The sequence below is a fragment of the Brachyistius frenatus genome, unplaced genomic scaffold, assembly GCF_029030835.1.
Source record: "Brachyistius frenatus isolate BFR_SWC_R1_liver_20210118 unplaced genomic scaffold, ASM2903083v1 Contig_60, whole genome shotgun sequence".
In the NCBI taxonomy this organism is placed as follows: Eukaryota; Metazoa; Chordata; class Actinopteri; family Embiotocidae; genus Brachyistius; species Brachyistius frenatus.
The window spans coordinates 2,125,640-2,269,818 of NW_027210659.1; the positions used below are offsets into that span (position 1 = coordinate 2,125,640).

The following is a 144,179-nucleotide window of genomic DNA, read 5'->3' on the forward strand; positions in this document are numbered from 1 at the left end:
GAGACGTTTGATTGTGCTGGAAAGGACAGGTCCTTCTCCCTGTTTCAGGTTGTAAATCAGCATGTGAAAATACACATTTTTGGACTGAAAGCCCATAAAAGGAGGAAATGTTGACTTTGCAAACAACAGTCCCTATTTTCTCAGATCTCCTGGTTGTGACCAGGTCAGCCAAAGAGTTTTGAAAAAACTTTCAAATCACTAAAAATGATCTCCCGTCACAACCTTTGGATCCTTAAAAAGATCCAGCTGTATGTCTTGAATTACACGAGACAATGATATTAAGTAAAGAATTTATTATAAAATGTATTCCACTATAAAGTGTCAGAAGTACTAAGAACATGGCATTCCAAGACATGCTAAAAGACTGTAACATAAATAGCAACAAAAAGACTTGTGCAATGCGGCGATCAGACCGAAGTCTCCGAGGGCGAAATTCATTCAAAAGTCAAATTGAGTTTGTCTCTCCTCATCCAACAGAAACATCTTCACCTCTCCTTTAAATCCATTTGTGTCGCTCGGACTCGCAGTCTGAACCGTCCGGGAGAAATGGAGACAAACTTGATATCATAGTGATTCTCAGCTTTCACAAAATAATGAGAAACGGACATAATATTCACTTCCCTTTCCGACATATTGTTTCTCAGCTTGTATACTGTACAAGGCAATAATAGAGGAATGAACGAGTGTGTTTCAGGCACACAACATTGGCAATGATGCAACCCAGTATCACGGCAAAGCGTGAAATAGACACACCGATCCGCTACGGCAAAACGTGAGATAACCACGCTTTGGCCTCTGCAGGTGTGACAGTTTCACGTTTTCTACGGGAGGCGGAGGTTCGGATCCAGGAGGCGACAACGCTGTTCTTGTGTTGTTGTTGTTTTTTTTCCTGTCCCCAACCATGTTGGTTTTGTTGTAACCCCAAACATGTTGTTTTTCCGAACTCTAACCATGTTTTTTGTCACCAACCACAACCATGTGGTGATTTGTTTCCTAAAAGTTTCATTTTCCTGTAAATCACATTGGTTGTGTGCGTGCAGTAGGTTTCATTTTCCTCTAACACAGGAAAATGTGAAACTGTCACTCCTGGATGGGCCAAAGCGAGGCTACTTCACATTTTGCTGAAGTGGACCGGCGTGTCTATTTCACGTTTTGATGTGATACCGGGCTGCAAGGATGATACACAACTTCAACAAAAGCTTCAACAAAACATGTTTCTGAACAGTTTGGGACGTTTCATTTCATTATGTTTTTGTACACACGTTAGACTCTTTGATTTTTTTGTTTGTTTTTTGTACTTGTCACCATATTCTTAGGAAAGATGTAGAGTACATTCATTTTGCCTCAACACGTTTGGGCAAAAAAAGAAAAGAAAAAAAAGCTTAAAGTGAGCAGAAAAGTAACCGAACAGTGAGGATGAAGTGGTTGAAACGGGCCTCGATTATTTACAGCACAGCTACAAGTCGGCTGTGTTGATTGGCAAGTTCAGGCTGAGACAAAAACAGTGCGAGAAGTACAGTAGTCGAAAAAGTCTTTAACTTTGAACAGATGGTAACACTGGAGGAAGTGAAGCAGACAGGAAATACTGCACAGAGCTCATCTGAAAAAGGCCCTTCACATCCAAAACATTTGTCATTTTTTGAAGAATGAAAAAGACTCTTCCCGACGTCAACGTTTTCTGTTTCCAAGTGAGGTCTCAAACGTGATCGAATACTAGATTACACAAAACCCTTTTCTAGGACATTTCTGTCATCAGCAGCCTTTGGCCTTTTCTTCAGCTAACAATACTAACTTGATGCCGTCTCTTCCCTGCTGTTGCTGACTGGGCCGGCAGCGGCCTCGTGTTCTAAAAAGATAAACTGAAAGAGGATGTGAAGCCGCGCGTGGCCGGCCAACACCGACAGCGATACCGAGAGGAGCTCAAATTTAGCTTGACGGGGTGGTGGGGGTGGGGGGGTCGGGTGGGGGGAGGGGGCGGCGTCGATGCCACTGTGCAAAGAAAATCTGACACTGCGGACGGTAACTGGACTGTTGACGTCCCTGCACGTCTCTGATGCAGACAGCCTGTTGAGGAGGCGTTAAAGAGGCGCAGCGTCAGGCGGGTTTACTGTAAGCGGCTGTTCCATTTCAGCCGAGTAGAAAAGGTTAGAAAGATCAAACCCAATTACAAAACATCAACCGTCTTTTCAAATGTTCGATTTGGCGGCACTTTCATTTTAAAGTAATTATCCTGTTTGGGTTCTCCGCTCCGCCCCGTCTCTGTTCTACCATCAGCTCTGCAGTAATGACCCACGACGGTGAGCACGTTTTGGTGCTGCAGCGGTCAACAGCATTCGATAAGACACGGTTCTTTAGAAAAAAAAAACAACCTCTTCTACTGTAAAAATGGCTACAGTTCCTTTCGTGCGAGTGGAAAATTATGAGAGTATTTTAAGAAACGTTTTAGTTTACAGGTCCCCCAGTTTCCTCGTAATATTTATGTAGAAACATTTGGACAGTTTTCAACCGCAACATTTGTAATTATTTGATTTGAATGAGCTCCTAGAAAAAGCCAGAGAGATTTAGAGTCAGCGTGCAGCAGATCAGCTGACCACGCAAATATGTAACGTGTCCGAGGCAGATAAAGACAGCTGGAGAACAGCTGAGCTCAGCAAACGCAACTCAAACACCACGAATGTAATACATGTAAATAAATGCGAACGTCGAAGTCTGAGCAGCTTTAAGATCGAAGTCAAAACAAGTGGCCAGTCAATATTCATCAAACTCTTCCAGCTGTTTATAGCGACACAATCACAAAGACACCAAAAATATATTTCCAATGAAATGTTCTTGCACAATATTGTAAGCATGAAGGTTCCACTGACGTCTTTCCAGACATTTGCGCTTTGCTGTGCCCGTCCACATGATGGTGCTGACGTGTTCCACTGCGCAGTGATTCCACTGTTACCTGCACTTGTGAATTACAATTTAGCATCTGCGACTGCAGGAACGATGCCAGACTGTAACGAGTCGAAAAACCAGCAAGACCGAGAAGAGTCTGATTTAATCCTAAAACGTTACGACTCCACTCGAGACTGAAGCTGGACTGGATTAGTTACAAAGTTTGTTCGCGGTCAACTTCAAAGGAAAATCTGGGACCTGTGAAATAATTATAAAAAAAAAAAAATGATTTACGGAAAATGAACTAAGAAAATATGTCCGTTGCTCTGGTGATGGACGGATGAATGAAGGAATCCTACTTGATGACCGGCTGTAAAAACCCACGAACACACCAATGAAACGTGGATGGAAGTGTTTCCCTTCGACCTGCAGCTCCTGCAGAGCGCCGCGTCGACTCCACACTCTAATGTGCTTTTTTCTTTTTTTTTTTTTTTTTTTTTCGAGCAGAGCGTTGTTCTTTCTGCCTTCTGCTGTGTAAACTTTAAAATGGCCTTTTTTCCCGGCTGCCTCAATAGACTTGTTTGAAATCCATTTTAGTTTTTGTGTCAACAAGGCGCAGTTCTTCAGATGTTTGGAAAGAACTACCGTTTTCTTTTTAGAATTACAAGACTATTTGTGCTCTTTAGGGAGGTAGAAGGCCACAAAGGCACTCTGAAAATATGTCGTTAATTTATCAAACACTAAGCTGAGCGGCCAAATGTCACGTCGGTGAACCAGAAGCGAGGGGGAAGGAGATATTAAATAGACCTGATGGATGGATGGAGGGAGGAACGGTGGCAGCCTCCTACCTCACGTTTCTACTTGAGGACGGATCTGAAAGAGGTCCAAAGCCGAGGCCGCCATCTTTTTAACCACGACCGTTCCTCGTAGCGGGGACGATAAAGTCGAGCTGGTTCTAACTTTCAGAGCCGTGAGAGGAGTGAAACCGCAGAAGAGTCGGAGGGATATTTAGAAGCAGCGCGACGAGGTTAAGAACACAATAAAAGCACAGGATTCCTCTTTGGAGCTCAGGACGTTTCAGTTCTCTCACAACATTCAGGGTGGAAGGAAAGGTGGGCTGTACAGGTGTGGAGAGCACGAACACAACTTCTGCTTCGCACGGCAACATAAAGGAGTGATTAAAGAGCGAGCAGCTGGGCTCTGGTAACGATTGTACTTCATGTTGATTCGCACTCCAGTCCGTCGGTCCAGTTTTGGGGGAAAACGTCCCCTCGGACGCAGACAAAGCCTCAGCGGGAGACGACGGAGCTGATGGAGTTGTACGATGTGCCTCCGTTGCAGGTGGGGGGGTAGCCGTTGGCGGCCCCCACCACCGCCTCCATGTTGACCCTGAATACAGGAGAAGCTTTGAGCAGGAAGTCTGCTGCGTCTCTGCGGCCGAGCTCCCTCAACTTGGCCATCAGCACGCCGACGGTGCTGTCCGCTCGCCCGCTCCACTCCTGCAGCAGTGCCGCTGTCGGGCTGGGCTGCAGCACCGCCTGCCGGGAGTCCAGGTCCGAGTCCAGCTCAGGCGTGCCATTTGGAGTCCCGTTGCTGTGTTTGGCCACCAATTCTGTGAGGCCCAGGTTCATGGCCAGCAGGCACCAGTCCTTCCCCAGAGCGTCCGGAGGGTCCAGCATGCGGCAGAGCTTCCTGCGGGCCAGAAGGGGGACGTCTGATATGTGGATGTCTTTTCCCAGAATCCCCTGCTGGTAAACTTCAGCGCAGCCGAAGGACAGGATGCTGCTGAAGCTCTCCCGGTAGCCGCCCATCGTGTTAGTGAGCGAGTTTTCCCGCTGGACTTGAGCCCGGAAAAAGTCTTTGGGTTGGTAGACCATGATGGGGGCGTGGTGTTCCCGCAGCTGCTGAGGACTCAGGTAGTATTTGGCTGTGAGCTGCCCGGGGAGGGTGGAGGCCAGCAGGTTCTCTGTTATACTGCAGATGGTGTCCAACAGGGTGTAGCACTTGGCCCGCTCTGGGTCGTGTCCGCGCACCTGGATCTCCACGCCCTGGCCGTGGTTGACCAGCAGGATCATGGCCTCCACGCCCACCTGGCTCACTTTGACTCCGTTGGTCCACAGGTGGATGTCTCCACCGATATCCTCTCCGCCCTCCTCCTCAGGCTTCTGCTGGTGGCTCCAGCGACACAGGTTGACCTGCAGCTTGTGAAACAGACCACAGGGGAAGGGAGTGAGGTGCTCTGCAGGGACGATGCGGACCCCTCCGTAGATCAGCAACTCTTCCTCCTCCTCTTCGGTCCAGGAGCGGTGGAGGCCGTTCGTCTTGATGAGGGCAGGAACATCCACCATGGACGGGTTGGTGGCGTCACGGGCGCAGACGTCCATGGCGTCCAGGATCTGCAGCAGCTCGTCCACGTCACTTTCAGGAGCCAGAGCCTGCACCTCCTCCAGCCTGTAGCGCCCCCTGTAGTGGTGGATGGCCTTGGGCGTCTCCACAGAAAGCAGCTTGCCGAGGACGTTGCTGCAGAGCCAGCGAGGCTCCAGCAGAACAACATCCTGCACCGTCTCACTCTGCATGATGTTGATCTGTGGAAGGAGGCAGGAAAGAGGAAAGGTGGTGTGAGAGGGGAAAGAAACATGGAGGGAAAAATGTATGCAAAAAGAACAAATGTGAACAGATTTTTAAATGCAAATATGAAATAAATAGTAAATAAATAAGATCAGCAGCAATAAATGTAAGAACAGAGAAGGCAGGATGCCTCATTTGAGACAAAACTGCAAATACATAAAGAAACATTTGGTTCCTTATTGGGCTTCCTGAGCTGACTCATTCTAGCAAACAAGCAGATAATTACAAGATGTTCCTGCTGAGTAATTGTTTACAGACGAAAACAAAGTTTTGCTTTTGTATTTTCCTGAATCAACAGTGATCTCTGGTGGTCGTCTGCAGCGCTGACGGTCCGGCTGCTCCCACTCACCTCCCCCATGCTGTGCAGCTGCAGGGCCAGAGTGCGCAGGTGATCCTGGCTGACCAGCGGGTTGATGTGCTCCTGGACGTCGCTGACGAACTGCTGCCACGATGTGAGCTGGTTGGGTCCGCTCAGCTTCCTCCAGGCCGGCAGAGTGGCCAACAAACGCTCCGACAGCAGCGTCATGGGACTACACCTCTGCAACGATGGACAGGAAGGAGGCGAATAATGAATGAGTCACAGTATGACTGTATGAACCTAACAGACAAAGGAAGAATGGTAAATGGTCTGCACTTATATGGCGCTTTATCAATTCGGCAGTCTAAACCGTTTCACCCATCCACACACACATTCACACACTATCGGCAAGCCATCGAGAGCAACTCCGGGTACACCGTCTTGCCCAAGGACACTTCGGCATGTGGGCAGGAGGAGCCGGGGATCGAACCGCCAACCTTTCGATTAGTGGGCAATCTGCCTACCACAGCCGCCCGAAACAAAACTAAATTACAGAGACAGGTTTTATCCTATTTGTTCAAAAATATTGTAAAGGTAATGGGCCACTGCAAATTTAATTAGACTCTAAATGCTGTGATCACGAATATTAAAGAAATTGTGTTACTTTGAACCGAGCAAACAGAATTAGTATTACGTGTGCACATGCTCCTTCAGGAAGATGAAGTGAAAGCCAGTGGTTTAATACAGAAATAAAACAGGATGTGAAAGAGTGAGGTAGACAAACAGCAGCTCACAGAGATGATGCTGGTGCGAAGCTCCTGCAGGTGAATCCTCAGCAGCTTCATGTCTTTGGAGTTTGACGCTCCAGCGTCCATCACAAACAGTTTGTCACTGATCTGCAGGTCGTTCCCAAACCTGAAAAAAAAGAAACAAAACCAATACACCACCAGGTTAAAATGTCTTTAAAGGAGCGTTGAGATATGTGTTTACATGTTCACTGAAAGGTAAACGGTTACCCAGGAGCAGGTACAGAATAATAAGGTGATACACCTGACCAGTCTTATGCAGACATTTCAACTGTCGAGCTGATGTAACGACCAATAACAACATTAAAGGATATTTGGGGTTAATTTCAACCGGGTGTATTTTCCATTTTCTGTGTATATTTTGCATTCTCCGCCTCTGTTGCAGAAATCCAGGGAACTTTACCTGATATATTACACGATTAACTCTGACAGGTTCAAGCTGGTAAATGAAATGATCCAAAAAAACAACAACACAATAATCTCCATTCGAGCCGGGGTTTGATAGTACTTTATGGAAACAGAATCCAGAGTCAGATCCACTCATCAAATCAAAATTCTTGCAAATGGATTTTAGCATGTGCAACATTTACCTAAAGCTATAAATACTAACAAGTCAGAGATCCTGTGTGATTCTGCAATCAGCAGCTGTTTGGCAAGAAGCTAGAAACACATCAGTTGTTATTGGTACCTAACATTAATTCAACTCATTCATCATGCGAGATGAGCAGCAGAAGATATCAAATGTTGATTACTGACTGATGTTGGTTGTTGTGACCCACTGAAATGATGGTTCGATCAAAGTAGTGATTTGACACATGAAACGTTGAACCGGGACTGACCGCAGTCAGCTGGAATAACAGTGAACTGCTGGTTGTACAGTGATGCTGCAGAGGGATGTGTCTTTTCACTCGAGCAACCTTTGGCAGAGTTCAGTCAGAGTGAGTGAGAGCTCATTAACCAACAGAATAAAGTCTCAGTGGAGCCGTCACATAATTAACACTAATTCCATAAAGCTGACCTCATCTACACCAAATAAAGAAAGCTGCAAGTTTTCAACACTCCTCTTTGACAATAAAAAAAAATAACAAGAAAATAAAAGAGGAACTGGTTTGAATCTTAATAAATCTGGTCGACTGGGAACTGGATTCAAAGTGGAAAGTAGTCATACAAGAACCAAAATCTAATCTTCATATCCACCTCGTACACTGCGGTTCGAGTTCCCACCTGTTCCTGACTTCTTTGAGCAGCGACATCTCCTTGTCGTAGCAGAACTCTCCAGAGAAAGCTCTGGGGACGTCAGCGAGGTCGCCGTGCGTCGCCACCAGGACGACCATGAGAGGCTGCTGGATCCGTCCTCCGAAAGCTGGACGAGGACGAGAAAACGCACATCTTTTACGCGAAACTGCAAACATTCACGGACTGGATTTAAAACACACGGCAATGTGACGACTGGCAGATTCAGCGGACGTCAAAACTAAACGGTGTTGCTCCAGGGGAGAAAACAAGTTCAATAACTTTTGAATGACTTTCTAGATGTTTGGTAAAACTCATGGGTTTCTGACTAGATGTTATAAAAATGAGGCATCACAAAGGACATGATCTGTACAGACTTGTTAAGTCTGAAGCGTCAACGTCAGTGAAAACCTCCAAACTATTCAAACGTCAGTTTCTCACAAAACAAAAAACACAAACTTTGTTAAGCTTAATGACGTACAGTTTACATTTGAACTGCTCTCTGTCAATGAGATCTCTTTTTTTCGTGTGTATGTATATCTACAAATAACCTCAAACATCTTGTGTGTATTTTAGGATAATCGTTCATTAGATAAGCAGCTTTTATAAAAGGTCTTGTAGATGCAGGTACGTGCTGTGGTGTCACACTTCTTTCTTTTTTTTGCCTTATGTGATGAATATAATGTGGCAGATTGTACAAACGTTAATTATTGAGACACAGAAGAATAATTGTCCCATGTTTATGCACACAGAAAGGGGCGGAGCATAATCTACTTAAGATCATAAGTGTAAAGATACAAATAATTTTGATGAAAGTGATGAATAGAGAGCAGTGTGCAGGATCTCAGGAATGAAGTGATACTTTCCAATGTACCTGCTTTGGAAGCAGTTGGATATGCCGGTATCTCCTTGGAAATAATTCTATTTTAGGATAAAAAAAAAATTATAATTTAATTTAGATATTGATTGATTCATGCTGTCGCAGTAAAAGTATGTCTGAGGCTGGTCTCTTCCAAGCGGCAACCAGCAGTGATGTCACCCGTTGGTTTTTGAACTGCCGTTATGAAGCCTCAGTTCTGAATTTGTCCGGTTCCATCTTGCCGGTTCGGAGCGGTTTGGAGCAGGAAGTGACCATATTTGACGGTCTGGGGAGGAATGAGCGGTCGATCTGACTGGAGACCAGATGATATCACGTCCCGCCCACCGATAGCCAGAATCTGACTGAACCACAGGCCTGTCAATCAAACAGACACGCCCCCAAAAACACAGCTTTTTGATGCTTTTTTTGACGGGATCATTTTCAGATGGAAAACCAAAAAAATAGTAAGGAGTGACTTTAGCTAACAACACCGAGATAACTCGTGGAGATATCTTATTGACTGAGAATTTTATGAGACGAGTTGAATGGGAGTCTATGGAGCTGGAGGCTTTTTGGAGCCGACCTCTAGTGGCACTCGGTGGTATTACAGTTTAAGGCTCTTCCCCATCGGCACTCATTATTCAGACTCAGACGCTACGTCCACTTTTATATACAGTCCGTGGTCTCTCCTCACCGATGTTGTCCTGTGGCAGAGTGAGGGCTTTCAGCAGATTCAGCCAGTAGGTGATGTGGCTCAGCTGGGTCTCGTACGGCTCCTCCAGGCTGAACAGGACCAGGTGGATCGCCGTGACGTCATTGGCCGCAAAGTAGTCGTAGGAGCAGTGGTAGACGGGGTTCCCTGAAAACTCCCACACGCTGAAATCCCCCACGCCTACAGAGAGGGGAAAAATGTCACGTTGTGGGCAGGTTCATCTGAGCACACCTCGCTATTTATCTCACAGGCTATTTGTGTTTTCTTGCATCTAGAGGCCTTCGTCTCTCACCGTGGATGTTGGCGTGCTGGAGGTCGATGGCCTTCGTGGCCTGTTCGTCAGCCGTGGACAGAGCGCTGTGGACGGGGGAGAAGACCTCCAGGACGCCTTTGGTCAGGCTGGGCTCAAACATCATGCTGCGGCTGCGCACACTCACGTTCTCACAGCCCGGGTACAGGTTGGAGATGCTCACTGACACTTCAGACGGACGGGAGGAGGGAAAGGAAACTGTTAATTCAATCAACACCAGGTTTAGATTGAGGTCACCTGACTTTATATCATGACGATATTGGCCTGTTGTTAAAGAAGACAGCCGGCATCAGAGGCCGGGAGTCTGATACATCACACACCTCAAACTAGATTCAATCAATGTTTTCTGATTTTGAATGAAAATCTAGAGTATGCATAAATGTTCAAAGTTATAATTATTATTGGGTTGTTACATCTGATGTTTCAGGGACCAGATATTGTGTTTTATTACCTCGATACTCTTGTTTGGTGTTTCGACTTATTACAAACGGAACGCAAATGTTTATGATAACTCGTCCAGTTCGGCCGTTTCTGAGAAAAACTATCTGCATCCACAGAGTAAATTTTCACCAAATAACTGCACACTACTAACACTTGGGGGAGCCGTTTAACTGTCAATACGTCCACATACCATTTGGATTAGTCTGATACTCTGCAGGACCACACCTACAGTTTGTTTTGGTGGTTTTGAATCACAGTCATAAATGTCTTTCTGGCTGCAGTTTGTTTTCTTATTGTGGTCCATATTGCTTCATTTTGACACAATCAGGGCTGTAAAGAATTAAATGAGACCACATGCTGCAGTCGAGTTGTATCAAAAATGTTTAGTGTGAGTGCAAAGCAACAACAAAGGTACGTCACTGTTTACTTTAGGGGTGCGACACAAGATATTCAACCGTTATTGTAATAGTGATAACCAGCAACAAAACCAGACTGCAGAACTGAGCACCCAAAAATGTTTGGCCCAGATGAATCTAGCAACATTAACTGTACAATTTCTGTTTAAGGAGCCGTCTTGTGATGTATGTAAAATAAATCAGAAATCATTGAAGACCACGCAGCAGGCCTTTCGCTTGTCATTTCGAGACTTCTTTGGAAAAAGTGAGAAAAGCGTTACAGTGCAGACTTATTGGTCATGTGGGTTTTCTGGTTTCAGGTCAGGCAGCTTTTTTAATAATAACAGCTGCTGTGCAGGACGGTCGGACTTCAGGGATGCAAAGCTGCTCATATGTCTGTGTCAACATTTTTTCCCTTCATGACAGGCTTAAGGAAGGTTCATTTATATAGCAAGAGTCGAAAAATAGAAACTAAGGAACGCAACATTCAATGTCACTCTGTGACATTTTAATAAAATACAAATGAATAAAAGAAATAAATGAAGCATGAACAAGCTGCTGACATCCCAGAAGTCAACGTACAGAACAAATACTATTGGGTGTTAATTTGAGTTACCAACGGTACTTTATAGTCATGATTATCGACACCAGATGAAGGTCACTATGCATTTAATGTGTCACACGTTACTCTTCAACAGGTGTCACCGCTGCATCTAGTCAGTTTGCCTGGGTGCAGACAGATGGATATGGTGACGGCACTTTGTCCTCATCAGCCCCGTTTATTTGTGTTTCGCTGTGGACTCATGTCACGTTTCATTGCAGACATAACACACAGTCAATAAAGACCATTTCTGACTTCAGCTGGATTTGAAAGAACAAGAAAAGGCTCTTTCAAGCCTCCTTCAGCTCTGACAGAGGCTACAGATTTCCAGATAGTATAGTGGATGGGATCAGTAACTCTATACAGCTCACGTAACTGACCATTATCTGAGCGAGCATCACGCCTGTCTGGGAGGTAATGGCTCTGAGCGCCGTGAAATAGGGCGGTTAAAGGAGACACGGCAGTATGTGTGTATGAGGGAGGGTAGATGAGGTGTGCACATACAGAGAAAGACTGAATGCAAAGAGGGAGAGTGTGTGCTGGTTTGTCTTGTTTACAGCACAGCGACCACATCAGGGAGTCTCACCACCGCAGACCTGTCGCTGTGTGCAGGACTGACCTCCAACCAAAGGCTGTTCTGAAACAAGAAAGACTCTTTCTACTTTGAGGTTGTAGTCAGGGTCGCTGGAGTAATGCGGTCAATACCGGTACCACAATGAATAGCAGAGCTATGTTTGTGTTAGAGATTTTCATCGCGCGGAGTCTTTTTAGTATGAATGAGTTAAAGGATTTTTAAAATGTATCTAAGAACTAGTCCAGTACAAAGTGAAAATAGCCTGTTGTGGTGTTGCTGTGGAGCTTTCCTGCGGTTTTAGATGAATACACGCTTCACTACGTCACCACACATTTTCATTTGATGTTATTTTATAAATCTAATAGAGGAGATGGAGCGGCTTCACCACCAACGCAATGCCAATGCATCTGAGGCCAGCAGAGGACCCTGGGCAGCTAGAATATAATTGGGTGAACCTGTGCACTTTTAGCCAACAATAATGCTAACATTAGCTTCTTAACTACAGGTCCTGTAAGTTATATGTTACTGAATGGGAAAATATCATTTTACATTTAACATATCCAAAGGACGTATCAAATTACATTTACTCATGTACATGGTTCTCACAGACAGCACTGATATAAATATTTGATGATCTTATGTACTTTTGCTGTAGATTAAACTACCCGAGCATGTCTGTATTAAATTAGCACAACCTTTAACATCTACAGCAGTAAAATATAACATGCACAATAAAGCAGCTCTTCGCTTGACCTCATCATGACAGTAGTTTTTTTTTCATTCGGCCCATCAAAGCGGGCTATCAGGTTTGCTTTTTTCATGGGTTTTGCTGTCACCTTTTTATGAAAATATATTAATAATGAATGTGTCCTAATCGCGAAAAAGGCACAACCTCGGTTCCCCAGCAACACGCCTACCGAGTTTGAAGCAGGTGGGAGGAACGGTGGTGGAGATATGCCGAGGGCAAACACATAGAGATTACTGAAATTATATTAAGAGTTATGTTTTTGTTTGTAGAACAATTGTAGTTAAGGTGGGTACAGTCAATGTTTTGCTTTCAGCCCATTCACAGGAGCTTCTCCCTGTTGAGTCTATGAAAAGGGTGGAGGTGTGTCACTATCATGTCTGCCACCTTTTTCTAATTGTAATGAATAAGAGAATAAATTATGGAGGTTCTTGGCCGTCTGGTCACCTACCAGCAGGTTTGGAGTTGATGGGGGAGTTGGGGTGGCGGGTGGTGTTGGTCAAGCGTGTCCTCCTCCTCCTGAAGAAGCTGCGCAGGATGCCACATTTCAGAGACTCCAGCAGGGAGCTCTTCCCGGCTCCCGAGTGTCCGAACAGCTTTAGTTTGATCCTGGGCTGGACGATCTGAGTGGGCCGCAGCTGCTGGATGTAGCTCAGTTTGTGATTGTCCTGACCCAAAAAAACAAAACAAGAAACCACAGAGGAAGAAGAGGATTTATTAAAAAAATCACTGACAGTTCAGGTCACAATCCTCTAAAGGACGCTTCAAGGGGACACAAAAATCAAATGACAGTCTTCAATTCATCACATTTTCTTCCACATAGTGTATCGGTTTTTTGGGGAGAAACTTCAAACCCAGAACTAACTGTGACACTTCAAACGACACATTAGGGGAACATTTGGGTCTGGATGGTGTTTGTTATAGTTGTCACGAGGCTGAAAAGGGCAACCGCAATGTATGCTGCGTGTAAACTGTCATCACTTCATCTTGGTACAATGAATTATAATTATCACTTTTGAAAACTACTATCTGTTTGAGGTCCATCCTCTTGATGTTATTTTAATGGATCCACCCATCAAGCTAACAAATTTCATCTGAGTAAAGATAAACACGGCACGCGCGCCAGAATTATAAACAAAAAACATTTCCATCGACAGCTGCCTCCTCTGTAACTCTGCCAGTTCAACAGATAACATTTGTAAGACATTTTCTTTAAATATTCAATACATGAGTCATAGATTAGAAATGGCCTCAAAGACCGTGAGTGGATGTGTGGGACGTGAAAGCACTCCATACTCCCACTTGGGTTATGCTAACACATTCAATAAATAAAGTTTTTAATTTCAATAAGTGTGATTCACAAAATACAACTCATTTTGTAATAAAATACATGGAAGTAGACGTCTTCACGTTTAAAGTTAGATGAACAGCTCTGTGTCTTTTTCCCCCCTCCTGGTTCTTGAGAAGTTTCTTTAAAATGTGCCAAAGTGTCTTAAATTAGCCCAGCACATGCAGAGGATGACTGACTTTTGTGGAGAAATGGATTAGAAGAGAAGTTGGCAACATTTAGCTTTAGATATGATGTCTGTTCTGGAGGATGTGACTCGAGTCAGACTGGAAACACTGGAAACACTCGACAGTCACCTCTGGAGGGAAAAGCTGAATGTCATGGAACTGGAGGGTTTAAAGCTTTGACCACAGCGGCATGTGTCCCGTCATGATAAAGTGTCTTAGAGCTCCACACTCAACACAGTCAGTATCAGTCATTCTGGATAAAAAGGATAATTTTGCATTCATATTTCCAGAAAGAAATGTCAGGCTCTGAAACATACTTCAACACAGTAGTCGGGTCTTTTACAAGAGTAAATGAACTAACCTCAAAAACCTTCCTTAAGTAAAAGTCTGTAAGTATTATTGGCAAAATGTACTTAAAGTATCACGAATAAAAGTACACATGTTGCAGTAAATGATCCCTGTCAGTGTTGTATTATATATAGTGTTTTGGATTAATATTACTGTTACATTAATGTGCATTTGCCTGCTGTAGTTATCCGAGTTTGTGCTTTTTTAATTACTTTGTGCACTGCTGGTTAGTTTATTTGACAGTAATGCATCATATTCCATAAAATCATTATGTTTGTATAATTTCTGTTCTGTAGGAACCATGTATACCTGCAGAGTCAACAAACACAGAAAAACACGTCATTTCCCAGCAAATCCACGTGGCATTGAAATTGTTTATAAGTTGGAAGTGCGTATGTAGGAAGTAACTATTTTCTCAGCTCCTAAAGAAACATCTAATACTTTAGGTCATCAGAGTCACCAGATTCAGAGAAACATGGAGTTCACTGGGCAGAAGGGGTATGAAAACTGGACCCTTAAAAGAAACTTCTAACTTAAGCTGTCAGACAAATGTAGTGGACGGAAAAGTCCAGTATTTACCGCTGAGATTTAGTAGAGTAGAAGCATAAAGTTACATAAAATGGAAATACAATTAAAGTACACCTCAAATTTGCATTTGACGGTAGTTTCTGAGGGACTTATATAAACCCTGTTAAATAAAGGAGCTCCGTGTGTTCATACAGTTCTGTACAGCACTGTATTATAATTCATTACACCTGTACGTGTTTTGCAAAGTGCTGCCACAAAGTCTAAATTTGCTCAAATGTAACACCTTCCTGTCTCCCTGAAACGTCTGTCTCCACACCTCGGCTCTGAAATAGATCAAGTGTTGTGACTGTGAAACCTCAGACTCGTGCACTTTATTCTTACACTGCACATACATACATACATACATACACTGCACATACACTTTCTGATACTAATGATACTTTATTTTGTATCATTTGATTCTGTATTGTTAATCATCTTATTCTATTTATACACTGTATGTAAAATCAGACTGAGCTGATGTAACCTTTTAATTTCCCCCACAGGGATCAATAAAGAATTATCTTATCTCTTTATGCAGACATGTATTTTCTCTTTATTGCATTTGAATAGTAATGTGATATCTAAATGAATTTAACACATGTGCAGCGTGCATTGCGTCTCCCTTGTTTACCTTTTTAAGCTTGCCCAACAGTGTTATTATTTGTTCATGTTGATCAGTCGAAGCCAAATCCTCTGCTGTCTTTCCATCCTGAAAGAGAAAAAGAACAAAGAAAGACAAACCTTTAGCGAACACATAATCCTTTACACATTTCCTCTGGCTGCTTAAATGTGTGCTCCAGTATTTATAAAACACCTTTTTGCTGACATTTCGATACGGAAATTGCTTTTTAGTTAGTCCTTAATAAAATGACATCGCACCCTCATATGGTGAGCTTCATACTCCCATCTGATCGTATATTATTTCATCCTCATTGATCTGACATGCAGACCATTTGTTCTTTATTTCATTTATAATGAATTAATTTACGCCATGATTTTGACCATCATCTCTGGTCATTACCCATTTAAGCTCTGCAGTAGTTCCAGTAGAGCTCCAGCTGCAGAGACTGAACGGCACACAAACACTCACTGACAGTATCTCTGTCCGTCCAGCTGCTCTGGAACTGCTCTCTCGTTTCTAACTCTCCGTTTTCCCGTCAACACACTGACACAGAAACACCACATTCGCGACAAATTTCACGTCTCTTTCACTAACTGAGCCATCTGTCACTGCCCGAGTCTGGCTGCCGCTCCGCAGCGGTAAACGGCATCGACAGCCTTAAACACCCACAGAGCGCCTCCGCCCTCTACATTATGGTGAAGAATGTTCAACTGGGTTTGTCATGAAAATGTGCTGATTACTGACGGTTTTATCGAGAAAAATCAATAAAGAATTCAGAGGCTTTGTGAACACATTTTCGAGCTTTATTCTCCGCTTAATTTTCCAGTTTCTTTCTCTTTGTGCTTTTCTGATAAGGTCGCATAATATTACCAGGTTATGAGCGCTCCGACCTTTACGCTGTTTGGATTAGTGAAATGTCAAGAACGGGAATGTAAATGAAGTGCAGCTTTAAACCACAAATTGACCACTGTCATATGTGAGCAAAGACACGTGACTGAGCTCGTGCAGATGGCAAGGTGTCACGATTATCACTACTGATGCTTGGCAACGACAGATCACCGGCTGGTGTTGTGTTTGCCACAAAACTGGAGAGGAATGTTAGATCAGCCGTGCTATTTACATTCCAGATTAAATATCTGCTGAAACAGATGTTTCAAAAGGCTTTGAATACCTTGTAAAGTCTCTGAAACTACAAAGTCAAAAATGTATTCTTTCACAATCCAATTAGAAAATAGAAGAAATCACAGAAATAAAGCATCATGTGGACTCCTCCTGAACTGGTTTCTCCCTCAGCTGCTTCACAACAAACCTCTGACACAGGCCACTGGACGATGAATTATACATCTCAATATGTGCTTTCTATATTAAACATGCATAGCACATCAGCTGTCATACAATATTAACAGCAGGAGAATTCAGAGAGAGAAAAAGCTCAACCTGGAACATCTGGCGGTGGAGTCTCTTAAGAAAAGGTTTCATATTTTACGTGTTGGTTACATCCTTTCTGTCTGAATTCATTGAAAACCATTACTGAAAGGATGAGAACAGGAAGTAAAGTGCTCAAAATTTTGCATGTTAATTCACAAAGGATCGAATTCAGTGTTTGGGTTTTGAGGCTTAACTCTTTTTAAAAGAAACATTTAAGTTCCACATGGGTTGAAGTGAAGCAGAACTGGTTCACTATCGCATACAAGATCCCCAAAAAAGGAAATATTTTTGTATGTACAGTGTACAGCGTGACATCAAAGGAAGCCTCGGGAAAGCCCAGGGCGGGTTTTCGCAACAATGCAATATCTGGAGGTCCTATTAATGCCGCCTACAACAGAAGTGTCTGTACACCAGCAACGTGACGGCTTTCCAGTTGTGAATGCTGGTCGGAAAAGGATTGAGGCCTTCAACAGTGGAGAGGCTGATGTGACGAGACAGCGACCCTGGTACTGTAGAAGAAACTAAACCAGGCTTCAACTCTTCAACTGGATGTACACTGCACCTTAAAGGCAAATGAAGACCTGAGGGTACGACAGGAATTAAGAGACACGGGTTCATTTTTTACTGTTTGCCAAGTCCCTCAAATCTATTAAGAACTTCTATTAATTAAATGTCATTAGAAGCCACAGACGACAAATCATTTTAAAGATGAAAAGTTACCCTTTGAAGTCCATTAGGATTTCATACAAGACTTTATGTGGCTGATGGGTTCAAACTTAATACATACAACTTTTTAATCAAGCACTCCTTTTGTCAAGAAAGTGCATAAAATCCAGGCATGACACTTGCTTAAAGATAAAATTCCTCTCTCTGGAGAGAAAATAAAATCATTATTTGCAGCCGGCAGCTGTAGAAACAGAGACGGTGAAATGTCCGCTGCCAGAGCAGAAGCTTTGAGCACCCTTCGATTCTCCACCGCAGCAGGCGGAGAGCACAATGCGATGACAAATGTATCCTTGGACATGAACTCTGAGGTCAAACATACTCGCACCCAGAAAAGGGACTGAATCAGCTCTCTGACTCCTCGTAGTGAGCCTGCTGTTTATTTGATCCTGTCGGAGTCCTCCACACTTTTACTGTCTGTAAACACTGCGCAGAAATATCTCTATGAAGTCGTGAAATCGAAGTGTTTACTGGGGAATGTCGGGCCAGAAGTGTTGATGTAGATGCTGCTTCTGGTTTTTAGCAGCAGAAAATGAAATTGTTACCGGTCAGCGGCACGGTTAAAAAAAACAACAACGAGGATTCATTCACTGTGAGAAGGAAACCAGCAACTTTTTGCCACCATTTAATCAAAATAACAGCTCTCTGATTCATTTTGTTCATACACCTACAGTACCAGGCTCACCAGCGAGCTCCTGGGATAACTGTTAGCTGCTAGCTTTTATTACGCCACTTCAGTGTGAAAAATACAATAGGTATTGAATCAGGAATCAGTGTATCAATTTGAAAATCACAATTAAATTAGATAGCTCGATGATGAGCTAATTGAGCTAGGCATATATATCATACACACCAAACAGCTAACTAAACAAAAATAACACTGTCAGTCATGTTATACAGAGGTGTACCAGGACCAGCTGGGCACAAGCATGCTAACCATTAGTAGACGTTTTATTTTTTTTATATAACGTCAACACTGCTATTTAATTTGAATTAAAAAATAAAAATCGTACATATTGAACCTTTAATGTGAGTGTTGGGGTTAAGAGGTTAAATGAATTTCAATAACATAAAGAAGGAAACATATTAAAGATTTTAAGCTTTAAACTGGCAGGAGGTGCAGCTCAGTGACAGGAGGGCAGTGAAAATAATGCATTTCTACAGATTAAATCCTGTTTGAGTTTAAAAGCAGTCACCAGCTTCTCTGCTCTGCAGCTCAAGCAGAAAATTAACAACTCACCATGCAAATAATATTTGAAAAAAACTGACAGAGATGTTTTCAATTTGTATCCTATACGAGCTATGCAGACGTTGACTACATCCTTTTTTAATACGTATACATACTTTACAATCTGTCATGGAGGCACTGTTCATATACAAACCAGACTAGACAGTATAATTAATCAAAATGCCAAGAGGCTGTGCTGTATTTTACTGAAAGGGTAAAAAAGAAATGCCGAAGTGCAATTTTCTGCAGCGCCGGAGATAAATTCTTGTCACAAAGCATTACATAATGGGTTAAGCTACTCTACATTGAAGGGCGAAACCGTGAGGACTTACATTGGTGATGACGTCGATATTTGCTCCGGCCAGGCAGAGATGACGGACAACCTCAAGGCTCCCGTTGTTAGCAGCCAGGTGGAGGGGCGTTCTGCCATACTGGGTACAGAGACAAAGATAAAAAGAGTTTTGCAGTCAACACCAGGGGACTAAAAAGTGTGGAAATGGCGAGAAGACTACTCTGTAAAATATCTTATCATTTTTTATATCAAGTGGAACATCACAGAACAAGAATCCCACATGATGACGTGTGTCTGGGAGAAGAGGGTCTAATCTACCTTAAGAGCAGCATATCATCAAAAATCAACACAACGGCCTCAGTTACACCGTGAAATTTTAACATCTGCCGGTGTCCATGGATACGAGCACAAACTCACCCAAGAAATGGACCGTGGATACACACACAGTTGTGTTTCTTTACAATGGCTGTCTGCATACAAATGCGTCCACATGTTTGTCAGCTTGGATTGATACAGATCTTCACGGACATGATGACATTTAAGTCACGCAAACTCTTCCAGCTGTACACATCCACAAAGCAGTATAACTTGTACTTAAGGGTACAGACATGTTTCATTTTTGTTCAACAACACGGTCCAGAAACAGGATGTGATGTTAAGGCTCTGATGCAGGCAGTAAATACATATTGAGAGCAAACACAAACTCAAAAGATTTTACAAGAGCGACGGCGATAGACTTTATTCTGACAGCGTGATAATGGTGCTAAAGCAAGCTGGAAAAGTTTCAAGTGGCTGAGTGTGCACATCTACTCAGTCAAAGTTGAACAAAAGTCTGAATGTCTGGAGATTGCAGGGAGACAGGAAATGCTGAGATGAAGAAAAATAAAACAAGTGTTTAGAAAACAAATTAAATGCCGTCTGAAAAGGATTGTTACCACAATAACTGAATAAATAATTTTTTCCCACTATTAATTGCAAATCCAACTTACAAACACAATCCTATAACACAGTTTTGGTCCTCTTTTTAAACACACAAAAATTACTTTTTTGCCACAGAATTAAATAAAAGCTTTGGAAAATATCAATACTCACAACTAAATAAACCTTCTTGAAAGCAGCATTTCAATCAATTCCTCTTTTCACAGCTTGAAAAAACTAATCCTATTCTATTATGTTGTAAACAGAGCAGCAGACATTTTCAATTCCACCCCTCTTATGTGTCTCCCTTGTGTCTACAGCTTGACAGTGAAGACAAACCCAGGCGCAGAGTCAGCAGTGTGTGATATGCTGCTTTCGATAAGCTTAGAGGAAACAAGCACAAACAGAAAATAATGCATAAATCACAACATCTACGGTGGTGCTGTCTGCTCCTGATGCACATCACTTCCCTGAACTATGCTGGAAAAAAGTGTTTTTGAGTGCAAGAATGCTGAGAGAGTGAGCAGGTCTGTCTCAGTATATATTAAAAATGGATGGTTTCAGAATAGAAAGTGAAATCAGCAAAGGCAGAAATGTGTGTGGGAAGACGAGCCTGGCCAAAGAGGCAAAGAACAATGGGATCTTCAGTCAAATATAACCCAGGTATGTGAGAGTTCCCTTAAAGGACCAGTTCAGCTTTTACAAACAATATGCTGAATGCCAGATTTCTGAGCCGAGTCTCAATAATAATGGATCACATTGCTAAAACCTTCAAACAGCATCAATTTACACTTGCTGTAAATCCCCCTTTAATCCCTGTAATACATCGGCTTTCTGTGTTGATTTATCCCTGTGTTCGGCCGGTGATTAGGCCTCATTTAACTGGAATGGCTGCCTGACATAATCAAAAGTATGTGGACACAACAGGGTCCTGAAGTCATGAGAGGCCGGGCCTTAATCTGCCTCCTCTCTTTAAGGAAGCCTTTTCACAAGACTTTGGAACCTGGCTGCAGATATCTGCTCTCGTTCAGAGCGTCGGTGAGGTCCAACACTGAAGGTCGGGCTTACAGTTAGTATTCCAGTTCATCCCAAAGGCCGTGCATGTTTGTGCTCTGTGCAGGCCGCTAAAGTTGTTTCACACCAAACTGGAAAAAACACAATTTTCATGAATTTTGTTTTGTTCAAAAGGTCAAGTTGAAACATAAAGATGGCAAATGAGCCGAACCCAAATACTGTGAGCGTGTGGCGTAGTTTGATCTGGCTGCTCTTAGAAAATACAAACATGTTTGAGTTGACTCATCGAGGTGGTGTAACAGATCACATAATGCTATCAGTGCTGAGCTGGCAGCAGCAAACATTAGCTGTGTTTGGAGATTGAGTAAGATGAATGTCAAAACTGGTCTCAACTATGTGCAGCAACATTGTATTTCAAGGATAAAGCAATGTGCCAATATTCTCCAAAATTAGCATCTGGTTATTAGTAATGACACATAATCATAGCGGGTAGTTTTATCTTCGAGGTTTAACGTTCTCTTTAGATGCCTATGAATATGAAGTGTCATAAAAACGAAATATTTTGCTTTTGTTTTTTTGACCTACATGAAGATTTTGGTGCTGGATTGGCCAGTTTACTCAACAGTAAAATTAAAGATCCAATTTTTTACACTCATCATCTGCTTTAGCTTCTCAGGCGTTCTACCAAGAAAAGGCTGTTTTGTGTCTGTGTCTTTAAGGTGCATTAATATCAATCCTCTCTTCTGATTGGCCGAGTGTGTGACATTGCAGTTCAAATACAATACGATACGATACAATATACTTTATTGCCCCCATGGGGACATTTTTCTCGGGCAAGTGTAAATAGCTTGTCCAAATGGCACAGTTTCTGAATGTGGGCCGTGTGCATTAGTTCTTGTTCACCCCCACCTCTTCGGATTGGAGACAGAAATCTTAGAAGAAGAGAGCGGTATCTAAAAAAACTACTGAATGAGCCTACCAGAGCTTCTGTATGGAGTAACTTAATATTTCTAGTTGGAAAGTCAAAGAGTTAATTTGCAAGACATAAAAAAACAACAACTACAAAGTGATTCCAAACAAAAGAGACGGAGAGACACAAAACACAACACACATCTCTCCCGGTCTCAGAGTATTGCTCCTGGAAAGACAGGTGTTTTTTCTTTTTTCAGATTTTGGCGAGTTGCCCTTTCAACCAACTCAAATTGTTATCAGTCCAGTGTTTTGGAAGTATATTTTTCTGCAGTTTTAAAAGAGCAGAGGAGTGGTTGTACTCACCTTGTTGGGCAGGTCCAGGCTGGCCTTGGCACCGCAGATCGCCATGACGATGGGCAGATTACCATCCTTGCAGGCGATGTGGAGCGGCGTGTTGCCATGGCGATCCTGCTGGTCTAAGTGGCAGTGGTGTCTGAGGAGGCAGCGGACAACTTCAACCTGACACCTCCGTACGGCCAGGTGCAGAGCTGTGTGTCCGTCCTGGAGACACACAAACACCGAGCGGGGTTATGTCCTCCGTCTCTTAACGGGCAGCGTGCATCTCTGACAGCAGATTCAACACTTCAGTGAGCAGGGGCTGCAGAGATGCAGGTGTTCTATCAGACTGTGACCTACAGAGGCGCACGCTGCCCTTAGCTGTCTTTTTTCGACATATTTACTTATGCCTTTTGTCAGAGCATCAGCTTTGCTTCTTTTTTCTTTTAACCTTCAGCTAAGTGGGTCGCCGAGGGCGTAATGTCAGTTTATCAACATTGTTCTACAGGAAACCTGCGGGAAACCTGCCAGACGAGTTTGTTCTCCTTTGTTGTTTTTCCTGTGCATTGTTTACTCAACCAGTGTCCCATTTCGAAATGTATCAAGCCATACATATATTTACTAATTTTAGAGGTGCATTTGGAACAAACAACTGTCAGGCGACCTGACGGCAGTAAGATCTGGAAAACGCAGCTCTTTCTTTTTAACGAAAAAAAAAAAAAAAAAAATTGAAATCAACAACATAATATGAATCATTATATCAAAACATGTAGAACTGAAATGTTCGGATCCGACGACAGTTCTGTCAAAATAAATAAATAATAATAAAAAAGTGATCACCTTGTCAGTAGCTTCTACATCGGCGCTGTGCGCCACCAGGCACTCCACGATGTCCACGAAGCCCCGAGCGGAGGCCGTCAGCACAGGACTCTCCCCGTCACGGTTCTTTGCGTCCACGTGGCAGCCTGCCTGACAGAGTGCTCGGGCGACTGCAGAGTAGCCGTGCCAGGCGGCGCAGTGCAGCGGGGTCTCCTGCTCCTGGAGATGGAAACGTGGAGTGCATGAGATTAAAACCTGCGTCGTTCTAATGACCACGGCGTCACTGCGGTTCCGCTGCAGGAGCACGACCTCACCCTGTCTGCCAGGTCCGGGTTGGCCTGGATGCTGCACAGGTAGCTCACCACATCCACGTTGCCGTAGCGAGCCGCCACATGAAGAGCTGTCTCCCCAGACTAGAGGACGCAAAGAGTTAAAACAACATGAATAAATCAGCAGTTCAAATTTACAGAAGAATGTGTTTATGTATACTGCAACTTTAAATAAAAATAATAGCATCAACAAACAATTTGTTTTTCTTGTGAAAAAATATTTCAAAGCAAAGACACCCCTAAGATATAATGTTCCTTAACACTGCAGTACTTTGAGGTACGGCAACTGAAATGGCTTTTAAAGGCCTGTTAGTCATGCCATTTACTCTGAGTCTCAAACAAGATATTTAGATTTTACTCTTCTGATTTGGGACTCGTTAGAAATCGATCTTTCAACTTTATGTCAGAGAAGCAGCTCGTTAGCAGAAAGGCTGCCGCTGTGAAACAATACCGAAGACTATATTTAAAAAAATATCTTAAGAGGACCATTTAAAAATGATATAAAATGGATTTATGGTGGAAAAAAGCTTTAAAATAAATGCAGTTACGGGGTTTATAAAGAAACAGCAGATTCACCTTATTGAACGGGTTTGAAAGGCCGTCCTGTTTTCCCTTTCTCATAAGACAATTATCTGGTTACACACCGACACCTCAGGTCGTGATTTGAGGGTTAAAGTGTAATGAAGCAAGATTAAATTTTAATGATCCTTGGACTGCAACGAGATAATAATTAGGAAAGTGCCAGGAGTGCAGATGAGCTGCGGTCTGGTGGTGAAGGACTCTGCTCTGTTCAAAGACGGAGACACCACCAGCAGATAAAATGATTGAAGAGATCGGAAAAGGCTTTCAGTGTGCCCAAGCGGGCTCTATGATCGAGGCCACACCAGCATCAAAAGCAAACAATCACACACACACACACACGCACACACACACACACACACACACACCTCTCTCTCTCTGCAAGACCTGTTTCTATAGCAACAGCAAATAAGATGATAAAATGCCAGAGTAACTGGTTTCCTCCCAGGTGTGTAAAATCTAGAGTGTGAATGTGTAATCCGTGTGTGTGTGTGTGTGTGTGTGTGTGTGTGTGTGTGTGTGTGTGTGTGTGTGTGTGTGTGTGTGTGTGTGTGCGTGTGTGTGTTTTGGGGCATTTCAAAGTAATGCTTCTCAGGGGCTTTGGTGGGTAGGAGGTAGTGAGTAATTGCCGATAGATAACTGGTGTAGTAGTAGTGAGAATGTGTTTGAGCAGCAGACGTGTCAAGCTGGGAAAAGACGTGATTCACCTTATCTTGGACATCCAGAGGACACTTCTTTTCATGGAGGAATTTCAGGGTCTCGACATGGCCATGTCTCGCTGCATAGTAGATAGCGTTGGCTCCACTCTGAGGGTTCCAAAAAGAAAAACATTCCAGGATTCATCCCTGACCTTTACGAGAAGATTTAGCTCTCAGACATTGTCTGCAGATGGTATACGAACATCCTTTTAAATCACTGCACAGCACATTTCTGACAGGGAAGCTGGGACTATTTTGAGATGTGCTAGCATCCTGCATTTAGAGCCACACTAGTCAAGGTGCAGCCTTGGTAACTGGTTATAATTAAACTTGCTAAACATGTGGCACTGTGTCTGTAACTTGGACATCTGTTGGGAGACAATACTTTTCATATTGTTACCTTTTGTACATAGATTACTGATCTTAAACTCAAGAAATTGTCTGTTATCAATCACTGATCCTGTACCAATGTTCTCTTGGGATGGTTTGGGACTAAAAACCTGTGTTGGCGTCCCCCAATGACCAAATTAATTAACTGTGATTAATCTGCCATGTAATTGGTGCTAATATCCCCATAGTATATCAGATCTATGCATCCAGTTATGTATGTTGAGATGAACTGGTTCAGTGTCTATTTGAAAATTATGTTCTCACGCCAATACCTCCCACACAAAATCTCTAAAGACGATGTGTATCTTCTTTAAGGCTGGGTGGCCATGTTGCAATTAATATGACATTATCATAAAGAAAAGCCACAAAACTTTCAGTGGAAATTTCTAGTTCAAATGTGAATATTTTCTTTCTTCTGTTTTCCATAATTGTAAACTGAAATCTTGGGATTTGTATTGTTGGTTGGACAAACATGACAACAAGACATTTAAAGACGTCACCTTGGGCTTTAGGAACTTTAATTATTATAAGAACTTTAATCCTAATCCTCTCAGCCCTCCTACCAATGTGCATAAAACAATGAAATAACTTATTATGCTTTTTAAAAAAAAATTAGAAATATATAGTTTAGAATCAGAATTTTGTCAAATAATAAACTACAGGCGGATTTAATTCCATTTTTACTAAAGGCATAAAACAATGTGTATTTTTGCCCACAAACAATTTTAAGACTTGTGCTCATAAAATGAAACAAAAAAGGGACAGTAATCACATTAAAGTAAGCACATCTAATTCATGGAATAGTCCGTTTTTTGTAAATATTTACAAAAACGTTCGCAGTTTATGTCTCAGTCCAATGACTTACTGATGGATTTAAATATCCTTTTAAGACTATTTAAAACATCGATCAATATATGCTATTCATATGATATTTTCTACAGTGAGTTGTGCAGCACAGCTGAGTGTAATGAGTTCATGGGTGCATTTATTTATAGTATAGATAGCCCCCATAATAATCCAAATGACAGTGTGTCACTGTTTTCAGTCATCATTACTGCAGCTGCGACGCCTTTAATGCCCGTCTATTAAACCCCACAGCTGGATGTCAGAAGCACAATGATGACACCAAAGAGACGAGTCTTTACCTTGTCATGGGCCTGGATGTCGGCACCTTTTCTCATCAGCACCTCGATGATTTGAATGTTGCCACAGCCGGCCGCTATCAGCAGGGGAGGAGTCCCGTGCTGCAACATACACACATATCATACGTTCAGTTTCAGCAATGATGGTGTTTAATGTGTGCAAGAGCTGCAGCTGTGAACCTCAATCTGACGAGGTGTAATAACATAACAAGACTACGTCAAAAAACTAGCAGATGGCTGGACTGTGTATGAAACACTGGAGGGCTTTTATTTTCAAACAAGGGCTTTTAATTTGAGATGGATAAAGAAAGTCGCAGCATTCGGCCGACCAATAATGTAATTTTATGAGTCAGTGACATTTAGGTTTACGTGGCCGTTGTGGTCCAGACAAAGAAAAAAGGAAGAAGGCAGCTGTTTTTCTCCTTTAAAATGTGTTCAGGAAATGACTTCTCACATTTTAGAGCCTTTCTTCTTGTTATTTTTCTTTGAGGGTCTGAATGGAGAGAGAAATAGTGATTGAGGTAAAAGAAAATGGCAAGATAACCTTTTCTGAAACAGGTCCTGAGCTTAAAAATAGGCCAAACATAGAAATCTGACAGTTACCAGCAGTAACTCAAACATTTTCTTTTGCCTCTTTACAGTGTTTTAGTCTCTCTCAAGAGTTGTGTCACTAGTCGTAACGTTATTCTCCTCCTCCTCTCCGTACTGATGTATTCTCGTTCCTTCTTTCCTCTTGTTTTCCTCCATCAGCGAACAGCGTCTCCTTCCCCATCGAACCAGAGTGACGTTGAGTGAGTTGTTGAGTCTTAACACGTACCTGACCATCAGGCTGTTTGGTGTGGAAGCAAGTTAGGAGTTTGGCTCCTTTCTACACTAAAATGTCTGTGATGATTTTTTCTTTAGGTTTCAATTGTATGGTCATCTTGGGGGCTGCAGTTTGAGGTGCTGTTGAAGTGTTTCGAGAGGTGTCTCTTTCAGCCAAGACGTTCACAAACACCATTAACACGATGACAAACCTCGGCTCATGTAAACAATATTTCTCATTTACATAAATTGAAGCACACTCGTAAAATCTCAAGCTACACAAAATCAAATTTTAGACCTGATCAGAAAGATCCATTCAGCTCCTGAAGGAGACAGCTCTGCTTTCTGCTGGACATGTGAACACCCTCATAAATAGTTTGACGTGACAGTGTGGTATCAATCCTTCAGATTGCACGTGGAGCTTTGGATTTATTAAAGAATGCAACACGAAACATTTCTTACTTTTACATTAATACAACCTGGTTAAAAACAGAACAGTTATAAGAAAGAAGAAGAAATGATGGCTTGTTATGTGCACTTCATACATGTAAATATGTCAGTCACCTTGTTGGGCTGGTTTACGTCGTAACTGTTCAACGAGCCAAGAAGATGCTGCAGACCGGGCACGTTATCATCGTTTATGGCGTGGATGATGGCCTTCATCACAAAAGAGTCTTCCTCATCCTCGGTGGGTGGGAAAGAAAGATAAAGACAGTTACTCTTCCACTAATCTCAGGAAAATCGAATCCTGTTACCATTAATCCGGTTAATTATTTCCATCACACGCTCTCCTTAGACTCTCTTTCATTTCTTTCTCAGGCGTGAATACCCAGAGAAACCAACAGAAAAACAACAGTTCTTTTTGCATCTGCAGCTCAGACGAAACTCCATATCAAGACTCTTTCCGTCAGTGACATGTGACCCAATAACGTTCAGCCTCAGCTAGCTGTATGGCGCAGAAATTGGAGAGACGGGAGGATAGAAGAGTAGAGGGGATGGAGGCAGGCGAGCCTGATATGGAGTCTGTTCAATCAAGCCTGACACTCCAGCTACATTCCTCAACATAACCTCCCTGCTGGGCGAGCCGCGACTGAAGCACCTCAGACAAGCGGCAAAGCGCCTGCTGGGAATTCACTGTCAACACAGTTGTTGTCTATCTTATTTTCCCTTTGATGTGCAATATTTCAAGACTTTCCTCTGGTAACAGCCTGCTGGTAAATATCCACTTCAAAACCTCTTCAGCACAACAAGAAAACATCGAGAAGAAAAATAAATGTTGATGACCTTCATTCCCTTGATTTGATCGCTCTGCTTCTCACTAACAAATTTCCCCAAAACACAGAGAAAGAATGGAATAACTGGAAAGTATAGACGTGGTCTATGCTTGCAACCCGAACCCACCCTCCCCCCCAAAAAAAATGCTTGATTATGAAAATGATGTCTGCTTATTATCACTGTGAATTGTGGAGCTGCTCTTAAACCCCACCTCTCCATATGGTCTTTAAATAAGGCACTTAACCCTGAAACTGCTGAGCCCACATAGACGATGATCTTTAAGAGAGCTGGTGCAGGCGTTATCCCCTCCTGCTGCAGTTCGGCTTGTAAACTACAGGAGGCGCTGCATCCTCAACATGCCTGGTTCTACCTGCCATCTCACCTGGGACATGGGGAAGTTGCTGTGTAACCCTATGATGAGGAAACAGGCCTGGCCCTGGCCTGCTGGCAGTGCTTTGTAAATGATTTAGTTGCTCACAGACGCAGCAGCGTTGACATCACTCAGGCTTGTCAGTATTAACTTATAGACTGAAGCTTCACACACTAATAACACAAAAGCCTTCGTGTGCTCCTGTCTGCGAGCAGACCGATTCATTTATTGACAAGACATAATGAGAGTCTCCTTCTGTGGAGGCGCATTCCTTCGAGCTGAATCTGGCTTTAAAGTGGCACACACTGAAATTCCAACAGTTCTACAAACACACGACCTGTGGCACTTTGGGAAAATGAGAAACAGATCAATTACATGTAGAGGCTCGAGATTATAAGAGAGATTAGCAAGGTAAGAAATACCAGAGCTGTGACTGAGAGCCCGGGGCTCTAATAAGCAAATGCGCTTCAATAAAAGCAAACTGAAACTCATTAAACTGCCCGTCTCCCATCAATTATTTAAATTCTTTCTATATTACAGAAAAGAGAGGACTCTGGATTTATCAGAAATGGCACTCTTGTTGTAGTGTAGATGTTTCACTCAGGAGCAATTCAAAGCCTCGATGGCGTTACGAGCCGCAAACCCAATCCACTTAATGAATTTGGATCAAGATCTCGGCTGTAATGTTATTATACTTTTTTGAATGTTCGCTGTTATTTTAGGGAAATAAAAAAAAAAAAAAACAGATCTCCAGGTCTTACCAGCGTGTCATCACTGCGCGCCACACTTATGTTGCTTCTGGACAGGAAGGAGCGGGACAGACGGTTGCATAAGGAGATGAGCCGGACGGATTGCTGGAAAGGAGAAGAATGGCGGTTGGTGAATGAGTAGAAGTGAAAACAAGTTCATGTCAAGTCCCGTTAAGGAGGCCGTCAACAGGCAGGCGAGCGGAGATGCAAAGCAATTTTCTGCTCTATTTAGAGTCAGTTACTTTTCATTCTTGGTAACCCGCTGACCGTCATACTGGTGGGTGACTTTTCCCTGCAGTGCGTCAGTACACTGGATGTTAAGGTGAACAGGACAGAGGAAAGTAGAACTATCTACAATGTCTAGAAACCGCTTTAAAATGTTTATCAAATTTAAACACAAAACATTATTGGAAGCTTGGAAGTACAAATACACCCAAACCATTCATTTACACACACATGTAGTACAAAAGCACACAGTATGATAATATAAGTAACTTTTGGTCTCAATGGCAATCGCAAATTTGTAGCGCAACACAAAAGCGTGTCACCTCAAGAAGTTTCTCAAGAAGGGTAACTCTTGCTCGCATCTTGCTGTGATGGATGACCGTCACGGGTCATCAATCACCCCTGAAGCTTGTTTTTATGGAGTTAGTTGAGGATTTATTCAGTATGAAGATGTGATAATTTGAATATCACTTATGTTTGTTATGTTTTGGGGCATTTTTATTATAAGAAAATAAATCAACTTAAAGTCAGATCAAGGTTTGCTGCAAAGCCACCAGCTGTCAGTGTGCCAGAATGCCCGAGCAGATAACAGACACATGGCCAGACAGCGCCGCCAAAACCAGCTGATAAACAATCCCTGCTCTTCTTTCAGGCTGGTAGCGTCGCTGGCTCAGCTGTGACGAACCAAAGCGGACACGTAGACGAGCACCGAAGCAGCGCCGCAGCAAAGCTGATGGTTCCGGTGACCCAGCGGTGGTGGTGACATTGAAGTATGTCAGAGGAGACCTTTTGGCAAGAAGCTTTCAAAGGGTAGCGTTGTGGTGGATGTGATGAGTAAACTGGGAACATCATGGGCAGTGTTTTTTTATTTGTTCCAGTAATTGGTCTTTCTTGAGGCTCCAGTGTGAACACGTGTTACCAAGTAGAGACGATACGACAGAAAAGCACTTACCTTCCACTTCCTTCGAGCTGCAAACTTTTTGAACTTTTCCATGTTGACAGCCGACTCCTTCCTGCTCAGCGCTTGCTGAGTGTCTTTTGGCTAATTTCACAAACAAGAAGACACATTTAGTAAAGAGTCGGTAAGTTCAGCCTGAGCAACCTGCAGCTTATAAACTCAAGCTGTTTCAAATGTGAACTACTGGAATAAAATAAAAAGGAAACGGTTTAAATTTGACAGGATAAAACAGAGATGAAATCAGACATGTATTTAAAAAGCAGAGTCCGACCTTGATCCAGGGGTGCTGGAGGCTGTCCTGAATCGTCATTCTCTTTCTGTGGAGAGAAAAATGAAGAGATAGAACAAATATTTACCATTAGACATGTAGCAGTTGCAGAGTTCATAGTTAACAGTCTCCTGTAGTTCTTTCTGGAGTGGTGAAGTGTTGATGGTCATGTAAATGTCTGCAGTATGACCAGCTAATGTGGATTATCTCTTATTTTGAAGGGGAATATACACTCATGGGTGGTGGATGGCATAAAGAAATCTGAGGAGCTTGAGCGGGAGGTTAAAAATAAATGCAGGCGTTAATAGACAGGAGTGTGTGCATCTGAAGGATCTATTGGATTTTTAGATCCTTTTTTATATATATTTTACAATAAAGGTGATTTTTAATAAATGAATAAAACCATCCTCCTGTTCATAATCACAATGATTGTGGCCAACAATCCATAAAAGCTCTGGACAAGTTTAATGAGGGATTACTGAACCCAGACAGCAAACACAGCTGTGTGCACATGGATGAAGGAAACTGTCAGCGCATTTAGCTGTCAAGACATGATCATGATAAAGCTGCGAGATACTAACACACATTCTTACGATGAAACAATTAGAATCTTTTCTGAATCTTATTAACCGTTTAGAAGCTTTTCATTTCTGGTACTGAGACTCAAACACATCTGTAACAGACTATGATGAATATCTGCAAATTTCCCCACTGCGGGACTAATAAAGGATTATCTTATCTTACATCAAGCCATCGTTAGCTCCGTTTTAAACGATGCAGTCTTTCACTGAGTGGACTCAACCGACAAAAACAAACAAATAAACAAACAGAAGCATCGGCACCTAGTTGTGTAATAAGGCAATGCAACTTTCAGTCTCATGAATCTGTTTCTCAAGTTGGACGTCTTGGTTTGTATTAACTGTCCCCTGTTGCACTCGAAACAACAATCCATCCATTGAATTTGAATTAAATGTGAGTTATTGCTGCTTTCTTTCTTCTTTTTTTTTTTTTTTTTTTTTTTAAATCATCCTTAATTTAATATCTTTGGGTTTTAAATTGTTGTTTGTAAAAAATATTAAAAATCTGAATGAGTCAACAGAGATTTTCTAACCCAAAAAATACACTAATGAAAAAAACTGAATAATGACAATATTATTGCAGCTCTGCTGAATTGTTCTGCATTGACCTTTGATCATCTCAACATATTAGTTCCTTTTAGAAACTCCAAACAAATGTACGTGATCAACTTGTGTACTGTTGATCCCACAGTAATGATTTGGACATCTCAGTTAACATGTTAACATGTCAAAAAAGCTGAGCCAGTCCCGAGAGAAACTGGTGTGGTTGAAAACGCAGATGCGACTTCCCTCTCTGACACACCCTGTATTACAGCTGCTGTAAATTAATAACCGAAACAACAGGCATTGTCTGGTCAAAGTTTCATTAGGTCCAACATAACAATGAGAGAAACTGGTGTGGGTCAGTACACACACCACTTCCTCCTGTCTCCATCTGTTTACGCCCACATCCCTGTTTTTAGCAGAAGTTATTCTGACTGTACACGGACCCCCCACCCCACCCCCCCCCCCCTCCCCACACACACACACACACACACACACACACACACACACACACACACACACACACACACAGAGGGTTTCCAGTGTTTCCACGTCTCATGCGGGGAGATGTACCGTATTGTTGGTTTATCACAGTGAACATTGACTGCACTGGTGCAGGTTTGGTCTGAGAACATTATCCAACAGCAACATGCGTCTCTCTTCTTTGAGCTAATCTTCATTAATCTTCCTGGCAGCTGAGCAGATTCATGTCTGCTCATGATGGAGATCAATTAAAAGCCGTTCCATTTTGATGCACTCGGTTGGGGATTTTTAAAAGCCCAATTAGGTGAAGTTTGTAAAGTCGGTTTCGTCTTTCGCCTACTGTCTGTTTAAAGAAACCCCGTTACTGCCTCTTTTCTTACTTTACCCTACCTAAATGTAATTATCTCCACACTGACAATTATTCACCTCTGATAGTGCCCTTGTTCTCGCTCCATTGTTCTGAAGAAACAGAAGTAATTACGAGCGAGATACAGTTTTAATGACAGTTACTGCTGGGAAACTCTGTAATGAAGGAGACAGCAGCTAAACACTTCTAGGAACCACAGCCAATAGATATATTTCCTCGTGACAAGCCAGATGTTGATGGAACATATGCAGAAATTACATTTTCTTGTCAGCTTTTTTGGATTGATGAACTCAGACCACACAAAGATCAAATATTTCAAAAGTTAAAGTTACATTAAACAGAAATAAGGATGGCATAGAGCATTACATTTATTAAGCTGTGGGATTTTTTTAATTATAGCTGCTGTCATTTTAATTTGAAGTCCCTGACCTAATTTATTGATTGTTCTACTCTGGTACCAAAAAGATGACTTTATTAATATTATTAAACTGAATGAAAATAAGTTTCCAACAATTTTGAGTCATCACAGAAGACATCTGTATCAATTATAACTTTTCAGATCTTCCACACATTATCACGAAACAAGAAAAACAACGAGAGGACCAAAAGCTTTCTGCATGCAGCGTTTCATAACAATGGAAATTTTACATTTTTAATACTGACTTCATAAAATCAACAGTTTAAAAACCAGCTCATGCTGGCTTTTACTGTATTTAAAAAAAAAAAAAGAATAGCAACGATTAACTTTAATATCTCCAACTGTTCAGGACTTTTATCTCGAATATCGTCTGATGGAAACAATCTCAAAGACAGACTGCACATACTTTGGATCTTTGACAAGGAGCCTCGCTATGAAGTCTTTGGCCAGGACGCTGGTGCTGCTGAAGAACTCGTCATCGAACGTGTAGTCCACAGCCGACACGTTCGCCAGCGTCTCCTGCTTGTTGTCTCCGAGGAAAGGAGACGCACCACTCAGGCTGTGGGATGGGAAAGAGGTTTACAAGGTCACAGATATGCACGCTGCTAGTTGTTGAGTTTAATAAAGACGTTGCAGTCTGGATGGTTTGAGATTTAAAAATATAACTAAACAAAGTGTGGGGGGGATTATTTTAGATTACACCATCAGCTCTGCAATCTAATGGAGTCTGACAACAGCAAAGCTTTCTCATCATCCAAACAAGTCTCGTCGGGTTTTGTGATGAAAGGGAAAAGGAATTCATTAGATTTTAGTCCAAACACTAATTCACTCGCTGCTGATTAGCTTCGGCCCTTAAAAATCGAAACTAAGACCTTACGACTCTTTGACGAGGGAATGTGATTACGGAGCTGCACGGTAATTAACGGAGACTCATTAGTTAAAGCTGAAGTATTTGGTGCATGTTAGCTGAACGCTATCGCAGCAGAGCCAGCTGGACCGCTCTCAGTTTGAGTGCAGCGCAGGAGTTTCAATGCACTTCCATGCTTCTCCACTGAATGCGCACATAAACAATGAGCATCAGCGAGAGGATAATGTGCACACCAAGCACAAGACAAAAGCACGTTTTAATGGACAAACCAACACACTGTACAGCACACACGGGGCTGTGCGGTCATGCATGTTGATGAGGTCTCAGTCTCCTGGAGCTCTGGCAGTTAAACCAGAAAGGAGTCCGTCACAAACGCTGGCGCTTTCTCCACTGAAGCTTCTCCAGCTCAGCACCAGCGGCTAATTAACACGCCAGCTGGGAGAGACATGGAGGTGGTGCAGGTCAAGCTCAGGTTCAGTGGAAATGTGTGAATTTATCGACGGTATAAGGCGCAGCTGCTCACAACAAACAAGTAATTAAGGGCATTTTTCACAAGACCATGCAGGAAAATCAGCAGGAAAGTGCGAAGTCAGGATTCTTTGGAAGCCTTTTATCCAGCGTTTTCCCAAAGTGCCTCACAAATGAGACTTTAAGATGCACTATGCATAATTTGATGCTGGAATAAACCCACCTAAACAGCCTCAAACCCAAATCAGGGCTCCAGCAGAGCAGAGTCACCGCTCCCTGACTCATCACATTTACACCAATGATTTCAGGTTAAGTTATCTAAAGCAAAGCAAGTCTTTGGACTATTAAAGAGGGGGGATAGTAGGGTTTCACTGTTACAGGAGTTGGCAACTGGGTCATTACTCATGCTCAATAGAACACATGCTCCAAAAACTCATCCTAAAGTGTTTATTGAATTATTCTCAGCCATTGTTCCCCTCACGTTGCTTTTAACACCGAGAGATGAACAGTCAGTGCTGCTCTGCTGTGATAATAGGCAGAGAACAATCTATTTTCTACCTTGCCAGGCAGAGAGCTGTGACAGCTGTGTGGGTGGACAGCATGAACAGAGATGGTGTGTACTGCACGCATGTGAGCATGGATGCATGTGCGCATGTTTAAGATTGTGTAGCTAAGACAACATGAGGCCCCATTTAGATAACAGCTACATCTTGTTTGTCTAAAATGAAGCATGTAATGTTTGCAGCTCCTTCTAATGCAATGAGAACACTTGTAGGTTAATGTATCTTTAAGTTTCCCTTTAGTTACTTTGCGGTATTTTGGTGAAAGCCCTCAACATGTCTGTGTGGGCACATGTGCAGTTTTGCGTACACATTTTGCAAGGATCGGGGTGTGTGGGTGCTCAGAGAAGCTTGTTACTCCGTATAGAGAGAAGAAGACAACACCATCAAGAGTCAACAGCAGTTGATCTGTGAGTCGTTGGGAGCATGAACTTTTCTATTGCTGCCGAATTAAACTGTGTTGACACGTCTGCTGCCGGCAGCTTCAGAAACACTCACTGGTTGAAGAAAGCCCTCGGCTGTACAAGACAATGTTCGGTTCCTTCAAAGATCAACTGCTTGACTAAATTAGATGTAAATCAGCCAAACAGGGGAAAACAAAATCACATAATTTATGAAGTTTGAGAATTCAGCACAACTGCCTCTAATGAAGACTTGCTAAAATAGTGAGCTGTATCCACAAAGGGGGGTTTCTAATCAGGACTCCTTTTGAGATCTGAGGGCCCCTCATTAACTGCATAACACACCACCAGGATCAAAGAAAACGAACCAGAGCACGGACAAAGTCCAGAGTCGGTGAGCAGCAGCAGACTCGTCTCTGCAGCCCAGACACCGCGCTTCTGGAGCTCGTTGTTTTACATTCTATTTTTTTTTTAATTTTAAATCAAAGAATGTCTTTCTTTCATTTAAAATATTTAAATGCAGGTTAAAATTAGACTTTTTTTTAAATCCAGGCATGATCAGGATTTAAAAAATCCCATTTATAGCTCAAATGCTTTATGATTTCATCTTTATTTTTAAATTGGTGTGATGGGCGGCAGTTCTTTTACATTTCATAATCCCCATTTTTTTATCTTCTTTTTCAATTATAGGACACATTTTCTGAGCTGTAAACACAGCAAGACGCCCTTAAATACCATCAACTGTTGTAAACTGCCTTTATGGAGCAGTAAATAAAAAAAACATTTTGATTTGTAGAGGTAAAAAAAATCCCTCAAAAACTTTTTTTTTTTTTTTTCATTGTGAATCAGAAAAATAAGGAATGAAATGAAATAGTAAGCCTTTACTGTTGCTTTTGGATGAGAATATACTTTAATTAATCACATTAAACATTATGACATCCAAACTTTTCAGACGCTGGATAATGGAAGCATCAGGTGAAAGCAGGTGGCATTACTGTGATCATCGGTCTGTACTCAAAGGGGCTTAACAGCATCGCTTTCTGAGTGTGATCACGGGAGCAACTCTTCCTGCCGAGAAGTAGTGGACAACAGTTTTATGTCTTAATAAGAGACATTTAACCCCTAAATTCCTTGTGGGAAGGAGCCTCTGGAATATGCTGAACAATGACTCACTGATGTTTAATAAATTAAAAAAAAACAATCAAGACAAAATCTTGCGGAATGAAATGAAATGCTCGATGTTCAGTTTATCACACCGGGATGCAAAAGGCAGTTTTAATATGCTGCATGGCTCTTGCTGCGGGCTGTTACATTATTCATGACAAACAGCCTGCTGCTCGGCCCGGTGAGTTCAGCGACGGAGAGGTCAAAGAGCAGCCATTAACCTCTTCACGTCTGGACAAGCATCCTGACTGACTGTCTGTTTCAGTGAGTGACGACGCCTCGGGGTGCGGAGCACAATGGAAACACAAAGGTGAAGGTGGTGGTTGCAAAAACCCTGCGCTGACATGCGCTGCTGATTTATACATGTTTCACACCATCATCCATCGTCACCGGTGGGATTTCAGATACTTACAGAATGTAGGTTATCACACCAACACTCCTGGAAAGAAGGCAGAGAGACACCGAAAGATGAGAGATTTTTAACACCCAAATAATCTCATCTCAAAACAGTCGTGCATTTCGACAGCAGTACATCGTGCAAAACCTAAATTTAGTTCCTAGCATGTGTTTCTCCGTAAATAAGAACGATTCCAAACAGCATATTGCAGCAGAATACTTGTTGTGGAGCAGATAGTTCATTTACTCACCACATGTCGGCCTCCAGGCCCAGAGGTTCATAGTTGACTACTTCTGGAGCTGAAAGGCAAACGGAAGATTATTACTATTCAGGTCAACACGCAAATGACACACACACACACACACACACACACACACACACACACACACACACACACACACACACACACACACACACACACACACACACACACACACACACACACACACACACACACACACACACACACACACACACACACACACACAACCTTTCACTTTGATTGAATTTTTACAGATTAGATCTTTTTTCATTCAAATTCATTCCTGTATTTTCCCGTTTCAGAGCCTTCAGAGTGTGTTGTGGGTTTTATTTGAGCGTCTTATCACTTTCAGCCGGTTTCGCTGCTTTTTTGTTTCCTCGAGGTGTTATTTCATAAGCCTCTGTTCTTTTTAATCACACCTGCTGGAGCTGTGATTATTTCTCTTATTCCTTCCTCTTGTCACATCCTCAGATGTGTGAAAGATTAAAGATGAATCACTCAATTCATTTCTAATAATTTTTAAACAAGACAAGCTTCATTTGCTACGGGCATTCTGTAAAAAAACTGGATTCAGACTGTAAAATGACAACGCAAGTACCGAGTCAACATGATATCTTAAAATCCTGCTGCTCAAACTTTGATCCATGCCTTCCAGTCCAGACATGACTACTGCAACAACATTTTTTATGGTACATCATCTGAAGTCCTGAACAAACTCCAGTATATCCAGAACTCTGATGCTCGCCTGCTCACGCTCCGCTCCAGTGAGCACATCCACCCGTCGTCCAGAACCTCCACTGGCTTCCAGTCCCACAGCGAATCCAATTTAAGTCCTTCTCCTCACTTGCAAAGCCCTCCACAACCCGACAACCTCCCGACCTCGACAACATGCTCCACCACCACACTCCTTCCCTCAGCCTCCGCTCCTAGGACCGCGCACCAGAGCTGCACTTTCCCTCTGGAACTTTCACCTCAAACACAAACAAGACTGCACCGATCTGTCCATGTTTAAAACTCTACTGAAAACCTGCTTTTAATGTGAGTCATGATGTGTGATTTATACTTTTATTGTTAGCTGTTAGCTCTCCCAAAAGCACCTGAAGAGGTGCACCGCACACCTGAACCTGATGTAAACAAGCTGCAAGGGGCAAATGTAAAAGCAGGCATTTATAATGCATTTTCCTACTAAGCTTGTGCATCTGCCTTCTATCCTGGTCATAATTTGATCTTTTTGCCACTTGATATTTATTTACACCACTTGACCACTGACATCGTGCTGACGTGGGATCTGGCTTTGGCCCGGTCTGATGCTGGTAACTGGCACTGGCATCAGGTGGGGGGAGACCGGGAGTGTTGGCGGCCGCCCCAGGCGGAGGGGTAGATGAGGACTGATGGCACTAATGTGTCTACGAGTGAGTGAGTGAGTGTGTGTGTGTGTGTGTGTGTGTGTGTGTGTGTGTGTGTGTGTGTGTGTGTGTGTGTGTGTGTGTGTGTGTGTGTGTGTGTGTGTGTGTGTGTGTTGGCAAGAAGGGGCAGTTCTGATCATCTCCAGTCTATTATCAGGTCTCACTCAGTCCCTACGGCACATTTGGCACACGTTCTCACAATATGCAACCCCTGGGATGAGGCCAGGAAAACAGGGCGGCGCAGTGATGGTGGTGTTTGTGCGCGACTAGTAGACAATTATAGAAGGTACATTTGTGCAGACTCGTCAAACCGGTATCACGACAACGAGAGAGGATCGAGAATATGAATGGAAGAGCACAAAACCCACATGCGCACAAGTGTGAGATACTGACCTACAAACTCTGGAGTTCCAAAAATGTTCTTAAAATCGTTGCCAAAATCCATCTTGTGGGCCAGTCCAAAGTCAATGAGCTTGATGCGCGGGTGAGGCATGGAGCGGTGCAGCAGCATGATGTTCTCCGGCTGGAGAGACGGAGAGAAAAGACATATTCAAGGATGAGGAGGGGAAAAAAACGGGACACTGAGAGGACAGAGTAAACGTTAGGACATTTTTACAAAGGCAAATTCTTTGCTGATCATTTCTTTTCTGTTTCTGGCATGTAGTTAGCTGTGCATCACGATTTTAATGAGGAACAGTTAAAGTGCTCGCAGAGAAATTAAAGGAGAACTGTTGAGTAATATCCATAAATATTCAGTAGAGGACACGCATAAGTGTAAACAAGGGAGCAGGCGGCAGGGACACCAAACCAGGAACAGTCTGGCAGGAAGGAACATATCAGGCATGGAAATCCTATGCAAAACACGGGTGAAATCCTCTCGAGGAAGTGGGAAAGCGGAAAGATGTGCTTTACACAAAGCCAACCAACAGAAGCCGGACGTTCCCATGGTCACAAAGTCTCTTTTAGACACGTCCATCTTCTCATAAAACCCTATCGGTTCAGTTTGATTCTGAGCCCAGCGTGAGGATTTAGTCTGGGGAGGAAGGATAGCAGATTGGCTGTGGGCAGCAGCGGCAACAGGAGGAGAGAGAAAACACAACCAAAGTCCAGCTCAGTCTGTTTTCTGCTCTACGAACACGGACAGGCTTATGTTTCTTATGTATTGAGGGAAAAATGGTGTTAAATGAGGGTTAGCTGTTCTAGTTCTCATACGTACATAAATTCAACGATCGGGCCTGAAATCCACCACAGAACCCTGCAGATCTCCTGGAGAATCAGCTCCCTGCTTCGTTAGGGAGGCAGACACCCTCTCTACTTTTAAGATTAGGATAATAACTTTCCTTTTCGACAAAGCTTATAGTTAAAGCTGGCTCAGGTGACCAGGGTCATCCCTTAGTTCTGCTGCCATCAGCCTCGGCTGCTGGTGGACTTTTAATGATGTTCTGAGCTCCTCTCCTGTCTCTCTTTTACCCTCCACCCATTTATATGCCACCATCACATCTCCATATTAACTTCATGCCTTTTCTCTCCCATAGTTTTGTTTATTGTTTGCTATCTCTTGATGCCGTCCTCCTTCCTCATGTAGTTTTGTGCTTGACCCTGAAGCTGCATGTTCCTGTTCCCACCGACAGCTTAGTGTGTCTTGTATTTCTATGCTGCTCTTCTCTCTTCCTCTCCCCTCACCTCAAGCGGTCGAGGCAGATGGCCGCCCACCTCTCTGTTCTGTCAGAGGCTTTTCTTCCCGTTAAAAGAGAGTTATTTTCCTCCCAGCTGTCGCTCATGAGGGGATTGTTGAATCCTGTCTGTAATGTTGTACGGTTCTGCTGTCAGGACTTTACAATGTTAAGTGCCTTGAAATAACTCTGGCTGTGATTTGGCGCTACACAAATAAAATGGAATCGAATTAAAGCGACGCCATTTCTATGAGTCTTTTTGAGCTCGTCCTTTTGAAAGATCAGAAAATGAAAAAAAGATTGGAACTAAAATATTTTCAGCTAATGTACTGTATGCTTATTTATCATGGAGGTGATTACGTATGAATTTTTCTTTATAAGTAGAATTTCTTAAATGTTTTAATCTTTTCCTCAACTCTCAAGTATTGTCAACGTTCAATTTTACCACGAAAAAGAGATTACAAAAAAAACTATTGCTGTTTGCATCACAATTTTTGATATAAAGATGTGACAAAATCAAGCAATTTCATTAAAAAACTAAAATAGACAAAAAACAAAAATATTTTTATATTAATATCTAACTTCCAATTATTGTTGACTTGACTCATAAAAAAAAATATATATATTTGTTTTAAACTGCTTTATTTCAAAACCTGAATGTTTATGACTGCTCAGTTTCAAAGGTCTGGTCAGTATATATGTATTATATTAATATTGCAATTAGAGGCGATATATCATCTAAAATTTTGGATATTATAATATTGTTGTTCTGATTTTAAAGGCTGTTCTAATATTCTCAGTATATCCCCATTACGAAGGATTATTTATCCAAAATCTCATTGTATAAACATGTTGTCAAAGCACCAAAAGTCATCCTCACAATATTGTTGAAATATGGATATCAAGGTCAAAAATATTGTGATATTTGATTTTGTCCATATTGTCCAGCCCTTAATCTATATAACACTGTAAATAGCAATATAAAAACCTTGAGATAAAATTGACAAAAAATAAAGACACTATACTTGCAGCCATCTAAGAGGAATGCTGCCCGATTAAAGGAAGTCACTTAACTAAACAAATTAAGCCTCAGTTGGAGCCACTGCTCGACAGTAAATAACAGTAGCTACAATCCACAGCAGAGGCAGCAGTGGTCAGTAAAAGCTCATACATTGATCAGAAGTGTCTAGCTGGGCACAGAGATCATTATTTCCTGCAGGCCTGGAGGCCAAATGTCCAGAACTGTCATGTTTGATTTGTGAGGATTGTTCTGTAGGTGTAAGTGGAGGAGTCCGTCTGGACTGTTTTTTCAGAAGGCCCCTTATGCTGCATAAGTGGACGACTGATCAATGGTATTGATTGAGACTCAAAGAACAATCTCAACATCCATCCATTATGTATACCCTCATTATCCTGTATGAGGGGGCAGGAGCCTGTTCCAGCTGACTGGGCACAGGCAGGGTAAGCCATCACTGAGCCAGGACAACCATTCACACCAGTCAATCTTAAAACCGTTCAACCTATGTAACATGCATGTTCTTGTGGGAGGAAGCCTGAGCCACCTGCTAAAACCTACACAAGTACAGAAAGAACATGCGAGCACACACAGAAAGGCCCCAGACAACCAGCAGGTTTGAGCCCGGAGACTCCCTGCTGTGAGGCGACCACAGGGGTTGAAAATACACCAAACATAGAGGTAGTGCACAGGGCAGGAGCCTCATGTGCTCCATGGTGTTTATGTGCTGTTCTGCTGTGAGGACACGGCGACCTTTACAGTTTCTCCCTCGGGAGTTTGAACTACCCACCGTCCATCGTAAACGGGACAGACAGATTTAATCATGGTAATTAGTCTAGCATGAATTAGCTAAACAGAAAAAAAGAGAGACATAAAGCGAAAGTGATGAAAAAGGAGAACGAGGTATATTCACATATTTGTATGAAATCAGCGAACCCTAAACTACTACACGGGTGCCAACCTTTTACTATGATGTCTGATGAGAATGATACTTGTTAGGGTTTGTTTACTTTGTATGTAAAGGAGGAATCTTTGCGCTGTCAACTTAACTTCTTCTGTGTCTAGAGTGTTTTTATAGGTCTCTCGCAGTCATTACAAAGACTAAACACTTGAAAGCTGCACATGTTTAATGACTACTGTTGTCCTAATTCAATAATAAGTTTTTAGTACACATAACATACTACAGTACAGTTTGCTAATACGGTCTTTCTGTAGTTAGTACACAAAAAACTGATGTGATTCTCCAGGCAAATGTCCAGAGTCCTTATTATGCGTCCGAAACCAAAATATATTCATTTTTCGATCATATTTACACAATCAAAAGACAAAGAAATCTTACTAAATGGTAAATGGTCTGTACTTGTATAGCGCTTTATCACCTTTCGGTCTCCAAGTACTTTAACATGGTTTTTCCATTCACACACTAATGAGACAGATCACCATGCAAGGTGCTGCCATCAGGAGCACATTCACACACTCCATCAGGAGCAACTTAGGGTTCAGTGTCTTGCTCAAGGACACTTGGGCATGTGGACAGGAGGAGCTGGGGATTGAGCCACCAACCTTATGATTGGTGTGCAACCCACTCTACCGTCTGAGCCACAGCCTCCCATCTGATGTAATCTAATCATCCTAAATACTAAACAACAACATACTAAAACCTGCTTAGTATTAGTACGGAACAAGAATACAGCTTTTGATTATGTATTTTGTGTTATCAGTCTGTACAATGAAAGCCCACGAAATGGACAACAGCTCAAAAAACTTGGATTGGATCAAACGACTGACAGAAGCAACCGGACTGTGACTGTTAGTCTTTTGTTGCGGCCGTACCTTGAGGTCGAAGTGAGCGATTTGTTTGCAGTGCAGGTAGAAGACTCCATCCAGGATCTGCTTGAGGAACTGAGTGGCCTCCTCCTCGCTCAGCGACTCCTTCTCCGCCAGGAAGTCAAAGAGCTCGCCGCCGGCCACACTGGACGAGGAGAGAGGACGAGGGAGGGAGAGTTAAAAAGTCAGATCTCTCAGATCAGAGGCTGCTACAAATCCCTGATTAACAGAGTTTATCTGATGTAATCTAATCATCCTGATGCGTTGAACAATTTACGCGTGCAGGGTGAATTCTAACCAGCGCTGTTCACAATACACTGCTTCTGAATGAAAATCCTTCATTAACGGCAGCACGTTGAGTTATTCAACCGTCAGGTCATCTTCAAATGAAAAAAAAAGAGACTTCACGTGAATAATAAGTAAATAAAATAAGTAAACCACTTGAAGAAGTAAGTTATAATTTGATTATTTCACATGCATTAAGAACATTTACAATAATCTTTACATGAAATTCAACACTGTTAGTCACTATCAACATTATTATAGCATATAAGAAGTGAAATAATGGAACTAAATACCATCTGAATACAGAACGCTTTGGGGTCAGACATTAATATTGCACATTAAAAAGAAGGCTAAAAATCCAACTCGGTGATGTCAGAGGTGTCTTGTGATATGCAAATTGAATTATACAGTTTTTATAACGTCCCACTATTTAAGGCTGTTCATATCAGCATCAATGCTTGCTAATCACTATCAAGACATGACCCTCCACTTTATCTATCCAAACTTATAAAGGTCTGATTGGGAGCATTTCACATCAGAACTGATGTCATGTGATTCAGAACGTCCCAGTGATGGGGAGGAGCAATGGGAGATGTGAGGATAAGAAGGAGAAAAGTAAAGAAGAGGGTCATGGGGCAATGGAGAGAGCAGAGGAGTCATCATGGTCACAGCAGGATAATGGGACTAAAAGGCTGCAGCGTGACAGAGGAAGCAGGAGGCCAAGGGAGAGTGCAAATAACGGTAATTACAGCCACGTGTTTGAGCATTCACTCGGCTTTCTACACCTGCAAGCACGTGTTTGACCAACAGTATATGTGACGTATTAAACGGTCGCTTTAAATACAACCGTTGCTACCATTTTATTGTTTTGTGTCACTGTGTCTCAAATGGAAATTTCCATTCTAATGTTTATGTTGCTGCTCACCAGTTAATGCTTTCTCATATTATTTTGCAGTAATAGAAACACACACACACACACACACACACACACACACACACACACACACACACACACACACACACACACACACACACACACACACACACACACACACACACACACACACACACACACACACACACACACACACAGCTCCACCCCTTCCAGGAGGAAACACCAGACCAGCTGCAGAGCTGGTAACCCCTCCCTCCTCCCCTTCCCCCCTTCTCCCCCCATCCTTATCTTCCTCCCTCCCACAGGCAGGACACCCGTGCTTGAGTTCATCATCTGCTTCAGTGGTTGACAGGGTGTAAACACATATTCACAGACAGGAAAGGAGGCTTCTGCCTGAACACGTGACCTGCGTCTCTTTTTGTACAAGTTGGTGTTTAAGGTCAAAGTACAGTCGCTGTCATGGTTGTATTTACCCAGAGTGCAGCAGGAAGAGGAGAGGATGGGGAGGACAAAAGAGAACAACATGAAGCCAAATATTTTTAGCATACAAATGTAATTTGATGTTTTTCCAGCCCCGGGCAGAAAAAAACAGCAAAAAACAAGAGCATTATGTTGCCTGAACAACTCTCACTGCTAACTATTGTTATTATTATTATTATTATTATTATTATGCATGTAGGAACTAACTGGAACAGTTCATCTTAGTTCCAGTGACATTTCACTTTATTCACTTTTCTAATGCTGTATATAATCCAGGTATTTAACTGTTAACATCTCAGAATTTTACATTTCTTCTTGAAGATGACTTTTATTGAATAACAACTAGAGTCAGTAGAGTCAGAGCCTGTCACAGCTCTCTATCAATTCCATTACATCAGCGCGCCAGGCAGAAAAAACAAGTAACTGAATGTCTCAACATGATCTTCTTTTGTGTCAAGTGTCAGCAGCCATACAGATTTAATGGTACCAAGCTTGGCATTAACACCGAGTCATCGGCTGCCTGCTTAATTTAAGTGAAACAGAATCACTCCCTACACCTTGATTTTAAAGTCATGAAATCACACTTAAAGTAATGATTACTGGATGTGTGAAAATGAGCAGCTCCATTACATGTCAGCAGAGGAACATTGTACGATCGCTTCATTAAAACACTTCAGTGCTGACTGAGGGCAAAGATGGCAGGTCTGTCAAGGACAGAACAATGGTGCCGGCTCGATGTTAATAGAAATCACACAGTACCAGTACCAGAACCCATACGGTAGCATGTACCCTGAACCATTGTTATTAATTGGTTACCTCACAAGTATCAAAACAGAGGAGACAAAAAACAGCTGCTCTGATAACTTGACATTAGCCTGACTACACCGACGGTGGCTCAGCTTCAGTTTTCTTCTCTGGGAGAAACCGTCTGGGTACTCGGCCCGTATTAGCGTTTGCACGGCCACTCTGAAGGGCGGACCAATTAGCGACCAGTATTGGTGGTTAACCGTGTTTGTCCCACCCCTCCTTCACTGTGATTGGACGGCTGGTGACAAGCGACGAGGGCAACACTCTGTGACCTCGTCACGCTGCTGCCGTTCATTAAAATCCGCTTGAAGAACGCGCTGTGCTCGGGAAAAAACATTTTTGTTGGGCACGGCAGGTAGTGGCCGGTTGTGGCGCATGCTGATTGGTTGAAATGAACCTGAGGTCTACGCCCAGTAGGAAGGAACGTCTGCATACAGTTCTCTATGGAGCGAGGCCAGACCCGCATGTTCACACAGTGAAATTCGGTCGAGTTCGCATCGGGATAACTTTACATAGTTGCACAATCACAAAACACCATCCAGGAACTAAAAGCTACTGTGGTGCATTTTGTCATTTGGCAAGTCTTCGAAGTCAACTACCAGATTCATATTTCATCTTCTACCAGCACCCTATAACTTACATGCTCACACAAACACAGTCTGACTGATAAAACAACAATTATCTCACTGTCAGTAGATCAGAGTGCATATTTCTGGGATTGCTTGACATCAAGACATTTGGTAATCAGTGAGCTCGATCATCCATGACGGATGAGTCGTGAAAGTGAACTGCGATGTCCCCACAGGCAGGAGTCATGCTTTTAGGGTCATCTAAGTGTTTCAATGTGTGTGCTTTGTGTAAATGTATATCTCACAGCACCGAAGCACTGAACCGTGCATGTTTTTCTAGAGACTCCAAATGTCAACAAAGTCTTGTGCTATAATTCGACACACACAGTTATAACATCAGCAGTGGAAGAAAAAAGTATGAAGTACAATTATGCCCCATTTCTCCTGTGACAAAGCAGTTCAGGGAGTAGCGAACAGGAAGTCCTGTAGTAGGTTAATTACACATAATTATGTACTGAAATGAAACAATGAAGTGAGCGATATCATCGGAGAAAGCGAGGCTTGACATACAGCGCAGCCCGGGCAGTAGAGGTGTTAGATAGATCCAAAATGAGCTAAGAATGGATGCCAGCTGGAAGAGAGGCAGAGGTAATGGACCGGGCTTTAAAGTGGCCTGAGGGTCCAGGCTGGAACATCACTGACAGTGAGATGATGTTTGAGCTCCAAACCAAAACCTCCCTGGAGATTCAACCGACAGAGACCAGCCAGATTTAACCAGAATTACCCCGAGCTGCAGATCAATGTGGTTTTCTTGGGTAATTATTATAATGCGCGGGCAATATTATACGTCGGTGTCCCAATGTTTCCACCTGCCGTTGGGCTCACAAGCAATCCAGTGCCACACCTTTCAAAAAATGAGGACATTTGCTTTGTGATGTTTACAAGTGAACAACTTTTTACCCCAGAGTCAAAAAACTTAATTTGCTTTGCCATTGTCTCTTAAACTACACACACACACACACACACACACACACACACACACACACACACACACACACACACACACACACACACACACACACACACACACACACACACACACACACACACACACACACACACACAACACGTGCGATGTTGTCTGGTTCTGGTTCCAACTGTGACAGCGATATTTACTAAGAAGAAGTGTTCTCTAGACGAATGAATCCTGCTGCACTCTGTGCAGGGCAGATGGCTGCATGGCCTTGTGTGGGCGAGTGGTTTGCTGATGTGAACGTTGTGAGCAGAGTGGCTCAGTTGGGTTACGGTTTGGGCAGGCAGAAGCAACAAAGGGGAGTTTTCAATTCAGAAAGATATCGCGATGAGATTCTAAGGGCCAATTTTGTGCCATTAATCCACCGGCACCGCCTCGTGATGCCGCACGGTAATGCACGGCCCCGTGATGGACAGAATTCCTGGAAACTGAAAACATCCCAGTTCTTGAATGGCCAGCACACTCACGAGACATGTCATCCACTGAGCGTGTTTGTGATCAGCGTGATATGCGTCGGCGTGTTCCAATTCCTGCCAATATTCAGCAACTTCGCATAGCTATGGAAGAGGAGTGGATCAGCAATCCACAGGACACAATCAACAACCTCATCAACTTCATTCGAAGGAGCTGAGTGCATGAGGCACCAGATACCGACTGGATTTCTGCCTATTTTGCACAATTCCCAGCAAAAACAGGGAAACGATCTATGATCACATGTTTTCTATATAATCGTAGCAGAAACCCAATGAAGTCTCCCATTATATCATGGCAATGATTTAACAGGTTCTTCCCGTGCACTCTCCCGCTTTCTCTCCTGTGTGCCTGCACGTCTTGTTCCTAACGAGGAGAAACAAAAATCACCGGACAGCTTTTTGGTTACAACTCTGGTTACAACATCCGACTAATGGTGAGAGAAACTCGATGTAGAAAGATCGGGCTGGCACGAGCAGGGCAGACAGTGCGTCGCAGCCGTATGAACAGACACGATGAGGAACTGTCACAGAATTGTCCACCGCAGCCGTCGCTGCTCTCACTACGGGCGGATGGACGTCCGGGGCTACTGAAGTGACCGAACCTTCATGAAGGACACACAAGTGAGCATCTATCTAAAGCTTTAATGTTGATGGCCTTTATGTCTTTAATGTGGCCATTTAGATTTAAAAATAAAAAAGCTGCTATTTGTTTGTACTAATTTGAAAACGTATTTATTCTTTGAACAAAATATTTGACAGCGAAGAATGCTTTTGTTCCTCAGGTTCTTAGCCAGGCAAACAGTAAATGAGGAGCATGTTAAAATGGTCAATGCCTTCCCAACAGACTTCAACAAAAACGTACTGAACTGAACCGAAAACCACGAGCTCAAACCTGCGAAATGAAGCAAACTGTAAATTTTGTGAACCGTATGTTAGAAGTTAACAGAATGTTTACTCCGATTTTTCTATAAAAGTATATAAAATAAAAAGCTGAGTTATTTGTAGCCACAGTTTACTACATCCCACACACTGCACTGTAAGCCTGAACCTGTTGTGTGTTTGGTATTTCTTCCTTGCAACTCTATCTTATGTGATCATTAGTCAGGAATGTTGTCAGATAGCTGCGGCTCTGAACATGACACTCATTACAACCGGCTGTCAGGTGACCTAGTAATGGAGGTGTTATCTGCTTCTCGACTCGTTTGCCCTGAAGAAGTCAGCATAGCTGGACTTCTTGTAACAAAAACAGTTGTAACAAAAACATCACTAATCTGAGTGCTTGGAGTTGCATGTAGGTTCGTAAAACTGGTCGAACTGGTGCTCGGTGGAAAAAGAGTGTCACGTGACACCTCCAACAGGTTACAACTACAGTCAGTTTGTAATCCAGCTACTTCCAACGCTGGTTACTAAGATGTATCATCATCTGAGTAATACTTTAAAAGTAGAAATTTTTGTTTAAAAAAGTCAAGTGTTTGCTTTTTCTACATGAAGCAGTCATGAAATGTACTATTAATCCTGTGAAAACAGTTGAATATATTTTTTCAATTTTAATGGAGTTTTACAGAGTTTGTTGATATCATCAGGGTTGACTTTGTTTACATCTTTTTTTCTTTAAAAAAAAAAAAAATCTGGCTCTAATGAATCCATCAACTGCATGAATGTACAATACAATAATACAACTCAGTCACATAATCCCTGGAGGAACCATCCACTTCCAAATCTCCAAGTCTGTCTTTTGAAACAAGCCGTATAACGGAGACACACTACAGCAGCATGCAGGGAGAAGTTCAAGTATTGTTTTCTTTCACGGTACAAGGAATCAAACTAAGCCCTACTTCTTAACTTCCAGGCCATTTCTGACGTCTCCATGGTTACCCCCTAAAAAATACAGGTCCATCTAGTCTGGAATCAAACTGGGGGCTCACTGCTGACAGATGTTGCGCCCGTGTGTTTGGGGTCGAGTGCTTCGGGCATATACCCAGTTTACCTTGATTCAATATGGTCAAATTAGGATTTCTTATTGTGGAGGAAAAAACATCTGTTAGTTTGGGGGAATACAGAAGAAGAAGAAGAAGAAGAAGAAAACAAAGCCACTCACAGCTCCAGAATCAGGATGACCTCAGCCTTGTTCTCAAAGACTTCGTTCAGCGTGATGATGTTTGGGTGCTGGATCTCCTTCAGGATGTTCACCTCACGCTCGATGTCCTCCCTCGTCACCCCTCGTCGACTCGACTTGCTGCGCCGCTTCTTGATGAATTTGGCGGCGTACTCCACACCGGTGCTCCTGTGTCGACATCTTCTGACCACAGCGAACTGGCCGCTGTCAACAGCAGAAGAGAAGTTGCTTTTAGCCTCGAGACATTAACAGTGAATCAGACAATCTGCCAATATGCAACTTTAAAGCTCACATATAACAAGTTATATCTCATTTGACTAATTCAGGAAAATAAAAGAGGTGAGACTGAACAGTCAGAGCAACCTGTTCCTCTCCGTTTCCAGTATTTATGCAACACAAGCCAAAATGGCCACAGACTGTAACTTCGTGTTTAGACTGCAGATATGAGAGCAATACTTATTTGGTTATCAAACAAGCAGGGAAGCATAAAAGTGTATTTGCTCAAAATATCAAACGATTCCTTCAACACTTTAAAGTTAAATCCCTCACAAGGTGATTCTCTCCGCTTAAAGTATTTAAAAAGCATAATCAATTTCTTAACGATAAACTTTAAAGTTTAAGAAAATGTAACAATGTTTGCAAACAAATATGCAAATAAGAACATACAATACATAGAAACCACAATTTGATGATCAATAATAGAAGAAAAATACAAACGGACAGAATGAACAATGGACAATAAACAGATAGAGTGAACTAATCAATGCGCTGCGAGTTGATCCCACAGGAATCAGCAATGTTCAACAACTGAATAACCGCAGTACACGTATCAGTTTCAATGTGGTAAACACTGATAGCTGAGCCAAAAGGAGTGGGCGGGATTAAAACTGTTGATCAGAAACAGCTTTAAATAAGAGATGGCTGATGAATCATGGCCGACTCCCTGGAAACAGAAACAGCAGTGGATGCTGAACCGAGATACCGGTACATATTCAGACCCGAATCAGGCCACATCATGTTTCAGACTTAACAACATCAAAACTCTGTCATACGAGTTACATATAGAAAATGATTAATCCACCTATTTTATACATCTCACACCTTATTTCCTCTTTTGATGCTTAAACATGTCTCTCCTGTACAGGCAGAAAAGCGAACCAAGTGAAACCATATCTGCTGTAGAAAATAAAAAAGTATTCGCGCATCCCTGCAGGGTACAAAAACTCACCTCCCTTCACAGCAAGCCCTCATAACAAGTGTGACAGCAGTATGTAATGTATAGCAGAGCAGAGCAGCTCAGTGTCAGCAGAACACTGATGACAATCACAACTCAGCACAACATCAACAAAGTTGAAAAACATCCAAGTCGTGTTCCTCCACCGCAAACACTCAACGGTACACTTTTAGAAAGCAGCACAGGGCTTTCCTACTTCCATTATTCACAATGATAAAGTTACCTAATATTAAGGCCGTTTTCCAACGGTAACGTTTGATTGGTGCTGTTCTAGTCAACACTTAATATTCCATGAGACGCTCCGCGGCTCGTATCAGCAGCGTCCCAGAAGCAGCTCGGTGCTCCGCCAATCTATTTTGACATATTAAGAAAAAAGATGATTGCATCGACCTTAACAGAGCAGATCAGCCGGGCAGGGAGTCACACAGAGGAAAGAAAAGAGCAACTGGTCGGGTAGCAATAAATACAGATCGTGTCTAATTGTGACCATAATGATTTGGATCCACATGAAAAACGTTTTATAATTTGAAGAACTTATGAGCTCGTTCACCTACCAAGGTGCTGTTTCCCTGCAGGTCCCTCTATATTTTACAGTTTTAAAAACGATCCTAGTCAAGTGGAATAACAAAATCCGTGTGTACCGCCCGACTGCTAAAGAACACATATAAGCACGGTCACTGTTTAGGCAATACGAATGTGGTGAGTTTTGCATGACCTTTTCATGTGACAAATTAGTCTTTGTATGAACAACACCGGAGCTCTTATGGAAATTCCGCCATTATGTTGCCATGCAGCCGCGTTATGGTTGAATGCTGCTATCTGACTGGATAACGCTGACTCCACCGGCGCTCGACCAAAACACTGCCAGAAAACCACTTGGGGAAGCAAGGACACTTGGCTGAGGGCTGTTGACGCCTCCGCCCACCGTGCCTCCTCACGGCCCTTGCAATCATGAAGCACTTAGTGTACCAACACCCACAGAGGGAGGAAGAGAACAAGGGAGTAGGGGGTGAGAGAAAGAAGAGTGAGAGAAAATGAGAGAAAGTGTCACATTCTGTCTAATTTTTTTTGTAGAGGTCCACTGCCAGATTTTCATGCAGATTTACAACAGAGAAGCGATCTGGCAAGAGCTTCTCCTGCCGTGGCCAAAAAAACATAAAAAATGGCCACAATAAAGCGAGAGCCCTGCACTGTCATCCGACTGCCATAGAACTGCCAAGACAGTTGTCAGGAAGCAGTTTAGTAATTTAGCTATATGTCTCCCTCTCTATCCTCACCCCGCAATCTATCTCCCAGTGTTTGAGCTGTAAATGCAGGATGCAGCCTACAATGGTAGCACCTGTAGAGGAGCTCTAAAGGGGCAATATGTAAAAATAGAGTTTGTCTGAGAGGCTCACGCAGTGATTTCAAAATATTGTAGCTGGTTTTGTCTTCTGCAAAATGGATAAGCTTGTTTGATGGTGTTTCATATTCATTTAACATTTCACTAAAGTTGATCTGTTTATAAAAGGACGGCACTGCCATGAGTGAATCCAATCTCTTCAGTGAAATGAATGAATTTGATCAGGAATCACGCTTTAATAAATGTTAATGTGACCAAGATGAGCAGGATGAAGCTTGAAGACTTGCTAAAACACAAATATCAGCTATGAACAATAGAAAAACTCAACAAACTAAACAGCCAGCCAACAATAGCAAACATCACTTTCAAACATTTGTTACACAGTCAAACAGATGTTTTCCAAAACCCTTCTTTTTTTATTATAAAACTATGACCAACCACATTAAACTGACAGGAAGGATTGTGATTCTGGCCAGAGTTAAATTGTTTGATGAGAAATTGAACTGTGAAAGGAAAGACGACTCTTTAAGGAAGTGACTCGTCCTGCAGCTGAGCCAGAGGCACCGAGCAGACAATGTGAAGAGGAAGAGAGAGCAGAGGAAGAGGTCTTTCTCATTCTTCTGGCCTCACCCTCACCAGAGGGCTGTTGTTCCCAGTGTGTGCATGTAATGTACACATATGTATTACATGTAATGCACACACAACTTCACAGTATGTGGCCTGAACACCTGAACACCTGTTACGCGGATGCCTGTCAGGATGAAGCGACGATAAACTGACGACTTGTCTTTGGATGTTTTCATACTTTAAAAGGACAGCTGACAAAATCCATCTTTTATGAAAATGCTTATGTTTGGCCGACACGTTCAAAAAGTGTTGTTTACCTTGCAACATTAAGTTTGCCAAAAATAAAATGTTTCTCTTTATACACCCACTCACTAAAAAGCATCCCGGTGACGTGGTAACCACAGAAACTAGAAGAGCAGGAAGGCCATAATATGTTGGCATCTGATGACAACCACAATTGATAACTGCAACAAATCAGAACCTCAATGTAAGCGAGCAGCCATCAGCACATCCTTCTCAAACTTTCCAGTGCTGAAAGTTCATGCAGAGGAAAAGTGTAACGTGTGAATTTGTGGGAACTGGTGTGAAAGTCTTGTTAAGAATGAAAAGAGAAAAACACTTCCTGTTCTTGATTAAACACCATCTGTGTGGTTTGATTAATAAAGCGAAAAAATGTCCACTTGTGGGATTAATAAAGTATCTATCTATCTATCTATCTATCTATCTATCTATCTATCTATCTATCTATCTATCTATCTATCTATCTATCTATCTATCTATCTATCTATCTATCTATCTATCTATCTATCTATCTATCTATCTATCTATCTATCTATCTATCTATCTATCTATCTATCTATCTATCTATCTATCTATCTATCTATCTATCTATCTATCTATCTATCTATCTATCTATCTATCTATCTATCTATCTATCTATCTATCTATCTATCTATCTATCTATCTATCTATCTATCTATCTATCTATCTATCTATCTATCTATCTATCTATCTATCTATCTATCTATCTATCTATCTATCTATCTATCTATCTATCTATCTATCTATCTATCTATCTATCTATCTATCTATCTATCTATCTATCTATCTATCTATCTATCTATCTATCTATCTATCTATCTATCTATCTATCTATCTATCTATCTATCTATCTATCTATCTATCTATCTATCTATCTATCTATCTATCTATCTATCTATCTATCTATCTATCTATCTATCTATCTATCTATCTATCTATCTATCTATCTATCTATCTATCTATCTATCTATCTATCTATCTATCTATCTATCTATCTATCTATCTATCTATCTATCTATCTATCTATCTATCTATCTATCTATCTATCTATCTATCTATCTATCTATCTATCTATCTATCTATCTATCTATCTATCTATCTATCTATCTATCTATCTATCTATCTATCTATCTATCTATCTATCTATCTATCTATCTATCTATCTATCTATCTATCTATCTATCTATCTATCTATCTATCTATCTATCTATCTATCTATCTATCTATCTATCTATCTATCTATCTATCTATCTATCTATCTATCTATCTATCTATCTATCTATCTATCTATCTATCTATCTATCTATCTATCTATCTATCTATCTATCTATCATCTTGAAGACATCCTGTGAGTCTTTGGAACTTACTGCTGATTTTCTCATTTCTCATTTACTTCTCCAGTCAGTGCAGCACCCTTCAATCCTTACAACGGTTTGATTTTCTGCTTTTTGATCTACACCAGTGACAAAGAATTTATTTTTTTTTTTTTTTTTTTTTAATAAGTCCAACTTACAAATAGATACAAACTGAAAAGTTCTCTGCATATAGAAATCTGAGTGATACATTGTAAGTTTTCTTATGGTGCCTGACAGTTGAATAGATAAATGAAACCTCATGCATACAAATTCAAGCCAATTAACCCAAGCTGCCTCGCCCCCATATTCACTCACACGATGCACTGAAATATAACTCTATCTCGATATCACTGAAGTTCTTATGGTTTAATAAAAGTCGTACACGTCATCTATTCAATGACCATATGGACTATAACTTCTAGTGCATGAATGCCATTCAGTAAACAAAAATGTTTCCTGAACTTGATACTTCAGGAATAATCATTTTAAACAACAACCTCAAATTAGTGATTAAAGGAGAAAAGCAAACCCGGTAGTGGTTATTGGGGCTCACTGGGGAAGTTATATGACTTTATTAGATGGATTATTATGTTCAAGCACCTGTGAGGTGTCAGGTTGAGCTCTAACAAACACCTGCAGTAAAGCGTAACAGTGGCCCTGGATGATCGCTTCATGATGGGAGGAAGCTGAATAGAAGCAACATCTCCTCTCGGGTTGGGTAACACGCAGGGCAGATTCAGATTCAGATTCAGATTCAGATTCAGATTCAGATTCAGATTCAGACTCAGATTCAGACTCAGACTCAGACTCAGACTCAGACTCAGCAAAGCACCGCGATTACAAATTTAGCCACAGTCATTATGTTACAACATTTAGACAAGGGTGGGAAGCTTTGGTGGGAAAAGAATTCATGATTTCCTCTGCCAGCCACGACCAACATGAATCTGTCCAGGAACAACATTTCTTTCCAATCTCTGCAGCAAAAATAATTCATAGGCTGCATGTGACCTTTCTAATTGTGTGATTATATACAAAAAGACAAAGGTGCGTTGAAGAGTTGACAGTGTTGAACAATAATGTTGTTGAAATGTTTGAATATGCAGATTCTTCTCTTTACTGAGCCAACAGACACTGAACATTCAAAATAGTTATAATACAGCAATCGAAGCAGAAGATCTTGAATTCTGAATGATGGAACAATATTTAAATTAAAGTATTAAAATGAGCAGTTTAATATCATCACAATTGGATATAATTTGATCAGAAATAATGCTCCTCAGTGTTGCAGAAATTAAACTAAGTCCAAAAACTAAAAGGCCTGAATAAATATACATTTGTTTACCTTTTTTTTTTTTTTTTTTTATCATAATGAACAATCTTCCAGATATCAATTAAACATGGAACAGGTTTCCATCACCATTATCAAATTTAAGCACGTAAACTATGCTGAAAGGAAACAACAGCATAGCTAAAAGGTGCACAATAAAACCAATTAGCAAAGCCTGTGGGAATTAAAACTTCTGTTTGTTCCAAAGCTCTCCCAATGTACGCAGATAGAGAGGTGAAAGTGAGCCCACCCTTCGTTAACAACACCAGCTGCACACACATACAAACAAGGGGAAAATGGCAGCGGTTCAACTGAGCTCTCCTCCCTTGGTGAGGTAGTGGAGGGAAACCAAAAACCAAATGCGGCCTGAAAATCAAACGCACATCCCCTGGTAGAGTGTCTGTCTCTCAGAGCTGAGACTCAGCTCTTAAAATCTAGAAGAGCTAAGAGCAAAGTTACCAGGAGCATGTGGTGGATTCCCCCTGTAAGATAGACCCCTTATGTTTACTTACTAGCAGAGGCTAGCAGGGAAATCCCTGCCATCCTCCTGGGATGTGCAGGGAGAGCACTGACTCGCACGAATGCTGCTGAATAAGCGCAGAGATGGGGCAGAAATAATGAGCAGGAGAAAAACCCTTCCTGGGAATCACTGACAAAACAGACGCAGCGAGGCGGTTTTTCAAGAGCACCTCTCCCCCTCAACCCTCTGCAGATAGTCTGCAGGATCAAATTGCTGAGTTCCCTTTGTTGTGCTTGAAGCGCAGACAAGGCTTCCCACTTTTGGCCTACTTGTTTCTCTAAAGCGACTGGAGGGGAGGGGATGGCAGGAAAGGAGAAGACATGTTTGTTTGTGTCTATCAAGGCTGCCTGGGTGTGTGACAATGCCGTGCAGAGCCTTGCGTTACTTAATACGGGGTGTTTATCCGTGGAAAGAGACCGCGGCGGCTAACAGATTTATTGCTGCGTGCTTCTCTTCACCCAGCTGGTCCATACGGGAGTGACGGTTCAGCCCTCCAAATCCAAAGATACCTCAGCTTTACTATACGCGGTCCTGCCTGTTGAATATAAACACATGGAAGCGCAGATGCATATACAAACACTACTTTAGCTGCTTCTTAAAACTGACCTGCTTTGAGTCAGTTTACATGCAAACAACCAGAACACGAACACAACAAATTGGATTTTATGTCAGCTGAACTGTTGCTTCAAAGCTTCTCGCTGTAGAGAGGCCTTTATTACAGCCTACAGAGACCTATAGAAAACTGTTCACGCGGCAGATATCAAATCAAACAAGTCCTTCTTACTAAATAGCTTTAACTTTGTACACTGGCAGCGGTTAAATGAATTGAACGTAGAGCTGAAACATTCAGTCAAATAAACAATGAATCAATAACAAAGAATTCATCAATATTTCAATAAACAATTATAATTGTTTACATTGTTTTTCAAGTGCAAAACCCCCCAAAAGAAGAGGATCTGCTGCTTGTATTTTCCATATGGGTAAACAGAAAATCTTTAGGTTTTGATTTGTTAGTCAGACAACACGATCCTTTTGAAGATGTGTCCATGAGATTTAGGAAATTCTGATGGGCATTTCACTGTTTTCTGACATAATATATACAAAACTGTTTATCAATCGAGAAAATAATTGACAAAAGCTGCAAACTAAATCCTGTTTTCTGTGGGGGTTGAAATTAAAGATCTCAGTATTGGAAGCTTTAACATGGCACAAAGGGGGGTAAGAGCGGATTGAAGGGTGCAAAATAAGCAACAAAGAGAAAGCTTTAAAGTGGACTTGTGATAGTACAGAGCCTTACGGACCGACCGCTGGACACTCGTGAGCTGTCAAATCACTGCGGCCTCGCATGGCTGATCTTAGTTAGAGATTGCTGCTCAGACTGGGAGTCTGGCCTTGTCAAGATGAGGCAGCACTGGAATGAACAATGTTCAGTGGTAATGAGCAGCAGCAAGGCCTTGTGAACAAAATTCAGTGAAGTGGGAGTGGGCAGGGAGTGTATTTGATGGTAACAAGCACACAACACAGCAACAACACTAAGCGTTGCCAGTGGGTAACATTCAGTGGCTAAAACTGTCTGGGTAAAACAAGCAGCAGCAGATATTTCACAACTGTATATTACTTCTACTGTATATTTCCATTCTTATCACTTATGTTATCTGTAAGGGGTTTTACATTTGAAACTAAACAGCAGCAGTCAAAAGGGCAAGCAGCTGGAGCTCTTCAACAGGATGTTCAACTGCTGATACGCGATTTCAACATGAAAGACCGTGAATGAGAAAAAGGAGAAGAACGTGGTGGTTTACTTGCCAACGGAAGAGGCGTTCAATGGTGATTTAATGGACAAGAAAACAGAGAAATGCAAAGACTAAACAGAAATATCACGATTCACTGCAGTAACAGTGAATTATTTAGCACTGGGATGTTTAGATCAAGGGTTTGTTGTCATCACAACAAAATCAAGAATACTTAAGGGATATTTGTTGTCATTACAAAGAAATCAAGACAAGTGACATCACCGAAGTGGTCTCAATTTTGATTTGATTTTGTTTACAGACCTGAGGACTAAATGTTAGGATATGTCATCTTATGCTGCAGTGATTTTGGCTATGCTTTTATTTAAAATGTTTCTTTCTTTTAAGTTCTCTACTTCTCTCATTATGGAGGAAAGATTGCTCTAATGAAAATATTTCTGCTTGTTTCATATGATGGTTTTCTCAAAGTTAACTTTTATAGTTGTTATCGTCACCTCACGTTAACACTAAACAGGTATTGATTATTGCACCTTCAAGTAGGCAGGAGTAAGTAATCGATGACACCTTTAGGGTTAATTTTGGTCGCTATCAAATCCTGGAAATGTGACATAATTAATATCTTAATTACATCTACATCTCTAGACGCAGTAATATATCCATTCCGGGGACTACAAACACAAGTAATACCACCAGATGAAAAGATTACTGATGCCAAGTTTAGACAAAAAGACCACTGACAAACTTTGAATTTTAAGGGGAGCCGGGCCTGTCAGATCCAGATTTATGGTCAAATTCACAAGTCGGTGCAGTTTTGTAGTTGACACTATTTAATGAACCGAAGTGTGTGAAATATGCATTCCTTATTTAAACGTGACTCAAGATTTTTTTTTTGTTTTCATACGTCGACACCGGTTTGTGTTGGAAAGGCAGCTTCCTCTGTGAGAATGAGGTGATAACAAGCTCAGCCTGAAGTTCAAGTTGTCAACGCAGGATGTCTGGCACAGCTTCGGCTGACAGCAGCTGAAGATGACACGCACATGCGCACACGCACGCGCACACACACACACACACACACACACACACACACACACACACACACACACACACACACACACACACACACACACACACACACACACACACACACACACATAACTACATGCCCAGAAAATCTGTATGTGCCTGACTGGATAGTTGATTTCCCAGCTGGCTTTTGGATCTCAGAGGGAAGTAGAAATCTCCTTGATATCTTTATGCATCTGCATCCCGGATAAGGAAATGCAGAAAATAAACCTGGTGTTGTAACAATCAAAGTCTAATTTCCAACTGGAAAATGTATGACCAAGCTTTGTCCAAGACCCGACTTCCTATTGTCTGGACAGCATTAGATACTCATAAATGAGAAATTCCGACCTGCCCTGAAAAGGAAAGCATGATACTCAACCTCTTAATCTTTGGCCTCAATCCTGCCATAATCCATCTGTACACACACAACCGTATCCTGCAATGTATATCATGACATGTTGAGCTCACCACCCCCACACCATGCGGTATCCTACATACTGTATGGAGATAAAATAATAGCCCGTTCTTGCAACAGATCATCAGCGTGCTGCAACACATTAAACACCGTTTCTGTGAGAGAATATCTATCAAACACTTCCCCCGACAGCATGTCAGTTCAAAACACTAAACCTGAGCTTGGAGTAGGTTTACAGCAGCTGCCAGGCCACAACAACACAACAGGGATGTTTTCAAAGAAATAAAGATGATGGCACCTACATCACCACACAACTGTCATTTCATGAATTAGAGCTGACTGCTGGCTCACAGTATAGTAGTAGTACAACTACAACAACAACAACAACAACAACTAATGAGCAGCTGATAGGCAAATCCTACCTAAAAGTTCATCATTTTAATCATCAGATTTCATATCTTCAATAAATTCTCAACATAAGTTGGACAGCGGGCTGTTCGCAGGGCAGACAGAAGACATGAGCCTAAGGTTGTGACATCACAAGCGTTCAAAAGTCTTGTCCAGATAACACAGTTTTTCAATAAGTGACATAAAGGTTCAGAGAGCCCAACCTTACAACTTCGGTTTGCTTATTCGGTCAAACCAACAGTCCAAAACTCAAACCATTGAATTTTCAATATGAAACAGAAAAGCAGAAAATTTTTAGGGCAGGAGTCCAAAAGTGTTTTTCATTGTTGCTCAATATATGGCCTAAACCAAGTACACTTGGCAACGTATTGTATGTCAATTCACTTATTGTTTAAGCACTAATAAGGGCCAAATAATTACACAAGAACAAAATGACTACTTGTTAAACATAAAATATAGGCTGAAGTTAAAAAGATAATGTTTTCATGACGTAAAACACAGTTATGAGGTTCCTGGTTTTGAAAGAGACTCTTTCAAATTATGACGTTGAAGGATATGGACAAAAAAAACACAAGAAATAAGACAGCAAACTTTTTAAATTGAGCAGCAATGTCCTTGTGCTACAGAGGCCAATAAGACATTGTATATCATCTCCTTTCCACTACACGGAGCCAGCTATTGATTGGCTCTGCATACTACTACTGCGAAATATGAGAGGGTGCTGAAAAGCTGAAAAGTGTTAAGTACAATAGCAGGCAGCCTTGCAGAGTGGCAGAAAGGCACACAGCGCACACACAAAGCTTCTCTGTCAAATGTGATACGGATGCACATGGACTGATGGAGTGAGAACACAATGAGTGTGATCTCGCCTACAGCTTGGTCCTCTTTGTTGCTGTGAACCACAGAGCAAGTTTGCTTTGTTGCATGTCTTGTATGTTGCTCATTCTAGTGTACGGTGACCAGTAACAAAAAAAAACAACAAAAAAAAAAAACCATACTGCGAGTCACGTGACATGCACTCATTTAACATTGTTGAAAATGTTTGTTTTTCTGCCCCACTGGAGGCAGAAACAAGTTGTGTACACAACAATGCTTGACATAAAACATGCCAAAAACTGTCTATTTAAACAGCCCAAAGTTAAGGGGCAACAATATCATTAATTTGGAGTCGTTTTATCGCAACCTTTTAGCTCAGATTTTGGTCTCCACCAACTAGTGAGGGAAATATCTGACTCTATTGCTTGTAAATGCTGCACTACTTTCACCGGCTAGTTTCTTACTGCTCTTTGGTGGTGAGCAGCTCGTGCACAGTGGGTCCCACCATTTTCCATTAAAAACAGCTTCCCTCTATAAAAGTAATGAGAGTAAACCAAAACAGTAAAGTTGTGAGCCGGACAACTCAATACGAAGCTGAAACTCGCTATAAAAGTCTGGTAAGCTGAGCAGAGCTGCACATTCGGGGGATAGTTGGCTGTATTTTCATTACCATGTGACCCCTTTCACTTTGTCTTACTGGGATCTGGCACATTATTATAAATCTCAATTATAGTCATTTTAACTACAATCTACAAGAATTTTAAAAATAGACACGATTGAAAATTTTTTTTAAAAAAAAACAACAATGATAGCATCTGCTCAACTGTATTTAACCACTAATGACATCCCAGTGTGCGCTGATGTTTGCCAAGTGGTTATCCCTGTGATCATCTCAGAAAATGCCTAATTTACACTGCTGCCTCACATCTGCCTTTTTAAATCTACTCGACTGACTGGCATACTTTCTGGAGAAGGTTTAGTGAACAGGATTAGGTTTCATTAAATACACATCTACATTTTAGGTTGGGTAATGCAGCCATCAGATAAAAGTGCGGCGCTGTAATCTGGCATGAATGTTATTGCCTGTCAGCTTTGTCACAAAGCAGCTTTTATGCTGCCCAATGATTGGCTGATGGGGTCGATCATCAGCATGCCTGCCTGGCAGAGAGAGCTATGGAGTGGTATGCTTGTCATAGGTCTCTGAGGCCAAAAAAAATCAGAGTAAACCCTGAGTGACATAGATCATTCAAATCTGACCTGACCCATTACAACATCCTGTCATAGGTCAAATTGTAATTGTATCATCATACTCTATAATTTATGTTAAAGGGCTGAGTTCCCTGGTAATTAAAATAAACAGGAAAATATAATTTTATAAAGTCAACTCTTTTTAGACTGCCTGCACAAGTTTATTAAACTTCTTGCAGGCTAAAATGCTTGAATGCTCACTAAGTTTACAGAACTGAAACAACAGCCAACATCAGCAAATCAATGTGCGTTTGAAGGAAAAGAACATAATTTTATTGCTTTCTGGAAAAGACTTATATTGGGTGAAGGACAGATAATTGCAAATGCTATGATGAAATGAAGCTCTATTTGAAGTGTCTTTAGTTTGTTGCCTTTTCACCTCGCAGGTGATGACCATGACTCATTAGGTGCTTCAATAACTGTCAGAACTGTAGGATGTGCTGTGCATTGATACATTTTGCTTTTAAGATCAGAGATGAATATTTCATGGGGATAAGAATCACTGCGTCACTGCCAAACTGTTTGGCACTTCAGAGAGCAAAACCTAGAGACAAAGTGAGAGTGAGAGAAAGAAGGCAGTACAACTGTGAAAGTGGGAAACGGCTCAGTTTACAGGTACATTACAGCAGTTGATCCTACTGATTCCCCATTAAGATCTCTGCAATTGTTTAAAGCAATTGCACAACAAAACTATTTTTCTCAACAATATACCCCTGTGAGGATCTGGGTCATGTTTAATTTCCAACCACATCTCATAAAAAGAAGGAAACCGACAGTCTTTGTTCCATGTGATGGGTCCCTTTAAATGTGCCTGGTCACTGCAATTATAGTCCTGCTTCTCTACTTAATTAAATTGTCTTTGGCTCATGGGGGATGAATAAAGTCCCAGTGTACTGCATCATCCATTGTCAGTGTCCAAATTCACAACATCAGTCTATTACTGCAGAGCTGGAGTTGATACAGCTCTAAGAACTTCGTCTACATTTGACACTTGTTGGCGATTCATGTTCTCAAAGAAATTATAAATATAGATTACAGCGCAGACAAAAACGGAACAGAAACTACATACTGCTGACAAATTATAGTCAGTAATTGCACCTCCCATTCACTGCTTTGGAAGCAGGACTCTGAGCACAACTTTTTTTTGACAATTAACTGCTGGTTACAGTAGTACTAGAAATGACACTATCATTTACTCATACTCGTAATTATTAGAAAGCGTTTTCCTCACAACAAATATTAAATATTCATTAGTTCAAACTTCTAAATTCTTGATGAGATAATAAACCAAATAAATTTGAGTTTTGAACTGTTTTCTTCCTCAAATCAAAGCTTTAAAAACACTCATGTACCGAAAGCATTAAAAAAAAAAAAAAAAAAGGTTGCCACTCAAAATAACACTTAAAGTAATCTTTAAACGGCTAACGTAGAGCCACGACCTGTCATTCAAACAATCTAGTCTGAAGCCTTTAATGTGATTCCACACTGATATCTGTCTGGATATGACAGGTTGTTTGTTATTTCAAAAGCCAGTTGGATCCCACCAGCTGCAGACACACTGTATCTGTCACTACCGATGCAGTTCAACCTCGAACAGAGAAGTCAAAAGGACAGTGCCTTTGGAGCAGGGCAGCAACCGCCGGCTCCGAGGCTCCGAGGCTCTCAGCTGTCCGAAAGGATTCAGTGTGAAACCTCCCTGGTGAGGCCAAGCTTTTCATTAGCAGGGAGAGAAGTGTGGGAGGCCGGCATGGAGTGCTCCCAGCCCACTCAGCGGTAGTGTGGGCCACAAACTGCACCGGCAGAAAAACATTATGCAACCACCATGCCATTGTGTACAGCGGAAGAGTAACCACGGCAACAGGATTCAGAAACTGAGCAGAGGAACCAGCGCTGCTTGGAGGAAGGAAGAGTGTGGTAGATAGTCCTGGGTGGGTGTAAACAGTGTGTGTGTGTGAGTGTGGATTCTGTCAGGATGTCCTGATGGAGGTTTTTCTGACCACTGTTCAACTTATTCAGTATTAATGATGCCATGGTTGCAGTTTATGCCTGGCATGACAAAACCAAATCTGAACTATACCAGGAAACCTCAAACGGTTTCACAACTCTTACACATCAGTGCTCAGGGTAGGGCTGGGCAACAGACACTATAAAAACTAAATACCAGTTTATTTAACTGTTTTCACGACATTACCAAATAAGGAGTATTGGTATCCTGTCGACGGGGACGTTACTGATCATTACATACATAAACAGCCAGTTACATCACAGCAAAATAGTTATTTCTACCCAGTCATAGAACAACAAATAATCACCAACCTGGTTGGTTGATTTCGCTCTTCCAAGCACAGTCGCCCAAATATACTTTTTCTGGAGCCCAATCAGTATGAAAGGAACAGCGGTGAAATGGTCAATACATTTTTTTACCATTGCAATCACCCAAAACTGACTTTTTACAATCAAAATGTTTGCTGATTTAAATTTTCATAGAGAAAGTGACAACAGTCTCAGCAACATTAAAACAAACAAACCAAGGAGAGACAGTGGACACACAAGATAAAAAGACATCCGTCATTTGATCATACTTTGTTTTCTTAAAGTTGGACACAAAATAGGAATTCAAACGTAACTCTCCGGTGCCAAATTTCTCTGAGACTGAAGGATTCTTTTTTTTTTCACATCTTACATTAAAAAAAAAAATCCTTATTGTGATAATATTTTTTGCCACATTGCCTATCCATTTACATCTTTGTCTGTTTGTTTTTGATATTATTTTGTGGGGTTAGGGTTGGTGTGGGGCGGCATCTCCATCACTGGAAAAACAAGGCTTGTCTTCATTGGAGGCAATCTCAATGCAGAGAGATATCGAGATGAGATTCTGCAACCAGCGGCAATCCCACTTCTCCAGTCTGGGTACCGAACTCCATCCTCCAAGATGACAACGCTCGCCCCCACAGAGCGGGGTTCATCAGAGACTACCTCCAGAATTTGGGAGTAGAGAGAATTGAATGGCCTGCCAACAGTCCTGACCTCAACCCAACTGAACACTTGTGGGATCAGCTTGGGCGTGCTGTTCGTGCTTGAGTGACCAACACAACCATGTTGGCTGACTTGCGACAAATCCTGCTTGAGGAGTGTAATGCCGTCCCACAGCAGAGTGACCCGGCTGGTGACCAGCATGAGGAGGAGGTGCCAGGCTGGTGACCAGCATGAGGAGGAGGTGCCAGGCTGTTGTGGCTGTGTATGGTTCTTCCACACGCTACTGAGGCTCCTGACTGTTTGTATAAATGAATAAATTGTAAAATTGCCAATATGTCTTGTTTCTTCCTTGTTACTGATAGACTTCAATCATCCAATCCACCAAACCAGGGTCAATAGCAACAGCAGAATAAGCTGTTTGGCATTGGCAGAGAAGATTTGGCAAATTTTTCATGGGCGCAACCCACATACTCAGCTGTGCTGCTCATCCCACAAATGCATGTTCCTTACAAATGGGGCACCGTTTAAAAGGGAAATTAACAGGCTTTCCAACGGTATAAAATGTACTGCCAAGAAGCATTGTTACAACAGAGAAATAATCTACCAAACACAAATTTCCAAACTTTTTGTTCAATGTTTAAATAAAATACTTTTGAATTGCTTTGAAAATAGGAACTAGCCGTGTCGACACGACTCTAACATGGTTGAGGATTTGAGACCGTTCTACAGGTGTATGGACTTTTTTCCACTTGATCTGTTTTACAGTCGAGCAGCCAGATGTGACTCAGAAAGGAGAAGTCTCATATAGACACAGTTGCAGCTTCAAAACAAATAACAAAAAATGAATATAAGGGAGACCTCTGACAGACAGATTACTGACAGAAAACTAAACGAGAGGCAGGCGGTGTTTGCCCTCGTCTCGTAGCTGCAGTGAAAAGCCATTCAATGTGTCAGAGGAATGTCATTCACCTCCCCCAGTTCTGCAGTTTTAAGGCACCACAGACAATGGGTACATTGTGCTTAAAGGTAAAGAGGTGAAAGGTTTCGTTTACCATCTTCGGAGTTGTTATGATCTACAGCCACCACAATATCCAAACATTTTCACTGTCAAGAGCTCCTGAGGCAAAAAAACACACTCTTATTAGAGGGTTGTTTTGCTAGAATTAATAGAGAAAACGGTGTGGACTAAAAGACCAGTATATGGACAGAAACATTATACCCTCCCCTGTAAGGAAAAGACAGGCAGATGTGTACAAATGTGCCTGGAAATAGTTCAGCAGAGAAAACTAGGAAAGCCTAATAAAAACATAACGAATGGATTGATGAACAGTGGAACTCTCAATTAAGCTGAAAAAGCAACAGCGTAGCATCAAGTCCAGCACCGATGGAAGGTATCACACAGGAACTTGTGAAATCCCCATTCATGACATACCTGTAATACGGTGGACACTCGAATCAGTCTTCACTTTAACTATTGCACATGTCTACAAACATTTTTGTTGACTGTGATTGGTATATATACTTGGAAATATGAGAGTGGTGTGAAGTGTTGGAGGGCAGATCGCCCATGAACACCCAGCTGCCGCTGGAGTGGGGATTGTACACACAAAATAATTAGGTGCACACATCTGTATTTGGCCTCCAGCTAATTCATGAAGCTCAAGACAGTGCTAATGCATTGCAAATATTCTGTAAACCTAAGAATACCTTATTTAATCACCAGGATTTGGTCAAAATCACTGATGTATATTCTTGGTTGGCTGAAAAAGCTAAAGAGAACAAATCCGTATCAATATTCTTGTAGGACTGATTGAAACATTGTTCGACTGATTGAGGCACACATCACTGCAGATTTCACACACTGCTGAAATACAAGCCATGGAGTAAAATCATGTAGTCATCTGTCCTTACACTTGGAGAACAAAGATTAATAGATGTATAGGTCAATATCATACTAATTTGACTGTGGGACGATTTGGCAACTTTTAAAACCGTGTGAGTATATATCTCTACTAAAAGCAAAATTATACTCTTTCTGATATCACACGTTACATCATACGTATGTTGGATCCTCGATTCACAATTCGCAGGTCGTCCTTCTAATGAGGAAAAAAAGGTTACGGTTTATCTGTCGTCTGTGCTCCTTTTGTTCAACAAAAACGTAGAAATCAACGTGATATCAGACTGAATACAATATGATAGAATTACAAAACAAGAAGATGTCTGGACAACTAAGGAGAAGGTAGCAGGAGGTGATGAAGGGAGCTGCTGGTGCTTCAGCTGGTCCATCTATCGTCTCCTGTTATATTTTGTGCTTGCTTTTCAGAACAGAGCCCCTATATGTCTGGTGAAACTGACATTCAGCAGGTTTCAAGGTGGTTGACTCTGTCATGACTCAGGGAAAGTCAGCAGGTGCACAGATGGGTTTTGTAGGTTTTGCAAAAATGCAATGTGCTAATTAAACCCTGTTGTGATGAGAGAATCTCTGGAATGGAAATCACATACTAAATGACGATTGTACATAATGATCTGTTTTAATACCGCAACATAAACAGAGCTGATTTTCTTCACCTACGGTCTGACCTGACTGACATTAATCAAAAGTGAGTAGAGTTGATAATCTCAAAGCAGAAACACCACAGCCAATACAAAACGCTGATCTTCAAGGACAGGACTTTCAAGGAAACCAAACAAGACAGACTGCGCGAGCATAAATATCGTCAAGGCAACTCAGAACGACAACAAGGGTCCACCTGGAAACGCACAGCAGAAAATGTTGGGCATGAAATTCTGTAAGGATTAACAGGATTAATGAATCCCTCAAGTTCACGTTTACCTCTATTCATACAAGATATATGAATATGCAGTGGTTCAGTGTTATGGATTTGTTAACAAGCACTCCCTAAAGTAAATGAGTGGACTATAAGAGTGACAGAGAGAGAGAGAGAGACAAAACTGAGGAAAAGAAAAGAGAGTGTGAGAAGAGATATGATTTTTTTTTTAGCTGCTGATAAAACTGAGCACGTCGGCTCCGGCCAACGGGCACATCTATACGGCCCAAAACATGGTCCACGCAAGCATGTCAGACACTATAAGCAAAATGACTTTCCCGTGTTGTTGAGTTGATAGCGTTGGCACCTGAAACATGTCGGTAGTGTCGAGTGTTGCAGCCAGCGCTGCTATAGTGTGAAAAATCAAGAGACAGGTGACCCCCTCTGTTTGGACTCACTTCCGCTCAAACCAATGAACACATTGGAACTTTTATGACACTTCCATCACCTCCTCCTTCAGACAGGAATGTATTTAAAAAAAAAATTATATAACGTAGCCATGGAAACGGTATCTTTACACTGCCCCTTGAGGACTGAGAATTGTTGGCTCAAATGGTGTAAAACAGCGTTTGTATAAAGTACTAGGATACTGTTGACTTTCCTTGCGGCCTTAAAGCTTTACAGGTGGGCTCTCTTTTCACAAGACAGGGCTGATCTGAAAAGCACTTCTTTAAGCAGCGTTCATTCTCACAAGATGTCTGGGTTTCGCAACCTGGATAATATTTTACTAAAAGTAAGACAGAAACTACTGGTAAATGAAACCCTGTTTGGCCATTAAAGTGAGACTGTCCCAGACCAACATGACAAAAGGTGAGAATTACAACAAACTAAGTCAAACTAAGAGCAATGCGTGTCTCAGAGAAACACCTCAGCAACGACACGTAACATTACAACACACCACGGCAGCGCATTGCGCTTAAAATTGCAATTCTTGTCCCATTTCGGACCCTTTTATGAAGCTCAGCGAAACCCTGATGCTCAGTGGGAGTAGCGTTGTTCAAATGGGAAAAGACCAGACACTCTGGCCGTAGTGTTTTTAAACAGCTGGACCTTGTTGGGACAAGTCTGGCTCCAATAATAAATAAATAAAACAGCATTTGCTATTTAACATCTGTGTAGAAATATTATCATGCAGTCTTGTGTGTGTGTGTGTGGAAACAGCAACTGGAACGTTTCCCAACCAGAAAGCAAACAAAACCGGCCTGTTCGGTTTGTCGGTCAGACAAGCCTGAGCAAGAACGAGGCTTTATTTAATATGCTGAAGTTGACAATAGTTCTACTTTAATCCTTCAGAATATTCATTAACAATGATATTTAATCCCCTCAAGGATTCATGATATTCAAATTATCTTGCGTGTTAAAGATGACACTTGTTAAAAAAAATAGTCCACAAATAATATTAGAACAAAGAAACGGTCCGGGGCTCCAGAGTTCGGTCATTTTGGTGGAAACCAGAGTGCCTGAAATTGAGAAGATCTGAATGCGCTGACATTCAGCTTTAAACAAACATAAACATATATTCTAATCTCCTCCGAATGCTGCACTACTTATGAACGTGAATCACCGTGCAGTTCAGAGTTTTGGGCCATTTTAGCGTCATCGGTTCACGAGGAATCACACCTGGAGAGCCGAGCGGTTCAAGCAGACACAAGAAGAGGGAGCAGGTCGGACTTGGGATGAGGCCGACCGGCAGCAGAGCCGTCTGTGGGAGGGTGTACATGCTTCATCAGACCTATCGCCACCGCGCCCTGCCAGCGCTGGAGCTCAGGCAGCGTAAACAAACTCGGGTCGGTAACCATCAATTAAGGACTCAAATTTAAAGAGCAACTTCGCCTTTTGGGTGGTCCTAAAAACTGAAAGAGCACCGTTAAGAATTTGAGCTGCAGCGTGCACGCGAACGGATAACGGATAACTAGCGGAGCGGCTGAGCGGGGGAGCAGAGTTAGTGTGTGGCGGTGTGGTTCACTGGTCTCCACATGCCATTTCTCTGGATGCTTTCCATTCTTAAATAACAGTTCTACACAAAAGACCACAGAGTGGATGTGACTTCTACATCGGGTCCAAGTCTATCGCACATCTGCCTTTTCTGAGCACAATCTTCTCAATGATCTAAATTATAATGGCTTAAAATGGGCCAAAATGATCATTTTAGTAAGTGAAGTGCATTATTATGTTACGATACATAAAATGTATAAAGATGTATTATTGCTTCACCAAGAGGCACGGTGAAAAATATTCAGATCCTTTAAATCACTTGCCGGTTCCTCCTAAATGAAAAAGTTAGACGCACCAGTGGATCCGGTGGTCCTTCCTTGTACACACTGTTGTTAATAATCAAACAAAGATGTGGCACAAAAAGCGTGAAGTGGGTCAGCAGGAGGATGCAGCCTTTACTAGGAACGTCTTGACTAGCTGCATGTGCTCACTTGCAGGTGAATGTGCTTGTTGGCCTGTTGACACTTATGACAAAGGACCACTGCTTTGATATTTTGTCTTTGCCATCTCATAACAAACCCACATGGAACATATGATTACAGACGAGCACACATCTCTGGTCCTCTACTAGGTGCCATATTCATTTTCATGGTAGATTGTTTTGCTTACATGTGTTCTTTGTGTGTTCAGCATTGGAGGCTATCACTGCTCATGTGAACTACTTAAACCTTTTTTTTTTTAATATCCTTTATCTGCAATAAACAAGCTGTTGTTACCTCATAAAGCAGAAAAGCATCACCCCTATGCATTGGAGTGTTTTTAGGGTGGGTGAATGGTAAACCAGAACAGCCATCTGATTTTATATTTCATGTCAGATTTCAGTAAAATATGCCACTTTTTATGTAGAGATCTGGTAATAATAGTGCCATGTCACTGAAAGCGCTTCATGTCTGATTAGTAAATATAGTGTCACATGGAGCGTTGCATCTTCCCAGGGAAATGTCTTTGAACGTAAGTGGGCAAGCATGTGTGAGATGGAAAATTAAGAGTTTCAGAGAAATTTACACTATTTGAATGTTAAGCAACAACAACAACAACAACAAAATTCAGAAAAGCTATTACACTGTCTGCTCTTCTGGGATAATATGTCCTGAGAGTGGACAATACGTCTCCATGTAAACCTGCAGCAGTTCCAGCTGACTTAAGAGCAGTCATCAGATTCATTATTGTTAATAACCAGTGAAAAAAGACCTGATGACAGAGTGTTAACAAGAGTGCCGAGGTATTATAAGGAGGCTAATAGACAGAAAAGGGGAAAGTTATCTTTCCCCGACATTTATAGCCCCTCAGTTTTCATGCTTAACTGCCTGCAGATCTCTGCTAATTGACCACAAAGGATTGTAACCCCCCCCCCGACCACCAACACCAAACACACAACGTCTGCGTGCACCCATACATTCACATTCACACACTGTGTCAAACCCCTGCCATTCACCCACTAACACAGTTGGCAGGAATCCAATTATCCCCCGTTGACTGCATAGATTAATTGAAAATAACTCATTACGCTCCTGGAGGACACTCTAAATGAGTCCGACTTCAATCTGACTTGGAAGCTATTTGAAGAGTCGGACTGGAACTAACACGAAGCTCAAAACATCCACGTGAAGGTGGACAGAGTGCTCTTCAAGATGTAGACAGAGAGCAGGGAAATAAAGAAAGCGAGCTCAACCCTGCATCAGCCCTGTAGGAATACTGTCTGCCCGTAAAGCTACTTCACCACTGACTTTCAAGTACAACCACTATTCTCAGGCTTTACTTCTCTTGCTTTTCTTTTTCCAGCAAACCTCTCTTTCATGATGATCTCGAAGGTCATATCAAGCCTCTCTGACTCAGAAACTCCTTACTACTGCTAGATAATGCTGCCAATAGACATGCTGGAGCTCAGTGTGCTTTTAAACTCAGTGTTGTAGATGTGTTTCAGCTAAATGACTAAAATGTAAATACAAAGAAACACGTCTTGTAATGCTGTTACACCGTTACTGGTGAAGCGGCAAATATTTTCAGTTTGACTTTTAGACCCCAGTTATTAAGTTTTCTTTTAATTTATTCACATGTTTTATGAGATAAATACAAAATATGTTGATATCATATTATATTTTATACATCCAAAAGCTGTGGTGATTTTGACCATAAAAAGGGCAGCTTCCAGAGTAAACACAAAAATGGGGATGAAATTCGCATGACCACTTTGAGGTTGCAACATACAATATCTGATGCCGACAATAAACCGTGGACGGATGTTTGGACGCCATCGTTGGCTCCATGTTGTTTTCGGAGATCATGTGTCCATCACCTGTCTGGCTCTTCAGTAACATCTCCGCTCACTCGACTGTCTGCTGGTAAAGTACGAGCTCCTGTAGGTGATGCTCTCGTCTCTGACTGTCCATTCACCCACACTGGCAATCACCACGCGTGGATTTCTTTTCAAACGCAATTCACCAAAATGTAAAGTCTCCTGTGCGCTACAGGATCGTGGCATATATTCAAACACCTTTCATAACGTGGGTACAAGTAAAGCGACTACAGTATTACATTCATCTTCATTGCTCTTTGGATAAAACAGGCATCAGCTTATAAGACAGTGTCATCGTTTTAAAGTAGCTCAAATTAAAGTAGCTATAAACGTATGCTATTATGTGATTATACTAAAAGAACCACACCGGCGGTAATATGTTCAAAGGATAATCCTTCACATCAGAGTTGTCAATTGAAAAAAAAAAATACGTATAGCTGCCCTTATACAACAGCAGGGGCGAAGGGGGTGGAGTAGGGTGGGGTGGATGAGTGACAGGCCTCATCAAGCCACTCCTGCTACCCAGACGGCCCCTCCACCCAATAATGTAGCCAAGGGTAGGGGAGGAGGGTAAATGTAGGTCAGTAGCCGGGGCACTGTCTCCACCGAGTGTTAGCAAGGCATTGCTGGTGTGCAAAAATGGATGTCGCAGTTTTCTGTCGTTAATATTCTGTAGATATATTTTTAATGTCCTTCAAGAAGACAACCGGTTTCCTGAGGGATGAAGCAATTTAAAATCATATCGCAGTTCAATACAGGCACCCGTGTGGACGTCTTGCATATAATCCTGTTCTGTAGTCATAGAAATTTGTCTTTGGGGAGATTTTTGCAGGGGAAGAACCCAAATGCAGTCTCAGCTTAACGCTTTTTAAGTTCATTTGCATTGCAGAAGCTGCTCAGAACCTCCCTCCCTCCTCCTCCTCCTCCTCTACGAATGACAGTCACACACAGACACACACGGTCCATAGACACAAAAGGAGGGCGAACTGGTAGAGAGCCACACTGCGGTCAGACTAATGATAGAGGCAGAGCCCTGCAAAAACACGCAACGTGTAAAACTGCCCTGTGGCCCAGATGAAAGGCACACACCAAATAAATTCCACAGTCGGCTAAATGTCATTTCTCTCTTCCCAAGTCGGGCAGAAAGTGGCTGAGTCAGTGATACACTGTAAACAAATGACAACAGGGAAACTGAAGAAGAAAAAACTGAACTACACCCACATGACCAAACAGCAGATTCGGTTCATCAGTTCCGTCATGCAGGCTTGGTTGCCACTTTCTAACTCATCCGAGGTAATCCCAAATGATTGCATGCTATGGTCAGAATAATATAATGGTTTGGTGATATTCTAGACTACTTCTGGTCTTGTGTGAAAGATCCCATATCAGCCCGTCAGTGTCGTCTCCCACTGTGATGGAGGTTTCTTTTCTGCTGACAGCTATGGGAAAATACTTAAAACCTGATATTAGGCTTTATTTTCTTTCATATCCTCTTTTCATGATTTTTTTTTAATGAAAATGATTATAAGGCTGTACAGTGTCCCAGATATTCTCCGATTCCCACACAACAGGAGTACGTCATATTAGAGTTTAATGGGTTTCATTAAAGATGTATTAAATCCACCCATTATTATAACCAAAAACGGTCCGTTATATTTTTTTTAGAGCAAAGCAGCAAAGATTGTTTTAAAGATATATCAAATGACTTAACAATTATTGAAAATGTTGCAGATGAATTTCCGGATGTTCAATTGATCATTGCATTTCTACAACATACGCACCATGTAACGACCGTTGGACTATCAATAAAAAATACAGGTCACAGAAGCCATAACCTCTGAGTACATCTATCCCTGCAGTCAGACAGCCATACACCATAATCACCACTATTATACCTCCAAACACTCCAACCACACTTCACCCTTCACTTAACCATCATTTTGAGGAGGCATCAAAGAGGAGATCCTCTGAGATGCCAGTAGCTGTAATGTCGTCCGTGATTCTCCGCTGATGCGAAGCATGAAGTGAGAATTTTCTGCCAATCTGAGAAGCAATTAGAGAGATCAACTGAGCACAGATGTGGTCCGTCCTTGACTCTGGAGAGGAAAGGGTTTGGAGGAGCAATTTCTGTCAGGGGCCTTTTCAAACACAGCCAGGATGCAGACAAACTGCCTGTTTTTGGACACAATTCAAAAGGGAGGGTATGACCACTAATGCATCTGCTTGGGATTATCACACTCTCTTCAGGGCAGCTCTGCAAGCAACAACCTGATGCCTCGCCCGGAGACTCAACAGCTAACTCACTGTCACACTGGCAGTTCTCTCAATAAACGCTCATTTTGCACTTCTAATAATTCCACTTCTCCAGGTTGACATTAGTAAGGCAAGAAAAAAATGCATAATTTATCACACGTATATAAACACTGTACAGACAAGGCTGAGAAAGGTACTGTGGTTAAATCCAGATCAATAAATCATTCTGAATAATGTGAACACTTGAGAGGCTTTAACAATGAGTCAAGTGACTAGAGAGACGCTATTTGACAAGATTATATAACATTAGATTGTGACTATTTACTAAATTCCACAGCTGCATTGCTTTCTTTCACAGTCTCCTCCTCATTATAGAGCCTGCATGCTCACTGTGGCTCCATACTAATGAAGGTTAGATGCTTGGCTTAACCAGGCATCAGTTCTACCATGCAGAAACTCCAAAGCAAGCGGTGTCAATGTCAGTGAGAGGATAAAGTCACTGCTTGGGTGATTTCCCATTTCCCCATTTTGCCAACCACACAAATGGGCCTCAATCCAAGTCCAGCCAGAGTCTGGCCAGGAGTACAGTCATCCCAAAAAGCTCTGTCTTAAAGCTTGTGAGGCTTTATAGTGCTTCATAGTGCTGGTTATGTTGCTAATGGATACCAGTACTCAACAGTATTAACTAACTCCAGCTAATGTAAAAGTTCATCCACGTTAGTATGCAAAAGCGTAAATCACGTTCAGCAAAAACTTCTCAATTGGCCTTGTTCCAACACATCTGGACTGTTAATACAGAGCTGCCAATTTGAGAGTTTTGATGAAAAGCATAATCAATTCCTTCAACCATAACATAATGCTGCCTGCTCTGCACTGTTAGTGCACACGTTTTATTCATTAAAATTTTGCCCTGAAGAGAAATAAGCCTTCAGTCCTGCTGTTCGACATCAGCGGATAAAAACAACACATTTCGAGATTTAAATAATGTCGATACAATCGTGTACTTTGTGTTATTAGAGCAGAGCCATGCTGTGAGAGTAACACAGCAGAGATGATTTCACAAGATTTCCCTAACAACTCTCTGGGAGAAGAAAACTGAAAATTCACTCGCTCACTTCAAGTTCCCCGCAATCCCTTCTGCACACCAGTTTAACAAATGACATTCATGACGCCCGGTGTCTCGTCATTGCTTTGGACACCAGCATGCCTTTTTAAGCAAATGCAAAACATGGTTCCCACATACAGTACATATTATTCATTTCTGTTCATGAACAGATATAATCGCAAGCATTTTGTAGGCGATAGGTTAGTCGGCTGACACTAAATATCAAGTGTACTTGTACGTTGAGCTCCCCCCAAGCCATGCATAGTTCTTCTATCTCAAAGATATGAAATCCTTCTTCCAAAGACAACTTGTGCACTTTTCTATCACGGCTGCTCTCCACAGAAGCACTCTCAAAACAGAAGGTTGTGCAGATGCTTTTATTGTAGAAATAGGGTGTTGTTGTTTTTTTTACCAGACGGCAAATGTTTATTATATTTCAACGCTCCTAATGTTGTAAACTTTCAAGATGATTAGACTATGAGGGGCAGACAACTTGATTTAAACTCTAATCTCCCAGTCAATCCACAATAGAGAAGAGATCTTGGTGTTGGGGCGATGACCAAATGAGACTATCACACTCACGTAGCCGTCTCTTTACCTCCAGCCAGAAACTCAATCCCATTACACAAAGCTCCCCCATCGTCTCTATTACCAAAGTAGCATACTGAAGCAGCTTCGGCTCTCCCCCACCGTTCGGGAAAGTGAGCGCCAAAAGGAGAAGCAGCGCTGCCAGAAAGACCCCGGAGAGCCGAAAACAACTGGTTGATTATTACCAGCAGTGTCACAATGACAACCAGAAACTCGCAGAGATACATTTCCCTGTTTCTAACAGTTGGAGGTGAAGGCATCTGCGAGCCACTATGGGAACAAATGCACCCTTGCTGGTGTCATTTCCAAATTTGAAATTATGTAACGTGGATTTTGATCTATACGATGCAGTAAAGTGAAGCTACCTGAAAAAGAAGTCAGTGACTTGTTTTGACACTGGTTTCATATTTGGCAGGACAACACAGCAAATCAAGGATATTGCTTACTCCTCAGCCTGTGCGTCACCGCACTGCTTCATCATTTAACTTCCCAGACAAAAAAAACAACAACCCACATATCACATGTGCCTGCCCAAACTCGTGTGATTTGTCAGACTATTCAAAACTTCTTCACCCGCATTGTCAGCATCCACCTCTGACCAAAGCCAGACTGAATGAAGCGAGAGCAGGCTGAGCCCTGGTGTAAATGCTCTCTCTGTAAAGATGCTCAGTGATAGCTTTAACCCCCTCCTGCAATCAATCTCCAGCGAAGCAGCTACAGTAATAAACGCCAACCTCTTCATCACTGACAACAATGCATTATGGACTGCATCAACCAAAGCCTATCTGACACACTCCCAGTGTGGGGGGATGCATGTCCTTGTGACTACTCACATACACAGTGTGTGTACGTGCATGCTTGTTTGTGAGAGAGTATGTATTGTAGTATGCATGCAGAGTTCACATACTGACATATTTATGGTCAGTCTGTATGTAAACTGCAGGTCAATTATCTTAATCATCCCCAGAAAATAAGGTATTTTCCCAGCCACCCATCCTCCATCTCACTCCTCAGCCATGTAAAGGGGAAGTTGATACGCACCAGGAATAAGCAAAGACCTCAGTCAAACTTACCTCCCCAGCTCGTCTCCAATTTCATAAAATTCCTCAACATTTTCCGGGTTGAAAACAGTCATGTTCCTTCCTCTCGCTTCCCCCGACCGCAGACTCGTCCTCGGAAACGGCACGCCGGCTCTTCACAGCGGCACCATCCCTACCAGCAGCCTCCGGTCTGGGCAGGGTTGCAGCCACGAATCCTCCTCATGCTAGGGCTTCTTAAACCCAGTGGAAGAGGTCACCAGGAAGGGGGCGATAAAAGAGAAACCATTAGATCGTTAGACTACGACACCTTGGTGTTGCTGGGGAAAGGTGGGCGTTCGTTCAGTCAACAAAAGGAGCCCAAACTGAACCTGCACCTCCGGGGCGACGTCACGACTCCTGGAGCTGATCTTTCCCGACTCTCGCTTATTAATTTCCCGTTTCAATCATCGGGCAGTAACAGCTGCCAGTTTTAAAGGTAACACGAATACCACCGCTGAGTATGCTGGCTGGATAGGAATGCAAATGAACCTGTGGAAAGCGTGGTGTAGTCACGGGAACCACACCAAGCCTCCTCCTGCCTCCAGTCCAGGAGGGGAAATGACTGCTGAGTTAAGTCATTACGTTAGCTTATCTTCCAAATAATGACCCGAGGGCACCCGGACAGGTGTTTCACCCTGTCGGGCTGCGGAGCGAAAAGTGCCCCCTCCCCGCACAAAAAACAAACAAACCCATTGCATGAGACAAACCGTTTCCTAAATGAAAAGCACCGCTCGCCCTGTAACCTTTATATCCCTCTGCAGTCTGGAAGATGAACATTAACGTTAGCTCGTATGTTTTGCAATCGTTACTGTCGCTTTCACGGTCCCGAAAACTGAGACAAATTGTATGAATACACTGCAAAGTATCTTACAGTCCGCCGGTGCGTGTCCCGCTGCCAAATGTAGCCGAGATTGCATGCGTTTTGCAGGAGCCTGTGACCCCGGTTTGGCTCGCGGAAGACAAAATGCTGGCTTGAACGGGAGAAATCAACGGTAACAATGTAAGGCAGTCTGGTCCCGGCGCTGCGTTCACGTGTCTGTGGGAAATCTTGGTGACATCGAAGCGACTGGGTGGTAGTGGATAGATTACGTTATATCGTTTACTGAGTAACACAGGGTAGTTATAAATAAGACATTAATTAAGAGGGTCGTTGTTTACTGATCAAATAAATCAATTGAAATCAGGGATTGTCTGACATCCAACAACTGTGTACAACTGCGTTTTTCCACAAGGAAGCTGAAAACACCGTGTTTTTATGTGCCGCAAAGGCAGCATGGTTGTATTAGTTGGAGGATCAGCTCTGGTCGCAGGAGGGCAGCAAACCTGTCACTTAAAAAAAAAAAACCGCACTTAAACTGAGAATTTGTGTTTAAAAGACTTTTGTCATTAAAATAGAATTATTGTAATTCATTTATTTTATTCATTTTGTAAATGATCACAGCCTCAAAGCAAAACTAGCAAATCCAAGTCTGTTTCTTTCCCTTTGTAAAGAATTTGATGTTTTAGAAATAACATATGGGACATTTATTGTTAAATTATTAATCAAATACCATTTTAATGACCACAAGAACAGTGTTTGACATGTAGATCAGTAAACAGGGCACCCCCCAGATGCTGCTATACGTGTAATATTTCATACTTCTCTGTAATATAATCATAAATAGGAGCCATTCAGTATTCAAAGGCATGTCCAGTGAATGTACATGGATGACCCAATTTGAACACATCAAATCCCATTTCAATGATGTGTTAATTCCTATTTATCAGATATTAATCTTGCTGGATTCAATTTTCTATTGCACCCATTAGTTCATTAACATAATTTATGGTTACTCATGTAAATGACAGTCCATCCATCTATGAGACTATTTTCTTCACCACTTATTCCCTACCCCTTTGGTGGGGGGCTGGAGCCCATCCCAGCATGCACTGGGAAAGAGACAGGTTACACTTTGGTTGATTTATTGAGAAACAAACTTTGCAAATTAGAGCAGGGGCCCTTGTTAACCTTTCACTCTCTGGACCCATTATGACTTTGATAGGCATTGTGCATGCTCAGTCAAGGTGAAGTGTTGATCTGGGCTGGTCCCCTTCACGTCACACTGTAAAAAAAAAATCGGAGATGTGTAAGTTCAAGGGCGCACACATAGTTCTTATGTTGATTACTGATTCATCTGTCAATTTTTTTTTTTTAGATATAAAGTATTTTTACGTCCATAAGGTGCCAGGAAATATAATGAAACGGCCATCACAAGTTGTTGGATCTGTTTAGATGTCAATATACTGGCAACACTGTAATATGAAATACCAGTACAAGTTTTGTATTAAAAACTTACTTTATATGGGATCAAATAATATGAGCAATATGTACTTCAATTTTTGAAAATAAATTTGTTCCAATCAGAGAAGTCACAGGAGACTTATTAGTAGACAGTGGAACAGATTCATGGGAATGAAGACAATACATTCTCATGGTGAACATACAGGCATTTGGTCCTTGGGCCAAGTACCTGCATATTTAGTTCAGAACATTGGGTATGAGGAGTAATAAATCCAGAAATAAGTTAATACTGATTTGCTAAAAGATACTGTTCACTCATTTATGAGAACATCTGGAAAAAAATGATGTGAAGTTTAATCTACCTAAAAAGAGAAGACCTCTGTATGCCTGTTTCAATATTACATTCAGAAACAGGGTGTTACATCGGTACTGATGATCAGTATCGACGTTGTCAATTTGTTATGCAAGTTAGTCGTATTTCTTTTGTGTAGCTCTTTATGTTAGGGGAGGTTGTTCGGTTGAGAAATAAATACTTGAAGAAATTTTGAAAGTCATTTTTTTCTCTGAGTATTTGGATGATGCCTGGTCATTAAGAAGAATATTTTGTATGATTTGTCAATAGCTGGAAGCTGTTGTTTATGTTTCATATTTTTATGTCATGTAATTCCAAATTCCTAATCAAAAGTCAAAGTATTCATCATTTGGAAAAAACATTATTACTGATGTGTATAAGCAACATTTCACTATTGCAATTGTGAAGCTGAACCACATCCTTGTAAACTTAGTGAAGAAAACAGAAATACTGACACATGCTGTGCAAGCAGAAGAGGAGGCAAATGAATGGTTTATAATCACAGATTTTGCAGCCAGAGGGACAGATCATTTTAAGAGATAGCAATGTGGATTGCTCCACCATTTGGTTCAGAAATAATTATCTTGCCCACTGCTGATTGTCATAATTTGTTTTTACAGATATTCGTGTTCCCCAGAGGATATATGATTTATCTTACTTTGTTGATACATTGGCACCAAGAAAGTGTCCCCTCATGATATTCCCATCAGCCTCAATGGTACGTATAATGAATTAACACTTGTGCACACAATTTACTTTCATTTCAGTTGTTTTTAAGCCCGCAATGTGCTCTTTTGGTCCTCAGAAGGAGCTCAGTCTGAGTGCTTTATATATGATGCTTAATGTCAGCCACAACATCAAACAATAAACAGCTTTTATGAACCAGACTGTCAGCATGTTTTAATTTTCTGCACATATTACTGCTAACAAATGGAACAGGGAACGTTCAAGGTTTAGTAAATCTGTATTCTCTACAGCTGTTATGCGTCAACACATTAAGATTCTTTCAGTGTTAGACAGTAATTGAAAACTGCTGTGGTGTAAGGGAGTATTACACCATCTGCTGGTGATGAGCTGCACACACAGATCTCCAATATACTGCATTCTGTAGCTGATTTCAACTATTTGACACAAGTGTGTCAATGGTAAAAGGGAAAATACAAAGGAGTCATGAAGGCTCACTCCCTACAAATTGCTTGAGAAGCAAATCACCCTTGTAATATTTTTTAGGAAATAAAGCTACAAACTTTTAAATTAAAAGATTATAATACAAATTACTATCAGAGTGAATGCATCAAATTCAATAGTGTTATTCTAAATGTCTTTTTTTGTTTTAAAAAAGTGTTTACATGTATTTACTGAGGATAGATCACCATCTTGTGGTCAAATTATGTACAGTGCAGTGTGGTGGGACGCTTCGTGAAATACATGGTGTTCAAATAGAAATTATTTCAACTTCCCGTTGTGGTATTAATAATGCTGAACGTAGTTCATGTTTAAATATGCATCTTAAAAAGTCACAGGACAACATTTAAGTTCGCTGTTTCTCCTTTCAGACACAAGTTCAGACACAAACTTTAGATGGATTCTCATATTCACACTTTCAGCTGTTCTTTATATGACATGAAACTTTTTCTCACCCGCCTGAATATTTTCCCTTTTTGGTCGTTTTTATTTGGGAAACCTTTTTTCAGAGCATCAGAGGATTTCTTCTCCTGTATCTTCCTCTGCTTCTTCTGTGGCTTCTTTCTCTTCATCAGCAGTTCACACTAATCATTTATTTAAATACTGTACAATTTTACTGTTATTACTATTATATCAAATTCATGTTTTGGTGTTTTCTTAGAAAACACATGTTTACAATTGAACTAATAATTAATAATGGTGTCCATCTTCTCACTAACAGGTGCAACAGAACTAACAGGAGAGTGAAGGAGAAATTTAAATAAAGATGTTTCCTCTGTGACTCTGGATGTACTTCCAGGTGGAAATATAAATGATCTCCTCTGGAGACTAATGCCAGTTACTTTACTTTGTATACTCTGTGGAAAATCAGAAAAGGGGTTATGAAATAAACTATAAACTGCCTCCTTTGGGCCACCACTAGTCTAAAGAACAGCTTCAATGCTTTCTTGGCTGAGATTCTTCTCATCTCAAAACTCTTTTTCTTTTCCTGCTTTTCCATCATCTTTGGGATTGTAGATTCTCTAAAAGTGAAACACTCCTCATTTGGTGTTTGTGAAGTTGGTGCTGAGGTGCAGACCATTGTCAAACACCAAAGTCTCCACACGTGTTCAGTTCTGTTGAGTTCTGGTGACTGTGAAGCCATTGTGTTCAATTAGAGTATAATTCACATCCTTTTCACACTCCTCCACCATTCAGTGAGCCGGTGTGTCCTGTATGCTGTGTAGAAGCATCTGCATTCGTCATGTGTGGGCACTTTTTTATTAATCATTTTTGGACTTGTCTGGTTATGACCATAAATTGCAGTTCTTCATAAGCAGCATGTCTTTTAAGGTTTTCACTTAGTGGACTCATGGAGACAAAAATCTATATAAACAGCTTCTTTGATTATAAAAGATGAATAGAAGAAGAAACCATTTATTGAAACAATAATTTTGTTTATCTTGGTGTTTGTCTTTAACAAAATAATCAGCGCCATAAATGATATATATAAATGAAATATAACAGCGGGGCTCCTCTATTGCCTCCTGGAGAAGAGGAGGACGTCAGGAAAATAAATTGAAATACATTTTGTACTTCGCCGTAATAAAATTAAGCGGGAGTGTTTAAGTTACAGCTGATGTCTGTGTCCTCTCGCTGTTTCACATCTTGTCTTTTGTCCCTCCTGTATCTGTCCAGTCTTTGCCTATCCTCCTCCTCCTCCTCCTCCTGCGACTTCATCCCTTTTGTTTCTGGATATAATGTTATGGTTTCTACCAGGGTCTGTTCTGCAGTGTCACCTGAAACCAGCAGAGAAAGAAAGGTTATAATTGGAGTCCAGTTGTTCTCCTCTAACCCTCTCAACAGACCACATTTGTACATTTGTTATTCTCTAAATTGTTTGTGAGATGAGTGGATTATCCAGCTATTTTTGTACTTCAAAAACTGGGTCATTTTTAACACATGCAGGTCATCATAGTGACCTTTGCTGTAAAGCTCAGAGGACTTGATCAAAACATGTGAAAACACATCATCTACAGACCTACATCTACAGAAAGAAATGTCATTATCCCTTTAGAGTTTACAACACAGTGACAAAGAGCATCAGTGTAGTAAATTTCTACAATGATTATATCAGAGATAGAATATGTATCCACTCTGGGATTAAAACAAGGTTTATAACAAACAGACCGTCTTACCACACTGCAACAGACTGATGAATGAATATTATATTTAAATATTAATTACCTTCTACCTATATACACTAAAAGAGTTTTTATTCAGTGATTCTCCTGTTGAATCTGGCTGCAAAGAAAACCCTTTTTAAAGAAATTTGGACGAAATCCTCCGTCCATATTTCTATGTAAGGATGCATTTCAAAGTTCACCTTAAACTGATGAGGCTTCAGCAGTTACACAAATGAAGTCAGCATATTACAAATCTGCAACCATTTTAGTTGATCTTTCATTTTTAGTGTTACTATATTGTGTGGAGGCACAACGAGGACATTTCATTCTGAAGAGACAGAAACTGTGGACGATTTGTCGTCCTCACACACAGAAGCCTCACACTAGCTTTTTCTGAGCTACATGAAGATTTGTGTGTCTTTTTATTCACCACCTCATACATTGTGATATCAATATAAAAGATTTTTTTTTCAGGCAGTATAGACAATATACATATTGATTTAACACTGACGATGACATTGAAAAAATAGTGGATGAAAAACTCTTTTTACAATTTGCATTGGTGTATTACTCGTATCAAAATGCACTTAAGTACAGAACTCCAACAAATGTATTAAGTCGCTGTCCAAGTTTGAAACTATCCTTTAACGTGCAGACACGAGATTGAGACAATGGCAAGAAAACAAATACGAATATTTGTCCAAATTCTGTTTCGGATATTTGAATAATTTAGAACTGACGTGAATGAAATTGGTCATTTAAAGCAGAATATTAAATATGAAAACCCACCAGACATCATTATAAGCGATTATAAGTGTTTCTTTACAGTGTGGGAGTCAGTGCATACATCTGTGAACTTCATGTGAAACAAATGATTTTCTTACCATTAAGTGAGTTGATCTCATGGGTCCCACTGATGGCAAGTCTGTTTCTGTAGAGTTTGATCAGCCAAGCGTGAAGTCTTTTAAGGAGGCCAACATTTAGAGTCTTGGGTCCTCTGCTGCCTGTCTCCTCTTCGTTCTGTCTTTGTCTCCCCTGCTCTGTTTCTTTCTCCTGACTTTCTGTGGCCTTTTTCTCACACTTTTTTCTTTCCTTCTCCTCCTTCTGTTGTTTTTTTCTTGTGTTCTTGTCTGTGTTTTGTCTCTCTTTCTCTGCTTTAGCCTGCCTTGCTCTGTCATTTTTCTCTAACTTCTGTATTTTCTTCTCCTTCTTTTTCTCTATTTCCTTCTCCAACTTTTCCTGTCTTTTCATCTCCCTCCTTGCCCTCTTCTCTCTTTCCTTCTCCACCTTCTCCTGATTTTCCATCTCCTTCTTCTCCCACTTCTCTCTTTTCCTCTCCTCCTTCTCCCATACTTTTGTCTCCCACTTGTCCCATTTTTCCTTTTCTTGTTCTGGCCAGTCCTGTTTCTCTGTCTCCTGGACAAGAGTCAGGATAATTTTCCTCCCCCCGAGCTTCAGCTCACAGTTTGTGGACGAAAAAATATCTTCATGTGAATTTTCAGAAGACGAAGGACTCTCACTCCTTTGTCCCTGAGACCTCCAGGTGGTTGAAGGCTCAGTGTCTCTATAAGAGGAAGGACTGTCACTCCTCTGTTCCATCTTGTGATGTCTTCTGGCCCACTCCTGGAAAAGTATCAGAGCCATTTTCTTTTTCTGGAGTTCCAGGTCACAGTATTCAGAGGAGAACATTTTGTCAGATGACTGAAATCTCCTCTTTGTTCTTCTTCTTCTTCTTCTTCTTCTTATGGGAGCCTCCTGGGTGGAAGAAGGCTCACCGTCTTCATAAGGACTCTCACTCCCTTGTTTCATTTCCTCCTGTCTTCTTAGCCACTCATGGACACGTTGCAGGGATATTTTCTTCCTCTCGTGTTCCAGGCTACAGTCTTCAGTAGGGGGAATTTCTGCAGGTAACTTTTCAGAAGAAAAGGGACTGGTAAAAGGCTCGGTGTCTTCAAAATACGCGATACCCCTTAGTTCCAGCTCCCTCCAAAAGAAGCTAAGCTCAGAGTCAAAATAAGATGAAGAACTGTCACTCCTTCGTCCTGGCTGCCTCCATGTGGTAGAAGGCTGTTTGTCTTCACAAGACGAAGGACTCTCACTACCTTGTCTTGGCTGCCTCTGGGTGGTAGAAGGCTGTTTGTCTTCACAAGACGAAGGACTCTCACTACCTTGTCTTGGCTGCCTCTGGGTGGTTGAAGGCTCTTGGTTGTCGCAAGACGAAGGACTCTCACTACCTTGTCTCGGCTGCCTACGGGTGATAGAAGGCTTTTTGTCTTCACAAGACGAAGGACTCTCACTACCTTGTCTCAGCTGCCTCCGGGTGGTAGAAGGCTGTTTGTCTTCACAGGACGAAGGACTCTCACTACCTTGTCTCAGCTGCCTCCGGGTGGTAGAAGGCTGTTTGTCTTCACAGGACGAAGGACTCTCACTACCTTGTCTCGGCTGCCTCCGGGTGGTAAGAGGCTCAGTGGCCTTCCAGGATGAAGGACTCTCACTCCTTCCTCCAGGCTGCCTGCTGGTGGTGGGAGGAGACGAAGGACTCTCACTCCTTCGTCCCGGCCGTCTCCAGGTGGTAGAACGCTCAGAAGCACTGGAGCTATTCATACTCTCGTTGATGCACTGCACACACAAACATACAGCCATCAGTTCACTAGAAGTCAGGACACTGAGCAAATTACTTTTTACAAAATTGACCATCTATATTAACTAAACTTTATAACTGAGCGGATTCTAACCAAGCAGAGGTTTTTCATTACACTGTCCATCAAAAACAAAAAGGAAAATTTAATTTTAGAATGAAAGCAGGTCTGCCGAAATATATCTCCAAAACACTGAAAAGACTAATAGCATTTCATTTGAACTTAACTGACATGTCACACCTATAAAATCATTATTTTAATTAGTATAATATTGTTCCAACAGTTTACTTAACATAACAAATAAACCTTAATTTCCACAGCTACCAAAGGCCTCACTTAGTGATAATAATAAAACAAAACAGAGCATCAGTCCACATGTTAAAATTAAAGCTCTCCCCTCCCCCACAATTATTTCAAGAGAAACTTTTGTATAGCATGACAAGAAAAGAGTCCTAATTAGTAAATTGGTCATCAAAAATCTTTCATAAAATCTGCCAAATAAATTATAGAGGATGACAACTGCAGGCAAAGCAAACCTTTTTGTAGATGTGATTTTTATTTGTTTTACAGTACAAAGGAACACTACAAAAGCAGTCCATTTTCTACACATTTAACATTAGTAACAAAGAAAAGTTTACAACTGAAAATTATGTGCAAGACAAAAAGTTTATTTGCGTCCGCTGGCTACAACAAAAACATCTTACTGTCATGTTATTTGTAATGTAACTGATGAAAAAGAAATTTACATATGAGGATAATGTTGGGAAAGTTAATTTACTCTTTACCCAGCACAACACAGTTCTACAAAACAGGAAAAAGGTACAAGTAAAAAGCTGTTTTAAAGCAGCTGTAAAGTGGTCTTACCTCTCCAAAGGATGATGCAGAAAAAGAGATTGGAATTATTTCCTCTGCAGATATGCAACCGTTCCATTATGATGTCATCGCTGTCACATAGAACAGAACATTAACATTCTCATCTTGCTGTCAGCTCTTTTTAAATAAACACACTCTTATTTTGTTTCAAACTTATTAGGACCAGGAATGTACCTATAATGCTGCTGTAGCGAAAAAAAATTCCCCTTGTGGGATTAATAAAATAACGATCTATCTACCTATCAAACTACTTTTTGGTTACAAGCTCACCTCACCGTTGTCTGAACCAGGGCTGGACTGGCCATCGGGCGTACCGGCATTTTCCCGATGGACCAACGCATTTTTGGGCCGATACAATTTAATCTATAGGCTATTTGATATATAGGACCTGAATGTACTGGGGGGTACACTGTCATGGCACTTCAAATGTAGAAAAAAAAATGGCCTTCTCCTTCTTTTTTTTTTATTCTCCTGTGATCACCAGTCAGTAAAGAGTGACTGGTGCATGTATTACTCAGCTTTGCAGTAGGTTTGGAGTATCGTGAAGTTGGTACGCATATTTAAGTGGACACAAGAATAGTGTGTGCCTCATAGGTGCTGTTATTTAGGTGCCAGATATTTAGCCCTGCACACTTTTCATTGTCCAGCAGAGGGTTGATTAATTCGTTTTCATCTTCACATCGTGCCAAACAATTAACCAACATGTACCAAGCATCCAAAAAGACATCATCTGGTTACACATACAGGACAAAATGAAAACTAGCAATCATGAAAATATACATCTAAATTATATATTTAACATGATTAAGAGAAAAAAATTAGAACAATTATTTTGTATAGTTTTTGTTCAAGTACCTTCCGAGCTCAAATGTGTTGTATGAAACTAGTTTCATTCGCATATCGCCCATGTTAAATTTATTTTTGCAATGTTCAGCATCAACTTCACAACACTACGAGGTGTGTTTCAGTTTTGATAGAAGAGCATGAGTTTGGAGACTTGAAACTGATTTTAATGTTAATCCAATTGATGGAGATTTTATATAGTTATTCTGTCTGGCTGCTTCAGTTTTAGATAATCGGACTACTACTTATTTTATGAGAGTAAAAAGGACCCTATTCATTCTAAACTTAAAGCAAAAAGTTAAAGTTAAAGTACAAAGTACCAAAAAAGTGAAATGCTGAATTAAATTATCACAAATTTGTACAGCAGTATTTTAATGGATATGTATTGTACACTGCTGACTGGTAAAAGAAAAAAAAGAAGAAGCAGAGGAAAATCTATGTGAAAATGGTTAAGAATTTTCCCAATGGTGTAACTATGAGTCCTTACTCCAGGACCAATTATCTGATACCAGCTTCTTGTGAAGGTCAGCATCCCTCAGTTACCTGTAGTCCCTTCATTTTACCCCAAACAACCATCAACTGAGCCTGAAACCATCCACACACTTGGTGTTCGTATGACACCTCAGGGTTGTATGTCAAGTTTCACTAAGCACTCTAGTGACACCAGGTGGCCACTTCTTTATTTGAAGACAACAGTGAGACTGATAAAAAAGGGTCAGAAGTGATGATCGTGCTTGTCATATAAAAAATTCTAATTACTTCTCAAGTTCAGAAGAGACTCCAGTGTGATGGGTGTTAGAAGAATGGCTTTAAAGAAAAATATGTACACGAGTCTTGCTGTGTAATGTAGACAGGTCTACACAAACATTACACTGGAAGTGTTGATTCATTGCTGCATCACAGTAAAACTGAGTCAGCATCTCTCGTGTTTAAAATATTTTCAGAGCTACAAAAATGTATCGATTGACAGATTACTCATTGGATGATCAACTGATTGTCAAAATTGCTATTTTAATTTTGAGAGCTTGCTGCACTGTAACAGGCATCTTTCACTACTTTGTTACATTATAGGGGAAAAAAAAAGGCTAATCAATAAAATGGAAAACGACTCTAAATCCACTGCAGAGATCTTGTGCAGAACTGAACAGAGACAAAACAGAAAGCTAAGAACAGGAAAAAAAAAATGTCAGCAGCATTTAAAAAAATGGATAGAACAAGAAAAGACACAAAAATGGTTAAACATACGTCAAATAATCATCAGGGGAAAGTAACTAAATACTCAAGTAGACCTACTGTTATCAGTCACTTCTTTGTACTTACTCTACTACATTTTTCTAAATATATTATTTTTTTCCTGCACAACTATTGACATCTTTACAAATTTATATTTTTCATACAGAAAATATGGCGAACAAATACTGTGCGATTTGCTATAGATTAACCAACCCAACAGTAGGCTATATAGGTAATGTTGTACACAAGCATAGCTAGTTAATCAGTCAATGATTCAATTGGCAGAAAATGTATTAATATTTATTTTATAAATAACAAACATTTCATGGGTCCAGCTTCTGTAATCGCTTGAATAATTTTTATTAGTTTTATTAATGATTTTGAACATAAACATTCTGAAGGTGTCAGCTTGGGCTCAACCAAACAAATAGTAATGAAGACAACAAGAAAATGAATACAACTACCCAAACAAACAGCACTGAAATGCTACTTATGCATTAATGCATCAATATATGATGATGTAAATTTTTTTTAATTAAATATCTTTACTAATGTGTTGCTTGTTAAAGTGTATTAAACTGGGCTTTAGTTGCCCTAATGTGGGACCCTGCCAGATGTGGAACACCTAAATTCCATTTGGTGTGAAAGTTTTAAACAGATGCATGTCAATAAAACTAAGGTTTAACACAAGCTGTGATGTCATGACTTCTCAAATGTCCAGTCATAGATTAGGGTGCAGTTGTCCTAAAACAGGAAGCATACCATACAAACAATGCTAGCTTCTTCTTTTTTTTTTCTTTTTTTTTTTTCTAGATATGGGTGTGTTTATGACACATTTGTTCATAAGAAAGTACTATAATATTGTGTACATATAAAGTGATTTTTTTTTTTCATCTCAACGAAATCTTCTATTTTCCCACTTTAGGAAATAAAGTAAAAAAAAAAAATGGGATGTATGATTCACTTATTGTGCAACAGTTGTAAAAATACTTTAGTCAGGCAAGAATGTGTGGAGGGGCATGGACTGTGTGAACATGATGGTTATTTACAGGGTTTTTGACATTACTGTTGACATTTAGGGTGAATGCCAAATGGTGTTATCTATTATTTGGGGATGGCTGCATCTCTGTGAAAATGGTGCCACTCAGTGAAGAGGTGGGATTTCCTGTTGGGCTCTGCTGTCCAAGCAACTACTTCTAAAACAGTGGCAGCCTCATTTTTATCCAGGGGACTTTTGCTCCCATAATTTACCCTCATTACTTTATTATTTATTCATTGTTAAAGTGTGCATTTAATTGTACTTAACAACTTTATTTCTCTTAAAACAAAATGCTTTGTATAATTTGTTGTAGTAAAATGACTGAACATAGGATTGTACATTTAGCCTCGAATGCTGCTGAGTTTTAAGTTTTTATTCCATTAAGTATGGTTAAAGTAGCCCCCTAGGAGTACTAATATGTCTCCCATGTCCTTTATGACAGTTCCTCCTTTGAGTTAATAAGTATTCATCCTGAGGATTTAGAAATGGTACTGACTGTGATTACTGGCTTCATATCGCAATAATCCAGAGGTTTGAAACAGAAGATATGTCCCACAATATGCGAATTCAGCCATAAGTAAAGGATCTGATTACTTCTTTGACCACTTCTGTCTATTTAGGCTGAAACAAAACTTTGTACGATTAGATGTGTTCAACCTGATAAAGGGAGAGTTGAGTCTTGAGGAGAGTAAACATCAGCCGGTGCTTTTCTCAAAGTTTTCAGTTCGTTCAATTCGCGGTCGTAGTTGACATGAATTAAAGCTTTGAGTCACGTGACCACAGTTATTTCGCTTCCACTCGGGCTGAAAATCGTTTCCGTGTTTTGACGCGCGTTGAGTTAAATTGTAACTGGGGGGAGCAGACAAACGGTGCGCACTGGGAGGGAAGTGGTGAGAAGGAGGGAGGAGGAAACAGAGGAGGGGAGATCATGAGAAAGGGAGGGGAATGGAGCGAAACGGGGTGGGAGGACAGGAGGAAAACATGAGCCCTCGATTCTTCTTGTAGCTGGAAGACTTTTTTTTGGGTGTTTATTCCCCAAATCCGCTGGCGACGAGCAGCTCAGGCGGCACCACGAACCCAGGACGCACGGTAAGAAGCTCGCTTTTCACTGACCCTGTGGGCTTTAAGGTGACGCGGGGAATTGGGGTGGACAGCCCGAGATGGGTTTTTAGGAAGAAAAGGGCAGAGATGGAGGAGAAAGAGAGAAAGGCAGCTAGTTGAACAGGAAGCGGGAGTGAATGGGCGAGCGCCGACTCCTCACTCTCTTTCCTGGTCCCCGCTGCCCTCCAGGGAGCACTAAACTACAGAAGTAACGGAAAGAGTGAAAAGGGAGAGGAGGGCTGACCAGTCAGGCGGAAAAGAGAAAACTTCAGATGTACTTTCCTTTTATTCTCTCAAAACCAGACTACGGTGTCTTCCGAGGAAGCGGGTGACTTTTGTTTTGTGTTCTGGTTCCGAAGCTTGTTCCAGTTGGTGTCAGTGCGCACAGCGTGTTTTGCTGTTTTTGTGCTGGTGTTTGAACACAGCAGGGTTGTTCAGCTCTACAACATATATAACATATACATTCTGTTTTGGTGCTTAAAAATAGAAATGCCCTATGAATTGTTGCTTGTGTGAAGAATGCTGAAAATGAAGACGTGAGAAATATGATTGTACAGTTGAGCTGCTTGTGGTAAATGCTCTGTACTTGTACAGCGCTTTATCACCTTCTCAAAGCGCTTTAACATGGTTTTCCCATTCACCCATTCGTTCACATAAATATAGATATATATCTATATATATATATAGATAATGAAATAGATAATGAGGATGGGTTATGCCATATCGGAGTAATATGAAACCTACTCATATCATTATATCCATATATTTCCCATTCATATTTCCACATTTAAAGCAAGCTATATGTCTTTACAGAGACTGAGATTCTTGAAACCATCTTCGCTGATTTAAACCACTTTCCCAATTAATGACAGCTTCATCCAACTTTTCACACCTTTTGTCCTGCTTCTTAATTTCTCTGCACACTTTTATCAACTTGATACATATTTTATGGCTGTAATTTGTTTTTAATGTTATCCAAACATATTAGCAGTATTACTTACAGAGAAAAGAAAACCTCTAGCTCAACTTTATTTACTGGAAGCCTCAGTTGGCTGTGGGTCACACCTTATTACCACCAGCTGTACAATGAGTCACTCATTGAATACATTATTTGCAATTTGATTGCGTCAGTGTTTGTAAAGCTTCATCTTTATCTCAATCTTGTCACTTTTTTATATTTATTAGCATTACATACCACGGCTGTCATAAGGCTACAAGGAAACTTTGAATGCTGTATTTTGGCTCATCAAAAATACTTTCTGTGGATGAAAGAGGAACCCAAAGTACAGCATTGATTCCATCATACTTAATGTAATAAGCACTCTGACTTAAATAGTACAGATGGGATGGAGAGGAGAGTGATTCAGAGAATACTGCTGGCTTGCGGACATGGTGCGGACATGGTGTCAGTGACAATGCTAACAAGCTGTTTAGCAGGTGGAATGTTTTCCATGTTCACCATCTCAGTTTAGTATTTCATCAGGCTGAGTTTGGAGATTGGACAAAATCCAAAATTTGACCTGATGACAGAAAATGTCAAGGCATCATCAGAGTTACAACAGTTTATCTAATGGGGGACATGGATGTCTCTACCAAATCTTATAGCATTTTTTTTTCCCAACAGCTGTTGAGAAAGTTCACTCAAAAGAATAAAAATTTAAGGGATAACCAAAGTCATTTGACATCATTATTCTGGTATCGTGAATGTCTGTGGAAACATTTATACCTGTCAATTTAGTTTAGCAATATTACACAAGAGGCTGTGCTTTAACGTCATTATTGGCACGACAGTGATGCGGTCAGGACCGAGGAGCTGCCGCAAGGTCCTCGAGCTCCGTAAGCATCACTGAAGTGACAATAATGACATTAAAGCACAGCCTCGAGTGTAATATTGAGATTGCACAACAAGTAAACATCTAAATAAAATATGTAATCAAAATGTATTCATATTGTGGGGCAATTCTCTATCAAAATATACAACTATTTGTTTGTGTGATCTGTGTTTCCATGGCAATACGTGGGGTATGACTAACAACTGGAAAACAATCAGTAGTGAATGAAATGTATGCAATGTTTACCACTCCAGGAAGTAGTCGGACCCTTAGCAACATCCCTAGCAACAGAGACGAGATCGAGTCCGTTTTATTACTTTCTAGAGATGGTTTCTCAAACTGAATAAATACAGCACATAGAAACACTAAACTGCTTAGCTCGCTCAGTCTCGTTGTAATGAAGATATTCGCTGAAAAAAGATATCGATGGAGTCATGTATTTTTAAGATTTTATCACCGTGTCATGTGTTAAAACATAACCGGTCAAGATAGCCGTCCCCAGGATTTTAAGTGCGGGACTGTCCGTGGTGTTACGGTACGGGTGCTCGGAGCGACAAATAAGGACCAAAAAAGACCTGATTTTGCCAAATGGGTCACATTTAATAGACCTATAACAAGTAAAACAACATTATACTGCATATTATGTTAAAGTAAATTGCAATTACATATTCCCATTGAGGGAGTGGAGTGATATTTCTAGTGATGAGCAGCGTGTGATGTCATGCTGATTTGAGCACATTCCAAATGTTCAGTTGACCAATCGGATCCCTGGACTGGTCCGGACCTACTGGTTGTATAATAGATGTTGATGTATTTCCTGTCTGAGCTGTTTGTGCCGAAGGAAAAGTCAGGGATTTACAAAAGTCAGTTAAATTCATCCTCTGTTGCCCATTCATATTTTTTTTACCAAATTTCATAGCAGCTCCATTAGTAGTGGTTGAGATGTTTTCTGTCTGGACCAAAGTTCACAAACTGACATTGCCATCACTAGGGCCATGGTGCTAGCATGATGACAAACACAAGAAACATCCAAACTTAGTTCAGACAACTATTTTACAAGAGCAGCCATGTTGCAAAAAGAACAATGAACGTGGTCTTGACTGAGAAGAAATGTCGACGCAACCTATGTGTTGGTTTTTTTAGGGAAGTAAAACTAAAGCAATTTGGTTAATTAGACAGAAAATGTTGAGTAATGTGATTCAGAAACTTGCATACGATGGAGCAACAGCGGCTCCTATTAAATGAACTCAGAGGGGTCACTTAAGGTCATTCACGAAATTCAATCTCAATCAATAATATACAGTTGTTAATTTATCCCGCATCAAAATTCAGTCTGTGTTGCAGTTTGAAGGCCGTTCATTGTGAGATATCGATAAGCATCTGTAGAGTCTGAGTCACTAAGAAGATGCATTAAACCCAAAAGGTCAATCAAAATGTCAGTGTTTTATCAGGTAAGATGAGAGGAGGAGTGGCTTTGTGGCCTGAGAGGTCAGGTGAATAATTCAGAGGTTGATTGTTTGGGTCTTTCGGTGCAGCGCTCGGGGCTCAAAGCGCCGATGCTGTATTGTCCTTATGTCATAACTGCACCTCCCTTCACCCCATCCTTGCTTTGTTAATGTCTGTCATCAGTGGGGTAAAAGGTCGCTTTAAGGTCAGTACTTTATGCACTAGTGAAAAATAGTGACTAACGCATTGAGGCTTTGTATGCCTTTTCGTACAGTCACAAATCACTTTTTAAGACTGTTGAAGGTATATTTCTCTCACAATAGCAGAACGCTGCTTAGGAGGGATTTCCTGTTGTTTTTTTCCAGATGTGAGTCAGAGAGAAATGAGAGTTTTGAGTTTCATTACAAGTTCCCTCATTCACTCACAGTCTCAACTAATTAGTGAAAAGTTATTGATCCACATGAAACTTGAAAACTCCCCCAAAATAACCGAGTGTGTCATTTGTTTGCTCAACCCAGTTAATGGTTAAACTGAAGGGGATTTTGTGGTCAGTCAAACACATTATAAGTGACAGGTACGAGAAACCAGAGATCAGACAAGGAGGAAATGAACAAACAATAGTCAGGACCCCATTTAGGCTGCACTTAAACTACCAGCCTTTTTTCCCCCCATTTTTTCAAAGATTTTTTCAAGTGATAAATTTGGTAGCTAATTTTTGGACTGAAAGTTGATCCATGTTATAACGCCAGAAACATTCAAATATTTGTTGGCAGTAAAGTTGCTTGTAAGTATTTGTAAAAAAAAACAACAGAAAGAGAGATTTTTTTTTTCATTGTTTGCACTTTTCTGATTTATTGTGATGTTAGGTTGCCAGACGTAACAGAAAAAAAACAATAAGCCACAGTAAATGGTCTACGTGGTTCAATGGCACAGAAAAACAGTGCAGCTGAAGGAACCATTCGCACCCACTCAGGAAGCAAAAAAACCCCGAAATCTTAGCTGTGATTTAGCATCTTCCGGTAATGAAATACTTTGTAAAGATGTGCTACAAACACCTGCACAACTGAATGCCCAAATCAGATTATCATCGTTAAAGTTTAGTGGGCAGTTCATTTGAGTACATTTTTAAAAAGAGCTATTCATTTATTAGAATCCACCCTGTACTGTTTTCATCCTGGCCTGTGGTTGTTTCTAACTTGACCCTGACCGTCCAACTCAAACGCAAAATATCTCGGTACACGACCCGAGCAGTGGTCACAGCACTCACTGCTGTCTTTCCTCACGTCGTAGTTACTACCATCATTTTTCTTCCCTTTGCGTTTGACGCCAGGGTTTAACACTCATCACTATAATACCGGTACTGTAATATTATGTTGCCCCCGTCATCTCCAGAAGAATCACGTCTGTACTACCTCCAGTATACAAAAACAAATGATGTCAGGCATAAAAAATGTGTCATTTGTTATTTGTTTTTCAATGCTGTTGCCAGTTTGACAATTTTCTTTTGAAAACAAAAATAAATCAATACTCTTTTTGGAGAATGTGGGTGAAGACAATTTCCTGTTTCAGGACATTCAGTTTATAGTTGCCTTCATTTGATGTTGAAGACCAAGACACTCGTAGTGTTTTACGCTGTTACTCGGGTGTTCATCATGCATGCATCTAACCATCCATTAATTTTTTTATGCAACTGCTTATGTTTAAATGAATTATCCTTGATTTGAAAGGTCAAGTTGACATTAGGACGTTTGGCTATTTGAACTTATAAGCTTCCTCTTTACCAGAAGAAATCATCTGAGCACCAAGGACCTCTGAGAAACGCGGTTTCTCTACCTGTGTTTCCATCAGAGGAATCGGGGTGTTTATGAAGTTCTTGGGAGACAGTTTTACACACAGAAAAAAAGTCCCAGCGTGAGTCCGTTAGTTCAGTCTTCATGGGGTTTCAGCCCACAGTGGAGATGGAGACAACAAACGGCTGGAGGAACCTTCCTGAGGAAGTTATCAGACCTCAGTCGTTGCTACTAAATGATCAGGGTTCTCACGGCTAAAGCAGAAGTTAGCAGGTCTACTTTTAAATGTGTATAATTCTTGTGTCTTTACACGGTGTCTTTCGATTACTGTCATCAACTCCTGACTGTTTCCTTCCATGCAAATGCATCGCTGGTGGATGGGTCAACGTTTCTCATTTCAGGTTCTTTGAAATTTCTTTGGCGAGTCAAGACTTTTAGATGTCACTCACTCGGACTCAAAATCACATGCTAATACTGATAATTGAGACAACATTTTATTACATGTTTCTTGAGAACAGCAGCAGATAAGAGAGGTTGAGAGGTGGTCGGGTGTCACAGCTTCAAATATAAAGACTTCCACTTCACACTAAAGGCCCCGAGCTCACTGTGTTGGTTTCAGTCAAGTTGTGGCCGAACTGTGGCCAGGTGAAATCCAGATCCCTCAGCACAGTCAAAGTTTCACTCATTTCAGGCCCAAATGTACACATATACATTTACTATTATACTCGGAATATTTCACGAGGACTTTTATAAAAAAAAAAAATCGCCTAATGAAATATTGCTTTTCTTTGCTTGTCATTTAATTGCATTCATGGATTCTTCCAAAGCTGAAAGTAAGTTCTGAAAGACCAAAAGCAATTGTAGAGTATCGAGTCTTGATCAACAGCCGTATCTCTTCCTTAACTTTTCATTCACCAACAAACTGCTGCAGTCTTTGATCATGACTGGGAAGTGTAGCTATTTCATACAAATGCGAAACCTTAGTGCGCTCACATGACCCACACTGACTTCCTCTTTTGTTACTTTATAGCAGGGGTGTCAAACTCATTTTAGTTAAGGGGCCACATACTGCCCACTTTGATCTCAAGTGGGCCAGACCAGTAAAATCATAGCATAATAACGCATGCATAACGACAATATTTCTCTGTGTTTAAATCATTGGTGAAGGTTTTTGGATGATAAACCCCTATTTTAAGGTATTTCTACAATAAACTGGAAACATAAAGACCAAAAACTCAGACATCAGCCCACTGTTTATCTGCCTGGGCTCTCCTCTGCAGATTCCCTCGCTTTGTGACGCGTTTGACGTGAAAATGCTACTTCCTGCTATTGTTTGGTCGCTGTCACAGATTTCTGGAGTGATTTCTGAAGGCAGATATGGTGAAACAATAGACGCCCTATCTTAAGTGTTTGAAAAATCAACAGTAGCAGGTGCAGTGTCCACCGAAGAGAGAAGTTGGGACGTCGAGTTTTTGGATTTGACAGAAAAGAATCAACTTTAGATGGTCGGACCTCCGCTGAGTTTTTTTTCTGTGCTACTGTGAAATCCTTCCCCACCTGTCTTCTTTTGTGCAGGGACATTGATAACTGAACAGTCATCTGCAGCATTCAGTAACAATAACAGTACAGTGTAATCCAATTCTTGAATTCTTACACAATAATAGTGAAGGTGAAACAAGTCTTTCATCCCTTTAGGGCTGCAACTAACAGCGATTTTCATCATAATCTAATCTGTACCTTATTTTCTTGATAAATTGATTGATTGATACAAAATTTGAACGTTAGAAAACAGTGAAAATTATATAATCCTTACATTTTTAGTTTTGTCTGATCAACGCTCCGAAACCCAAAGATTGTAGATTCATTAAAAGGAAAAAAATGGAAAAGAGGTTAAACGTCATTACATGACCATCTGTTGATTAGTAAATTGATCGTTGGAGTTCTCCTTAACTCTGAGTGATTCTCAGAGGTATTCTGAAACATACAGACGTGTTTCCCACACATAGGCTGCGTTTTGAATCACATACATTTTCTTCTTACTTTTAGTAATTACTGCAGCTACCCTTACAAAGTATGTACTGTTGCATGTAGTATGTATACAATTGGGACATACAAGTTCATCATAAAAATGCGCCTTCATCTTTGACCCTCTTGGTCATATCCGTTGCGATCTGTAGAGTGACATCTGTAGTAAAAAGAAGAAGGATGGGATTGGAAACGAGTTCCTTTGAATGCTTCTTCTGCTTCGTCTTTTCCTTTTTCATTTTGCAAGTTGCAAACAGGTGGAGCATCAGCACCTTCAATGTCCTCGGCCTCTCAGTTGATGTGCTGAGCAGAGGATTGTGGGTCAGAACAGCCAGAGACCGGATGCAGTAGGACATCCCGGTACTTTTAGCATACTAGATTTAACAGATAGACTTAGGCGGGCTGCTGGTCAACAAATATATTTTGCAAGTAGTGTCAGCATTTTTTATTCATTTCTTAATCTGTTAGAGACAAGAACCCTGTTGATACAGTCAGATAATGAGTGGACAATCTCCCCTCGCTCTTCTTCATCTTGCGTCTGCTCCGCACCGTGTCAGTAAAGCAGGAATTGAGGTCTGCCCTTCGTTAAAGACGAGAGTACCAATCTGAGCTGAAAAGAAAAGGGTGCATGAATTAAGTTAATAGCATAAATACAATATTTTAGCTGGACCGGAACAGTGCAACCAGAACTAATAAAGTGAATGTCTGCCACTGAGTGAGTGAGGGATCAGAGTTACAGCAGGAGAGTCACGGCATTCAGCCAAGTCAGCAAATTAAAAGCCCTCTAATTTCACAAAGGTTCCAGTCATATACTGGTTTTAACCTACACATTTCTCTCAGGAGTGCTAGGTTGATTTCAACTTCGTTATTTCTTATATTAAAATGTTTTATCTGACACTTCACAAATTATTTTCGTCCTCACTTTAGTTGCGTTGCACGTTATATAGAAAATAAGCTGGGTCACTTCCCTCGCTAAACTGCATGAGTTCCTGTATACACATGCATCACATGCTGTGCCACCCACCAACACAAGTAAATTCTCAACCAATGGGAAACACCGTATGGGAGCTATAATTAGCAATCAGCCTGATAAGACAGGTACTTGAGATAAAACAGAAAATATGGGCTGGTGGTTGTTGAATGCTGAACACTCCTGAAAACACAAACCTTTCTTTCAAGATTCAAATAGACTCTTTTTCACCTCATGAAAGCACCGTTAAGAGGCCTTTGTGACAACTTGTTGTGGATCCCTTAATCCTTGATAGATTATTGAACCGTCTGTTTGAAGTGACTGGTAACTGTGTTATTGGAAAGTCACATAGTTTAGGCCATAAAAAAAGGCTATAAAGAGACACTAAATGCCCATGCAGTGAAGGAAAACTACTTCAAAGAAATGGGAAATACCTAAAAGTATTTAGAAAATGACTTTAAAAAGATGCTAAATAATCACCAAAAGATGCAAAATAATCACCAAAAGATGCAAAAGTGACTACAAAGAGACACAAAACCACCATAGTGATGTTAAACAATTAAAAAAAGACATAAAGTTACAGAAAAAAGGTGAAAAAAGACCACAAAGAGATTACAAACCACCACAAATATGAAATATAATATGAAATATGAACATGAGGACACCAAAAATGATCAAAGAGGTGCAAAATCCAAAACGTCTACAACAGTTATTTTGTGTTTGTTTCTCTGAATGTCTTGCTCGTCTGTTGGAGGACCGGGGTGCCTTTACATGTCTGTGACCAGACGTCCATTGTGTCCATGTTAACATGGAGACATGAAAGTTGACCTAAAGCTCTTTATTCTGAGCGCATGAGCTGGTACTCAATAGCCTTTAAGAGGTTCTGGACTGTAGCAACGTTTGGACAGTTATTTCCCTCCATCCCTCTCCTCTCATCTTGGAAACTCTTCGTCCTCCTCTACACACCTTCCTCTCTTTGAAAACAGGGTTCATTTATCCAGAACTCAGTTTGCCATTAAACCAAACACACACTGTGAAGGAATATACTGAGGGCTCTGGAAACACAGCAGCTGTGCTCATTGGCTTATCTTTTACTGTGCAGGTCATCCTCCGATTGGCTGACCGATGGAAACTATTATGCAACAGCTTCTATCTTTCCGCAGTTGTTGTAAGTAGTTGCAGCCTTTATTCAAGACAAACCTTGGTTTTCAGTGAATCCCTGTGAATACAGAGTTCTTCTCTCTCTTTCTAGAGGGAGATGTGTTTCACGTCACTGTGCTGGTGTCATTATTGATAGGAGTGGTAGTCTGGATGTCGGTCCAGTTCCTGGGCACGACTTCAGTATGTTTTAAAGGAGAAACAACAGGGGAAACAGACCAAATACAACAGTATATTTTAAAATGCAGCTCACAGATCCTCATTGGGTGCGAACCCGACCTGATTTCCCTTCCTGATTTTCACTCTGTGAATGTGGGTCTGACCACCCTCCATAGAAAATCGTTTGTAGTCGTTCCATCCTGCTGGGTGTAGACTTCGGGTTAATTTTAACCAATCAGCTCGCGCCAAAACACTCTGCCACCGCTGCAACTACCCGCCGTGTCCACCAAAGCATTTTTTCCTGAGTAGCGCATATTTTTAAAGTTGTTTTTAATGAACAGCAGCAGCGTTACGAGTTGCTGAGTGTTTATTCTGAACGCTAAACTTGCAGCGATCTGTTTTGGTCCGAACACCGAGAGTTGCCCTCGTCACTGCCTCATACCAGCTGAGTTACCAGACGTTTACTCACAGCGAAGAAAAGTGAGGCTGCGAGCCACCGTCGGTGCAGTCAGGCAACGCAGATCCTGCAATGACTTAAATGAGCTCCTTCGTTGGAACTATATGACATCTGTATTGAGTGAAATATTCACACCCCGAACTCCATCATTTGTGCAGCTTAAACACCCTCCAGCCTGAGATATTTGTTGTCTTTGGAACCTTTTGGGACCTATTCTCAATTTGAAGAGGCTGGAATAAAATTTTTAGAATGATTTATGTCTATTTATGATCAAATCAGACACTGGTGAATGGAAGCGTGTCAACACAGCCTACCTTGATTAATCTAAAATTTTACAAATGTTTTGGTTTGTTTGGATTTTCCTTCACTACATACTGTGATCTCATGTGTTATTTCATGACTAAATAAAAAAAATGAAGATTTATGAAAATGAGCAGGTGTGTCTAAACTTTTGATCAGTACTTGATATCAAAAATGATCTCTGACTGGTGTAGTCATTGTGATCAACATTTCAAATCCACCAAGCAGGCCTGACTAATGACAATATTACATTTGCAGGATTTTTGTGCTAATGAAGTACATGGATATGATTTGATTATGTGTTTAACTATGAACTCAACTGAATTCCTATAGAACATTATTATCTCTGCATCACAATGTCAAGTCACATTCACCATTATTTCATGTGTAATGTAAATGAGCAACTATATACTGTATGTCAGCTATAGTAATAGTGGGAAAAGCCTTCTTTTTTTAATCCGTACAATACAAAAGGGCTCCTCAGCCATTTGGATGCACACACACCCTCTGAGGAAAAAGTTCTTTCTTGCAGCTGCAAACAAGTGGTCAGTGTTGATAAAAGAGCACTGTTCTGTGGAGAAACCAGAGATCACTGATCAGACAAGACACCCATTCATCTGCGTGACCTCTGACCTGTTAAGCCAGTCACAGGTGACTCTTACACTGGGGTAGTTTTACACACCTTTGTTTGCCTGGAATAATATCAATGCAAGTGTTTGTTGCCTGCATTTTAAAGAGTAGAGTAGCTCAGAGAAAGTACATGTGTGTATGTGTGCATCTTGTGTCGAGGGGACCAACGGTCTTTTTGGGGGATAAAAATAATGTACGTTGTAAATCATAGAATTGTAGCAGGAACACTTGTTTTAAGTTTTGGATAAAATAGATTAGGTTTGGGTCGAGGTTAGGGTAAAGATTAAAATTAGTCTGTGAAAGGGAATATATGTACGTCAATGTAATGTCCTTTGAAGTGATGGGAACACAACTCTGTGTGGGTGTGTGCGTGCGTAAAAAAAAGAAATAGGGCATCGCTGGCTTTCACTGGTAAAGGTGGTTTAAGTTAAACCACACTGTTCTGAAGTAAACTCACACTCAAGTAAAATCAATCTCTTTTTCATTGTAGTTTTAAAGCCAAGCGTAAACAGCTCGTACCTCATGACCTATTTCAACACTTGTACTTTACACAAGTATCTGGATGGAGTGTCCATATAGTTTTATAGTTTTTTACCATATTTTCCCAAACTTTTCGTCAGCTGTGTTTACAGACCAGATTTTTATGAGGTTTTAAGGATTTTAGAGATTTGGGGGAAAAAAATTAAATTCCATTTGATACAAATCAAGTCCTTTTTCTCAAAGCTAACCATTTTCCAATCCATAGTACGTCTTCCACAGTTAAGCAGTCAGGCAGCCATTGACCTCCATGTACTGTTGTAAAGTATGAAAATCAATACCCATAAAAACTAACCTGAGCTTACTTGAACAAAACAACAACTCTTCACCCTTGCATTTGAAACTTCTTGTTGTGTAGCCCAGTAATCAGTAAATGGAGGAAAAGGCTATGGCGCGTGGGGGAAAGCAGGCCTATAATAACACCAAGGTGGCTTTCTTTGTGAATTTACAAGGTACGAATAACTCAACAAAACACTGTTCCCTGTGTCAAAACCACAGGGAGATCGTGCAAACTCTGCAGAGAAAGTGGCAGATTTGAACCCTGAACCTTTTTGCTGTGAGGCAACCACACTAACCACTGCACCACATCCTATACTCTACCATAAATAATTTATACTTTTAACAATCCAGAAGTTCAGTATTATTATCAGGTAACACTTCAGCTTTGATGCAATATGTTCATCATTGGGATAAATTAGTACTCAGAGCTGGAAGGATGTTTGGAGTTTGCAGAGTTGTAACATAGTTCTGTTTATAGACATGCACGACTTACAGTATCTTCACTATGAAGTGGCCATATACCAGCTACATCATCCTGCCTGATTCCTGCAATTATGAAAAATATTGAATGGTCTCCCCGCTGTGTTTTGAGCTGTTCCTCTGAAATAATTGTCCATTAGTAACAGAGAGTCTCTGGAAGCAGTGTAGTCTCTGTGGTGTATCAGTACTGTAGTAAAGCCTGGAAAGTCAGAGTATCTCTCAAAACTGAGAGCTTGAAACAGATAAACACCTCCCCAACATTCAACAGAAGCTACAATTTAACATTCATAGTTAAAGCTGTATTAAATCTTAATGATGATTGGAGTGAATTGAAACGTCACATTGTTTAACAAGGCTGGAGATGCCCCTCAGTGTCGGGTCACATGACTGCTGGGGAATAAAGTCTTTGGTTAATTTAGTGGCGTTGTACAGGGAATGAATGGGGGGACTGTTTGTTTTACAGTTTTTATGGTGGGAACTTGGTCAAAGAGTGGACCTATGGTCAGCGGTTATAAGTGTGCGTGGGTGTTTGTGTGCATCTCATGACTCTATATAGTTATGTAAATGTATTTGTACATGTAAACTAAGACATACATGGACAAAATATGGAAAGACTGCAACTCACTATTCTTTTTCCTCATAAATACGAGTCGTTAAGCCTTCGAAACTTCAGCATTTAAATTAAGTGAAGTTGGTAATGAAACCAACCAGTCACTTATCTCAGACAAAGGGAGTCCTGATAACTTTGAATTTTAATCTGTGATTCATTACAAACCAGTTTTTACTCAGTGTTTGCTTCATCTCTTGTATTAAAAAAAAACTTAGATTTAAGTTTTTCAAGTTTAATTATTTAATTGTCATTTTCAGAATTTACAATTATGAGATTATCTGCTTTATTGTCAACTAGATTGTTTAATTAACTCATCAACTTTACTAATTTAAAAACATTCTTATCTTATTTGCGTATATTTCCCAGAAATCATTCTGCAGAAATCTTTCCTTTCTTTTAAGAACAATTTTACTTTACTTTGTTGCTTTCAAATTTCAATTCTTCTCATCTTTGTCTTTTCCAGTATATACACACTGTCTGCTCCACGTGTCATATTGTGTGTGTGTGTGTGTGTGTGTGTGTGTGTGTGTGTGTGTGTGTGTGTGTGTGTGTGTGTGTGTGTGTGTGTGTGTGTGTGTGTGTGTGTGTGTGTGTGTGTGTTTTTCCAGGGCTTTTGCATTCCTGTTAAAACGCACACATTCTTCAACAAACTCCTGGTTATTTATAGCTCCAATACTGACGTCACCGTGGCAACTAACACTGAGGGGCGGGGTCTCAGAAACCACCACTTCATGTGACAGACAGGATGGTTTCCTCACTGATGACCACATTTGCACTCATTCATTTATTTCCTATGCCAAGTGTTTGAAACTCTCCTGTCTGTTTATCCAGATTCATCCTCCGCATTGCTGTCCAGCAGAGAGAAAGGGCAGAAAGCAAAGGGCTTATGGGAAATGTTGTTTAGATTATGAGAAACACTCACACTAACATTACCACTGCTGTGAGCTAAAAGCTAACAATCATCATTGTTCTTGCTGCTTTTAGGAATGCAGTTGCACAAGTTCCTGTGTAGCTGACCTTTCCCCAAAAACATATCAGCCATCTGAGTTTAATCAGACTTATTTTTCCAGTGTTTAGGGAAGATTGTGTCACGTGATAATATTTGTAGCTTAAATATGTCAAAGTATGCAGTATTTGAATGCATAACAGAGGTGTTGTGCTGCTAACTGTGTTGCTTTTAAACAGCTTTTAACACATTTATTAATGATCGAGATCATCAGAGTAATAACTGTTTCCTGTTAAAGAGAAAAAAAATGTATGACGGTGCTGCCACTGAAGTAAAAAAAAAAAAAAAAAAAGCTACTATATATACTCAGTATATCGCTCATTTCCTTGCTAGCAGCAAACATTCACATTATAACACAACTTTTTTTTAATTAAGACATGCTTTTGTCATTCTTGCTGAGTACCAAAATATGAATTTAGTTTTTTACTTTAAATCAGCACCATGAAGAAGTCCCTGGTTTAGAAAACAGTTTAGGTATCAACTCGCTTGATGCAGGACTTGGCAACATCTACTCATGATGATTAATCACCAGCAGCCACTTTGCTGTCTCGTGATTACTCGGCTGAGATAAACCCCAGGACAAGACACTGCTGCTAGTGCTGCCCTCTTCCTGTCCGGGTTCCTGAGTAATTGAAGGAGTGGGTGTCTGAGTGGCCTCAGAGCGGAGTCTCCCTTTGAGTCAGTCTGCCCTACATGGGAAAAACATCAAGGGGCTGGAGGCCTGATGTAAATCTGGTGTAAGAACTTCTGGAACGAAGGAGGGAAATAAAGGCAGGACACTTTCTCTTCAACATCAGCAGACATAGACAGACATCTCAATACTGGACTTGTGTTTTTTTTTTTTTTTTTTTTTTTGTATTGATCTTATTTATTGACCATTTCTTACACACCACCCCTACCATTTAAATGGGTTAACCTTTCTCTACTTGGTCTCAAAAAATGGTCCAGTCAAAAATAAAATGTTTTAAAAGGCCAAAGCTCAGTTTAAAAAGCTATGATTACCTCATAGAGCACATTATGGAAAATGTACTAATGACAGCTGGTGGGAATTCTCACTTGAGCAGTAAAGATGTTTTCACTGTTAGTTTCCAGGAGAAAAGCACTACTTGACTGGAACAGTCTGACATTAGAGTTTGTTTCCTGGTAATGAGGATTTTAAGTGACTCAGATGTGTTGTTTCCGTTGTGACAGCTGTCTCTTGTCCTTTACAGATTGTTATGATGGGTAGATAGCATTGCGAGGAAGAGGATAAGAAGATGTCATTCTTTGGCCTGGACTGCGTCAGGAAGAAAGAGAGAGGTAAGCCTCACCCAGATGAATACTCAGTTTTTAAGTGCATTAAAACATCGTAATATTTTGACTCCTGCACACAGAAAGCAAAGAAAAAATAAAAACAATGGAGTGAAACAGCTCTAAAAAGAAAATACATTTTGATTCCTCTTTCCAACGTTTAATGACAGTAGCTTTTCAAAGCTGCAGTTTTACATTACACTGCTTGTTTGTGCAATTTTGTGCTAAAATAGTGCACAATGTCAATTAGCACGTTGAACATACTATGGACGTAGCATCATGCATTCATGAGTCTGCACTCATAAAAGCGTCTCTTAGCGGCTGTGCTATGCACTAAAAGCTAATATCAGCATGCTAACATCCTACATCACACAATGACAAAGCTGAGGATGGTGATACAGGCTGTACATTACTGTTATCATCAGATTTGTCTGACTGTCACGCATGTTTAATAGTCAACATTTTAATAATCAAAAGAAATATCAATTGATTTTTTTTTTTTTCTTTAAAACAAAAGATGAAAATTCAGAGTCCTATTATACCCTACATCTGTTCTGGAGAGAACTTTCTACCTAAAAAAACCTCAAGACCGTAATATTAGTAGACATGTGTAAAATGTAAAATAATAATTTGTCTTTCTATTCAAATCAGAGCTGGAGAGGAAACTCAGAGCCAACGACCGTGAATACAACATCTCCTTTAAATATGCAGTAAGTGTTGCATTGTGTGGGTGAGTCTTCCACTCACAGTCCATCAATGTGAGGTTCTATTGTCCTCTACGAATGTATTTCTAAAATAGAGAAGGGGATGTACAGCGGATGCAGCCAACATGCAGCACATTTTAGACAAAACACTCAGACTTTGTAAGCACAGATATTTACAGAAGACAATCTCCCTCAGGGTGGGTCGTGATTGGTGTCTGGCTGTTATCGGGAGACTGGATGTCAGCCAAAGTCAAAGAGATGAAGTTGCTGCTGAGTAAACTTGTTCACTTTCTGCTCTGTGTTTCTGGTGTCAAGGTCAGAACTGTGTATCAGTATTTTATATTTTAGGAAGCAAAATGAAAACATGGATAACTAAAGAAACAGAAACAAAAAACAAACAAAAAAGAGGAAGAAAACGAAAGAACAACCAGCGAAGAGTAAAATGTGAAGAAGAACTGAGTATTGAAATGACTAATGGATGTTGTGAAATTGCAATTTATAGTAAAAAAAACAACAACAACTAACTTTAACATATCACTCTTTAAACCAGATGTGGCCTCATAAGACAATGAAACTAACATACTGATAAATGGGGAAGAACTTCAAAACAAAACAGACTCATAAGAGAGATCAACATATTAGCTATTAAACTGTAAAACAATAAAACAATCAAGAAGAATAGTGTATGAATGTGTACACAGACAGTTTTAGTACAAATACATTTGCAAATTGTAAAGACTACATAGACTATGAAGACAAAAGAATATGAACACAGAAATGCAAAAGCTAAACTTGACTTATGAAAAGCAGGCCAAACACAAAGACCAGCTTGTGCCAAAGTCCAAAATGCAGGTAATACGCAAATAAAAACAAAGAGCTGGCTCAGGACGAGTTCAAAGTAAAAACTGGATCTACGGTAGGACCTGAATGCCAAACAACTCCAAAACTGCAGAATTTTGAGAATTCAGCTGGATGGCCAGGTATCTGGAGAAACCGTCAGAAACAGACAGATGGTGAAGGCGAATACTCTCAAAATGGCGAGCTGGAGGCCGGCAGCCAAGACGGAACCCTCTGTGGGCCGGGCCACACACACTGGAGTTCAGGACTGGATCTAGGACAGGCAGAAGGCCGGCAACCAGAGCACACTGGCATCTACCTAGCGCTTGAAAACCAATTGGACGAATACTCATCGGGCTGAGGGTCGGCCCCGGCAATGGCTGACTCTGGAGTGGGCTAATGGTGCCATCCAGGATGAGGTCCAGGGGCAGACGAGGCGTCGTAGAGGGTGGAGCACAATCGGGAGTAGGCTTGGTGTTGGCGGACTCAGGAGAATATTGGGATCAGGAGAGGTGTTGGACAACCCAGGAGAAGACTTTGGACCAAGAGAAGGGTCAGTCAACCCAGGAGAACTCTTTGGACCAGGTGTTGGCTGGGGTGCTGGGTAGCAGAACCTCCATGGCACTGGTTAGCAGTGGGCTGAGCAGCTGAGAGGTAAAACATTGGCGAGAACCACACTTTTTACAGGGGAACTCTTTGAAGGCTAAATGACTCCCCCACAATGGTAATCCTGAGGCTGTTTGCTAGCAGTTCTGGAGGTTGGCTGGGGCAGCGTGGGGTGAAACACACCCACCCTAAGCCACCTGGGGTGCTAGCCAGAGGCTGGGTGGCTTGGAAGCAGCATCAGTCTCGAGGTTAGCAAGCCACAGTATCCGACTGGCCGTTAGCAGACCCAGTCTAACCACCTGGTGGGCTGGCTGGAGACTCGTAGACTCAGAGTCTGGATGTGGCGGGAGTCCAGCAGGCCTGCAGCCAGTCAATTCAGGAGCAAGGGAGACATTGGCAGACACCACGCCTTCTCCTGGTGTCTCTGTAAAAGCAAAACAAGTACCCCACTAAGGTGACTCCTGGATATTGGTCGTTTGTTCCACGACCCACTGACACTACGTCTCCTACATTAGCGTCTCTATTGTCATTACCCTCAAATACCACGGAAAGATAGTGTTTGGGTTAGAAATGAATGAATTGAACAGCGTTGTGCATTATAGTCAATACTTTGCAACCTTCGTTGTCATAAATACGGTAAATGCAGTTTTAAAAAGCTGTCCTGATTCATGGTTGGACCAATGAGCACCAGTCCTCCAACCGGGTCCAGTGTCATATGGAACCATCCAACCAACCCACCTCCTCCTGAAAAGGAAAAACATACAGATGTCATCTAAACTGAGACACTTCTCCAGGACACAAGATTTATTTCACTGCTAGAGATCGCTTCACTTTAGAACACGAGGCCGTTGGGAGGATAAACATTTTCCTCAGACGTAGGCTGTTAAATATGTTATAAGGACAAACTCTGCATTACTAAAACTACAATATATTAGCTTAACATCCAACGAGAAATGAACTCCCTTGGCCTCTGACATTCCTGTACGAGAACTCAAGGCTTATAGAAAATGTCCCGTTCTGACATCGTGAAAAGCACATGAGGGGGCCGTTCATATGGACTCTTCTTGTGTAGATGGTAAATACGACCCCATTTGAACGTAGCATATATGAACCGGCAACCTGGTAGTGAGAGTACAGGACAGGGCTGATTGACAGAGTGGCTGCAGGTGAGCTGATTCGGGAACTGGAAGCAGGTGAGGTGGGTATGGCAGACAAGAGAAAGAAAGAGTGGAAAAATAGAAAGAGCAAGAGGCGAAAAAAAGGAAATCAAAAGCCAAACTAAGTAAAAGATAAAAGAACTGAAAAATGAGGACAGGACAAGAAAATCTAAAAAGTAAACATTCACAGACAGAACAGACTGCAGTCCGAGGGCAGTGTTGTTAGAAAAGAGATCCAGTGATGATGTGACACAGGAGACACAGTCCGGCCGGCCAGCAGAGCTTTTAACCTCCTGATAATGATCCACCTGGCGCACAGGAAATGCCTCTCAACCAGTTACACTCATCTGCAGAGAACTTGCAAGAATTCTTCACATTACAGCCACCAGAAAATCCCAGAGACCTATAACGAGAGGTTTCATCACATTTCTCAAAGCTACAACCTAGAAACCCAGATTTCTAACATCAACACTGATTTCTGGAAGGATATATTCTGAATCTGCTCTTTGCTTCTGCTTTGGTTTTCAAAGATCCTCTGATTAATCTCAGCATTTTAGAGCAGGGAGATGTTCACCCAGAGCAAATTTGACCTTTTATCTGTCCCAAGAAGTGTTCCAAAGAAATGCAAAAATCCCTTTCAAACTACATTTGAAGTTGGACTCGTATTGGTTGTGCAGCATTTAAGCTTCATAAATGGCTTGCAAATGTTTTATGAGGTGGAAGTAGTATACTCAGTGTTGTTGTTAGTCCTTAAGATATACTTGTTATCCTCAGAACAATAGCACCAGGGCTGGAGGGGATTTAGTGTCTTGCTCAAGGTTACTGCAGCAGAGAGAGTGGCTTCTCTGTTCATTCTTTCCTCCCCTCGTGACAGGGAGCCCTCTAGAATTAAGTTACATCTAAGAATCTATTCTGTCATATTTAAGATGCGTTCAATGTCTGCCGTCTGTCTGTCTGCACCCAAACATCATGGAATGACATTTTGGCCTTTTGGAATAGGACCATAAACACAGCCAAATATGTGTTCAAGTCATGAATGTGATTACCTACAATATGTCTGTCTTATCGTACCGGATGCATAGAGCCCGATTTCCATAAAAAAGAATAAGTGATGTTTTTATGAATTCATATAAACCCAGTCCACAGCGTGAAACCAGCTCCAACCACTGACCAAACAAGTAGAGTACAGACTCTATTTTTCCAGCTGCTTCCTCGGTGGCCAGTTTACATCCAGCAATTTTGTGTTTGTATTTATTTGTTGTGCTGTGTTGTTTTGCATAGGATTTGACAGCTTTGGAAAAGTTCATGTTGATCTTTTTGTGGCTATCTTAATCTTGGAATACAATAATCACTTTTTACCATCTCTGGAGACAAATCATAAAAATGCTAAACAAAACAATTTACTGACCTAAATACGAAATGCCATCAAAATTATGTCAGTCCGGATTATTCTGCCCTTTACTCCACATGTTCTCAAAGCAGGGAATTGTGAACATAACATGATTGCTTTTATTATTATTATCTAATAATATCATGTTTTCTACAGAGCCAGCCGGGCACTGCTAAAACAAACATGCAGATTGATTATAATGCACTCCTTAAATTCAAACATTAAACAGAAATATTAAATAATTGATTACACCAGGCAACAAAATGAAAACTTGTTTTTTCTCCCACAAAGTAAAAAAGGTGGACTTTCTCATACTTTTTACACAAATTCAAATCAGTTTCCAAACTTTTCTATCAGGCATGGTTTTTATGCAACATATTATAAATGACTTATTTATAAATATTTTAAAACAAGACCCTTCACCCTATGAACAGGGTTCAAGAGACTTTACATTTTGAGACTAAAAACTAATTTAGCATGTTTACCACCTATACACACAAGAAACCAGTACCCATTTTGGAGTTTCTCCAAAATTAAATGAGTTCTGATATCAAAAAGCTTGAAATAGCTTAAAAAAGGTGCACATTTAATCCAAGAAACCCTTAAAAATATGGAAATCCGGTGTGTTTTAACAATAATTCTACAGGGATTTAAAAATCTGTCTGATTTTTCTGTAATTTCTCCCTCTTTCACACCTTTACCAGACAAATGCCATCAAGACCAACAAGTACAACCTCTTCACCTTCCTACCTCTCAACCTGTTTGAGCAGTTCCAGAGGATCGCTAACGCCTACTTCCTGTTCCTGCTGGTGCTCCAGGTAACGGGGAAGTAACACACACAAGACTTTCATCTAACTGTCAAGCAAATTTTATGCAAACGTTTAAAAGGTCCCAAATAATATAGTGCACATTAAACTTGTTTCTCTCCGGTTGGTTGAAGACATGCTGAATGTTTGACAGATTTAGAGATACACGGGGAACGTTGTTATGGCAGACAAGGATTTCAACTCCAGACTCCACCTTTGCTCCTAATTTATCCCAGAAGCCCCACAAAAATGTTCTGCAGCCTAAAACACCTTTTCATAAGAAATAACAATTTAAGAAAACATCTCTACAGCAAAATAAATCAACATCTCAAACTGTAATGTTGTATGTTTTAATACTTGGATTTAGATTTTGGTAATCTTCTTACGTCGGAGCCAGAAGTGACCATATTTGGGCAAAGCTGGGTGGAAGTGAGCGGTGGATTTGACTCAATCTTATTGGAAACTCAACGACATTACATCTCGCCCACCAATACAAGAAACCTGACTGCACCACAAGCCTGTCAATCAAACAGACATGGCGCAAAAACTTGTATTTGTGAGGCCTATTTTCTAATTAATGATGAGATTATTTTTGAACGGACTGCTAGAGAGCTAATGAGAAGGAGAAACTTTAGCTAACAACACCATAAGAACTTGTGGAATAAATGTATTGACTCATTATTTCACGAGAGAAGTTGAATGGCAGTCTATGGAGCCGGAGGCTTTTTGGTGGCTTTCCCTTGTGGCTCTCGGTGGTATTGCAATTTATGGCACTTCCGCATTGGCTGTATTTTTCTGACCCAGAAGCCACATTCATGTTTATATAGGCTGCAGTCAATGGATGCAGTCAACATGCACAAAAGCAGCTCTTTCCCTGAGCGGATGGAAGCCATCATTAGTACACTGAGGTTTCCCTACAAAGGCAAGTCAATATGTCTGCTGTGAGAAAGGTCTGCAGTGTGATGTACTCTGTTGGCGACATTTAGCTGTTGTAGACAATCATTTATTTTTTTCAAAATTCAAATTTAAATCTCAATTTTCAAAGATATTTTTTGTGTAATTCTTTGTGTGAATTATCGAATGGTAAATATGATTTCAGATAGACTGCCAGTACAGTAGCTTAGTTTTGCTAAATGTTAGCTTGTGCCTATGAAATCTCTGTTGGCGGCTGTTCTTGTAACATTATCTAGAGTGCCAGTATAACTAAATAGAAATAAAAAGTAAACACCAAAGCAGCTGCTAGATTGACAGCCACATCTGGACCCCTCAAAAAAATGATCGAGACATGCACTTGGTCCTGACCTGAATTTTGTTCATTAAAAGTTGTGTTTAGTTTTAAGTTAGGCTTAAATATGTCTGTTGGAATAGTAGGTGTAAGGAAAATGTTTTCCATCAAGCTCTAATCAAACTTTTCCTCAAATGACCCCCTTGAGATTATTTTTTTTGTCAGAATCACTGTCACTCATGCAGACATGCAATCCAACACAACACGCCCACACTGAGCAACACTGAAACGGTGTGTTAAACGAGCCGGATATGGATGAACAGAGTGCAATGAGTATTGAGGAAGTGTAATATCCAGTACAGGAAATTGCCTCATCGTCTGCAAAACAGTCATGTTGCACCACAGAGGTCGTCTACAACGGTCCCTCTGCTGATAGAAACAGAGCAACTGGAGCACTGCATCTTTTATAAAAGAGGAAATGTATATATATGTTCAGTTAAAAGCTCTTTTCAACATAACGTAATGCACACACTCCTCTCTTTCACACACACACACACACACACACACACACACACACACACACACACACACACACACACACACACACACACACACACACACACACACACACACACACACACACACACTGTTTTACAGTATTTCTTTGAAGATACACCTACTGTATTTCAACTAAATGTCAAATCCTTCTCTTGTGTGCATCATGTGTTCTTCTAGGTGAGTCAACAAGAAATATAATTGTTTCTTTAATTGGCCTCATTTCATATTTTGGCTGAAGGTTCAAATGTTTGTGTTTCATTTCAACAATTTGGATTTCTTCGGCTATTTCAGTTTTTAACTTGTTATTGCATGCGCAGATAAACTGAAGTAAAACTAAAGACAACTTTTTTGTTTGTGTTCTTCAGGTGATTCCTGAGATCTCCTCTCTGTCCTGGTTCACCACCGTCGTGCCTCTGGTCCTCGTGCTGTCAGTCACCGCTGCCAAAGATGCAACTGACGATATTGTAAGCACATTCAGAAATGTGTTTTGCTTAATTTTCATTTTAAACAATGTAGAAATCTCTTAGAGAAACCAACACCTCTACCAAGACCAAATCATGTTCTGTTTTGTTGATTTTATCAATAGAAAATCTTAACAGTTTTAGTTTTGCATCTGAATTTATTGTAGGTCTGCATCATACACATTTCACTTTCCAGTTGATTTACGCATGTGACATCTATACATGAAACATATGTTGATTTACTCTTCAAAGCATGTGTAAGCTGCATACTGGCCCCTAAGAGGCGAAGTACATAATGCATTGATAAAAAAAAAAAAAAAATAGCCGTGTTGTTTGGTTGGCTGACCTAAAATGTTTTGTTCCCAAAATGTTGTGTCACAGTAAAAGAATTGTAACATTTAGGGAGGTTTATAAAAAGAGAAGCTTCTGAGTTTGCGAACTATGACCTTAACGTAAAATTGACTGATCTCTTCATGAACTGTCTGTGTATTTCTAAACTAAGTAGGGTTAGTTTCCGAAGCAGAAGATCAAAAAAGGCTTTACTAATTTTTTTTTTTTGGTACAATCATATGGTATTTATGTATGGTATATATGGTATGTTAACATATACAAATACACAAGACAAATAATTAAACAACTTGACAACACCTTTGCACAATGAAAAATTGGCTGCGAAGTGAGAAAACACAACAAAATACAGAAACAGTGCAAATAACCAGACTGCAACAGAAATTAATTTCAAACTGTTTCTCAAAGGACACTAAAAATAATTGATCAACACTTCTGAGACACTTCTGGGACATGCTTGTTGTTACCGTGGTTTGGGACTAACTTTCTGAAGTCACAATGATGTTGGAAATTGAGTTAAAATATATGTTTTTTTGTTGTTGTTTGTTTCAGCATTCGGATCACATTATTCATATATTATTGCCAGTATCTGCGTTCTGCAGTGTTCATGTTTGCGATTTAGTAAAGTGTCTTTAATTTGTTAATTTGTTTGAGTGACATGTAACTGCGTTGGTTCATCATATCTACCAACATATTTACCAAGTGATCAAGGTGGCATTTCAAATAAATACAAAGTCAGTAATCTTGATGGTACTTATAGTTCAAAATATCATCCTCGCTGAATATTAAAACAACTCATTTGTGTGATCTCACCATTGACAATCACCATTTATTCTCTGACTGTGGGAAAAACTCTTTTTCTACATCAGCAGTCACTTAATTAGAACTTCACCCACCACAACCACGTGATATCCCTTGTGAGTATGCACTTTGTCACTTAACTGAGTGTGAGTTTGCTCGTCTTTCACATCAAGGTTCCTGTTGTGACGCTCTCAGTTTAACATTTGATCAACCGCGTTTCATCATCAGCTAACCTTCGGCTGCTGCCTCATGTTCACTATTTCATTAGAAACCTAAAATGGATAAGTTAGCTGTCAGATACTAAATTCAGTTTTTGAGTCAAGGAATTTGTTCCTTGTCAGTAAAAGTGTTGCTCAACTGAATGATTCAGTTGTGCTAAAATGATGTAATCTGGGAGTTAAGACTGTGTAATAAATAACACAGCTTCCCCTCCTTCAGGTTCACATCTATAACGCAGTTGATGCAAGTTTATCAGGAAGTACATTTTTATGTTTGTGGACAAAACTGTTTTCTTTTTCACTCATCGCTGAATGAGAACCAGAACAGAACAAAATGTGTCTCTAAAACAGTGTAAGGAAAATGACCTTTCATTGAAAAGTGAACCAGACAATCGTGTAAGTACAGTATGTGTGAATGACAGCCAGTAAATGGCAAACTACCAAGAGGAAATAACTAATGTAATGGGTTAGACATCAGCTCAGGGGGGAGGAAAGGAGTCTTTTTGTTAATCAGCAATGATTCTGAACAAACATCACAGCCGGTCAACATCTGTTGAGGTGAGGTCACCGGGTTCACGCTTGGTTTGATTTTAGCATGCCAGGAAGAAGGAAGAAGGTTAAATCGTATTCAACATGACCTTTCTTTTATTGTATTTCTTCCATTTTTCTTGCACATTTGCTCAGTTCTGTTACTCACTCTTTGTAATATCTGACCTTAGTCCAATATTAATGATTAAAAAGAAGTAACTGTGAGGATAAAGCGACAAATGTGTCAATTGGGGTCGATAAACTACGTTTAAAATTGGCTCAGAAATGATTTTTTTTTTTTTAGTTTGAAAGGGAGGAATCACCGGTTGGTTATAATTGCCTCAGTAAGTCGCCTCTCTGTTTCACACAGAAATAGATTGTGATCTGAAACCAGACAAAAGAGAAGAGACAGAGGAGACATCATCTTCATGGAGAGTTATTTACAGTTAGAGGGTCTATTTTTTACAGTGACATCACACATATGTTCTCCCACACTCTATGAGAAGTTGTAAGACAATCTGTCAGTCGATGACAGAAACATTTGATGGGAATTGGTTAAAAAACAAATAAATGAATCAGTTCCCTGTGAGCTCCAATGACTCAGTGCTGTTGTTGTGTTTGTGTCTTTTAGAATCGCCACAGGAGCGACAATCAAGTCAACAACCGAAAAGTGCAAGTCCTTATTGATAGAAAGTAAGTTTGTGGGTGTTAATAGAAGTTTTTTCACATGCTGTGAATTATGGGAAATACACCTCTGCTCATATTCAAAGTTTCAGGTCGCTGCATTCTGTCTTTTTGTGTATTTGTAGAGGCACCATCAGGGTCGTTTAACTTTTCGTGACAGATGGGTGTTCCTCAGGGAAGCCTCTTGGCTGCCCGTTACCTTTAATACGAAGAAGGCCTGAAACACACTTAAAGTCTCAGTATTTGTTGCAGCTCTAAAGATAGAATCGAGCCCATTTGTACATTGAATTCTTTGTACAAACCGAGCATACCTTACATGTTTGAAACAGCAGCTGTCAGGTAAACAGGATGAAAAACAAGTGCTGCCCACCGTCCTGCAGGTGCTTCCTGTGGCTGCTTGGGAGAGAGTGACATACAGCACACAAAGAAAATACAGGAATTGACTGTAAAAATATTTATAAAAAAAGGGTCAACAATATCCAATGGGCTCGTCTATAAACAGAAGAATGAAACATTATACGTTATTTCCCGAAGTGAAGGTTTAATGGCTGTAAACCTGTCCGCACATTTCCATACAGTTTATAATTCTGTTGGAAAAATGCTTCATTAAACATGTCAGTTTTGGATTTGATTACATATATTTTATGTTTTGTTTGTTTATGTTTTAACCTAAAATCTAGTTTGGAGATATTTACGTTAACGTCTCCGTATCAAACAGAGCAAACATCAGCTGTTACTGAGACATGTAACGTAAAACCCTGAACAGCATCAAAAACATGCATTCCAGCCAAGTCTTAAAAGCTTTTGCTATTATTGGCAAACATACACATGGAGAGATAATACAGGAAACTGGCAGGAACACGCTGTGGAAGAAAGGGAGTAATATTAGGATGACCTTGGTGTTCATGGCTTATTTATAGTCCCTCAGACATTTTCTTTTCCTGACAGTCCTCAAAGAAAAAGGGGAAACAATACCTTTAACTCTACAGGACATTTACACCAGATTACACACACACACACACACACACACACACACACACACACACACACACACACACACACACACACACACACACACACACACACACACACACACACCATCCAAAACATGCACTTACCAGCCTGTTTCCTGTTATCAGGCTACGGAGTGAGAAATGGATGGACGTCCAGGTAGGAGACATCATCAAGCTGGAAAACAACCAGTTTGTCACCGTGAGTAACTCGTTAAAAATACAAACTTATTCTTGTTCCATTTTCTTCTCCATTCCTCAACACATTTCACATGTACTTGTTTTCATTGTATTTCATTTTATCATCCTTTTGTACTTCATCTTGATCTATTGCTTTAGTTTCAGTGGGCTGACAGTAGGGTTGAGCCTTTGGATGAATACATCAATTATTGGCAAAGTGCACCGGCAGCTATTTTCTTTACGTTTGTGGTGATGTTTCAGGTGATTTTTGTCTATTTACTGTGCAAATTTAATGACATGCCTCTCAAAGAACTGGCAAGACTCGAGTCCTTTGAAGCACGTTATAGTATCCCAACCTGTTCATTCATTTGGAGAATGCGAGTGGAGGCGTCCTTCGAGGCGTCCTTTGAGATCTTTGGTTTTGGCAAAGCACCAGGCTGGTGAAGCGAAGCTATCGCTGTGGCGGTTGAGGCCGCTGCTTCTCTCTGCGTTAGTGCAGCGTGCTCAGCAGGAGGGTGGATCTGCAAATTGTCAGCGTTAAAAAAAAAGATTTAACGGCAAAGAAAAATTGCTTCATTTAGGTTCTTCGCTTGCCAGTTCTACCTAGTTCAAAGCAAAATGATCCCAAACAGGTGATTTTATGTTCTTTTTCTCGATGACCTCTTTAATGACATGTGACCGGTCAGGTGACCCCCCGGCTAATTAGCAGGTGGTTGACGATGAATGTTTGGAAAATTTTAGCATATCGTCCAACCCTTTTCCAACCTCTATTTTTCCACATAATTCTCCAAAAATGTTGAGTATGTGTGTGCAAAGTAAAGGAAGCACCGATTTTGTATTTCAAATAGGCCTGGATCTTAAACTTTGTGTATGGGCAACTGTTCTTTGTTGTTGTTGTTGTTGTAGTTGTTGTTTATAACTGATGTTAAATTACAATAAATTCCTTCAAGGATTCTGAAACTTTGCTAGATGGAGCAAATCTCTAAATCCCTGCTTTTGCCTCTGTTATTGATCACAGATATTCTGGGCACTGCACCATACAGAACAGAGCACAGCTCCAGTAGTATGAAGAATACGAAAACTGATGTTAAATCCTTGTGTAATTTCAGGCGGATCTCTTGTTGCTCTCCAGCAGTGAACCACTCAACCTTGTGTACATTGAGACAGCAGAGCTGGACGGGTTCGTCTGTTTCATGTGTTTAAAATACAACCTGTTAGCTTATTTGTTATACAAATAATACAGTAACAGGTATTCATAATGTTTTCTCGTTTTTGTACACCTTCATCGTCCATTTTACTTCTTCTTTTTGTCATCATCTTTTCTTTGCCCATTTCTCACCCCTCCCTCCCCTCCTCCTCCTCTTCTTGCTCCTCCTCCTCCTCCTCGACCCCGTCACTTTTTCCTTCCTCCTCCTTGTTTTGTCTGCACCATGTCGACTTCCTTATTTTCCCGTCTCCCCTCCTCAGAGAGACGAACCTGAAGGTGAGACAGGCTCTGCCGGTGACAGGAGACCTGGGAGATGATATTGAAAAGCTTGCAGACTTTAATGGTAAAAGACTGCAGGACAGCCAACAGTGTTTAATTACAATACACACAAAATCCACGATTCCTGAGAAGCTTCACAGCCTTGACGTGAAGTTTACAGAAGAACGCAACCAAAAACCATCTTGTAAAAAGTAGTGATTAAATGTACTGCATTTACAGTAATTAATTAGCAATGACATCTTTCTTCAGTTAGATATGATGATAAAAGTAAAAACAAAAATCAAATGATGAAAAACAAGAGTCAAAGTCCCACATGAACTGGACAATATTCTCAGACAGGCGAAGATAAGTATTTTAATACTAAAACAAATGGCTTTCTGTCAACGTAGTTTCTTCTGCTTTGGCCCGTTCCTGTCGGGGTGTTTCATTATTTTCCTGTCCTCCACGTCCTCCTCTGTCACACCAGCTCTCCGCTCTCACCACATCCATAAACCTCTTCTTTGGTCTTTCTTATGTTCTCTTGCCTTTTAGCTCCTTCTTCAGCATCCTTGTCCTGATACAAGTCCAAACATCTCAATCTTTCCTCTCACTTTGTTCTCAAATACACGTATTCATAATCTTCTATCGTCGTCACTCTCAGTGAAAATCGCAACATTTTAAACTCTGCCACCTCCACCTGCATCTGCACCTCCACCTCCACCTGCATCTGCACCTCCACCTCCACCTGCACCTCCACCTCCACCTCCACCTCCAACTCCACCTCAATCTCCACCTGCACCTGCACCTCATTTCTTCTCTCATTCCCACTGTGGTAGAATAGTTTGAACTCACCTCCAAAGCTTCCTTTTCTCCATCGCAGCTCTCGACTTGTACCGGTCAACATTAAAAGTTTCAACTCTCACCTTCACACTTTGACCTTCCTTCTCTGCCGCTGCCTGCGGACATCCTTTCTTCTCTCCTTCTCCTTCGCTCAGCAGTAGCATAGTTTCAGCTCCAGCCTGCTGTCCAATAGTGTCGGTGGCGGCCGAAAGTAACGTAGGGCTGGATTGATCCGGTATGGAAATCGGATTTATGATCCGTGCATGTGGTTCAGGTTTTATGATGAATTCCCTTCCTAACGCAACTCCCCATTTATCCAGGACTGGAAGAATTTACTGACTTGTGCATCTCCAGTGGCTTCTGACATCGTTACTTAGAAAAATATGGTGTAAAAAAATTAATAACGATACAAATAAGTAACTGTAAAACTAAACAGGCATTCAATGATTCATGAAGTCTGTGCTGCTGATTTTCTTATCAGTTATTGTGACGTCTTATGTGGTCGATCACACACACCTCACTGCAGTTTTGTGTGCATTAGCCCCACAAGTTATGTTAGCATTTACCTTTCCCGTTTATTTCACTAGCTTTTATATCAAAGCTGTTTACTGACTCTTTTTCAGAACCACGTATTGGTACCTTGATTTAACATAAATTCATCAAAAGACCATTTGTGTAGAATTTGAATCTCTGTGACTTCGTTCATTCCTAGTGGTCTTATAACCATTTCAAAATCCAATCCAGGAACACGACAACGACTCAGCTAAGGAGCACAAAGACGCACTGACACAGGCCATAGTTCCCACTCAATTTGTCTCCTTTTTCCATCAACAAAAATCTCTGCCATCACAATACGTGCAGAAATGTTGTAATTACAAATAGATTCTATAAATACCTGCTTTAATACTGTAGTTCTTTTGTGATTTTGAGCACAACCTCCAACCTGCCGGGTCTTTTCCTCCTTCAAGGTGAAGTACACTGTGAGACCCCCAACAACCGTCTCGACCGCTTCACAGGAACGCTGATTCACGCCGCTCAGAAATATTCTCTGGACAACGAGAAAATCCTGCTGCGGGGCTGCACCCTGAGGAACACAGACTGGTGCTTTGGACTGGTGCTGTTTGGAGGTCTGGGAGATGTTTCATGGACATGAACACATATCAATGGGGAACTACTGCAGTAATCATAAACCTCGAGGTTCTACGTGTTTCTGTTTTTCAGGTCCAGAGACGAAACTGATGCAAAACTGTGGGAAGAGCACGTTCAAGAGGACCAGTGTAGACCGTCTGATGAATGTCCTCGTCCTCTGTGTGAGTCCTCGGTACTTTTGTTCTAGCTGATATCAGAACTGTAATTAGATGTGTGATTAGTTAAACTACTCGTTTTCAAGTCATCACTTCTTTATGTTGCTATAGAGGCACTGAAATCGGTTCTTACAGCTGAATCAGGTCGCCACAAAAAAGGAACAGTTTCATTAATAATTTCAGTTCTGCTCATGCATGATATTATACATTAGATGCTCTCAGCAGCAGCAGTTATGGTTTCCTTGGAATAATCCGATCTCTGTAGTACCTGCAGTAACAACAGAACAGATGAAGGAAAGGTTGCCAACCAACCAAAAAGTCAGAAAATCTGCACATTATCTAAGAAAATGAAAGTCCTGCATTCAGAGTTTAACCCACAGCTAGAAGCTGCAGTGCAGGAGCACCACGGTAGCAAAACAAAAGTAAAGAGTGCCAGTGATTTAATTGAATTTTCATCAGGGACACAAATTATGTCCTTTTAAAAATCGCAGGAGTCTTCAAAATGAAGTGCAGTTTGATTTTCATCTCAATAACTGTACAGTGGTTGTTTTCTTGTTGAAATAAGTATGTTAAGAGAACTGTAACTGGATTTGAGGGTGTTCAAAGAAGATACTGATTTTTTGTTGTTGGGGGTTTCTTTTCTCAACTCATTTTGGACGCTTTATCTTCTGACATGTTTGTGTTTCTTCTGATTTTTGATTTACCTCCAACTTTAAATAGCAAATAAAGCAAGACGTTGCCTCTTTTTGCTGTCGCTGCAGATCTTTGGTTTCCTGGCCTTCATGTGCACCATCCTGGCAATCGGAAACTACTTCTGGGAGGTAAATAAGGGCTCCAACTTCACCGTCTTCCTGCCGAGGCTCGATAGCAACGATGCTACATTTTCTGCCTTCCTCACATTCTGGTCGTACGTCATCATCCTCAACACTGTGGTGCCCATCTCTCTCTATGTTAGGTAACGTGTAAAATAAATATTCATTTCATTGGATACAAAATTAGACTTTAAAGTCAACATGAGGTCAAGCCAACAAAATGTATTAAAAAAAAAAACCCGATTCTAATTGGTGTATCCCATCATTTGGCAGTGTGGAATTCATCCGGCTGGGGAACAGCTTCTACATCGACTGGGACAGGAAGATGTATCATCCTCGCAATGACACACCTGCCGAGGCTCGCACCACCACGCTGAACGAGGAGCTCGGCCAAATCAAGTATGTCTTCAGTGACAAAACGGGAACACTCACCCAGAACATCATGACCTTCAACAAGTGCTCCATCAATGGAAAATCCTACGGTAAGATTGTAGACGTTGTTTGTAAAGTGACAGATAAACAACGGTTTCCATTTGAGTCTGTGGATCTGAATTTATGAGACCCGGCCAGAAAGAGACAAGCAGCTCCTCACAGTTTTTCAAAAATACCAAAGATGGGAAAGATTGGCATCTCAGGTTCTTCACTTATCAAAGCAACAAAGGAGAATTTGACATCTTCCAAATGTTGTGCACACAATTTATCTGTTAGCTCTGTGTTTCTAAAGTTTTACAGTGATTTTCATCCCCCAGTAATTGTTCTTAATGTGTATCACAGTCTCATTAATCATTTTATTCTTCTCTGCAGGAGATGTGTTTGACTACACCGGCCAAAGACTAGAAATTAATGAGGTGAGTTGGACTGTTGATGGAAATTCAGGTCATTTTATTGAAATGCTGAAGAAGGTTATTTGCCCTTGTGACTGACTGATTAATATTTAATCTTTGATACACCAATGAAATGTGTTCTAATGTAGGAAATTAAAGCATTTGGGATAATAGTTGGCAGTAAAAAGGATACAAATCCTGTTTTCTGGCATTAAAGCCCGGATCATTATCGTCTCATCCATCTACCCAAACCTTTTCCACACTTCCTGATGTTAAACATACAAGTGTGTAAAATTATTGGACAACGCTGCCATTTTTCTGGTAAGGAGAGTGTTTGAGTTTGTATATATAGTTTACAGCTTTCCTGTTTGATCACAACACTATTCTTCTATAAATTCATGAATTCTTCCAGCACCACTGGTATTTAAACTAGAGATAGTTTCTCATTCAACCTTTGTTACTAGTAGGTATCATGTTACAAGGGTCACGTTGATTTCACCAGATTGCTATTCAAATTAGTGAATTGGAGGGCTCATTAATTAAAAGAGCTTCATATACATTATTTTTATTTTAGCAAAGTTTAACATCAAACTCCACTGCACGCCTCTGTTATGAACATTTCTTCAGACTCATCACCTCCCACATGTCCTTCTTTCTTTCCCTCAGTCTCTTTTCATTCTTCCTCCCATTTTAACTCCTCACTCTTGTCTCTCCAGCACACAGAGACGGTGGACTTTTCCTTCAACCCGCTGGCTGACCCCCGCTTCAGGTTCCACGACCACTCGCTGGTGGAGACGGTGAAGCTGGAGAACCCCGAGGTCCACTCCTTCTTCAGGCTGCTGGCCCTCTGCCACACTGTCATGGCTGAGGAGAAGACAGAAGGTGAGGAGAGATCGTTTCTGTGAGAGCAATTCAGTGTTCAGTAGATTAATGTAGATCTCCCTCCAGTAAAAGTGTAAGTTTGGGAATTACCAGCCACAGTTTCAAAAAAGTTTTTGCATTTTTTTGCAAAAAAAGAAGGAGCTGGTTGGAAATTATTAATGTTACCCAAATCTGTAGGAATAATTGTCGTTGCTTTTCTCGACTGGAACGTAGAGAAGGATTCGGGTTACTGCATTGACCAAACAAACAACCTTTTCCTCCTCCAGGTGAGCTTTTCTACCAGGCCCAGTCCCCAGACGAGGGAGCGTTGGTGACCGCAGCCAGAAACTTTGGATTTGTTTTCCGCTCTCGTACACCAGACAGCATTTCCATCGTGGAAATGGGAGAGCAGCGCAGCTACGAGCTCCTGGCCATCCTGGATTTCAACAATGTCCGTAAGAGGATGTCCGTGATAGGTACGTATAGTCCACTGAGAATATATTGTTGGGAACCTGTAGGACAGAACGGGTCTTATAGGTTCCTTTTTATTGTGGGATCAGAAAATGAAATGAAAATTTGTTCTCATGAACTGTATGTGTTTGTGTATTTGTGTGTTTAGTGCGGAATCCAGAGGGGAAGCTCTCGCTCTACTGTAAAGGAGCGGACACAATCATCTACGAGAGGCTCCACCAGTCCTGCAGCAAGCTGATGGATGTCACTACAGAGCACCTTAATGTCAGTCATTTTTCTGTGTGTGTGTGTGTGTGTGTGTGTATCTTCCCTAGGTTTTTACTGCTTTTATTGCTGCTGGATGTTTCGCTCTGCCAGCATGTGCGATTGTTTTTCCGGCATGTGTCCACTGTGTTTCTGCGTATTTACACATTTATTTATTTTTTGATTTTTGATTTTATACACTTTATTAATCCCCGAGGGGAAATTTCTTCACTACAGCAAGGGGGGCTTTCAGGGGGGAGCTGCTGCAACAGGCTGCCACTAGCGCGGCGCCAGGTAACCTGACCTGAGGTGCATGTTTTTGGATGATGGGAGGAAGCCGGAGAACCCGGAGAGAACCCACGTAAGCACAGGGAGAACATGCAAACTCCGCACAGAAAGGCCCAGGACCGGATTCGAACCGGAACCTTTTTGCTTTGAGGTGACAGTGCTAACCACTGCACCGCCGTGCTGCCCTAAATATAACATACAAAGTTCCTCCTAACGTGCGTTAAACAAAGAAGTCATACACAACCGAATGCAGTCCTGAAAGCAGAACTTATTTCATCTGAATGCTTTGACTTCCTATAACGACAACAGCCTTTGTGTACTTCTTCTGTTCTGCCCTTAATGTTTGATACAATGCAAAAAGAGGTTTGATTTTAAGTTAAAAAAAAAAAAGGCTAAAGACCGAGTTATGAGCTAAAGTTGAACATGGACTGATTTGATAGTAATCGGTATGACATAAAATGAACTGGACACAAACATAAAGAGGCTAAAAAAAAGGGTTATATATGTGACATGTCTTGTGAGACTGTCAGCAGACTTTTTCTTCCTGTTAAAAATCTCATAAAGAGACCAAAACCAACAGTTCTTCATTTAGTCCATCTCGCTGCACCTTGGTATTTCTCTGCCTCAGACACTCAGCTCTAAGCCTGTTTGTTCTTCTCAAAGACACAAATCTTTAAAAAAAAAAAAAAAAAACTTTATAAGTAGTTTCTATATTTAAAAGGCTCATGATTTCAGACAGTGAACCAGCCGAACAATGTAGATTTTACAGAACTTTACTCAAACAGGTCAAAAAAATGCATTTGTTTAAGTTAGAAGGATTGTTTATGTGAGCTCAACTTGAGATAAACTACAACTCTCATGTTTACAAGAAGGAACGTCACCCGGGGCAACACTTTGGGTCTGATTTACTTGTTTTTGGACAACAGTGTTGCTCTATGGTACCGAAGAATACACTACCATACAGTATCTGTATTTTCTCCTTCTCTTACTGAAGAAGTTCTCAAAGTGTTTCTTATATTAATTCGATCTCTTCACATCTTCACTTTATTTCTGTTCTTTCTCGTTCAGTTCATGTTGTAGAAAAGATAAACAGCTGAGTATCTCCTGATTGTCTGCTTATCTTCTTTCTTCTTGGAGTTCATTGCAGAGAGGGCAGAATTTACACAGCTGGGCACGAGTTTATATCTTCAAATACCGTCATGTGTGTGTGTGTGTGTGTGTGTGTGTGTGTGTGTGTGTGTGTGTGTGTGTGTGTGTGTGTGTGTGTGTGTGTGTGTGTGTGTGTGTGTGTGTGTGTGTGTGTGTGTGTGTGTATTTACATGTGCAGTGTTCATCCAAATAAGTATGTGCGTGCTGATCTGCAGGAATTTGCAGGGGATGGCCTCCGGACTTTAGTGCTGGCCTACAAGGATCTGGACGAGGAGTACTACAACAAGTGGAAACAGCGCCACCATGAGGCCAGCACTGCACTGGACGACAGAGAGAGCAAACTGGACCTACTGTATGAGGAGATCGAGAAAGATCTCTTGGTAGGGAAATAAAGGAAAATAAGTAACTCAGTGCATAGTAAAGCTCACAGTGTAAAAATTTGACTGGATTTTTATTTATTTGAATTTTGTTTCAATGCCCAGCATGCTGATTGTGTGTCTGAATTTGTGTTTCCAGCTGCTCGGATCAACAGCCATAGAGGACAAATTACAGGACGGAGTACCTCAGACTATTGAGCAGCTGTCCAAAGCCGACATCAAAATCTGGGTTTTGACTGGTGACAAGCAAGGTACTTGCTATGTACCTTGATGATGAAATTTAGTTTATAATTCATTACTTACTATAACTTTCCTTCATCAATAATAAAAATAGATGGGCCATCTGGCTTTGACTGAGTTTTCAACTGTTTCAATTTAACTTACTATATGAATCACATTATTTATTGTCTATTTTCTAATGTTTTCTAATATTTGTGTTGCAGAAACGGCAGAAAACATCGGGTACTCGTGTAACTTGCTGCGGGAGGAGATGAACGAGGTCTTCATTGTTTCTGGCAACTCAGTTGAGGATGTCAGACAGGAACTAAAGTCAGAGAAAGCTTTCAAATAACTAATTTCAATTTATCCTGAAAACAAGTAAATCGTTTTTTTACGAGACGTTTTATTTTCCTTTGGAGCAGAAATGCACGGACCTCCATGAAACCAGATGCAGCAGAGAATTCAGAGTTTTTACCAGAGAGGACTCTGGGTAAAGGTGTGAAAGTCGTCGCGGACGAGGTGGTTAATGGAGAGTACGGCCTTGTCATCAACGGACACAGTCTGGTACGTCAAACATACAAACTCACTGCTTGCAATACACACTTCCTTTTGTTTAACATATTGGATTTTGAAACATTTGATTATGAACCTGATTAACAATTATTAAATATGCAGAAGTAACCCAACCTTTTTAAAGGTATCATTAGTGCCGGGATTTTAATCTGTTTTGCTGAGAATCATATAATAATAAAAAAAAAAATGATATCACAAAGTTTTACTACCTGTTTGCTTTGAAGCTCCTATTGTTGTTATTACTTTCTTCCTGTGTGGACGCATGCAGTTGCTCTGACTGCACAGTCAGACACCTGTGAAGTCAGTTGCACAGTCTTATGCACATATTTCATGTTTTTACTTTGTGTGTGTTTTGTTCATAATCTTTATGTTGCATGAACTGGAATGGCAGTCTGCTTTTTCTTTCATTTCTTTTATTACTGTCACCGGACTCCAAACCCACCCACAGTGGACTGTTATACAACTGTGATACAACAGTCCACTGTTGTATAATTTCTGCCTTTCATCACTTTCCTATTTCCCCGGCTGTTCCTTCAGGCGTACGCCCTGGAGCGCAGCATGGAGCTGGAGCTGCTGAGGACCGCGTGCATGTGTAAAGCAGTGATCTGCTGCAGGGTGACGCCTCTGCAGAAGGCTCAGGTGGTCGAGCTGGTCAAGAAGTACAAGCAAGCAGTCACGCTGGCGATCGGAGACGGAGCCAACGATGTCAGCATGATCAAAGGTACCAGCAGCGACACAGACAGCTGAGTCAAATTGTTCTCAGAGACACTCAAGTTTAATTTATGTTGTTATTTGTGGAAAATGCACGTCGAACACAAATTACATTTGTAATGGTCCAAATACACAGAACAGAAATAGCTTAGAACTGAAATAATGAGTCAATTAATAGATTAGTTTATTGTCAAAACTTACTTAGTAGCTATTTGGATAATTTGCATTTAATATGATCACCAAAGTGACAAAATGTATCAGTCCAGCCTCTCAAATATGAAGATTTACTGCAAATAATAATAACATCAACAATAATTTCTAGCACTGAAACTGTCAGTAATCAGACAGACAAAGTATCATAGCATCATATTATCATCGTATCATAGTATCAAAGAGTTCATGTGCCTTACGTTGTAAAACTGCCCGCTGATGAGCTGAGTCACAGGCGACACCACCAGATGGCTTCAGTCTAGCTGAGACGGGCAAATTCACACTGCAGCAACTTTCGTCTGAAACATTCTAAAACAGTTTTGTCTCGTTGCGAATCTTTGGTCTAAAACATCCACTAAAACTGGACGTAGGTCTGAAAGATGAGGCCGGTGAGTCAATACATTTTTTTGTGTTGTTAGCTTAAGTCACTCCTTCTTATTAGTTTTCTGGCGGCCCATCCGAAAATAATCCCGTCATTAAATACAAAATAAGCCTCAAAATTGCCGTGTTTTTGGGGGCGTGTCCGTGTCATTGATCGGCCCTTGGTTCAGTCACATTACAGCTGTTGGTGGGCGGGAACTAGCAAGATGGTTGCTGCTGGGTCTGAACAGGGCTTTACACTTTACAGCTGAATATACTCATAATGTCTTCGTGGTACTCATCTTGTTTTGTTGCCATCTATTGGCCAAAATTTAGTGATACAATAAGTTGTACGATCTGATCTGCACTTTACCTGAAATATACAACGAAAAGAATGCCTACGTTTTTTTCTTCAGAAATAGAAAATGTTTTTTTTCCCCAGAGAAACTTAATCAGCCTCTCTTGTTCCACTCAGCGGCTCATATAGGTGTGGGCATCTCAGGCCAGGAGGGCATGCAGGCCGTGCTGTCCAGCGACTACTCCTTCGCCCAGTTCCGCTTCCTGCAGCGCCTCCTGCTGGTGCACGGCCGCTGGTCATACCTGCGCATGTGCAAGTTCCTGCGCTACTTCTTCTACAAGAACTTCACCTTCACCTTCGTCCACTTCTGGTACGCCTTCTTCTGCGGCTTCTCTGCACAGGTGAGGCTGGGGACACAACATACACTCAAACATTTCCCCTGTGATACCTCACATACGACAACATTTATTACACACACCTTTTTCCCAGTCAGTCTCACATTTTCATAAACAAAGTCAGAATCTTTCTTCTTTCTTTCTTCCTTTAACATCTTCGTCCTGCTGTAATTGTTTTATTTTTGTTGTTGTTCTGTACTTTCTGTGCTGCAGCTGTTAAAGTTATTTGCAGTCAATCAAGAATTGTTCAACTTCATGTTTTTCACTTTGTTTGTAAAATAAAAATGTAAAAAGGAGGAAAGGAACAGGGCTATGAGCTGGAGAGATGCAAATTAGCATACTTTGAAAGAAAAAATGGAAATACAAAAAAATCACATGTACAAATAGAGGAATATCATGTTTGAAAAACTAAACATCATCACATTTGTTCTATATTTATTTTTAAAATTATTATTTTTTTATTTTTAGCATTTGTCCAAACAACTTAAAAACAATAAGATATTTACAGCAGATTTACGGTGGAACTTTAACCAAACGAATACGAATAAACAATTATTATTAAAAAGAAATAAAGAAAAAAATAAACACACTCTGCAGCACCAGTCAGCTGAATAAAGAAGATAGACTTTAAAGCAGGATAATAAAGAAACACAAAGTATATTGTAATAACCACATAGTTGACCAATATATCAATAGTTTTGTTATAAATTGTGTCAATTGCAGCAAGTTTACAACAATATGTACTTTACATTATATAATAATCTATAAAGGTCAATGTGTACTTGAATTGTATGTAAACATTCATTTTGTGCATTTTGCATTTTTGTTGAAGTTATTAAAATATTCTCTCCTGTTGTTTATCGTGTTTTTCAGACGGTTTACGACGAGTGGTTCATCACGCTTTACAATCTGATGTATACAGCGCTGCCTGTGCTGGGAATGAGTCTGTTCGATCAGGTATAGTGACGTGTTTATGTATGTGTGTATGTGCCAGAAAACAACAAGGCAGTCAGTGTAATTCTTTTCACACAAAAATGCAAGTTGACGGATACAATACATTAAAATGTCTCTGTCTCCCCCTGCTGGTCAGGATGTGAACGACGTGTGGAGTTTCCAGCTTCCTCAGCTCTACGTCCCTGGTCAGCTCAACCTGTACTTCAGTAAGAAGGCCTTCTTCAAGTGTGCCCTCCACAGCGGCTACAGCTCCCTGGTGCTCTTCTTCATCCCCTACGCCGCCTTGCACGACACGGTGAGGGCTGACGGGAAGGACGTCGCCGACTACCAGTCCTTCGCCCTCCTCACTCAGACATGTCTGCTGTTCGCCGTCACCATCCAGGTACGAGGAAGCTTTTCTTATGGATTATCTTTTGTGTCGGTGAAGCTCAGAACTGAACGTGTATTTTCTAAACAAGTTTTCTGTCTGTTTCTGTAGTTGGGGTTTGAGATGTCTTACTGGACGGCCGTCAACACATTCTTTGTTTTGGGCAGTCTGGCCATGTACTTTGTTGTCACATTCACTATGTACAGTAATGGCCTGTTCCTCATGTTGCCATCAGCCTTCGCTTTCATGGGTGAGTGATCAACTTTTTAACTCAGGCTGCTTCCAGCTTCAGTTCACTGAACTCACATGAAATAAATTATTTTGACATGTCTGTTGGTTAGTGACTGCATGTCTGCTGCTGCTCATTCTGTCATACAAAAGCTGGCGACGTAATTCAAATAAACTGAATTATACTGCCAGATACACTGTCTGAATTATATTCAGTGTCTTTGCAGAAGCAAAACAACAAAACTGGCTTGGCTGCAAACAGGCTCATCCTCTGCCCTTAAATACTCATCTGGACATTGTATGTAGCCGAAGTCATGTGATCAGTAATTGAACTTTTTCAGTCTTCACTAAAATGTCAACTACACTCTGGAAAACTATGAGAAAAGTCAGGTGATATGTGTCATCATTAGTTGAGCTTGGAGATAATAGGCATGACATCAGGGTCCAGCGGAGGTGATCTTTGTTCCTCGTCCGGGACAAGAGGCAACAGTTTGATGTTTGAAGGCTTTACAAGTATATCTTTTTTAATTATGAATTTGATTGATTGATTGTGTGTGTGATCGTTAACTAAATGGATTTCATTGTTCTAATCTTGTGTAAGATTTGTAGTTTCTTCTAAGGTGTCTCTTACAAACGAGATCTGAATGAGTCCTTTTTGTATCAACCATAACTTTTCTCCAGGACACACACACACACCATGAGTACGCTTTATAAAGACGAGTAACTCAGTGTCACTTCAGGTTTAGGTTTCTCTCCAAGAAAACACACTCAGGCCCGTCTACGGCAGTATTCATCATGTTTATATTATACAGAAGGTTGGAAAACAAATTCATTATTCATAATGATTTAATAAGCAGGTTTGTAGGTGGATTTTTTTTTTTTGGGAGGTAGCAGTTGTCTCAAACAATAATGAATAATAATATGAATCAAGATTTTTTTTTTTTTTAATTTTATTGTCAATCCTGTCCGTACTGCTGTTTGAATTGACTTGTCTATTTGATGTTACACATACACCAGTTAGATAGGAGTACTGTCCGCTCCGTAGGTGATTAAAGTCAATAAAAGATCCTCACAAGCGTAGAAATCTAAACCTGGTCTTGATTGTGTTTCTCCAGGAACAGCCCGAAACTGTCTGAGCCAGCCCAACGTTTGGCTAATAATTCTCCTCACCTCCATCCTGTGTGTCCTCCCTGTGGTCACCTACCGCTTCCTGTTGATTCAGCTCTGCCCCACCATCAATGACAAGGTACACGTGGCACCACTTTAATCTGCATCTTTACTGACGTTCAGCTGCACTTGTTTTGCACGCCGTTGTCACCGTGTGTCGCACTGCGAGTGATGCAAGTAACCCGATCTGAGCCAGCAGAGCGTTCTGACCGAGACGCACTTAAACCACCTCCAAATGTGGTTTAGATCCAGATTGCAAAAATTGCATTTCATGTGGTTTTCTGCTGTTCAGACTTTTAAAAAAATCAATCTAGATGTGAGGAAAAAACTGATTTGGCTGGCAGTCTGAATATTGCCTTCGTCAAACAATAATATACGTGACAAGATCGATTAATCCATTGACTGGCTTTCATGTATGAGTGTTCATTGTTCACACACCAGGGGGTGTCGTGCACTGTTCAGGACTGGGATTCAAACTGTGGCTGGGATTCAAACTGTGGCTCGCTGATGAGTTTTAATAGATATTTATTACTGTATAATCACAGTTTAATCACATTAAAAGTCTATTGACAGTACAGCAGGTTAAAGTTCGACTCATCGGTCTCCCGGCTGCCTGTACAAACAAATGTTTCCCCACAGGTGTCACCAAGTGTCTCAATTCCCCATTTTAACTTTGCCACAACTGCTCCAAACTTTCAGGTGATGTTCAAGGTGAGACAGGCCAAAGCGACACCTCCTCCACCGCCCCGACGCACCCGCATCCGCCGCACCAGCTCCCGCCGCTCGGGCTACGCCTTCTCCCACGCTCAGGGCTACGGGGACCTGGTGACGTCAGGTTGGTTCCTGCGGCGCCCTGCCTTGTCGCGGCCTTCAGGTTTACCCAACACGGGCCGCACCACCACGAGCTTCAGTCCCATGGGACGATCGGCTGGTTACAGCCCGACGGGACGGCCCCACGTCGCCAAGGCTCCAGATGTGGAAGTGACTTCATTGCAGATGTACAGGACTATCGCAGATCCCGCCCTCTGACCAACTGCAAATTGGATTTTGCAATATGAATGTTTGGGAGCAAAATATACCACAGTGACTGCAGAGCTGCATGTTGCTGGCAGTCTAAACGCTTTAAAGCCATTTGCTGCGATGAAGGTCTTGCTCGGGCTTTCTAGAGAACTTCATGTCAAAGGTTTTTTTCATCATCCGTCTCTCATCTGCCCAGACGGCCGAGACAAGGTTTGAAAATGACTTTGGCTCCATGCATTTCATTCTGAAATGGTTTTATCAAAGGGAAACACAGCAACGTGTGGAGCCACTTTTTGATGGGAAGGTCTTGTGACTTTGTGATGATTGTGAAGAGCAGAAACAGCAAATGACGGGCTGACAAATGAAATCTTCAGAAACGATAACAGGGTGATTGATTTTCAGATTGGAGGCACCACCGCAGGGAAACACTTTCATGTCATGAGAAGGACAGCGTGTCCTCATGTTTACAGACTGCCCAGACTTTCTTAATCCTGGGAGTCCAGATGCACAGCAGTGCTTTGTACGGAGGAAATAACCAGCAATGTTGCATAAAATGTTTGAAATTTCTACCTTAAGAGGTTTTTTAAACATTTTACTTTCCTATCTTTAAAGCTGCATTTGCAGTTAGCACTTTGGCAGCGTTGCTTGGCAGTGGGAGATGTTTGACAGCTCGGAAATGTGTCGTCAAGTGTTCACTCCAAACGCTCCTCTTCACAGCGGCTCAGTGGGGGAGAAGAGAAATGTCTTTGCCACCACAGGATTCAGCATTATTGACCCATTCGTCCTTTGAAGGACATTTGGACTTTTGCTCTTACAGTCTGTATTTCGTCCTGTTAACTTTAAGGGGTTTAAAAGTTGAGAGTAATAGTTTTATGATTGCTTAGAAAATCATCACAAGATGATCAACAAAATAAGAGAAAAAAAAACATCTCCCTGCCACAAGTATAATATTTTTCAGACACATTTTTAAATTTTTTTTATTGTAAAATACTTTGACAGTTACCAGCATCAAGCCTCTATAAAACTGACCACATTATTACTTTCTGAGAAGGAACCACTCTGGTTGAACTACTCCCAACTCTGGGACGTATTCAACGTGTTGGAAATGGCTGCTTAGCTTTATCAACTACCAAAAACATAACAAACTGCTGAGTTATTGTGAGGGTAGTTTGCATTAATGTTGGTCACAGTACACCAAAAACATCCTTTAGCAGTTGTGCATTCGAAGCTCTATAATTTTATGTAAATGCTCAGTAATTCTTGAAGGAGTCAAACCATCCAACTAAACTGAATGTACTGTAACTGGATCATTTTATTTTTTTGAAGATATATATTATTTATCTGTCATGTATATCCACTGGGACTGCGGGAGGATACCCGCCAAAAGGATTTAAAACAAATTTTATAACCTGGCAACCCAAACGTTTTGCTTTCCAGTGGCTTATTTCTGATCGGTCTCTTTACCAGACATTAAGAAACTCATTAGTTTTAACTAGGAAACAATTTATAAAGTGTTTCTTACTACAAAGTCTTTAAATCCTCTTCAGTGCAGTTGTACAGGAACATGGACTTTCTTTCATTGCATTAGAAAGAAACAGATGTTTATAAAGAAGTCTTAAGCAGCTCAGATGACTCAAACATTTTAACAGTTAAGTGGGTTTTAAAATGTTAAAAACTACAAATTTAAAGAAACGTCCCAATGGAACAGGTTTCATAATTTCAAAGTAATAATGTTTAATGTCTGATAGTTTCCTGCTTCTTTCTTTTCCGTGTCTCTTGGTATCCATGGAGATCATCAGTTTTTCATCCACAGTGGACTTTAAACCACTGAGCTGATGGAGGATGACTTGACATCATAAACGTGTAGAAGCAGCTGTAGTCTTTGAAACCCGAACATCTGGGATTGTTGTCCAGAATTGAATGTACCGACTCGAATCCTGGAGGTGAACCAAAGAGTTGTTTAAGGTCTTGTGTGTTGCAGTTTACTCTAAAGTGAAATTGTTGCTCATCATACAGAATTTGACGCTGGAAGTCAGTGTTGTGAAGCCTGATTTACACCACTGACAACACACATTATTTACTGTAAAGTGGTCGTCGTGGAAATATTTCAAAGTTTGTATTTGCAGACGAAACATTTACTCTATGTTTGTAAAACTGATGCCGTAATTGGATCTTTACCCAGCGCTGTTTTTCTTTCATTTTTTGTTTTTATTAATCAAGAGCAAAATCAAGTTCTTTGATATAGATATATCTCAGCATGTTGTATTATGACATCTCTCGCCATGACTCGGACTGTAACAAAAGGGATTTTTGACTGTTTAAAACTCGGACATGAAAAAAAAATGTTGTGAATTTTAGCTGTGCTCTTTCTTACAACCATTTTGTATCATTTTGTACCTTAAAACGTTTTTACTGCAATAAAAACATTTAAACAATCAACATGTTTCTACTTTTCTGTAATTGTCCTGAACGCAGTGATATTCTTCAAACTTGCTTACAAGAAAACAAATGAATTCACTGCAGTTTGTGTGACATGTGACTGGCAGGTCAAGCTTCTTTCTCACGGAGACATTTTTAAATTACATTGATGAGTAAACCCAGAAATGCATTCAGAGTCACAGTGAAAACCGTGTTCCTGTTAGTTCTCTTGCTCTTATTAGAGTAAGACGATGGACGCCATTATTACTTATTAGTTCAACTGAAAACACATGTCTTATCAGAAACAAAATACTTCAGTCCTCACCATGCAGTACTGTAATAGGTCCATGTCTGCCGTTTCCCTGGCTTTCTGCATGTGGGAAACACCCGCCGTAGCTACGAAAAGACGACAGAAGAGAAAGCCCCTCGAGTCCGTGAGAGCGGGGTTGGAAAAAGACTCATCGGCTGACATTTTGACAACAGACCCCGGACCAGAAACGACTACGAGCAACAAGAGCACAATGCAAGAGAACCGTCACAGCTAGAACTACAGCAGTAGGTCACAAACTGCAGATGTATGCATGCTCGGGGAGGAAAGTTACATCACAGTTGGGGTTGAGGATTCACCAAGGAAAGAAAAGGTGCTTAACAGAAGAGACAGAGGCTCCGCATTGACTACTTTCTGCAGAAAGGATCAAATCAGATGAGTGAAGCGCAGCAACTTGAGGCAAACCATAGTTTGCAGTGCATCAGCACCATTGTCACAGAGGAAGTAAACTCAAGCACAGAGATGACAACAGTGGTGAAACGCCACCCAACCTCCCGGACCGGCACTCGAGAAGAGGTTAGCCGGACACGAAGTACATGTGGAGTGGCCTAGTGCCACTGACAAGAAACTGTGGGAAACCATCAACACTGACCTGGACCTCACCTTTGACCTGAGGGGGCGTGTCTTCATGACCTGTTTTCATGAAAGCAGCATACGTCTGTTTGATCAGCGATTTTTTTTTTTCTGGGTTTTCTTCCTTAATTTCCTTAACTGGAATTTATGGTCATAACCAGGCAAGTCCAAAAATGATTAATAAAAAAGTGCCCACACATGACGAATGCAGATGCTTCTACACAGCATACAGGACACACCGGCTCACTGAATGGTGGAGGAGTGGGAAAAGGATGTGAATTATACTCTAATTGAACACAATGGCTTCACAGTCACCAGAACTCAACAGAACTGAACACGTGTGGAGACTTTGGTGTTTGACAATGGTCTGCACCTCAGCACCAACTTCACAAACACCAAATGAGGAGTGTTTCACTTTTAGAGAATCTACAATCCCAAAGATGATGGAAAAGCAGGAAAAGAAAAAGAGTTTTGAGATGAGGAGAATCTCAGCCAAGAAAGCATTGAAGCTGTTCTTTAGACTTAGTGGTGGCCCAAAGGAGGCAGTTTATAGTTTATTTCATAACCCCTTTTCTGATCTTCAAGGAGTATACAAAGTAAAGTAACTGGTATCAGTCTCCAGAGGAGATCATTTATATTTCCACCTGGAAGTACATGCAGAGTCACAGTGGAAAAGTCTTTCATTTAAACTTCTCTTTCACTCTCCTGTTAGTTCTGTTGCACCTGTAGTGGGACGATGGACGATGTTTTCTAAGAAAAATCTTCATTTTTAAAAGTAGAAGTTGTCAGGCCTGTTATTAACATTACTTTAGTGGAGTAGGGTTAGGGTTAGAAACTAATTCACTCTGAAGTAATGTTGAAGTGCAAAACACCAAAACATTAATTTAATATAATAATAATAGTTAAGTATCATGCAATTGTACTTATATACTGTATTTATATACATTATTTGTGTGCACCACTGATGAAGAGAAAGAAGACACAGAAGAAGTAGAGGAAGATCGAGGAGAATAAATCCTCTGATGCTGTAACTTCAACCAAAACTGGTGCTCTGAAAAAAGGTTTCCCAAATAGAAACAACCAAAAAGTTAAAATATTCAGACGGGTGAGAAAATGTTTCATGTCATATAAAGAACAGCTGAAAGTGTGAATGTGAGAATCCATCAAAAGTTTGAGTCTGAATTTGTGTCTGGAAGGAGAAACAGCAAACTTCCATATTGTCCGGTGACTTTCTAAGATGCCTATTTAAACAGTATTTACATCCACATTAATTTATGGGCTTTAGTCATGTATTTAAACATCTTCCAGTGGGCTATTTCAGTCATTATACCACTAAAGTGTCAACATGTCATTTTAAGTGGTAAAAGTTTATTTGTAATCATATAATTTTTTTTTTTTTACACACATTAGTAGCACTCCACTGGGAACACAATCCTCAGATTATAGTTTCATGTTGCTGTTTCTTCAGAGTTTAAATGAAAATTAAATTTTTGTTCATATTCTTTTCCAGCAATAAATGAAGTCTGTTATTTGTTCTGTACCCACCATATAGAGCATCATTTGAAGTATCGTTAAAACTTTAAGGGAAAGTTGGGGTGACTTCTATTTGAATAATACTTCGCAAAACATCCCATCAGGCTGCACTGCATATCATTTGACCACAAGATGGTGCTCTATCTTCAGTAAACACATTTACACACTGTTTCTACAACCAAAGAAAGCGTTTAGATTAAAATCATTGGAAAGTGACACGTGGTTCTATTTACTCTGACAGTTATTTATATTTGAATCCTTCATTTTTAAATTGAGCTCTTTTTCCTTAAACTAATACAGGGACTGTGTGCTTTTCATTTGCAGGGAGTGAGTCTTCAGGAAAAGGCTACTTTCTATTTTTCCTTTTAACACGGACATAATTGTGTTCAAATGTCAGATTCAGTTACAAAATGCAACACGTGGGAATTCAGTTTTCAGAGTTTGACAGATTGAAGGAGTATCACCCTGGGGCCAAAGATTTGTATTCTTGCATCCAGTGTTCAGTCTTTGTGCACAAGTGACACAAGAGGTCTGAGTGCTGCTTGGAGACCGCTTGTCTCCTTCCTGGCTGCCTCTGTGTGCGTTTCTGCTTTGTCACAATTACACATAACATTTCTAGCATCACATGTTTCCACTAGCGGTGCCTCATTAAAAGTCCTAATCTATACAGATGATAAAAACTCTTTCTGTGGTTAACCAATGACTTGCTGTCATATCTTCAGTCTTTTGTAATCTGTAAAGAACAAATATCCATTATGTGTTTTTGATTGGTTTTGATTAGGTTTGCCAGTAAATCCATTTACTCCCATTTCCATCAGAATGTGATGCAACGAAGGAGAAACTACACAGAAAAACAGGAGAGTTGGGACATTTTGTTGTTGTTATTTTAATCTAATTTATCTGAGCATTAATGAGTAATGTCAAATAGAAGCCAGATGTAAACTTAATTAGTATTTCCCTTAATATAAAACAAGTTTAATTGTTTAAGTGGTTTCTTTTTTTCACTTAAAAAACCCCAAGTAGCCTAAGGGATATCAATAAGCAACTGTGTCACTTCATTGTATTTATTCTTTTTCATATTTAAATAAGTTTACAATTATTAGTGAAATTGCCTTCATCTTGTTTGAATCCCATGCAGACTTATAATGCATGAATTTGAATTTAAATTAAAAATAGGCTATTGGAGTTGACATTTCAATGTTACATTTCAAATTATTCAAGCCTTTCTTGGCACGTCAGTTTATTTACTGTAAGCCATTTTGCTGCATAACATCAGACAGAGATAAAACACATCAGACAGTATTAAAACAAATGAAGCCTTTATTAACAAATTCAGTAATAGAAATAGAATTAAAAGAAATTACAAACGATATTAACAAAAAAAAACGGAAAAAAATGACAAAATCAGAGAGTAAATAAAATCCTTTTTGTTACGCTCCAAAATTTATGTTTAAGAGATTATAAAATCAGAAAACACGTAGTGAAAGTTAGAAACTCCACGCTGTCCACCTTAAAAGCAAAATTATCAGTCGACCTTAAAAGACAAAACAGAAGGACTCGGTCAAACTTTTTGAGTGACGTCGCCTCTGCTGATTGGCTGAGTTGCGGTATGCAAATTAAGGGGTGGGCTTGTAGCAACGAGTAGGTGACGTCAGTTCCCCCCGTTGGCAGAGAGCGAAACAAACATGGCGATAGACTCGAGTGGACGGAGGTTTATGCTAACTTTCTTCGTGTTTTATTGTGTTTTTGCGAGCAGCCAGGCCGAGGCGGCGGTCTCAGACTCAAGAAGTACCACTCGGATACTCGGCATGAGGCTGGAGAGGAGCGACAGACCGGCCGAGACCACCAAGTTCGGAGTTATCCAGGTGACCGAGGGCAGCAACATCTTCTTCAGGTTCTACGGGCTCCACTTGTTCCCAAACAGCTCGGAGCTCATCAGGTTCGCGGAACTGTACTCGAGCGACAAAGAGGATGACGCTTTCGGCGCGCTCGTGGTCTCGTCCAACAGGACTTGTCCCGAACACACGATGGATATAGCTGTGAAAGGGGACATGGATGTAAGCAACCAAAACACCGCCGGGGTGGTCAGCCTCAGCATCAAGCAGCTTCGGAAGAGCGAGGTGGTCAAAGTGTTCGGCTTGTGCGTCTTCGACGTCCAGGAGCAGAAGTGGTACCTGCTGGACGAGAAAGACGGCAGACTGCGGGTGGTGGAGGAGAAGAAGTCCCTGATGCCCATTTGGCTGCAGGTGATTCTCATCTCCTTCCTGCTGGTTCTGTCCGGCATGTTCAGCGGGCTCAACCTGGGGCTCATGGCTCTGGACCCGATGGAGCTCCGCATCGTGCAGAGCTGTGGCACCGAGAAGGAGAAGAAGTACGCGCGGAAGATCGAGCCCATTCGCCGGAAGGGCAACTACCTGTTGTGCTCACTGCTCCTCGGCAACGTCCTGGTCAACACTACCCTCACCATCCTCCTGGACGACCTCACCATGTCCGGCATCGGTGCTGTGGTCGCCTCCACCGTCGGCATCGTTATTTTTGGTGAGATTGTCCCCCAGGCGCTGTGCTCCCGGCACGGCCTGGCGGTCGGGGCCAACACCATCATGGTCACCAAGCTGTTCATGCTGTTGACTTTCCCGCTGTCCTGGCCCATCAGCAAGCTCCTGGACTGCGTGCTGGGCCAGGAGATCGGCACCGTGTACAACCGAGAGAAGTTGGTGGAGATGTTAAAAGTGACCGAGCCGTACAACGACCTGGTCAAAGAGGAGCTCAACATGATCCAAGGAGCTTTGGAGCTCCGGACCAAAACAGTGGAGGACGTCATGACGCCACTCGGCAACTGTTTCATGATCCACAGCGACACCGTGTTGGACTTCAACACCATGTCCGAGATCATGGAGAGCGGATACACGAGGATACCCGTGTACGAGGACGAGCGCTCCAACATCGTGGACATCCTCTTCGTCAAGGACCTGGCCTTCGTGGACCCGGACGACTGCACCACCTTGAAGACCATCACCAAGTTCTACAACCACCCGATCCACTTTGTCTTCCACGACACCAAGCTGGACTCCATGCTGGAGGAGTTCAAGAAAGGTTTGTGGAAGTATTATAGTGTTGTCGTGTGTCACCGGCAGAGTGAGGGTGAACTTCTCCATCGGTTTTGTCGTTGTCCGAGCCGAGTAATGGCCGTTTGTGTCCACAGGGTCGAGTGTCACTGCTCCAAAGTGTGTGTGAAGCTGTCACTGGAGCTTCACACACACTTTGGACTGAACCCATTTTTGAGGCTGTAGTGTGTTTTATGTTCCTCTCTCTTAGAGCCCAGTTTCTCTCTTTGCTCAACGTCTCCATGATTTTTAAAAAAATTTTTTTTTTACTTTCCAATGACCTGATTTAGTTTTAACTGATGGATGCGGGCAGTTGAGACGGCAATGTGGCCGCGGTGTGTTCAATCCAGTTTAGTGAGTTTTAACTGTGAGGTCATAGCTGAGCTTGACATTTGACCTCTCGGTCGGCGTGGGCCAAGCCGTAAGAAAAATGTTTATCTTGGGAATGAGTGATGCACAGATTTATCCTGCCTGCAGCCCGGCAGAGAAAAGCCCCAAAATAGCAACTGCTGCTGAGTTTGTTATTGCGCACGCTGAGCTTATATGACTCCGGTTACTACGCGCATCGAGCACTTTATTAAGAGGCCGCCTCTCCACGGCAGACTCCCTCTTGCATTGAGTGTTATATATAAAAGACGTATTAGTTTGAAGTGGGTGTGAAGTCATCCAAGTTCCCATCTTCATCATCTCCTATATTTAGCCTATCGACATTCATGTTGGAGTTACCACGGAGAGACGAGGTTAATTTCTAACAGTCCAAACTAAAAAAAACAACTAAAAAAACAGCCTTTCACAAGGTGATGAAATCTAAAGCTGTACGTCACACAGAAATGACTTTGCTGCGAACGGATGTTGAGTCTTTGTCAGATATCAAATGGAACCTCAGTCAGGTTTGTGATGATTTCAAAAACACTTCTCGGTTTGACTTCTCCCTTTTGCTTTGCACGCACACACACACACACACACACACACACACACACACACACACACACACACACACACACACACACACACACACACACACACACACACACACACACACACACACACGCACACTCACTCACTCACACTTGTGCACAAACTGACATATTCACTCTCACTCTCTCTCAGGAGGACGTACACACACACTGACTCGGGGATATATTTTCTTTTCTCAGGCATCTTGTCTCAAAGTTACAGACATTGGACGCACACGCTTGCCGTGTCTGCGTGTCGGCACGCTGAGGAACGAGTGATCGCCTCTCTGGCTCTGAAGTCGCATCGGTGTCTCGACTGTAAGACGTAGTAATACAGTCACAGCGCCGCGTTTCACCAAACGCATATCAGCAGAATGCTCTTATTTCCGTCTCTTATTTCCGTCTGTCGCTGCTGCTTATCGCTTCAATCAACAGATGAAAATTGTATTTTGTAGTTTCTGTGGTCGTGCACGATGTGACATTTGGCCAAGAAAGAGCTCTGCAGCTCTTCTAAGTGTGTTTGGCTGGCAAGGTGGGAGGCTTTGGCATCAGGCGGCAGTGCCTACACAAACACACACACACACACACACACACACACACACACACACACACACACACACACACACACACATTAATCTGGCTGCACAGAGTTGAGACTAATCTACACGGGCTCAAAGCTTGACAAAGAATCTGAGAATGGACTCAGTCACTGTGTATAAAGTCGTGTCGAAGGTTGTCGCAATGGAGAAAGCTCTCTGTGTTGGTGGTGGAAGACCTCAAAGTTATAATGAAACAAGGCATGTGTGAACAGGGCCCGGCTGTTTGCATTTTGTTGACTGTAAATCATACAACATTGTTGAGACTGCTTGTGAATTAACTGCAGTATTGAGCTTTTTAACCCTCTGAAGCCCATTCATTGTTTTTGCTCCTGTCACTTCACTGCACCAGCTCGTGCTGCACCTCTACGGAAACAGCAGCGTCATGGCTGGAAGTAGGAACAACTCAAACATGTCTTTTGTGCAGTGTAACACAGTTTTAATGTCATAAATCATAAAATATTTACATTTTTTTATTTCTTTGATAATTTAATTTGACAAAAGTTGGAAAAAAATGGCATCCGTATGTAGAAAATGTTTCAAGTTCCAACAATTGTTCCCAATATTGGGGGGAAAAATGGGGCTCCACGCGCTACACGTACATACATGTTCAACTATTTCCATTTTTACAAACCGTCTGTGCTCTCAGTCATCTGCTCGGTGCTCCGTTCTGCAGTTCAGTCAAAAATTCACTGAATGTTTGTCGTGTCCGTTGGTCTGAGCCGAGTTCTTCAAGGCTTCAGTCGGCCAGAGGAGCAGACTTTAGTTTTTAAACAGGATGCTGATCGTGCTAACGATTTATTTTTGGTAAAATTTTAAATAAATAGATAAAATATCACTCTTTTAAACTCCGATTTGATTAGTTTTCCTGATGGAAGGGTTCACTGAATATTATTAGTGTAATGGCCACCGTAAATTTGACAAATTGACAATAATTTACATGTTTATCGTTTGTTGCTGTGATAAGTGGTGTCATTTTGGTGATTTGTTTTTTAATGTATTTATTTATTTTAAAGCTAACATGCCTCAAAACCTGCAAGTGAGCTGCAGGGTTCAGAGGGTTGACTACATTAAAATATCAAGGAAAAGGATATTGTTGTGTCAGCAGGATGATATGAATATTGTAAAGTTGTTCAGTTGTAAGCATTTTAACACCACGATGTGAAGACGACTCCAAAGTAGTTGCTGCATCTTGCACAGCTTTGAAGCAGCTTTAATGACATCCCAGTCATGTAATGTGATGGAGGAGTCTGCATCTGCTCCGTAGCTCTTAAATAGGAAAATAAAAAGCTCAAAAAACAATTCATGTCATCATCTCACGGAGTCAGTCCACCTAGAAGTGGTCTGTGTATTATCGGGAAAGTTTTACATGCGTCTTGTAGCTTAACGGATAATGAGTGGAAATAACAAAAGTATACATTATTTATCGTCATGAAGAGCCTGATGCCATATGTTTCTCGTATGTTATGCATGGTTCTCCTCAGTGTGCCTGTTGTAGTGGCTATTCTGAGGAACTGTCCCTTCACCGAGATCTGACTCATCAAAGTTAACATTTCAAATGTGCAGGTAAATTCCCATTTTATTTTAAAATACCGCACAGTAACATTACTGAAAGGTATCCGTGATCCAAATGTGCAAACGCTACTTATTTAAAGCTTCTAATGTGATGAGAGGAGATGAAGAGGGTGGAGATGCAGACTGTTTACGTTTGCTCCACTCAAAGAAATGAATAAGATGCACGTCTCTATGTTAGAACAGAGCTTCATAT

General features: G+C 41.0%; 3 protein-coding genes across 8 annotated transcripts in view; 2 read left to right on the forward strand and 1 right to left on the reverse strand.

Annotated features, from left to right (window-relative positions):
• Window positions 1-278: 278 nt before the first annotated feature.
• On the reverse strand, window positions 279-78,575 carry dapk1 (death-associated protein kinase 1). Of its 5 annotated transcripts, none has more exons than XM_069705984.1 (26): window positions 78,446-78,575; window positions 77,569-77,765; window positions 50,065-50,286; window positions 43,431-43,569; window positions 39,303-39,432; window positions 37,492-37,540; window positions 37,257-37,283; window positions 33,790-33,942; window positions 30,998-31,043; window positions 30,721-30,810; window positions 29,556-29,648; window positions 27,714-27,833; window positions 26,349-26,447; window positions 24,823-24,921; window positions 23,522-23,620; window positions 23,229-23,426; window positions 22,416-22,613; window positions 19,249-19,347; window positions 15,547-15,624; window positions 12,934-13,150; window positions 9,709-9,894; window positions 9,399-9,596; window positions 7,837-7,975; window positions 6,601-6,721; window positions 5,858-6,046; window positions 279-5,465 (listed from the first exon to the last, which is right to left on the reverse strand). In XM_069705984.1, the coding sequence occupies exons 2-26, from the start codon at window positions 77,628-77,630 to the stop codon at window positions 4,170-4,172; spliced, it is 4,347 nt and encodes a 1,448-aa protein (XP_069562085.1). In that variant the 5' UTR covers window positions 77,631-77,765; window positions 78,446-78,575; the 3' UTR covers window positions 279-4,169. The 5 variants fall into 5 exon arrangements, with proteins under 5 accessions (XP_069562085.1, XP_069562082.1, XP_069562087.1 ...); XM_069705981.1 differs by having other exon boundaries at window positions 77,569-77,768; XM_069705986.1 differs by lacking the exon at window positions 78,446-78,575 and adding an exon at window positions 77,910-78,337.
• Window positions 78,576-91,066: 12,491 nt separating this feature from the next.
• On the forward strand, window positions 91,067-135,316 carry LOC138625216 (phospholipid-transporting ATPase ID-like). The gene is made up of 28 exons (XM_069705989.1): window positions 91,067-91,273; window positions 106,176-106,263; window positions 106,906-106,964; window positions 111,653-111,766; window positions 113,903-114,001; window positions 116,525-116,586; window positions 117,717-117,789; window positions 118,877-118,947; window positions 119,235-119,317; window positions 121,041-121,199; window positions 121,294-121,382; window positions 122,138-122,331; window positions 122,462-122,670; window positions 122,993-123,036; window positions 123,729-123,894; window positions 124,161-124,349; window positions 124,493-124,608; window positions 126,240-126,404; window positions 126,541-126,652; window positions 126,845-126,950; window positions 127,043-127,184; window positions 127,731-127,914; window positions 128,950-129,173; window positions 130,041-130,124; window positions 130,258-130,503; window positions 130,600-130,738; window positions 131,832-131,962; window positions 132,583-135,316. The coding sequence occupies exons 2-28, from the start codon at window positions 106,221-106,223 to the stop codon at window positions 132,910-132,912; spliced, it is 3,633 nt and encodes a 1,210-aa protein (XP_069562090.1). The 5' UTR covers window positions 91,067-91,273; window positions 106,176-106,220; the 3' UTR covers window positions 132,913-135,316.
• A 4,118-nt stretch (window positions 135,317-139,434) lies between these two features.
• LOC138625220 (metal transporter CNNM4) overlaps window positions 139,435-144,179 on the forward strand; it is a 48,323-nt gene continuing 43,578 nt past the window's right edge. Inside the window, exon 1 of one of the 2 annotated variants that reach the window (XM_069705995.1) lies at window positions 139,435-140,848. In XM_069705995.1, the coding sequence (XP_069562096.1) occupies window positions 139,441-140,848 (1,408 nt within the window). In that variant the 5' untranslated portion in view covers window positions 139,435-139,440. The remainder of the gene's footprint in view (window positions 140,849-144,179) is intronic. The other variant, XM_069705994.1, reaches the window with a different exon arrangement.

What these genes read in the sequence shown, in the direction of transcription:
- dapk1 (XM_069705984.1), bottom strand. Translation starts at nt 77,630, where the DNA reads ATGACTGTTTTCAACCCGGAAAATGTTGAGGAATTTTATGAAATTGGA. An exon ending in ACATCCAGGCCCATGACAAG is followed by an intron (nt 24,922 to 26,348) that starts GTAAAGACTCGT and finishes TGGAACCCTCAG; the next exon opens with AGTGGAGCCAACGCTATCTA. An exon ending in TCTGCCACAGGACAACATCG is followed by an intron (nt 7,976 to 9,398) that starts GTGAGGAGAGAC and finishes GTCCTCGTCCAG; the next exon opens with CTTTCGGAGGACGGATCCAG.
- LOC138625216 (XM_069705989.1), top strand. Translation starts at nt 106,221, where the DNA reads ATGTCATTCTTTGGCCTGGACTGCGTCAGGAAGAAAGAGAGAG. An exon ending in AAAACAACCAGTTTGTCACC is followed by an intron (nt 117,790 to 118,876) that starts GTGAGTAACTCG and finishes GTGTAATTTCAG; the next exon opens with GCGGATCTCTTGTTGCTCTC. An exon ending in TCACTACAGAGCACCTTAAT is followed by an intron (nt 124,609 to 126,239) that starts GTCAGTCATTTT and finishes GCTGATCTGCAG; the next exon opens with GAATTTGCAGGGGATGGCCT.